Source organism: Melanostigma gelatinosum (genome assembly GCF_949748355.1).
Source record: "Melanostigma gelatinosum genome assembly, chromosome: 14".
NCBI classification, from domain to species: Eukaryota; Metazoa; Chordata; class Actinopteri; order Perciformes; family Zoarcidae; genus Melanostigma; species Melanostigma gelatinosum.
In genome coordinates, this window is record NC_136647.1 from 15,177,394 (window position 1) to 15,293,349 (window position 115,956).

A 115,956-nucleotide genomic window follows, 5' to 3' on the forward strand; every position below is an offset into this window, starting at 1 on the left:
CGGCAGTTTTGGCTGAAAGGCACCTAGCCCGTGGCGGCAGGGATGCAAATCCAAAGGCGGATTACCGGGGGCGTAAGGGTTCGACACCGTCCACTAGTTCACTGCATGATGTCAAATATCCAGTGTTACATTTCAGCCTGACAAATACGTGCATAATGTGTGATTATATCAGGATGATTGGGGGAAAATCCTTATGAAACATCCAGTTGTAGCTACAGAAGCAAACGTATTAGTTTGCCACCAGTAGGCTACACAGCACAGGTGTTAATTAAGCTGCGTTTTAAACAATTTAGAACATCGCAGTGGGTCATCGACTTGCACTGCGGCCTCACTGCATGAAGGTGTTGTTCCATCTGAGGTGAGAATATGACTTTGACCGTGTTAATGTGTGTTAGCCTTGTGACTGCCAACCTGCCCAATGCCTGCTGGGATAAGCTCTTGCCCTCTGTGATGTAGAGCATGTCATGGTCTCATTCTAAACTCTTTTTTTTTTTTTTTTTTTACATTGCATGAAAACCAGCAGAAGAGGTTGAAAAGATAATCACTGACTTGTTTATCGTAGATTCGCTTCCCTGGCCTGAGTGGCTTTACCTGCAGACCCATGGACTCATGCATGCATAATGTATTCCCTGAGTTCAATTTAAATTGCATGACAGGGATTGGCACAAGCCTCCCCTTTATAATACACACACAAAATGCACATACGGTAAAATTCCATTTGTGCCCTGGCTTGTATCTCAATGCACCCAAAGCCGGATTTAAACTCGGCTCACGTGAGATAAACAGCCTGCTCTGACCACCACATTTCCCCACACTACCCCTGTGCAGTGCAATTCTCAGGTGCATGGATGGTGAGCGCTGACAGAAATTTAAAAAATAAATAGAACCTGGCTCTTGCTTTGTGATGAAATATATTTCGAAGTAATCTCAAAGCATGCAGGCTTAAGACTTGCAAGAAGAAAAAAAAACAGCCCTCACCATACAACCAAACATGAAGATAATGTTCTCCCTGAGATTTGCCACTTAATGTTTCAGGGGAAATTTACTTTCCTGATTTGTAGAGGCAATTATTAGGTTTCATCGTGCATGCTATCTAATTTGTCTTCACAGGTGGGACGGCGCTTGTTCAGTGGATCTGACATAGCAAACAGCGAAAAATATTTTCACCGTTGTCTGGATCCGTGTGCTTGTGTGACAGTCCGTGTGTGTGGTGCGTCTTCATCTCACAGCAGGTAACGGATTATCATATGCCAGCCGACTTGTGTTTGATCATTCATGCATCTTTTGTTCCTGTGTGCTTGTCGTGCAACGTGCGCTTTTGATTTCCCAAAAGCACGACAGCAAAATCGATGGACCCAACCTGGAAGACAGTAAAGAAGAGACAGATCGTGTCTACGACGTCCTACAACGCGAAGCCCATCATCGAGTAACAAACATGCTGTTTACTTACAATTTACAACCGCTGTTACAGGCCTTGTTACAACTCCAGTGCCCACATGGACTCTGGCGATACACACTGTCCTGGAGTCTGAAACATGGATAACAATGTCTTCCTCTGTACAGCTGCCCCTGGCACGGCCTTGTCACAACAACCCTTCGTCTGCATCTGAAAAACAAACAGAAGAGCTCATGGCTTTGCCTCTCACTGGGCCATATGCGGGGCATGACTTGTGGTAAATTGATAAAAACAAAGATCTGCATGGTCTGCTCATAATAGCACAAGCAAGCCCCCAGCAAGAGACTTGACTGCAATATCCATTAACCCACTGCAGTTTCCCACTGGTTCAAAGGCTGTCTTGCAGCGGAGCTCTGTACTCTCTTATGAAGGGGAGCAGTGCAATGTGGAACTCTCAGCTCAGCTATCTACCATGCTGCAGAGGAGTCTTTGGGATTCACCAAGAGATGCAATTAAGACTGGTTTGATTGGAATGACCTCTGCATTGATGACCTGCTAAAAGTCAAGAGAAACTGATAGTAAGCCACTGCTGCTTCTGCTTCTACTGCACTCTCTTATTACCAAAACTTCTTTAAAGACAAAACTGTTTGTCATTAAATATGACGGATAGTTGGCAGTTAAGTCATCTATGTTGCAACCAAGACAAAGGGGAAAAGCTCCTAAGTGAATTTGAAGTGCATTCTGTATGTTTAAGGAACACACGATGCAACTTTATTTGACATAGTATGCTAACATTATATGCACACCACCATATTTGAGAACAAATATGGTTTTCCCATCCTGTATTCCCATTTCAAATCTTTCTTTCAATGAAATCTGCGATGTTACTTGAAGGTGCAAGATATACGAGATTGGGAGGATTTCGATTGCCTCTAAATGGTTCTCAACGCGGCGATAACAAAACAAACTGTTGACAGAGCTAACAGTGTTTTTGTCAAGGGAAAGCGCAGGGTGGGTGCTACGCTTCTGCGACAACGCTTTTGCCATCTCAGATTCCTCCTCTGATTGTTGGGAAGGGTGGATCGGGAATAAATCGAGTCCAGCTTTATGGACTCGAAAAAACGGTGGCGCTTGCAACAGGAAGTGCCTTTGAGCTTCCCCTGTCGCTTCCGCAAATTGCGTAACTCTAACGCCTGGCAGCCTCGTGGGGAGGGGAGGGGGAGCTGCGCTCATGTGATTGGTTGAAAAAGAGAATGTTGAAAAAACATTTGTGATTTGTGATTATTGAGACTGATCTGACCCCATACAGCTTTACTGTTACTTTTGCCACAACCAAAAACATAACCGTTTTTCAACTGGAATCTCTTTCCATGTGGACTTTAGATATCTCACAATATATCATGTAGACTAGAGCACACTGTGTATGCTGTGGTTTGGGTCTAATGCTTGGACGACTAACAATCAACAAGTCCCTGGACATTCCTCTCCCACTGTCCATGACAAATTGTTGGTATGATGCAGAAATCTACAATTATTAGGCCACATAAAACACTGCTACAGAAATAATGAAGTATCATGTTGATTTAGCCAACTGAGAACTGTGGTGGTATTAACCTAATTTAATAAACTCTTGCCATTCATTCTCCAGATGACAATCTTCTCTTTTAAAAAGGTCAACCACACCAATGTTACTTTTAGTTTTATCTCTTCTTTTAATTTCCTCACCCTTATTGCTCTCCAAAACTGTGAAAGGTCATGGTCGTTCCATGGACGTTCTTGAGCTTTCAATCTGTTAACAGCTCTCTGCAGTACCGTAATCAAGCACGTGCCGTCTCACATTATGTCTCCAACTGTAATCCGACTAAAAATGCCCTGCGCTAAGCCTCACAACTAATGCTTTTTAAATCGAGCTCTAAATATATATTTGATTAAAAGAAAAAATGAAAGCGTGTTTCAGGGCTGTGGTTACTGTGTTCCCGAAATACAGGAAATAAACTGACTGGTGCTGCTTTTAAGCAAATATTACTAATTTATAGGGTGATCTTGAAAAAGAGTGAAACTACCATGGGCACATAAAAGTTCAAAACTAAATAATGACATGTTTTCACCTTTCCTCTGACTCAACCTTGGGGACATCGAAAGTAGCACTAGAAATAATTACACCAGCATTGAAGGCTTTCAGTGGATTTGTTCAATGGCTGCTGTGACCATCTGATATGTGTGACAGATGAGAAAAACAGCTGGAAATAGACTGTAGTGACCACAAACGGAGGCCCATGCCAGCAGTATCAGTGACACAGATGAGCTGTGCACCTTGCACAGAGATCAAGGGTGGAAAAAGAACCCCACAGACAGATAGCACTGCGCAGACTGTGGAATAAAAATATGTTATTATAAGTCAGATGAACTGTCACTAAGTTATTGCAAACATGAACTGAAGTAATTCTTAACAGCAGAATCGCACAGAAATGCTTCACCTGAAAAGGTTTTCCGGTGGCACTGCCTGCAGCGCTTGCACACCTTTCTTGCATTGCATCTGTTTTCCTGGCATTATTTTTGGCTGAACTACTTTGCGCATGGCATGGCATTTCATCACTCATCAATCATTTTTGCATGTTTGGACAAATGTTTCTGTCACAGAGGCTGAGCAACACTCAGAAACCAGATAAGGCTAAACAGAAGGTATGACGAATTCAAGTACAGTGAGCAGCAAAGCACATATAAGACTTAAGAGTCTGCAGCCAGGCATCTGAGGCTATATTTAACAGTGCTTTGAGCTGAATACAAACATCAGTAAAAAAAAAAAGGTCAAAGGTGACGCCAAATGCTCCCAGCATTAAAGCCTCTACAGGCAGCCACTCAGCCAAGAGCATCATGGGAACATCTTTTGTCTGACATAAGTATGCCAGAAAAAGATTTAATGAGTCTCAATAGATAGACATAACGCAGACATAATGTCAACAAAGTTGTGCATTTCTGTTTAGCGTGCTAGCATGCTAACATATGCTTCTTAGTACTAAACCGGAAACTAGGCCAAAAGCACAGCTGATGCTGATGGGGATGTCATTTCGTAGGTATTTTGTCATAAACTTCTGGACAAATTGAAATTGCCCGATGATGGCAGTAGATGAAAATATTCTGCACCGAACTTTGTGGAAATCATTCCTCGAGTTGTTGAGACGATTACATGTCGACCTCGTGGTTGGTGGTGTTTGATGAAAGGTCAGGGGATTACCAAACTCATAGGAATACATCGTTTGGGCAACATTGATATCCGCACCAAATAATTTGTCAATGCATCCAATTATTTTTTAGATATTTCACTAAAAGTCAAATCTGTCTTCCCGTTGGCGAAGAAAAGTCAGGGGATCACCAAAGTCAGCAGCATCCTCTGGAAACCATGAATGTCTGTCCGACCAAAGTGGTGGACTGACCAAAAGACCGACATTATGGAGTCACACAGCTAGCACAGCTAAACAAAAAGCGTTATTGTACAAATATTTCATTCCAGATTTGTTCAATCTTATTCATATTCCATCTTTTAAACAGCTTTTCCTGACTGATCTTAGAGGTGAGGAGGTGGAGTTTTGTTTGTGCTAAGTCCACATGCATCCTGTTTCACTGGCTCAATAAGCCACAGAATCTTGTCATGGATTTGTCATGTACTTATAAAAGCCTTTGTTTAAAAGCCGGTAATGCTAGTCTAATGAGTGCAAAGCACTACAGCGTTTGAGAAGAACTGAGCAAGAATTAAGCTAAGCTACGCTTACCTTGTGACATAACCTACTCTAGGTTGTGAGAGAAATGTGTAAAATAACAGTAAAAATCAGCAGAAAGTGCTGCGTGTAGAGAGAACAGGGGTTGTTCCGGTGCCAGAAGTTAGTTTGGAGCCTTGTGGAGGTCTGTGAACATCTGTGATGGGAGGTGCCCACTTGATAACCCCAAAGACATGCCAGCTTCTACCCACCACGTCTCTCCTCCACCATCCAAGCTGCATTCCTACATCAGTTCCTCACCCCAAAGTGGAGTAATGTTATATCAGCCTTTGCGTAAATAAGTACCAGAAACACGCACACCGATTTTTTATGGTTAGCCGTCATCAGTAGAATGAGAGAAATCACATTTCTGCAACATTCAAGATATTTTGCGATCATGTGTGCTGAATCCTGAAGGAGTTGTTCTTATGATCTACATGTCGAGCAGTGAAATGCCAAAAAGACTGATGGAACACCGGAGAGACCCTCCAGCAACACAAAATCAATATTTATATTGAATACGCAGCCAATCTCAAAACCCATTTAGGTGACCTCATTTTGCTGGCATTAAACTGTGTTATTTCTGCATGCCTGTTTAGCTGTGATTCTCTGTGGAACCTCTTCATAGTTCATGAATACATCATAATAATAATTAAAAAACCTGCAGTATTTACATATATTTGTGCACACTGAACGCACATGCATAAACACACATTCATTTCCACATTCCTTCACTGTTTTGTGTTTACTGAGAACAGTTTTGGAGGGACGATGAGATTCGGTTCCAGCTAGATTCGGTCATAAATCCGGAGTCACTATATTTAAACCCAAACATTTCAATCCCATTCCTAATCCATGAAATGAAAGGTCATCCTAATCTGACATAGGCCTATTTCTGCTTTCATTCACATCATTCATACCATAGAAGTGAGGAATGAAGAACAGCGGAGCAGGGAGAAAGTGATTGACGATGGACCAGCAGAGACCATCCCTGCCTGGCTTGGATTCATCAGACTGAACATCCCTGTTGCATCTGACTGTGAAGTTAAACGTGTCTTCTAAAAGCATCCAGTGACTTTAAACAAAACGGACGAAACATTCGTAAGTTCAGAGGCAGTTTTTCATGTCACACAGTTAAGTGCTTTGAAAGTATCATTAGACCGAACTAAACGACTCCTAATGCTGAGTGACAGACGATTATTTTAGAGGATAAAGAATGCAACCATTTACTCCATCCGGACCTTTGGTGTTAGGTCCAGGCTGCAGCTGAGAGGACCTTCTTCAAGCATGGGTCTTCTTTAATAGGGAAATATATTTCATCACATATTTGTATTTTATTCAAATTCAATCAAATGTTCTAGTTTTTTAAACCAGAAGCTGTTTCGAATGCGCTGAGTATCAAAATAATATGTTTGCCATAAATTGTGTTTCTCCAGATTATGGCAGACATAAGGCTGCACAATCCCTCCGATATTAATCGAGATCCCGATTTGAGCTTCCCACATATCATGATCAAATGCGATTTTGACGATTAAACGCCCTGCATATTAAACTAACAGCCAGCCACCAGAGATAGATAGAGATATCTTGGCTTCACTTTTAGGCAGCTGTCACGGTACAGCGGCGGCCTTTATAAAACTTTACAGAATGCTGCAGAATAATTGAATTTTGTTTTCAGGTCAAATGGTTGTAATACAAGACTACAATGAGAGACCGAAGTCTGTGATGGCTGTAAGTAAACAACAGATGATTAGAGGCTGCTCTGACTATTAGTGGAACATTGTGTGTATGTTGTGTCTACATGAGCTCTTAAAGCGGCTTTAATCGTTATTTTTTTAGAATATCAATGTATCAAATGAAAACCATGATAGATTACTGTTTCTAATTTTGCTTCTCCAACACAGCTCGGCAACACAACACGTAAAATAATTATGAATATATTGAGTGATGAATTTCATTTTTTTTAAATCCGGCATATCTGGCATTGCTTAAAGTGCCAAACCCGCAATGTGGAGGAAAAAAAAGAGCCTGATTCACAGCAAGTCAAAATCAAGATCGGTTGAACAGTAAAAAAAAAAACAATATAATAAAAGGAAATATAAAAAAGAAATAAAAGAATGTGCATCTGTCTCACACACACCAAGTAATTCTCACGATTAAAACCTAATTACGCGGAGACGGATCTGAACAGGGCTAAATAAAGAATGATATGTGCGGCTCAAAGTTAATGAGCAACTCACCCTTGGGGTCATGGACATTGGAAATATTATTTTTGTATGCAAGAAGCGGGCCTCAGTCAGATTCCACACGGTCGCATAATGGAGGGGGATTAACGAAGAATACCTCCTGTCATCTGTGGACAGCGTGATGAGCTGAGAGGGGACTGAAGGAGAGGGAGAGAGTGATGAAGAGAGGAGGAAGAAAGTGACGGAACTGGGCCAATTGTTTTGATGTGCTTCACTCTTTCTTTGTGCGTGTTTACGAAAACATGACTGCATGTCCGAACTCGGGCTTTTCAGGATAGGCACTTTATATTGTAACATATCGGACCTGGCTTAAAGGACACCTTGCAGCAACCATACTGCCTACATTTCAGTATAAGTGAACATATTTGGGGATTTTTGCTTTATAGGGCTAAAATGAAAGACTATTTTCATTTTTTTTTTCATACATTTTTTGGGATCCATCAAGTAATTGTGTACTTGATTAATCCTGTTCATCCATTGTTCACTTGATCGTTTATTTCACAGAAAACAGACAATATCTTCATCCTGATTGGTGCACAAAAGTATGTGACATCACCTTCTTCTCACCCAATGAGAAAAGCACAGAAATCTATTTTGGCGAAAGAATGGAAACTGTTTAAATGTTGGTGGATTACATGAAAGGTAATGGAGGAGAAGTATGGGGTAGCATAAAGTGGACATACTCATGTAAAGTGGAGTGGAGCAGAGTACCTCAAAACTGTACTCAGTACGGTACTTGAGTAAATGTACTTGGTTACTTTCCACCACTAGATTATAGACGTCTTTGTTAGGTAACACGTGGAAACCGTTGTACCGTTAATACATTTCAACATAAAGCACTTTCAAAGCAGATCTACTTTTAATACCCTCGGCTTCCATGTGCATTGATATGCATGCAGGGATTGTGACATGGATTGTTTCTTAGCAAACATCTGCATTTAATCCCCCCCCCCCCCAGTGTGCGTCACTGCAGATGACGCAAATGGTTATTCCCGCACAGTAACTCCTGAATATGAATATATGAATATATTTGAGCAAGACAAAAGAATAACATTGATATGGTAATACATTGGAAATAACTAATGACAGTAACATAGACTCCTGACATAATGGGTTTTTGGTTGACAGTTTGGGTGTGTTCACACAGGTGCTATAGCTCAGGAAGGCATGAAAAGTGTTTTTACTCTTCATGAGTCCACTTAGATTTTGGCAGGAAATTTCATTATAATGATGGAAACACTTGTTAACCTTGAGATCGTCTGTTGTCCCAAGAATCCCCACTTAGCTTTTTCTTTTGGTGTAACTAGGCACGTACTTGTGATTGAAGAAAGCGAAAAGGAGAACAACCTTTTGGCAATGTTTGTGAGTCCATTAGGAGATTGATTCTCGTACCGGAGCAAGAAGGCGAGTGGGTGCATGAGAATGGTTTGGAGAACGCAGGAAGGAAAGAATCATTGGAAGAGCAGAAAAAAAAACATCTTTTCTGTTTGCTTGTCAATGCAAACTGCATCATCTCATCGGTGGTTCCCCCTCCCCCCCCCCCCCCCCCCCCCCCCGTTCCCTCGTCCAGACATCCGCTGTCACCTGTCAATCAAGCCCTGACAGACAGTGACCTTGCTCGGCGTTATTCGGAACGATTTGAATCGACCTTGCATTTTGAAGTTGCTTTCCTATGCTGGTTTCAGTGGCAATTGGCTTTTTCAAAGAGGTGCCACGACAAATAAAATTGGATTGATTAGCTCTCCGATAAGTTGATTTATTGGTGTTTGAGTCTGAGGGGGCTGGACCGGAGATGTTCACAGTGTTCTTTTATGTGCAGTTGTTCAGATTCATGGCGGGCAATGATGATATTTTTGACAGCGGATGAGCTTTTCACATCATGGCCCTGATTTACCAAGCTAATGTATGCATCAGTGTGCTCTTACACTGAAGGTCAACATGCATCCTGCTGAACAATTGATACGCCATCACACCATTAACATCCACTTTACATTCCGCCAAAAGAATGCAGTGCCTGCTATTAAACATCCTTCGATAATTCTCTTTTATAGAAATCTATGTAAATATTTGAAAAGACTCGCTAAGAACTGCATTACTCCAAACATACTATTTGTCTACACTCAGGTTGTTTTGCAGAATGAAAATGGTAAGTAAGCATACAACTTGTTTTTGTTGCAACTCAACAAGATGAGAAAATGCTTGACTGCGGGGCATTGTCATTTACCAGAACCCGCTATTTCCTGCAAAAGTATGTCAGCATGATTTGTGCTCTCTACTGATACTCGTGGAAGTTCCTAAATTATTAAATAAATCTTTCATGTCAGCCCTTGCATTTGCATCTCAATGCAAGTAGAACAAATGAGGAAGCTGCGTGAACACACTCTGCAATAATATCCACGTTTTGTTGTTCGTTATGGGTCTTTTGCAGAGGGGAGAGCAAGGGTGATATGAGTTTTTGTGTGTGTGCGTGTGTGTGTGTGTGTGTGTGTGTTGGCAGGGTTAGCTGTCTAACTCAATCTGTCCGAGCTCATGTTTCTGTCAGGGTTAGCGTAAGCCAGCAGTCAGATATGTCAGACACTAAATGCCAGTTTCAGGGAACAAAGTCACTTTATTTTTTGCCTCCATTTCATGTGTAGGAGATCAGGGGAGACAATCACAGGCAGACCGTGGCGGTTACTGCTATGTGAGCGGATGTCAGCGTTGAAGAACGAAGCAGAATACTGACTGGGGACAGATGATTATACGGAAGATGCTACAACAAAGTATGCTGTGAATGCATGCGACACATGGCGATGCCGTTCCTCTCGTGAAGACAGGGAACCGTCACAATCTGCCCCTCAAGCACTCTCTCTTTCTCCCTCTCTCTGGCACTGTCTCTCTGTTTCAGAAGAGCAGTCAGAATGATTGAGTGTTTTTTTTAAACACTGTAAAAATAACAAAATTGTAGCCTCTGCGAGCAATGATTTTTGTGAAGTGGCTGTTGCCCGTCTCTCACCCATTCCCTCTCCCAGTCAAGCTCATTCTCACACATCACAGCCTCTACCTCCCTCCCTCCCTCCCTCCTTCCCTCCTGTCTCCCTCGCTCTTTTCGTTCTCTCTCTCTCTCTCTCTCTCTCCCTCTCTCTCCCTCTCGCTCATGAATGTCACCTCTACTGATGGTGGCTGCTGGAATTCACGCACACATACTCTCACAACCACTCGCTGACTTTGGATGGGAGGAGGAGGGGGAGGAGGAGGAGGGAGGGGGGGTTCGGTGAGGACTGTGGGAAAGGAGCGTGCCATCGGAGGCAGAAGAGGGATCTCTGTCTGTCTGTGTCCATGTCTCTGCTCTGTTCCCGGCTTCATTCCTGCAAAGACCACCGATGTCCCGCCTGCTGTTCTACCTCTGGAATTAAGTCGGCTGGATTACCGCTCGGACTCTCAGCTCATTATTCCATGCTGCCACATTTAAATGGGAGGCAAAGTTGGACCTCCGTGGACTGCACAAATGGTGACAAACAGTTTGATTCTTCTCGCTCTTTTAAGAGCTTCCTAGCATTCAAAATGACTTCACTTTTCTTCAGTATAAAGCGTTTTTATATGTCAAATCATTTGAGCGCCTTCCCTTTCGTGTTGTCTCGTCAAAGTAGGTTAGTTATTTTACAATATTCATTTTTTTTAACTTGGCTGTTGAAGTGTATTTCAATGTGCAAGATGAGTGGGGAAGACGGGTAGTAACATGTCTCCGTTGTCACCTTTTTGAAAGTCCGGTCATTCTAACCTTGGTCTTTCTGTTATTTTTTCACACTGAAAATGTGACTGTGGCACTTTTTCGTGTGCTCTGTTCGGGTCATATTTTTGGTCAGGGTGGAGGCTTTACAATGGACTGCAGTTGAACTTGCCACTCATCCAGTTCTTCACTCTCCAAGGAAACCCTCAAACTAAACTCTTCCCTGTTAACCCACTTAAACTCCCCGATCTCCCCTGTGGGGGATTCTCTGAACCGTCTGTCCCACTCTAGTTTTTGGAGGAAAGCAAACGCCAAACCAGCAAGGGGGATACTGGGAACGAAGATACCCCTCTCCCAAAAGGTGAGAGGGGGGGAAGATGGCAGCTCTCGCCAGCTCTCTCATTAGACAGAAACGGGCGGTCAAGGAGGACCCAGCCAAACGACCGGTAGTCAACAAGCGCAAGCCCTGTCCTAAGAGCAACAAGTCCTTGTGCCAGAAACAGATCCTGGTCCTGATCTCCAAAGTACGACTATGCGGGGGTCGCAAAGCTCGAAACGAGAAAAGACCAGGTGAGTCACTGCTATCGTTTTCATCCGTCTCTGCATCATATGTTGGCATAACACAATTGAACGTATCTAAAGTCAATTTGAAAAAGAGTCCCACAGGTTCATTAAGTCAATCAAAGACATATGAAACTGCAGATCAACATTGTATCAAAAATACTTTTCCATTAGAAACAAGGAAACACCCAGTACTACAGCCAGTTTTTATACATAAACAATCATTTTACCATATATTCACAGAAGTTATCAACTTAATATCTGTTGTCGTCATATATCATAGAACCTAAAAGTTTCACAATAGCAGTTATTTTTTGGGTAGCCACCTCCTGCAGTGTCACCTGTTTGATACACTGACCAATGGTAGCTGCTGCACTCAGCTCGGCAGAGCAAAAACAAAACAAGTCAAAACCATAGACCGAATGGAGCTTTTGCTTTCCCAAACATATAATTATGCAGACACTTGCAGGAACAATAACATGTGAAATTGGCTAAAACCATCCTTACAGTTGAGTAAGTACTCTCTTGTTTTATGTGCGTCTACAGATTGTGGAATTCAAGGCAAATTCATGTGCACACATTTCAGTCACCAATTACCATGTACACATGACTGCATGTATTCCACAACAAAGAGATGTTAGGAAATGTTAACAGATGTGCATGCACACAACTACTGCCACACTGACTATAGGTGAAGTAGAAGTTAAGATTCCTGTTTTGAATGGATTAATTGAATTGATGCACCATCCAGTAAGTAACACACACACACACAAGCACCACAGATGTGGTCCACAGAGGAAGATCCATTGGTCGATTGAGATTTTGATTTGGAAAGAACATCGAGACATGACATAAATCAATGCATGTTGTTTGGATGAATCAAGTATTGTTTGGTTATTTTTGTGACTATATGTACAATTTGTGCATTTAAAAAGAAATAAATTAAAAAGCAAATCCCTATGGACTGGGCTACCATACGGTATCACATCGCCTTCATGTACGGTATTCATGTTACATCTAGAGCAGTGGGTAACTCTGTCAGGTTCTCTGATGTACTTTCTCTTTGAAAGCAGAACTTCAACAGAGAATCATGTGATGTGTTGCCAACTTCACATTCTCTCTTGTCAATGAAAAAAGAAAAGTGTGCCACAACACAAATTAGCACAATTAAAAGTATAAAATCCCCTTGATATTGTGCTTGTGAGTGCAGTGTGCTGTTGTATTCTTGTTACAGATTACTATTCATACATGATTGAATGTCTAGCTTTGTAAAACGTTTAATGGAAAGTAAACATTTTTGTTGTATTTCTGTGTATTCCTTTCCATGCTAACTTTTTTCCCCCTAAATTCACTTTTGCATTAATTCAGGAGCGAGAGGAATGTGATTTCTTAATTTAAATGTGCAGTGTTCACCTTTGGTGTGGCTGGTAGGCTGCTGAATTATTTATTTCGTAACTGAGAAATGTTTTGCCTTTTTTCATGCACAATTAGTCAGTATAGTATGCTTCAGTCAAATTATGCATATTCGTGAAATGTTGCCACATACTTTCATGGCCGATTGAGGAAGAAACTGCCAATTTAGAGAGTCAGGCGATGAATTCAGTTTTGCTTATTTCGTGGCATTTGTGGTATAGTTAGGTTATAGACGCGTGAAAAAGTCTTGTTGGTGGCTCAATACCTCACATTTTTTGACTTTGCAAATGTGACATAACAATGATAACATCTTGTAATATAAAAGCTTTGTTTCAAAAAGTGTATTGGAACGGTTGTTTTGCATCTGTTCTGCGGAGCCTGGACAATCCCTGTTTTATGAAACTGCATCAAGGGTGTTGACACAATAATACAACTGGTGTTGTGGGGTCAAATGAGCCGATTGAGGCCGAAAAGGATCTACGCTCAGAGTCACAGTTACTATATTATGAAATAATTATCAGTGCCAGCCTAAGGATTTTATTTACATTTTTTAAGCTAAAATGTGTGTGTTTTTTTTTGCTATCAGCTCTTTAAAGCTGTATAAAATGCTAAATGCTAACGCTAGCATGGCAAGGTGCTCACAAAGACAATGTGAATATACTGTTGTTTAACAGGCACAATGTTTACCATGTTCATCATTCCACTCTAGCTCGTGAGCATTAAAAACATTTGCTGTCATTGCTGATGTCATTCATTTAGCAGGTCATGAACTAAGTATAGGACAAATTGAAACTTTAAAATCATGATGGCACAAGAGGAACACCAAATGTATTAAAATGGATCTTCTGAGCAGCATGGATATTCTGTCAAATTTCAAGCCAATCTATGTATATATATAGAATGGCACCTTGCCATTTGAAACAAAGCTATATATACATATATATATATATATATATATATATATATATATATATATATAATATATATAATAGTTGTCCCGGAATTTCCCTAAAATCGAAAAAATGTTGGTGGTGGTGGTAGTGATGAGGTCAGTGTCACCAAAGTCATTAGGATTCATCCTCTGGGTACCATGAATGTACGTAATTGGTTACGGTCAGACTTGCTCCAAATATACTAACCTAATAGACCTGTAGATGTACCGTTACTGGTGCCACACAGGCAAAGAAGGTAATACCTGCTACAATTTAAACAGTTTATGAGTGTTACTCTTCTTGTTTCAAATTGAGAGGAAAGAACAATCTGCCTCGACCCTTTTAGAGCCTGAAAGACATTAGGACTTTGGTGTACATACTTTTAAAAGTTCTGTGGGTCTGAAAAAGGCTTTGAGATTAGAAATAATTCTTCCACATTTATGCCTCAAGTGCATTACTTTTGTAACAAGTGCACATAATAGTGTGTCATTTGCACACAGCTTGTTAATACCTTGTCATCAGGAAATACATTTACACATTTTCTCCATCACAGGATTCTAGATTCTCCCCCAGCTGTGTGCTTTTGTTTTGTTTTTAACAGATGAGATCCATGACGAACCACCTGCCTCTCCCCTCTTCATCCTCCTCCTCTATAGGTGTCCTGTACTGTCCCTTACTATACAAGTAACCCCTTCAAGGTCTGGCCTCACCAATGAAAAAACTCTCCCCGTCAGTGATCTGCACTGCTGCCCTCTTTTCAGATCAATTCAGCTCATTAATGTATAGCAATTAATCAATAACCACCCACTTAGCTCGTTCAAGGTGGAGTCTGACTTGAAAAGGGATATCGAGCCGCTTGCTCCTGTGAATCACCTTTAGTACCTTTCTCTAAGTTAGATCAGATGAGCAACCGTGTGCGTGGAAATGATATGCAGACATTTAAATTAGAGATGCACCGACTGCAATTCTCTTTGTCGATTCTGATTTCCGATTTTCCAAAGTCTGACTTGATATTCCAATTTTTGTAAGAACTATAATTGACAGCAAGGCTCCAGATTAGCCTTTTTCACCACTGTCCCGAAAAATAATTTCAAACGTCCCAAAGTAAACCATAATAAATTCCCTTTACTTTGTTATCATCTATAATGGTTATTTGCATAAAACACAACTCATCTTTCAACTTTAACCTCAACGTAACTATCTCTAATTACCGGTATGAATTATAAGATGCTTAGAGCCGGAAGTTAAACAGGTCATAATTCTGTCTCTAATATCAATTTTGTATGGCTGCGAAAACATCTCCTTCAAACAACTGCATTCAAGTCTTTCACCAAAAACTACATTTTCCAAGATTACATTTGAACATGTCATAGCATCATTATTTACCTCCGCACAACGGCCATTTTTACTGAGTAGAGCTTGAACGCATCATAATGCAAGTCAACGCGATCTCCGTTAGCTGTCCAGATGTTTTTTGAGGTTGTTCCTTCACGGCTTATTTTGGACTTTGTTGTTTTGTGACAAATTGCGAGCTTCATCCCTTTTCACTCACGCTGAAGAAAAAGAGCGGGAATATGAGTCTAATCTGCTGAAAATCTGCTGCCTATCGATCGGTGCATCTCTACTTTAAATCTAAAATTAGCCAGATGTGTGCCACAAAGGAAGAATCGGTAGACTTTGGTAGAAGGGATTAGTCACTAGAGGCAACAGTATTACCACAGAAATACAAAGAGCAGCATCAGCTGAGTCGTTAGAAACAAATGCATGCCAATATAGTGCCGACCTAGACATCTTGTAGCATCGTGTGGACTTGTTTGGCTTGGGGGTGCATTGTAGTATGTTGTAGGTGTAAGCATCAGTCAACGGTTGGAGCACAAATGTAGGGCCCGGCTGGCGAGCAACAGACTGGGTTACAAGGAGAGATCCAGCAGAGGATAGCATTAAACTGACCCCAAGAGACCGGGGCGGCAAACTCGCTTACTCAACAACACCTGATCAGACAATGCAGTGTTAGGTAGCTTCTCATCAGAACTTTACTGACTGTGACAGGGGTCAGAGAGAGAGAGAGAGAGAAGGAGAGGGGGGCTGAGACAGAGAAGGAGGGCGAGTGTGCGGTAAACAGAGGTCTCAAGAGAAAAGTATGACTGATGTCAGAGAAAAACTGTATCAAAAGGTGAAGGTGGGAGGCAATGATGGGGGTGGATGCGGATAAAGAAGTAATCAAAAGTGCAGGAAGAGAGGTAGAGAGAGAGAGAGAGAGCAATGGAGATTAAAGGGAAAAGAATTGCTGTGAATCAGGCTCCCGTCGAGGCAGCATGTAGAAAACACGAGATGGGAAGCCACGGGGAAGGATATGAACTGTCACTTTAGAACAGCTTCCCTCACATCAAGTACTTGCTCAATAATCTGTCAATAAAGTAGCTTGTTTCTTGTTGCCGTGTTTCAGTTGGTTCAATTTGGGTGGGTGGGTCGTTGACTGGTGGAGAACCCCGTCTCCTGGAAATTACGTTATGCTACTTATTTGTAATGCCAGATAAGTTTTGAGGGTTTTTTGAGCAGAGTAAGTTCTAAGTTCTCATACCAAACATATGCCGTAGGAAAGAAAAGGATTTTGCATCCCGTCTCCCATGTGTGGTTAGATTAAACGCCCTTAAAACATCACTCGTGTATTAAAATACTCTCATTTATTCAAGCTGTTGTTAATAAGTTTTGTATTGTATATTCATAGGTATTGTATAGTTTTCATGCACATTATCTTTGTCATTTTACTGTAATGGTACAATATGCTGGAATAATGAAGACACAGTTTTTCAATTTGGGTTATTTCATATAAAATTGTACTTTACTTTTATTAAAATCGGATGACAGCAGGTGGGCTGCTGCTGATGTTGCCAGGCCACTGTCTGTGAAACCTGATACACCACTCACTCACACAAAACACACAACAATTGTTCCTTCAACATAAAAGTTCCCTTTGTACCAAAACATAACCATACAAAAAATTAAAACATTTTCACTGGAAATTTTGGTAGCTATTAATTAATGACATATGGTTATATATGGGTGTACTGCCAGCTTCATGCTACAATTATTATGGCCGAAAATGTCACAGCAAACGGTATTATCATAAAAATCCCTAAAATGTTCATGAATTTCTACCATTAGTGTACAGACAGCTACTTATAGTTATCTGTCTTGAACTTTAGAACCACCAACCTGTGTGTTTAAGGTCAACAAAGCTGCATCGTCACTGCTCAGTTTGCTAGATTTGATTAAATCCAGGGTAATTGTGGTGTGAAGTAATTTACTGTATCTTATCTCCTTGAGCATATGAAAGCATTCATCTTTATTCACATGTTCTATTATCTTTCGGTTGTTTATCCGTGAAAGAATGACTACAACGTTTTGTTTTGTTTCTTTGTCACTCATGTAAAATACTGCTCTCTTCCACGAACCAGAATGTTTCTGCACGGTATATGCTGTCGTAAAAAACGGTGTAATTTACCAACTCTACAAAGTAGAAGTGCCATGACACTGCTTAGGGCTGACGACATCCAGCCCAAATACAATTTTGAGAGAAGAAACAACAGCTTTCTGTCTGTCTGTATCTAGACGAGACAAATAAAACATTAGTGGGTGATTGCTGTTGAGGTCATCCAATTTCTGGGGATTTTCAGCTTTCAACAAACTTGTTTCATGAGAGGGAACGTAAATACAGTATTTGGTACTAATGGCGTCACCTGGAGGGAATGTGTTGCATAGAAGTAGGTTATCTGATTAATCCCTTAAACTTTCTCCAAGACGCCCACTTCAGATTAAACCACAATAAAACAACAAGCGTATGAGCTCTAATATTTTAGCTTGTCCTATATAAAGCTCAATCCATTCGAGATTAAGGGATTTATTTATGTATTTCTTTTAATTTTTAAGGTTTATCTCACTTTAGGTCTCTGGGTTGCAGATGTCCTTTAGACTCTCAGCAAATATAGTCAATGGACATGAAGGCATCAGGGGGATCAGTGACTTTTTCTACGAGTGTTGTTGCAGTTAGAGTTTCGAGTTGGCTTGTGAAAAGATATTGAGCTGCAGAGAGGCTGTTGACAATGGCCTTAAGTCTTATTCAAAGTGAGGAGGCGGACAGATGTGCGTACAAAGAACAGCCTTTTGTTTCCTCGTCCTGAGAATACCACCTTCACCTCCCACACATGCCTGCTAAATTCAATCTGTGGGTGCTTTGATTAAAGCTGACAAGGACATATTGAATTTACCTCAGACAAGAGAAAGACAGTGAGGATGGAGGACACCTATAGAGGTAATGATGAGAAGACAAGGAGAAGTAGAGAGGATGTGAGAGGAGGAGGGGCATGACGGGGGGGATGTACTGCAGGAGAAACAGGAAGTCCTCTGGTAAAATACACGGCTGTGTCTACACGCGACAGTATATTAACCCATTTAATCCCAAATTATTCCCAGACAGGAAAATATCCAAATCATGTGTCATTAGCAACTCTTTAATATGTAAGATCTTTTTTTTAATTGTCATCGAAAAGTATGTGAAAAGTTCGATGTTTGGTCACAATTGTGACTGGTGGGACAATGTGAAGACATTTATTGACCGAATTAACATATTGTTTCGTATTATTAATTATTATACAACCCAGCCCAATTATTAACACATTTAAAACACTGTTACGAGCACAAATATGTATGAATACATATGTCTATATATTCATATATATATTAGGGCCAGTGTCAGTTTATACATTCGTGAACTTAACCCTTATCCTGGGGCTTCCCTTAACCTTGTAAGAACCTGCAAGGTCTAGTTTCTGCCTTGTTTTACAACTTGGATATTTGTCATTGAAAACGTACGGCAACAGCATTTTTAATGCATGGTAGGCGAGTGTGGCAAGACAAATTGCAGCCAACATAGATTTTCTTTCACACTTACTTGGAATGACCTTTAGCGGTCAGAATCGTTAAATCAATAAGAGAGCCCCACTCGCAGCATAGAGGTCGACAGAATGGAGCAAAGAAGAGTACTGAAGACTGACCAGCTTCCACACCGCTGACCGACTCCCTCGTGCCGGGTGCGTCCCTCAGGTGCCCCCGAATGAAGCACCTGCAGCTGCCGGCTGAATCGGCTGTGCTGAATCAGAATACTGAACAATCTGGTGGAGAACGCCGCCTTCATTTCTGAGCGCTCTATGATGTAGACCGATATAGCCAGTTTGGTTGTGCTGCCCAAATAATAAGTGTACAAATATGGATTAGTATCATGTAAACCTGCTGTGTTTGATGAAATGTGTCGTTTGTGCTTTGCTCCCTGGCCTGCATGTTTGCGGATGTGTACTGTCAATTCATTTCTTCAAGCCTACTTATGCGCCTGCTTCTTTGTGCATCTGTATGTTTAGACGCCAGCGTGTGAGTATCGAAACTGTGTTAGCTGAACTCAGAGAGCGTTGTTGCTTCAATGGATTCCCTCCTCCCATGAAGAGCTGCAATGCAGAGTCTCTACTCGTGGTTTTCTTCTTCTTCTTCTGCGTGGCAAAAGTGCACCGTGTAATACCTATTTCAAAGTGTTTCAGTGAGCAAATCAATGCAAGTTCAAATTCTGAGCGCTTTTGTTGTCATTCACTGTGCTGTTTAGTTTCAAACAATCAAATTTGGTGCTTTAATGTCACTGATGAAGCTGTGAGGCTGCAGTGCACACCGCATCGCGCTGAACCGGGCCTGCGCTGAGCATCTTGTCAAGTGTCACTGACATGTACCTGTCATAATGCTGATGAAGCACATACGTGACTATTGAACGCGTCAGGGAAGCGGTGCGAGTCCTATTTGCCTCTGCTCGTGTTTGACACGCTCCTGTCAGCACCATTAATCAGCGGCATTAACTCCGTCTTACGTATGTGAACTGCTGCCATTGTCACGTGAAATGATTCATGGAGCCTCAAATTCATTTTCAGAGGCCATTGTTGGAGCTGCAGGTGATGTGATACACCTCATTCATTCCTAGGCCTTCTTCAACCTCACCCTCCTCCGGCTATCCCTCTTCTTGCTCCTCTACAGCATCCTCTCTCAACCTCTTCCCCTATATCTGCTCTCCCTGCTCCTCACTGCTTGTCGCAGTCTTTGTATCCATCACTGCACTTTTCTCTCGCTCTTGCTCCCATCCTTCCCTCTTTTATTTGGGGGAAAAACGTAGAGCATCCCTCGGTCTTGCCTCCGTGTTGTTAACTAGCTTTCGCGACTTACTCTCTTCCTTGCTCCTCTCCCCCCCTCCTCTATCTTCCCACAAGGTTGATAATTACAGTGCTAGCAGCACTGTAGCTCATGGCCCAGTTTAGAAAAGGGAAGAGCCGTGTTCTCCTTTTATTAGAAGAAGAATCAAACACTACACAAGAGACAGACTCCCTCTTTAACGCATACATGCAGTGCACATGCAGGTGCATGCATGCAGACGCACATCCATCGAGAGCAGCTGAAATTTAGGGAGCTTGATGAGAAGGGAGGGTAGAGTCAGGGAGTCCTGAAAATCCAAGCCAAGGAAAACCCCTGTTGTTTGGTTTCGGTCAGAGCAGAAGAAGAAGTGCCCTTGGCTGCTCAGTCATGCAGGCCCCCAGTAATTACCTCCAACCTTATCAAGAGGCGCTCGGCTACAGGGAGATCAGCAAGCGACACGCTGAGGTCAAATGGAGCTAGATAACTACATTAGCGCAATGATAACCAACACCGAGCCATACACTACGCTGATCAGCGATAAACCTCAACCACTGCTTCTTTCTCGCAGCAATTACATCGCGGCGAAGGCTTTGATGGCAGCCGTGATGCATAAAGTGATTACCTTGGGTTCTTATGTGCATTGACCTCATTTATACAGACACACACATAATTGCTGTGCGAATGCTTGCACTGTAACACCGGGCTCCAGTCGCCCCCAGGTGATTTTCAAAATGATTATCAGTGCTGAATGTAAAGTGATGAGGGGGCATCCCTGTGTAGACCGGCTACTGCTGGGCTTGGAGGAAAACCCAATTTAATAAACAAGATGCTCTTATGGCTGTAATCTCTTTTGCTTTTCTAAACTTGGAGCGCTTACGTCATCATTCGTTAACCTCTGCTTGAAAGTTGCAAATCAAATATTCCTCCCAAACGTAACAAAACAACACGAAAATGTCTCCGTCAACTGGGAATTCCATCATACTTATGCATAAACGATGCCACGTTCAATTAAAAGGTGTATGTACAGGTACAACAGGTACAAAACGCCAAAGTAAGCAATTGCTTGTCACTTTAAGAGTTACATATCATTAAATTACCAGGGAAGCTTTGGTTGAACCTCTCACAAAGATGGTCAAACGGACAAGAGCAGATGGGGAAACCTTTGAAAACCCACATTCTCAAAGCTCCTCGAAGCTGTCCATCATCTCATAAAAACATTGATTGTGCACAGACAGCTAACAACCTGCTGCACAACCCCCCCCCCCCCCCCCCCCCACAGAGGGCCGTGTGTGCGATGACGTGACGTCACTTGTGTGCAGACACTCACGACTCTTTGACCGTCAGTGCATCTCCAGTATCTTTTAAAGCCACGTCCCTTGAGGCACTCCCTCTGCACACTTGCTCTTCCGCTTGTCAACTGCTAGTCATATTTTGTGCGGAGAGGTCACTTGGAAATGGGCCTGTTGATGAGTCAACATGTTGACATGTCGAGTGCGCTGACAGCATCTGCGTGCTGATGTACATAAACAGACAGGGGAGCTCTCTTCCCACACTCCACTGACCTGGATCCGTGAATGTTTTCCCGTCACTCAAGCCCACACGTGTCCCAGGAGTGATGAATGTCGTCGCACACCTCCTCTCCGCGGGAAATGCCCAGGACATGTCGAGGCTGCAGGTTGTGTTTCTGGCACGGCTGGTGAAAAGTTCTTCGGTGCAGATGTCTGTGTGCTCACCCTGAAAGATATATGCACAGCCCCGTGCTGTTCTTTTAACGACAGAACAGGGATGCACCTCACAGCGGATGACTCACACCACACCGTACATGGACACGTGTGGTAAAATGAATGATTACGAGGAGTCTCAATTGGCTCGAGGTGGTATAGTCGTGATGAAAATGTTTTACTTTGCTCACGGGAGAAAACTCAGCACGAGGTGGGAATCTAGGCCCGTTCATCTGTGTTGAAGATAAACAGCCGTTCCTCCACCTGGCAAACAATCATTTTAATGACAATGTCAACCCACTCGCTTTCTGATTATGAGTCCTTCGATGCATTTTCTAAATTTTCCAAAACAGAAACAGGGCCGCTGTGAACCATGGCTTGATTTTCAACCCCTCAGGGGGGACTTGATTCTCACGTTGTTGTCTCATATGAATGTCAAATTACCAGGACTCTTCTGAATTGTTAAGCATTTCATATAAAAGGCACACACTGTTTTACACTGTCGTTAAAACCATTAAAATCTGAAAATCTATTTTCACAATTGATAAATCTTTTGTAATCATAATTTCAAGATAAACCTGAAGGGTCATGAGATGATTAATTAGTTACGAAAGATGACAAAAACAAACAAACTACGACTTGTCTTTTGGACGTTTCTTTAATCTTTGATTTTTTTATAAAATATTGGAGATTTTTACCTCTTTGTGCACTGTGAGATGCTTCACACAAACATGAGATGTGTTTGGGTTATGGTTTTATCAAATCTGGCCTCTTGCCATATCAAATATTCTCTTCCTGAATACAAGTATGCCCTAACACACCCAAATCACGAAATATGACCTTTGAGTTATCATCTTCTCCGTTGACCCCTGTGGAGCAGAGACCACATGAGCCCACTACGCATCCTCGTGATACAAAAGTCTGCGTGCTTTTGTTAATCCAACCAGAGGTAGACTGCTTTCACAGTGTGTCACTATCTGTCAGTGTACTTCTCAAAGGATTATGAAGGGGGGGGGGGGGGGGGGGGGGGTTGGCTTGCCAAATGTGGGCTCACTGTTATTTTAAAGTTTAAAGGGGAACTCCACTGATTTTACACGAGAATTTGAGTTTAGTCATCAGGAGGAGTTTCCAGGCCTGTGAAAGCCTGTGAAAACACTTGTATAATGTTTTCTGTGGCTCTTTAAAAAAAAAAAAAAATGGTCTCTCTCTCTCTCTCTCTCTCTCGCTCTCTCTCTCTCTCTCTCTCTCTCGCTCTCTATCTCTATCTATCTCTCTCTCTCTCTCTCTCTCTCTCTCTCTCTCTCTCTCTCTCTCTCTCTCCCCTTTAATGTATCCCCTGCAGCAGATACATGAAAGGTACAAAGAAAAGCTATGTTCCATTTCATTGCAGTTGATGAAGACATCATAAAATACTCCCTATTCAAGTATGCGGTGTGAAACATTCCACCTGCAAATGAAGAGAATATCAAAGTACACACTGACTGTACTGAGTCTCTGGTTTACAGAACTTCTTCGAGAGACTGATCTGATTGTGACAGATGTGTGTTTGTGTTCTGTGTCACGTCCTCTATTTTACTTTTTGATGAAAGGGGCGTGTTGCTTTGGTGACAATGTGACATGTTTGTCGAGGCCTTGATGTATTCACTCCTAATGCCAACGAACTGCAACATTTACAGCAGAACAAGCGTGTCTGTTTGTGTTTGTGTGAGGCAGTGTGTGTGTGTGTGTGTGTGCGCACATTATGCAGACTCGGATGCTGACAGGACGGCGAGAGGAGGGCAGTTGGCAGAATACGCATGGGGCATGTAGTGCATCTTTACTATTTGATGACACCGAGTCAAGTCCGTGTTATGATTATGCACAGTTTTGTTCATTTGCATGTTGTTACTGTAAAAGCCTGCACTCTGTTGGAGCCAAATGAGAGCATCAGAATTTCACAGTAGATGCCAGCCTACGTGGGAAGAAAAGCAAAGAGGAACTTAGCACTAAATCCACGACCTGTAAACTACCTGTGGTCACTTTAACACACTATCTATTGATCCTGGACCCATTTTATTGTGTTCATTGCAGGACAAGTAATTTAGTTTTTCCTGAGAAAAATCCACAAATGTTGTTTTCTAGACCCCAAAAATCCCTGGGACACTCTGCCCCCAAACTACGAGACGACGTGCTGTTCAGCCCACACAGCCACCCTGTTTCAACTGTTAGCGTGACATTAGCTTGGAGTGGCTTCAGCAGATGCAGCAGAGGTGGAGAGTGACAGAATAAGGGATATGAATCCGTGGCAGAGCGGGTGCAAATTTGACACTGTAAAATACTTTCTTACAAAAAGTAGCACATGTAGTATTTTTACGACAGTAGTATTTCTACAACTACTACTCTCAGTTGGACACTCTCAGTCTTTCATGTGCCATACCGTCAACAATGCTGACGGGTATTGGCTGTAGTTTTATGTCCTCCAGGAGTTTCCTGCTGAATTTCCTCCTGTGGACCTGGCTTCCTCTCGAAACCAAAGTCTAGAATGATTTGTTGTTGATTAAGTCAGTCACACAGTAGAGGGCCTGAGATGCCATCATTCATCTTTTAATCTAAGTAATTAAAGTTAAGAAAGTTAAGATCATACAAACTATTGGTCACATGCAAACACAGCTGTGTTTGTTGATCGTAAGACAGAATACATCTGTGACTCCCACTGTTCTGTCCATCTACAGTAACACACCACACTAAAGGTCATAACACCTTTCTACAACCTCATTGACATGTACCTTCCAGTTCTGAATGTCCACGAACAACAACATCACTTTGTCTCAGTAGCAAAACACGAGTTCACTTTCCTTCATGTCCAAATGACCACAATGATATAATGAAGGCACACCGACTCCTCGAGTACAACGGTTTATATAACATGACTTTAGGCCTCGACAGTCTAAAGTTGTAATATTTGTATGGTGATGAAGGTGATAAGAGCAACAGATGTTTTATCATCCCGGAAACCTCTAATACAGCTGCGGTAAAACACAGACTTTTATATTTTTTGCTGGGGAGCTTTCGTTACACTGGATCGGTATTTATTGTGCGTCGGGATGAGGATTTTGAAGTTAGAGCCAGCTCTGCTAAGTGAAACATTAGTTTTAGTGCCCCTGACGCCAAGCATCGGAGTTTTGATTGCAGCCATATTGCACAAGCTGTGTATTGAAGTTGTGCCTGAATGTGTTCTTTTTCTCGCACACATATACAGCCGTCACTCTTGATGAAATGACAGTGTCATCTCATTCACTCTGTTCCCCTGCCATCCCTCTGCTCACTCCTCTCCTCCCTGATCCTGCCGTCTCCCTCTCTCTCTCTTTCTCGCCCTCTCATGTCCCAGTCTGGCATCTGTGGGGACAAGTAACGAGCGGCGCCCCCTGCTCTGATTGGACGACGTGTGATGTTATTGGGTGGGATGAAAGCATACATCGCTCAAAGGACAATGGAATGGGAAATGGAATAAAGACGAAGAAGAAAGTGCAGGAGTAGGAGATACTGAAATGTTTTGACAAGCAGCTTTGAAAGAGAGCGAGAGAGAGAGAGAGAGAGAGAGAGAGAGAGAGAGAGAGAGGGTGGGAGAGCGCTGCAGATGCTTGCATGTAACAATGGGAGTAGGTCACACTTTCACTGATGTCTCAACCCTCTGGGACATAGTCTTACAGATCTCCTCCCGGCATCCTCTGCCACTCTCTTGCTTCCTGTGCCAGTCCCAGAAGACGGGCAGATTGCGCAGTGCCCTCGGCCCCTTTCCTGGAGAACGTGTGTGAGGACATGGCCGAGGTTTAGCAGCAGGGGAAGCGCCCAGATGCCCCTAAATCCTCCAGAGGCTCTGTCGGGAACGGCTCCTTCATTCACGTTTCCATCTCCATTCTTTTAAGGCTGCATCGAAGGAGACTGGTCAGTTCACTGACTGAGCTTTCATCTAAGTCAGGGGACCTGCGGGGTTCTCCTTGCAGTTGGAGTAGCCTGGCCGAGGCGGAGAGGTGCTGCGCTCAGGAGACAACTTCGATTTCCTCAACGCAGAGAGAGTGCTTCGCGTAATTGAGGGTGGCTCTAGTGTTGTCTGAGAGCTGCTGCAAAGATTCTGTCTGTTTCTTAAATGAACGCAAAGTATGCTGCGGGGACTCCACTAATGAAACATTCAATCTCTCTATCACCCTCCATCCTCTCCTCCACCACCCGGCCCCCTTGATTATATATATTTTATTTAGTGGGAGACCAACCAACCCTCCCACTTGACTTCATCCTCTGATGACCCCAGCTCTTCCTGAAAATAAACAGTTCCTTATAGCTTATGTTATGCATGCATTTTATTCATGAGTTGAATTACAAGCTGTTACAGAATTTAGATTCATTGTATGTTAGGCATTCCCAGTATTAGTATTAGGAATAAGTCCAAAAATGTATATTGGGCAATTCACTAATTAAGACATTGTTGTTGAACACTGAAAGCCTAAACTCTCTATTTTATATTTTTTACATTTTCTATCCTCTAGAGAAAAATCTCTCACAAGAATTATACAATATAAATAGCTGTATTCTTTTCTTTTGTAGGACTGTGAAGTGTTTTAATGTTGGACAAGTATTCCACTATTATGTTAATGATATCAGAGATCAATCATAATCTCTTCTGCCAGGCATCTTCCCTCCTGGTAAAAGTCCCTAAAGGCGTTACATTGATGCTCAATCGGCCTTTCATGGGTCTTGATTTCTTAAATGCTTTTGTTATTCATATACTGGAAATGAAGGAGGAGATGGTGTTACATGAACCCACACTGACACTGTGTATGAGATCACACGTCTTGTATGTAATGTTTCTAGACCAGTTTGACGCTGGTTGATGGTGCGATACCAGTAGAACGGCATGCTCGTGACTCTGCCGGGCTGCATTCGGTAGCGTCAGCATGCTAACATGCTCACAGTGACAATGCTAGCATGCTGATGTGTGGCGTGTATAATGTGTATACATTATCACCATCACACAACAACAATTGAGGATAATGATAATGTCATCAATTCTGTAGCTGTATTGGGAACATTTGAATTCTGACGTGATTATGGCACCAGACAAAAATACAGTGGATCACCAAATTTACGAGGATTTATCCTCTGGAGACTATGAATGTCTGTACAAAATTTCAATGCAATCCATCCAATGATCCAAAGTTTTAGATATTAAACATTACCATGTTCTAACTTCAGGTATTGCACAAAGTAAAACTCCTCTGAGCTTGGTGAAATATTTGACAAACCCTTTCCTTTTCCAGGTTCAGTAAATCGGTGAATGTCGTTTCTGCTCCGAACCTCGAGCGTTGGCACCAGTCTAATATAATGTTGTTTTCCTGTGCTCCCTTGCAGAGCCACAGCTGAAAGGCATTGTTACTCGGCTATACAGCCAACATGGATACTACCTGCAGATGCAGCCGGATGGCACCATGGACAGCACGAGGGATGAAAGCAGCTCATTTTGTGAGTGCGTTTCCGCCTATAGCCAACATGTCTTTGCTTGTGGCCATGTTGTCTAATGACAGACACTTTATTCACAGAGGTATTGGATAGAATGCATGCAATCCCTGCAGTTTTAACCATTGTATAGCTCATATATGGAACAGCTCATGACCCCATCGGGAGCCAAATCTCAAACTTTGGCAAAGTTAATGCTGTACTTTACAAACTGAGCTTAACAGCCGGTGTTACACTGTGCTATAGGTTCCTGAGGCTGAAGAGTCAAAGCAAGTTAGGATTTTGTCAGCTCATGTCTAAATTTGTTCCAATTTGTACTGTTATTTTCGTCTTTTAATGGGAAGGAACATCCTGTCAAACTGCCAAACTTTGGTAAGTTAATGATCCCTTGCTCATATGCAGAAATGCTTGACATATGTGCTCGTCCTTACAGGCCATCTACACTGGCTTTCAAATCACAGATAGCGATTGGATTTGAAATGTTGACGTTTATAAATCACAAAAGCTGCTACCTGAGTGCTTCCAAGTGACATACTGCCACCATTGAGATGATGTGAATGTTCATCCTGACCTTTTGCAATCTAATTGTATTTATTGAGCAACATAAATCATTTATTGATGAGTTGTCTCTTTTATTGTAGCAGGTTCAGAGTAGTTAATCAGCCCATAGACTGTATATCTACTATATCTAGTGTAAAGCATGGTGAAGGTGATGTAGTGTTGTGTTGGCATAAACATAAACTCTGAGGAGTCACAATGTCTGTGCTTAAGAGAGATATATCATCAGCAGTGAGAGTGCAACCATTCAGCCATACGATAAAGACAGAAAAGCGAACTCTGTTGCTATACAGTACTACAGTTTGATTTTCACAATCTTTTTTTCTCTCCGTCTTTGTCGTGCCCTATCTCTCCCACTTTATGCCCCAATTCAGCACAGTTCAACTTAATTCCAGTGGGACTGCGGATTGTTGCACTACAGGGGGCAAAAACGGGATTATACCTCGCCATGAACAGTGAGGGATACCTCTATACCTCGGTGAGTACGCCCCTACGGGTTAAGATTGCTCTGGTTTTAGCTAGTAATGAGTGGATGAACGGAGAGCCAAAAAATGGGGAAAAGTCTGATGAATTGAAGCAAATTGGGGCTGCATTTAACAACAGCAAAACAATATCAAAACACCCGCTAAAAAACTCTCAGACAACTCTTGCAGTATAATCCCAGTCTAATTAATCTAGTTGTATGCTCAGTGCTTCCCAAACACATGCATCCCACTAAAACTCACTTACTATCTGAAACACTTCAGATTCGTCCAGACTTGCATGGATGGTTAGCGCGCCTGCACAAGCGTGAGACTGTTTGTACATTTTTAATCACTATATAGATAAAACAGCAGTTTAATAAACTATAGAGTATGTGATGCATGTATACAGTATGTGTGCTTTACACATAGTTGTGTGTGCATTTTTAAGTGTGCATGAATGTATGAAGGAGAATTTTTTCCACTTTTTGTGTGCATTTTCAATTTTCTGATAAAAAGAAGTGGAAACACCTAAAAAACACTTAAAACACTTAAAAATAAATATTGTAATTAATATTTCCGAAAGGTTTTTACACTGGTAAAAGTTGGTGTATCAATAGAAAAAGAAAATGCAACAAAGTGCAATGGAAACAGATTTACCGAATGAATGAAGACGTACATAAAGCATGACATCAACAAAAGCTTCTGCTTCTTTTCTCAAAATTTGGTTAAAATCTGCAATAAATTTGGATGGAAACCTGGTTATAGAGAGACGGGGAGTGAAAGCCAGGGTGATACGCCTTAAGAGTTCTTTACATTAATATTCCAATTATTTTCGGAAAGTCATGGAGGGAGAAATGGACTGTGGGTGTAAAGCTGTTGGATAATCTGGGTTCTCTTGAGTACACAAACTATTGACAGATTTAGGGTCCAGGGCAGTTGGGAAAGTGATGTTATGTTTATTTAGTTGTTGTTGTTTGGATCAGTACTTTTGCACCTGTTAAATCTCAAAAAATATTTTCTGATTGAATTATTACATTGACATTACATTAACATTACATTAACATTACACCAGTTCCAGGTGACCAGGAGACAGAAATATGTATAGCTGAACTGTTTGATGTGTAAGTCCCATGACAGAGTGTCAGTATAACAACTAGTTTTGTCCAAATTTAGTCAATGCTCCAAATCACATCTTAAGTGTAATTTAAAGTCTGTCTAACAAAGTGTCAGAGGGGTATCCGTCAATTAGCCATCGGGCCTTCATACAGTATAAGTGGCAAATTGGTGTATTCAGTTGATTTACTACCAGACACAATCTACAACTTGCAATCGAGAGACATTATATTAGCAGAAGGCATTTCGGGCGCACAGTCTGATCAGCACCTTGGACAGCGCTTGCAACGTGGCTTTAAGTTTAGCGAGATAAAATGGCCCAAACCATTAAGATCACGTATAACCATTACATATTTTAGCAAAGGAAGCGTAGAAGCCCATCTCTGCAAGTGGAGCTGCTTACTCTGATCAGCACCCTGGACAGTGCTCATAACACTGCTTACATCACCATGACAAACAACTACTGTTACAAAGCTGTTACGGGAAATTTACAATTCACTTGTCGTCTATCCAGTTCTGTATAAGCCAACAGCACAATAGCAATCAAGTCATACACATGTTGCTATAAATCACACTGACCAGGCTCAGAAAGCAGTCTATCGTTACACCCCAAAAAAGAATGGGGCCAGAATACCGACAGTAAAACAAGTTGGATTGTGTGAAATATTTTGATAATTCTACCCGTGTTGACATTATGTCCTCACTCGATTGTTCCTCTTGAAACACACACACAGATAACACACACATACCATATACATACTTTATATGAATACTGATGAAATATCAGAGGATAATACAAGAGCATGCTGTTGCAGAGTTTAGTGGAGATGTAACAATAAATGTCAGTGCCCCTGTATAAATATGTGCTCTTGAGAGGTCGTCTGTGTGTTGGTTGCAGCAGATTCCCTGATTAATGCATTAGACTTTGGTGCCTCTGTGAGCAGAGAGGAGAAGGGATTTCCTCAGCGCCATGTCAATAGCTGCACTGCATCCCACCACTGACCTTTCTCAGAGAAAATTCCTCTCTCCTAAACACACACGTACAGCGACATTGTCGGTATAAGTGCAGTGCAGCAGAACTGCTGTCTTCTTGTGTAACATCAAGCGTGTTTGATTTTAGGACCGCATATTGTTCCCTATAGTGTGTCTGATGTGCTAATTTGCTGCTGCAGGAGGGAGTGCAGGTGGCACGATATGGCCCTTTATACATGTCGGTGTTCATATTTGCTTTTACATTTAAAAGCGTGCAAAGAGTGTGCGTGACGCAGACGTGGAATGTTTTCATTTACGATAAATATGTTCATCGCTGTCACTCACGAGGTGACTGACAGTGTGACGAGTCGCTTCCTTGCAGCTATTTTCTCATGTTCTTGCATAGACTGCCACTTCTGCATGCTTAATGGTGGCAATTGTGTTTCTTTCCCCTGAATAACTCACAGGTTTTCCTTGAATCCCCTCTCACATGTCCCCTGCACGCACACACACACACACACACACACACACACACACACACACACACACACACACACACACACACACACACACACACACACACACACACACACACACACACACACACACACACACACACACACACACACAGTGTCCAGGTCGCGGAGCCAGGCTCTATAACAAGCAGACCAAGTCCATTGCTGCCTTGTCTTACACATACATCTCAACCTCATCACCTGTAGGTGACAACAGGAAATGGCTGATCCTGATATAAAAATAGAGCGTGGCTCATTCGTGCCCCATTTTACAATCTATATGTTCTGGAAAACTCCTCATAGACAGAAAGAGAGTGAGAGAGAGAGAGCGAGAGAGGGAGGGAGGGAGGGAGGGAGGGAGGGAGGGAGGGAGGGAGGGAGGGAGAGAGAGAGAGAGAGAGAGAGAGAGAGAGAGGGCTTGTGTTGAAGGAGGCTGTCTCACAGAAGCAGTTTTTGTGCCAATCAGGATTTAGACATGGGCTTTGCTTGTTGTTGTAAATATTTGGTTCCTTCATGCAGGTGTTTGTGCACATTTTACATTTTAAATGTCAGGAACTGAAGACGGAATGTAGCTCGTTGTACATCTCATTTCCTTGAGTGAGATGATTGTGTTTTTGTACCTGGTCTCTGACAAATGCAATAACCTAAAATAATCTAAATGAAACGCATGACAAACATCTTTCTTGCAATCTGTATTAGACTCTACGATATCAATTTTGAGGCACGTCAGATTGGACAATAAATGCCAAGAATGACATGTCCCTCATCCAGACATATTTTAAAGGATCAGCTAAAATGGAGCTGATTAAACTTTTTTATTTTACTGTTTGTATTGCGCTTTTGTTTACCTCGCCCGCTTAGTGTTGCAGTGCTGCTCTCCTTTATTATATCAAAGCAAATTTGAGTGTGTGATGTAAAAAAAAATATTTGGGCGCACCAGTGCAGGTTTAGACAGAGAGGTTGCAAAAATACACAGATTCGCTGAACTCAAGATGCTAAGGAATCTTTAATCTCTCCTCCCTCTTCCTCATTAGCGCAGAGCAGCGTACAAAACGTTTAGCATAGGAGATTCTCTCTATTTTTAGAGGGTGCTGTCCATCGCTTTTATTCGTTAAAATGATAGCAGGTCATATCAGCTGTCGCTAACTAATGTTAATTCTGTGAGTAACCTGGTGGAAGGGCAAACTCCTCTGGTAAAGGCGCTCTCTGCAGCCTCTGCACAATCAGAAATGGACTACGTCTTCTCTGATCACGTCGTGTCAAATTCACGAGTCACGTTCTCAGTTAAACTCACTTATATCAGATCAGCAATTTAAACGTATGACAGCTTTGAACCAGGACCATCAGTGTATAGATCATGCAGCTTGGGAAAATGAGGCGTGTCAGTTTATAGCGGGCTCCAGCTGTTATTCCAGTGAGTCAGATGCACATTTTAATCAACATATAAGTATCAGATCAGACTCTGATCAGGATCAGGGCCAAAACAACTTGATTGGGACATCTCTGCCAAGAATACATGGAAATAAAAGCAATGGATGGTCATTATAAGGTTTTAGCAGCGGTCACATTGTGAAAAGTTGGTCGCAGGGAGCTCTAAATTTATCGTTGTGACTGTTTTGTATTGATCAAAGATTTCACCACGTTTTTTTCTCACAGTTGTCAGCTCTCACCTGGGAGCACCCAATCACACACTTCATAAGGTCCTTTGATGCATTAAAGAGACATTTAAAGGACAACTGCACGATAAACGCTGTAGCTTGTGATCCGCATATAGGCCTGTTGTAGTGTGTGCATGTGTGCGTGAGAAAGACAGACAGATAGACAGAGGAGAGGAATAAAGGAAGAGAGAGCGTGAGACCTATTGATGAGAAGCTATAGGCGCTGTGTCCTTTCTATTCTTTTCATGGGAGGATTACATTGAGATGCAGGACAACAGCAGCAGGGAGAGATAGCATCGCTTTTATCACAGGACAGGGTAAAACGTGGACATTAGAACAAGTAGCGGAGACAATAATTGGCCAGAGCAAGAGAAAGCATGATGAAGTGCAGAAATGCAACGATAGGGGTAATACATTTGGTGAAAGCAAGACAAAACGACTCTTTCTGATTGGCTCTTGATGTATGCATTCTTCGTAAAGTGGCTCTCCTTCCAAAACTCGAACGTAGTTCTTGTGTTATTATGACGACACACAATCTACCACCATTTCCCATTTTACCCAGGAAATTCAAAGCAGGGTGATAAAGGCGGCTGCAGGTCACCTCTGTCACTGAGGGTCCGAAGAGGGAAAGTCAGCCACAATTCCTCTCTCAGCTTATATTGACAGGGGCCTTTCATCTGTCACTCAACGCTGCAGAGGCACATTCGTACCCACTCTGCACTCGCCACGTGGGCCTCAGTGGGCGATCATGAAGCATTACAGACGGACGCTGCGTGTGTTTTGCTAGACAGTATTAACTGCCGGTCTCATCCTCTTTAAACCCCTCTAAATAAGTGCGTCTATGCCCTATTGACTTATGTTACGTGGTGTGGCGGAGTGCAGCTACATCTGGTGTGACAACAACATCAGCAACATGCCCTGTTGGTGGTGTTCTGCATTGCATACACTCAAACACACACGCACACACACACACACGCACACACACACACACACACACACACACACACACACACACACACACACACACACACGTGGATTAGGTGCATGAGGATTGTTGTGAATGAGTTTTACATTTCACGTTGCCATGCGAGTGGGTCGCTGCAGAAGTAATGCAGTTCTGTGGAAAAAACTGTGGGACTACTGCAGCCGGGCAGATTTCACAGCTTCCTGTAGATTACCGTGAGAGTTGATGGGACAGTCAGTAGATAGAGAGAATGGAAGCCTGTATAGCACTGTGACCCCTGCTGTCTAAATAGGGGACTGCACATCAGAAATGCTAAAACATGTTTTTGAAATCCAGAAGTAGACATACAATTTTCAGAGGCATGAGTTTGAAATGAGAGGCGATGAAATCAGAGGATTCAAGTATCCTTCATCTTTTTAGTCACAACTTTCCTCTTCTTGTACCCTAATTGAATGCAGGGAAAGACGTCAGTCGGATTGAAGGAAATCTGCCATTTGAGTGTGTATTATTAGTACTTCACTGTCCCTATTTAGTGGCGAGTGCAATCCCAGGGTATGGTGGCATGGAGAGATATAGGCTTCCTGAAGCAGGTAGAATAGATGTAATCAGAATGAGGAAGGAGGTGGTGTGTCGGGACGCTGCTCCGCATCATAAAAAGGTTCTTCCCATCTTGGGGATTCTCAGCACGGATGCTACATATTACCTTTCCTCGCCTCCTTTCATTCAAATTCAATTTTTGGCTTGAGACACGCGGCAGGAAAGCTACCTAAGTCTCTCAATGTGTCCCCAACACCCCAACACATCCCCAACAATGATTCATTTGCGCAGGTAAATCTGTTGGTTTGAGTGATATCTTCAGTCGGTTAACCCCCGGGTGGTCCCCGTTCTGCTGAGCTCTGGAGGTTGCCTCAAGGTGAGCTTCAGAGATGGGGGGGAAATCACAGCGACATATTTGTATGAGTCAGGGACAGGTATATTGGCCCGTGTGTATAGGTGTTCATGAAAAATCACTTTAAAAAGGCCTGTCTTTGTATTGTCAGGACAATTTTTCTTCTTGTCTGCTCTCTCAGTGTATATATATTATACCTTTGAGACTGTGGGTTCTATCATTAGGCTAATTGAAGTTGATTGAATTTCGGTAATTATAGGGTGACTTGGGAGAGGGGTTATCACTGGAGTCATCCCGGAGGTTGAGCTGAAGGGTATTTTGTTTGGAGTGATGGGTTCTCTTTTCAGAGGGACATTCAGTGTCACGCCATGATACGCTAAAGCCCTTGTCAGCCCAGCTTCGGTCCTGGGGGAGATGCAAAGAAGCAGGTCTCGCTCCTCTTAATCTCCTCTATTACCCAGCAAGCCCTCTGTCCTCTCCCAACTTCTGCTCTCTTTTCCTGTCTCCCCTACCTTTCCCCTCCTGTCTCGCGCACTTCCCACCCTTCTTGCTCTCTGGTCTGATTAATAATGAATGAAGCAGATCATCTATCGATCCCATCCTCTTTGTGTTAGCACAGCAGAAGATATCAAACCTGTCAGAGGACCTTAAAATAGCTCTGCGCTGTGGGAGAGCTTGTTGAGTTAAGGGTAGGGGCTTGTTTTTTGTTTTTTATTTTATTTTATTTTAATGGTGGGAGGACAGCAGGAGTGGCCGGAGAAAGGGCACAAAGTCCTGATTTGCAGTCTCAGCTAAAGGATGTGTGAAGGAGAAAGGTGATGACCTGTTATAAGTGTGAAGCTGGGGGTCTCTTATACCTTCTCAATCTACTTTTGGCTCGTCGTTAAAGCCCGTATATGCCAAGTCATGATCCGTTGGCCCTTTTCTGTCATCCCGAGTCTCACAGAAATTCTCCACTCAGCCATTTCTGCTCTCACTTAATCAATCCAGCAGATTGGCTTTGCTCTCTGACAGGGGAAGGACCCTGTCAAGACCCCGATGGAGACTAAGAGAGATGTACCTGTCTCTATTGGTGAATATCACCACTCAACATTATGCAGGGTTCAGTAGTCCTTATGAGGACGGAGAGGGAGGGCACGTGCTGCTGGAACATGATCATTTACAACGACCGGCTCGACTGTTGGATTTGATCCAAGTTTTGCTAATTTGATTTTGTAATGTCCATTCAGATTCAGCAGTCCCGGACAATTGACAGTGCAAATGGATCATTCTCTTTTGGAGGAATGAAGGGAGATTAATCTTACTATTGTCTCTACAGACCAAGAGTCTGAAAAAAACCTGCTAGTCTATCGTGGTTCTCAATCTTTTTGGTTTGTGACAGCTTCAAATTAAGCGCTGTCTATTTATGACCCCTAATTGACTTACATGTCTATGAGTAGTGAGCAGTTCATTCTGATGACGACCTTTTCTTTCAACCAATATGGTAAACACATATGGTCTTTTAATTGGTGTTGAAATGATTGGTCGAATAATCAACAACTTGAACAACTTAATGTAATAAATTGGCCACATTTAAGTCTTTTTTTTAAAGAAAAAATGGTTTTCTTATTCCTCTAAAATATCAAATTGAATATATTTGAGTTTTGCTTCAATATTTGGACCAAATGTGTAATGTGGAGGCAAGTTAGTCTTCTAAACTTGGGACGCCTCTGAAGCAGTCACTGCAGGTTGATGTCAGAATGACTCATTCACATGTGCAGTATGTAATGTGTGTGTGTGCGTGTGTGTGTAGACTGACTTAATTTCGGTGTGTCAGTGTTTCAGCGCTTTTGATCTTCTCTGCTCCTTTGGGAATGTGATCTGTTTAGCAGAGATGTTAGTGCAATTTCTACATGTTTAGAAGGCATCCTTGTCTTGCTGTTCCGAGAGGACCAGGATGTTCATGCTTTCAAAGAAAGTCCAGATATAATTCTATCCATCTTTCCCCTTCAGGAAACAGTCACCTAGTTAATGTATTTCACTTCTTGTGTACATGTTGTTGTTGTTTTTTTCAAATGAGTGCTCACATGCATTGGAGTTCATGTTCAAAGACTCATAAAAGATGTTTTACAGCTTACATCCTTTTTCTTCTCTTTCTATATTTGCTAATACGAATGCACCTCTCACCCACTTTCCCCTATTTCCATATTTCATTTCAGGAGCACTTCACTCCGGAGTGTAAGTTCAAGGAGAGTGTGTTTGAGAACTACTACGTTACATACTCCTCCATGCTCTATCGCCAGACCCAGTCTGGCCGCTCCTGGTATATCGGTATCAACCGTGATGGCCAGGTCATGAAGGGCAACCGGGTAAAGAAGACCAAAGGAGCAGCACACTTCCTGCCTAAAGTGATAGAGGGTTTGTGTCCTTTGTGACACTTAAGAACAATCTAAACCAGCTTCTTACTTAATAATCACCTCCTTTATTATTAACCAACAGCTTCTATCTTTGTTTCACAGTTGCGATGTATAAGGAGCCATCGCTACACGAGCTTGCTGCCGCTGCCGAACCGGTGAGTCCTCCTCGGAAGACGGTGAAGAAGTCAGATTCGCCGTCCCAAAAGAAGGGACGGAAAGAAGCTCCCAAGGCTGATGCGTCATAGCACAGGAGACTGAGGGTGGGACAAAGGGCAGCAGAGACACTGGGAATACAGTCGGCCATTATGCACTGCGGCTGGCTGAGGGGGGACGGCCCTCACTGGCCACCATATTCCAGAGGTGCACTACGAGATGCTGAGAGATAAAGGGGTCAGAGGTCCATCAGCAGCCAAGACGGCCCTGAGAGAGAAGTCCGCCCCCCCCCGCCGCCCCCCCCCCCCACCTGTCAGGAAGCCCAGGGCCTGAGCCAGAGCGACGACCACCTCCCCCACTGTTTGTCTCTTTCTCTGTCCCCTCCTGTGGCTTCCTGATGCACAGCCTCCTTCATTTCTCTGTCATGCTCAAGCTTCTTTGTCCCACTGACAATTTTATCTTCCCTCACGACGGTCTGCTCTATTGTACTGTATATTCACCACTCACGCATTTTCCAGCGCTGACTCGGCATCATAATCCTGACCCCTGGGCCCCTCCCCCCCCCCCCTCTCTTGAGCCCTAAAGTTGGTGACAGTGTGGCTCCGCCAGCTTTCCACCCACCATCTGCCGTACAGCTAAGTTAATCACAGAGGTCAACTAAAGCTCAAAGTGAGATGAAACAGCTCACAGAGGAGAGATATCTGCAGGGATCCTGGGTCAGGTCAGGTCAGCCCAGCAAAATGAGTGTGTGAGTAAGCTATAGCTATATTTAAAGAGTTTATGACATTAAAACTAATAGCAAATAGAATTATTTTTTAGTTTTTTTCTGTTTGAATATATTACAACCCAAAGAAGAAAGAAAAATTCAAATTCCTGACAGCCCGAATAGAAACGGATACGGAAACTCTGTCCATGTTGTTATGATTGAGATGATAACAACGCTCAAAACCTAAGATCAAAACAACAGCAAGGCGCTGATCATGATGACAACAATCAGGATTTCACAATTCCAGAAGACGTGTATGATAGAAAATGTATGAAGCTCACAAGAGAGGCACTGCTTGAATAAGTGTCACATAAAACAAAAAATATAATATATATAAAATACTGTTCTTCCTGGGAAGATGAGCCATAAAATAGAGCACAGTAAAGTTTTTACTCCAGACTCTTAAACACCTGAGCAATATTGTACGAAGCAGCCAGAAGATTAATCTCAGTGTGTGTGTGTGCGTGTGTGTGTGTGTGTGTGTGTGTGTGTGTGTGTGTGTGTGTGTGTGTGTGTGTGTGTGTAGGTGTGTGTGTGTGTGTGTGTGTGTGTGTGTGTGTGTGTGTGTGTGTGAATGATTGAGAGTGTAAGCGTCACCCTCCTTCCAGCCCCTCTTCTCTACCAGGCGACTACTTATTATTGCTTTGTAATTCTAATAATACAAAAACGGCATTTAACAACTGGGTCATGTTTTAAATCCACGGTGGATCTGAACTCGGTCACCTGGAAAAAAGGGAGCCGTAGTGTATACTTCACTCAGCATCTGCTGTCAGCATAAAGCCCAACATCAAAGCCAGAGGAGCCTCTGAGCTGGGGCACTTGTTATTCTGAGGGTGTCTGGCAGCGTATCCACTCACTAGCTTCATCAAATCACCTTGGAAGAATCGCCCCTTCAAAAAAATGTCGTTGTCTGAGTGAATGTTTTGGTGTGATTGCGGCTTTTTAACCCCAATGCGTGTGCGCGTCTTCTACAGTATGGATGCACTGTGTGCAAATGAGAGCCAGTGCAGAGGATAGATACAGAAGATACGGCGGGTAACCTCCACCATGTCTTGAGACGGGGCACGACATTGTGTCTTTGATTTCTGGGAATCTGTGACACCTGGGGGAACATCTGTCCTGCGTACCATTTCCACTGACTTTAGAGAAATGTATAAATTCTAACACAGCGGGGGGGGGGGGGGGGGGGGGCGGAGGATCTCTGGGCAACCCAATGAGATCCAAAACCCACGTAAGGTACTTCATTGATCTAATACTTTCATAAATTTCAATCAACTAACGTTTTTGCTTTGCACTGGGTCTCTCAATCAGATGCAATTCGAGAAAAACATGCAATGACCTGATAGAAGCTGAGGCTTCTAAATGGGAGCTGTCAGGGTCTCGGCTTGAAACGTTGACGCTGGCTGCTGTTGTGGTTGCTCTCTGCACTGGTCACCCACCGAGGGTACAAACAATGTCACCACAATGTTCAGTCAAGCGTGAATTTGCATGCATACCACAACCAAACGAGCAGCGAGTCCCTTGTTATGTCAGGAAGAGCAATGCCGTGGAGATGTGGAGGGCAAAATGGAAAAACTGCTCATTATATGGTCGCTAACAATCACAGATAATCTCTAGGAGGTTCAAAGCATTGGGATGGGCTCCACTTTTAATGGCAACAGGATGTGAAGAGGAGGGTACAGAATGTGAAACGGAGGCTCTACGAATGTGCTGTGCTGAGGGCGAGAGCAAGTCGGAAAACACAGTGCGTTGAATTTTAAAGAGGTCGGCGCATGGAGGCAGTTATTTAGAAAGAGTGAAGGCTTAGCAGGTTCATGAGGAATGTCGATAAGGAATTTCTGCGGTGAAGTAAAGCGAGATTCTTGGCAGGCTTTTATGCGGCATGTGGATGTGATAATTAATGTGAGACAAAGAGGCATGTAAGGCACTGTGAGCTATTTATGATAGGGGGGTCTGTGGAGGAAATGAGTTGGAGAGCTTTGCATTTTTTCATTCAGTCTTTAATTTTCTGGGCTTTTCCAGGAGGAATATCGTTCAGTACAAATTTGGATATTTTGTCCTTGTAGCAGATTTTGCATTGTAGACCTACAAATCTCTATTTTTGACAAGCTAGCGCTCCCTCTCCCCGGTGAATTTGGTACAGCCTGGAATGGTTTCTAACAGTGCATTACTAACCACTGTACGATATCAAAGTGTGTGCACAGCATGCAGTATGCAATGATTTAGGCTTATTTGAGCCGTCACTACTCGTACAGTTTTCAATGTTTGCGTATTCCATCTGGGAGCTTCTTCAAGCCAGATCACATTTCAAAGTTGAGCATAAGTCCGCTCTATAAAAGGAAAGTATTCGGAGGCGCAAAGCAGTGAGTGAGTGACAGCAAGGACATATTGCACTTTTTTTCCCTCTTGGTTTACATGGTAGAGCTGCATCTTATATTTACTTCCATTATCAATTCATCTGCTTATCATTTTTCTTCGTCAATCGTTTTGTCGAATAAATGTAAAATAAATTACCCGTTATAGTCCCCAGATTGATGTAATTTTTTTGCAACATTTGTGCTTGAAAAATGACAATTAATCCATTTTCATTGACTTATAGACTAATTGTTGCCGCTCTACTTTACATTAAAGAGGATAAAGAGTAATTAAACTAATGGACTTAACACTGACCATGATTTAATTCTCACTTTATCATGTTAAACATCAGAGGGATCCAAATCCTCCATAGGTTTCTGTCCCAAAAAGCGACCAGTCCTTACTATCCTAACACTGAAGAATGCCACAGTAAGTTGTGCGATGGTGAAACTGCAGGTGGACAGACAGGAACAGACAATGTTAAGTGCTCCGATGTTGAATGTGAAGTGAAGAACGAAGTCGAATGTAGGACAGGAAGATGTCAAGAGAACGGGACGTTCTTTACGATGAATGTGAAGCAAAGGATGTCGGGAGGTTTGGAGAAGTTAGTGCGGCGGCGGGAACAGAGAGTAGAACTTTCACGCAGCCGTTCAGTGAAACCAGCTCTGCTCTTGAATGTAAACGTTACGGGATAAATTGTTCACGTGAGGTAGACAGAAAAAGCTAGCTCGATGTTATGTAAGATGTCAGAAAGGTGTCGACATGGAAAATAGAGAACACAAATGTGGTTTATGTGCCCACGCATGAGAGATTTAAAGTCGTAATCCCTTTCCTACACTGCTCTCTTTTAACCACAGCCTACAGAATCTACAGCCCATTCACTTTCTTTTCAACATTCTCTGTAGGTGTACATACTAACAGTTTCTGTGTGTGTGTGTGTGTGTGTGTGTGTGTGTGTGTGTGTGTGCGTGTGCATCTATGATTAAGAGTAAGATAAGACAAGACAAAGAGGCAAAGAGGAAAGGAAAGGGCAGGAGATTGAAACAATGATCGATAGACTCAATAAAACACAAACGAGAGAACAGCCACCCTGCGATGGGTGCAGAAAACATTTCCCCAAGGTCTGCCAGAGACAGCAAAATCCATTTGCTCACAATGAACTCAGAGGGCTGCTGTTTGATTTCCGAACTGTGAACTCAACAAAGAATCCAGTTGGGGCGACAAGAGAAGGTGTTTTTTCTACACCGACAGAGACAGTGTCCTCTTGTTTGAAACAGTGTGAGAATCAGCAGCCATCCTCTGAGACACGTACCTGCTGAAGGTAGTCGTCAAGGCAGTGGTCTTTGGAGAGCGTGAGGAACGTTGCACCTTAGAAGCAACGCTTTGATTGGAGCGTTTAAAAATTTGAAGGTTCCTAAGAGATCACAACAAACCAACAGGGAACCCCCCCCCCCTACTTTATAAGAGTTAGTGGGAATAACAGGCAATAATGGATATTAAACTGCAGATAACTCATCATCACCCATGTTTACGTTTGAGCGGTGCAGCAGAGATTTAAAGCTTTTATTGCACTGTGCAACAGCTACCAACGTCCAGGGACATTTGTGTTGAACAATCCTTGTTAGCATTCGATCTGCAGTGTTTTACAAAGAGCCGAAAACTGAATACAGTGTCGCAATGCCATGCTCCGTTGTAGCATAAATGAATGTGTGCAACACGAGACCATACCGAGCCATGCATCTTTTAATTTATCAAGCGCATGCTTTTATTGTTGTCTTTTTTTTTTCTTTGTTTAACTAAAGAGGCAAGAATTTAGAAAACTTCATATGATGCTCTGGTCCTTTTTGTGAATGACCCGAAGCTATTCTCATAAAGATCCAACTTAAAAACAGACCCTTTGTGATCACACAGAAGCTCGTCACTGTCCAAAATCACAGTTCCTTCCAACGTTATATTCTAATATTGTGTGACTTCAGTTATTTGCAGTCGGGTACATCGTCCCAAATACTGCTGCCGACGTGCTCTAACCATATTGCACACTGAAATGTTCACCGTGCAAATTGTCCTATTGTAGAGAGAATCTGTGTGTAAGTGGAAGCGCTTGGTTGCTAAAAGGTGACGCTGTTAATGAGGGGCAGAAAGAAGCACTGTGTGGTTTGTAGGCATACATTCTGAACATCAATCCAATCACACGCAAAGCTGCTTTACTGTGCTGAGATACAACGCTCACATTTTCATACAATTTCCAATGAGGTTCTGTTGTTTACATCAGGCCGTGATGTGATGATAACTAGCATAACGGATTCCTGATGTGGTTACAATGCCCTTCTTATGCTTCATGTGCAACACTTCCAAATGCGACAGCTCCTTACACTTGATTGGTGCTCTCCTGTTGAACGGTTTTATTTATTAAAACTACAATGTCACTGCTAGCTACTGATGGTACCCAACAGTATTCCGTACCATTTAACACTACATTTGATCAACAGAACTCTGCTTAGCAATAGGAAATACTGTTTGTTTTTTTCCTTCTACAAAAAACGTGAAGAAGTGGGATTAGAAATTATGGATATTATCATTTTTTTTCTGCAAATGAATAACCAAAACCCCATAAAAAAAGAAGATAAATCAGTCCTCAAATTAGAGTACAGAATGGATGTGTGCCATGCTCACAGTTCAGAAGTATTAAATATTGAAAGCATGATACTCACCGAATTAAATAAGATCTCGATCTCTACACAATGTAGCAGCATGCTTCCAGACAACACAACCTAAATGTACGGAATGCTGCCAGTTTACATGTATGTTATGTCAATGATACAATTCGTATATATCTGATGTACCATGTCAGTTCTATTCTTTTCAGAAATGCGTTGAAATAATCGGTGTTTATGATTTTTCTTCACTATCTTTCAGTTGTTGCTACCTTGTCATGTTTCCTTTTTTAATGCAGACTCCTCAGAAAGAGGAATCATTGTTGTTGCTGTCCAAATGTCCCTCCCTATGTGGTATGTTTTTGTCTTCGGTCGGCACTGTTTTAACCGCCCCCACGAGTGAACTGAACCCAAACTGAATCCCACTGTGCGACTGAGTTGTGTGTTTGTGAAAGATGCAATGTATTCAAGTGAAAACAGCAGGATTACAACCTTTAGCCAATTTGAGTCCTGTCATACACAGCAATGACCCTGGTGGTCTCAGAGTTACGGTCACGCAAGTCTTCCAGGAAGTTCCCTCAAACCTCTCTCTCCTACTCCTATGGACTCTTGTTTTAACTCAGATCTTCTTGTCTTCCATGTAAAAAAAAAGAAGAAGAAAAAGAACAACAGAAAAAAAGCCATAAATGAAAATGGGCCTTGGCACCGATTAGCCACAGAGAGAAGGCCTGAATCCTCAGGCACCTCCCGAGTGTCACCAGGGATTTAGACACATGTTGGACTCCTTACAATAAGAGCCAAAGCAAGGGGCTAGGCAACGTACTGGCTTTTTCTGACCACTTCGGGAAGCAACAAACGGGAATAAAGACCAGCAATATGCAATGAGAACTACCAGCCTGCACTCAAGGAAGGGAAACGAATTCAACAGGCTAACAAACTACAATCAGGATTTGCAGGCTACAAATAACTGCTCATTGTCTCGACTGACAAAGGGAATCTTTTTTTGCAAAGCATGCATACGTCACTGTTCTTCGGCTCATCGGGGATGACTCCCTCTCAGTATCTACAGACACAAGCCCTCGATTCACCCTCTCTCCATGTTCGCCATCAGACCTGTGTACATTTCTACAATAACTCCTCCATGAATTGAAAGGAGATGTCTTATTCTTGAATATTATTCAATAAAATAACAATATATTTGTATGATTGTAAGCACTGCAGTGCCCGATGATGTTTTGTCATCTTTTTCACCCCCATTTCCTTTAAAGTGCCTTGAATGCTGTATTAGTTTCCTCTTTGGGGCACCGTTCTGCGTAATCTGCATATTTTCCTAGAAAGTGTGTCAGCGTTTTTTTAAATAAGTGGCTGAAGGTCCGAGCAGAGCTAAGAGACGGTGTGGTAGGTTTGGCGCAGCAGGCAATTGTATTGTAACAATAGAATAAAACCAAGTCACACCATAAATACAGTAGAGTATCAATTGTGAGCAATGTAAAACTGAGAATGGCCTGCTTTTAAACCTGCTCACAACTATAGTTGATCCACACAAACTTCAGCTTTTCTAACACTTCATCTCAAAGTTGGATAGAATGAGGTGAGGTTGTGATCCACCACATACTAAGACTACAGAGGCCTTTGTACAAACCACACACACCGGGGATCCTGCTTCCATGACAGCGCATATAATAATGTATACTTTATTAATCCCACAATCCCTGTGTTGCTGTATATATTTTGGCCTACTGATATTCACACATACAGTCCCAAATATACACATGCATTACGTCTGGAGATGTCAGAGCCTCACTGCATGGGCAGCAGTTCGGTTCCTTGCTCAAAGGCACATTGGCCAGTCCCCACTCTGTACTTAGTCCTTGTGGGTACTTGAACCGGCAAACCCCGCGGTTCCCAATTCCCCAACATGCTCAAATCAACGGAGGGGATGGAAGCCTCCTGATATGTTGTTTTCCCCTTCGTAATTAGATATTTATGTGTAGTGTTGTGTACTGCCTGGCAGTACTTGTGGAACAATGGGGGTTTATTTATAGAAGGTTTTCAAGTGTCATGCGGCAACATCAAAAACGGCCTCGTTAAGCTTATCTGACTCTCTTTGAACAGAGTAGCTCGAAGTAAAAGCCTACAAAATCACATTTAGATGCTTTTATTTATTAAAACTAATTGCACCCGCTGTGATCTTGGGAGGTTTTCCGTCATCTTTAAAAAGCGGGCTTAAATCTGGCACATGGCCTTTCACACCACCATCATTCACCCCTCTTTGCATCACCTCTTCTTAGATATCAACCACATTAAAGCTTTACAAATCACTGAACACAAACACAGATCGGTCATCCGTCAGGTGATTCCACGTGAAGCATGAACATGAAGCATGAAGACGCATGAAAAACGTTGATGTGAATCTGCCCAGACATTACGCAGTGTTCATCTGGTCTGAGACGAACAAACTCACATCCGTCTGAAGGATCGTCTGTCTTTTCAAAGCACCAAGATTATTCAATCAAAACACATCAGAGGGATGAAATGCTGCAATTACTTCTAGTTCACAACCCAGCAGCCAATTAGACACTACAGTGTCTCGGTGATAACCGTGGCAAACGGATGATGGCTCGTGCCCCACCGACTGGGGTAATTAAGCTACAAGTCATTCTCCAGAACAAGCTGAAGTTGAACAGCATGTGATCTGGGAGATTATTGTGAGCCGCCCCGGGTTGTCCCCCCCCCCTTTGAGACATGGCCTCAGCCCGGGTCAGATGTTCCTGTTTCCTCCTCTCATCCTCCCCGCGCTTTACTGGTACATCTCAAATCTCGTGAGCACGACTCGCGCATTTCTAAAAGATTACTCTCAGCAAGCCCACACAGAGAGGAGCAGTCTGCGCTCAGGCTGAATGGAGCATTATATTTATTAATGCGGCAAATACGGATTAAGGCATTAAACCAAATATAGTTCTCACGATAGCTGGAGGAACCAATTACCCTCAGCATGCCCATGTGTCCCGTTCAAGGCATCTTACATGCTAAATTTGAACCGACGTGGGAAAATCACAACCGTGGGAAGTTTTATTGTGCGGTGAAGGTAACAAACATGGAAATATATCATGTTTCAATAATTGATCTGAAGCAAAATATATCGATGAGAAACTAATACAAAGTAAGATCAACTGACAAATGAGATCATGCAACAAGTATTTTGGTATTTTATCATGCAAATGACAAATAATCTTTATTTGGAGTTTAATAATGAATTATATGTTTCAGTCATTATTTGATGAATTGACTATAAATGGAGAGAGTATCTATATTCGCTACAATGTGGATCATCTCAAGCACAACAGCTGTAGCTTTAACCAAGCCATTAAACATAATACATGCAATTCTAGTTCAGGGACAAAATGAAATACATGCACATTTGGATGTAATTCAAATGCTTTTAACTGTCTGATCATTGTTGATTATGTTCCATAGCTTACAGTATATATGTGTAGTTCTTTACAGGCGAAAACCATTTTAAGTGAGACTGCTGATTCGAGGAAAGTGTGTGTTTGCTCCTTTCACAATATTCACAATTCCATCACCTTTTCAAATGAATACATTTTTGTAAAACACTGATAGTAATGGTTCGAAATGGAACAAAAAAGTATTTTGGCATTGAAGGAACCTCCATTGTTTTTTCTACAGGAGCATTATTTTAATACATCACTATGCGTGGCCGAATGACCCCTTGTGGTTTGTATTGCTCCTTCTTGTGGCTTGAAATAGATTTTGTAGCTCCTACAAACAAACAACTGTTACTCAATATATGATTCATGTCAAATTGATGGAGTGGTTTTCTGGTTTTAAATGATCTTTTATCTTATTTTTCAAGGTTGAACATGTAGGCTATAAATATCCAGACTATAGTTCCCAATGCAGTCACATGACGTCCAGTCATATCTTCATTCTATTCTTTATATTTTAACCGTAAAATAATTGTGCACTTTTAATATGAGAGCGTATACTTTAAAAGTTGAATATATTATTTTAGAAATCCACCTGAAATTGTCCTTGAACGTGGTTGTCTGCTCCATTTGTACAGAATGAGTAAACAAGCATATATGATGCTGGTTATTCGGCCAAAGAGCTATAATGGCAGTGTTTGTATCTTTGTTTTATACTCACAGTATCCGCCAGGTGGCAGCATTGCTCTTCACAGCCGACTTCCTATCATGATACAACATGCACACTCATCAATACTCAAGAGTCAGGCAGAGAGGTTGAATCCTGACTGGAAAACATCTGATCAAAGTGAAAAAAGAACAATGACTCAAAATATCGAAGGATGTTAGTGGAAAGACTTACAGGAAGGTAATCATTTAAGTCAAATCAACCTTTATATCATTAGTCGATCGGGAAAATCTTTTAAATAGCGTGAACCATTTTATGAAATGACATTGCCAGTAGATGTACATAACCTAATCTCAGAACAAATTCACTTGCAGTCAAAATCATTAAAACCATTAAACTGAAACGAACTGTATTTGTGTTGACCCGGGATTGACCTGGGATTTGAGCATTGTAAATGCATGTTTGAAGAGGACTGACAGTTGACCCAGAGCTGACACACCCTGTGCAGCAGAATAAACACATGTGCATTGTTGCATTCAGTGTCATCTGTTTTCCATTTTGGTGAGTCATCTGACGAGTTAAGAAACTTATACAAGTAAATTATATTTGCGTCTTACTTCCTGTGTCTTCCCCTACAGTATCTGATGACTCAGCGAGCGACTGGTATCAATCTGAGAAGTGTCAATGTTGCGCAAGTATCATCGTAATATCTGAACCTGACTACCACTCTAGATGTTTAGATGTTATGATGCAATCGAGTAAAAGTGTGTGAGAAACTCACATGCCTGTGCTTGTTGGGCTCGCTTGTGTGTGGAGATCTTTTTTTTTACGGCACATTTTAGTTTCTAATAACGTGCATAGAGATCAGCTGGTGCCCAATAACACCTGTTTGTCACACATGTATCTGCACACTTTAAAAATATCACCATTACACCGTTACAGATTTAAGTTCGAACATCCAGTTCTCAAAAAAAGAAAACATAACAAAACAGAGAAACAATAGGACATGGTGAACAACACTTTATCTCTATCCGGCTGAAAACTGGGATTAAAGTCCCGGGATTTCCTCTCATGTTGTCATAGTGAAGAGAACAAACTGTGATGTGAGAGCGATTCTCCCTCAGGCTGCTGTGTTCCTGAAAATAAAACTCCCAGCCTCTTAGATCTCCACTTTGTTCGTGTGCCAGGAGGAAGGTGTTTACTTTAATGAAGGATTCTACTCAAAGGTTTTCTTTTGCCTCCAAGTCCTGACGTGATCAGAAATAAGTAAAGACAGAATTCTCTCTGATGGAGAATAATGGTTACAAAACAGACAGTAAAACACACCAATGAATGATTTACAGGAAAAGCACTAGACCAGAGGAGTGTGAAGGGGAAGTGAGAGTTACTCATACTAAACAGAGTCAGAAGAGCTGGCTGGTACAAACACATTCTATTGACCAGTGAGTAGGTGTACCAGGAGAATGCCTTGATCAAAGGCAGAGTCCTTCTCATGCCCTTTGACAGGGAACGTTTCAGTCAAACATTCTTTTTCATTCTATTAACACTTGAGTCAATACAGGATCAGGGATCAGCTAAACCAGACTCGGGAAGCCCTGACTCACACTCTGATTTCCAAGTACCTGTGATAATGTCGTTCAAAGTAGCAGTACATCTGACATGGTTGAAAATGCTCTATATGTTCTTTTAACAACAGGATGCATCGATGCAGGGATGCTTATAACTGTTAACCAAACAGCCTCAGAGCCCGTGAGCCACGCCTGCTGCATGCTGCATGCTGCATGTGGACTTTTCTATGGGTTCAAAATGTACCTCGTCCATGGCAGAGTGCAGTTCAGTTGAATTCTGCTGAGCTATGGCAGATAAAGCACAGGCTTCTGTCAGAGCAGGATACAGAGGACCATTTCATCTGTGCTATAACTCAAGCACATGACAGTTGCACACACACACACATAAAAATGACAAAGCCAACAAAATGACATGTGTGAAAGAATCATCTTTAAAAATAATATTTGATGTTAGTGGATACCCCAGCTTTTGGCACCCAGCTGTTAAGATATTGATTGTTCAATGTGTATTTAATTAATTCATGAATATATGAATTAAAAACTATCAATATGGCCGAGGTTAAATCTCTCTGAAGTTAACAGCTGTAGTTCAACAAAATACATCGTTACTTTAGTTGACTGCTTACTTACAGAAAATGTTCCGATATAGTCTGTTGGGAAATGGCTTGAGATCATATTACACAATAAAATATCTGATTTGACTCTTGTGTGATTTAATAGAACTTAATGTTTCCACTCAACTTCCGCTTACCTTGATGGAAGTCCCCAATTTGACCATTTTTAATTAGACACCCATGAAGCTGATGTCGTTAAGTCAACTATGCATGCATAATGAAAGCCCGGTTCTCTCCTTGGTGCCTTACCTGTTCAAAAAATGTGTAAAAACTTCTCCATTTTATATGAGGCTGGATTTCTGACCAAGTATATGAGCTTACAATTCACTGTGTGTAGTACTGTGTCGGAGCCATCTCAGATGTGATTGCTCTAATGGATTGTAAATGTAAAATATGATTGTAGTATTGCAAAATGCCTTGTGGATTTCTGATTTTCATGTGTTTTTCTGCTTACCAAGCACCTCGTGGTTAGACTAGACGCGTTAGACTTACACTCTTATGACTAATGCTGTCTGTTATAGTTTTATTTTGGTAATATCAAATCGTATGACATTTTAAAATATGCATTATTGTGAATTTAGCATTTGCAACATTAACATCAGATGAGTTTCTGTGTCATCATATCAGAAATAGCACAAACCAGATAATCATAACCTAAATATACATTCTTCCATGTGGTGTCTCTCTGTGAGCGTGGGTCTGTTTCAGGAAGCGCTCACGTCATGAAACTTCAGGTGTCTGCCGCTACGGCTGATGAGTCGAAACTACGTGCGCGTCCCCGCCCACCTGTGACAGAAACCGCCCAAAAAAAGCTCGCTCCCGTAACTCCCTACCCATTCAAGGTGCGGCAGAGAGACAGGTGCGTGACGAATCTCCGAGAGACTTTATACATTGAAACGGCGCCGTGTTCTGCTAAAGTCACTTGAGAAAGCTGAGGAATAGGTAGAAACGGAGAGTAACGGAAGAGTTAACTTTGTCAGAAACAACGCAGACTTCGCCGAACACCGGCGCTTTGTAGAGGAGTGGGGGATTTGTGCCTTCGCAGCAGGTGGACGTCGTCTTTGTTGATTCGCCGTCAAGTCGAAGAAGTAGTGAAAAGAAGAAAAAAAAATGGCCAACTCGGGTCTGCAGATTTTGGGTTTCGCCCTGGCCCTTATCGGCTTAATTGGACTGATAATTGGCACAATTCTGCCCCAGTGGAAGATGTCCTCTTACGCCGGGGACAACATCATCACGGCGATAGCGATGTACGAAGGACTGTGGATGTCCTGCGCCTTCCAGAGCACAGGCCAAATCCAGTGCAAAGTGTACGACTCAATCCTGCAGCTCAGCGGTAAGTCACCCGTTTATTGGATTCAATGTCGAAGTTGTTGTTTTTTCCTTTTTAAGTTTTAAAATTATAAGATACTTTTTTTTATCATATTATAGGGAGGACCGTTGGCTTGAAAGCTATTGAAGAGCTGTTAAATCTTCCTTTTTCCTGTTCCAAAAAAGTACCTTTTTGAAAAAAAGAAAGTAATTTGTCATTCGAAGCTTATCTTGGTGGCTGAACTGGGTTTAAAGTAAATTGTACGGACTGTTTAATACACGAAAGTGTACCAGGAAATGATGTAAAACCGACATGCACCTGTTGGAATACAGAAGCTTCTTTTCTCTCAGCCATTTTCTGCAGATACTCCTGAGCGTTTACAACTCTAAACGGTTACCAGATCCCTGTGGCTTGGGCAAACCGGTTTAGTCACTTATTAACTGCCATTTTATTCACTCCGAATGGTCTTTTTGTTCAAACCTCACCACGAGGCCTCACCTGCACTGCGCAATACAGGCCACACGCTTAATTCTTTTACATTATTTCCACTTGATAGGCTGTGTGCTGCACTTCTACACCTAGGCCATGATTATCCTGCAGGCCATGTGTGGAAACCCCTGTAGTGTAGTGTAGGCCTTGCATTACGCAGCACAGCCACTGGTTAAACACCTGTATGAGCCACTGTTTAGTCAACAGGTCTGCATACCAGCCCCCACAAACAGCGGCTTTGTCTTTGGCCCGCACGGGCATCGAACCAACACAAAGCCATTCTTTTGCTGTGTGTTGGTGCCCAACAACTTTGAGTCGTCCCTGCATTCATATAATCTGGAAAGATAAATACAGCATTCAGTTTCAGTTTGAGCACCAACACCTGCGTAAGAATACAAAAGGCTGTGGTATGTGACCGGCAGTGTTGGTGCTTTGGAGAAACAAATTAAAAGGGAACCGGTTATTCATTGGTAATCATGAAGGCCATCAGTAAAAGATCAAATGCTAAAGGGAGAAGTTGTAACAATTGTTACATTTCCTCTGTAAAGCCCCCCCCCCCTCCCCCCCTCCCCAAAAAAGTCCATGTGCTGCATCTGTCTTTATGACTGTTTTGTTAAAGCAGTAATTGGGTCATTGCCGGCATGTAAGGTGGATTGTACATGTTTAAAATTCAACTAGTTGACAGATTGCCCTCGGGTGTAAACGGCCTGAATGTCACAGGGAAACCGTGAGAGCACTTTAGTGTATCTGCCCCTCCCTGTGTGTTCATCGTGGCTCAACGGACTCTCTGAAACGTGCTCAGATCTGTATCTTACTTGAGTTAGAGAGAAGTTCACCAACTGGCCATATAGTGTATGTTGGTAGTTCATTTTATTTTGCTTATCAAAACATTTGATTAAAACAATTGCAGCACACCGTTTCTTATCGGCCTCTTCAAACATGAACACGAACCAACTTTGATAAACGTTGTGTGCTTACAGCTGCGGTGGTTAGATATGAAGCACGTGAACAAATAAGCGGTATTCAGAAAATACCCGCTCAAATCCCACTGACACAAACCTGACTTTTAGGAACTATTGGTGTCAAAACAGGGGGAAATGTGATCACTAGATTGAGTCTTGAGTTTAAGCCGCATTCCTCACATTCTAGAGGGGGTCGGTTGAAGCTGCAAAATGTCCACCTGCTGAAAAGCAGTCTGTGAGTTCCTGAAATTGAAATTGGGAGCGTCTTCCTTATATTGAAACCTGAAACCTGGTTAGACCTGTTTCCTAGAAGCCCACACCCCCCCCCCCCCCCCCCCTGTAGTTTCTTTAGGCTTCCGGTTAGAGCCAGTTTCTGTGGTTCGTTGTTATAGGGAGCGGCGATGAGACAGAGGCCGCTCTGTTGTACCTGAAGTGTTTGTTCGGTGGCTTCAAACTGCATAAAAGAAACTATGCAAAACATAAGTTGAGGCTTTTAATCACCACACGTCGCTGCAGAAATGAATTTGAAATCGCTGTTTGTTGTTTTACTCTAGTAAAGCCCAAGTCTTGCCACACCCGTGACCCGGTGTAGCGACTTTTAATGACCGTTGAAGACACAATAACTGCTAGGTTAACCCCGTCCTGTCCTCTTATCCAGGTCCCCTCCAGGCAACCCGCGCTCTCATGATCGTGAGTATCATCGTATTGGCGGCCGGCTTGGGCGCAGCCTGCATGGGAATGAAGTGCACCAACTGTGGAGGAGATGACAAAGTGCGCAAATCCCGCATTGCCATGGCTGCTGGCATCATCATCCTGATTGGATGTAAGAAGCCATTTTATCTTTTTATTTTGTCATTTCCTTGACTCGTGACAGTTTAAATGAGGTTCTTCTCTACGTTCCCACAGCTTTGTGTGCCATTGTCGCCTGCTCTTGGTATGCTCACGATATCATCCAAGCCTTCTACAACCCTTTCACCCCCGTCAATACCAAGTAAGTTCATTAGAATTTCAGCTGAAAGCCTTTGTGCCCCGCTTTTGTCTTCTGCAGAGGCACTCGTGAGAATTAAAACGTAAAAATATTGATGTGTAATTTCCAGTGTGGTGGATTTAGTGTTCTACATTTTCAATGTCTCCAAACATGTTCGACCTGCTGGTTTATTTAGGCTTTAAGCTCTCCCTCCTGCCCCTTCTCCACGCACACTTTTACATGTGTCCAGCCATGTGAAATACATTGCTGAATGTATTGGGGCGAGTTTGTTTTGTATCAGTCTTGAGCTCTGCTGGCATCAGTTAACCCTTTTTGACTAACTCTTAACTTCTCTCCCTGAAGGTACGAGTTTGGTTCTGCCATCTTCATTGCCTGGGCTGGATCGTTCCTGGCTATAGTGGGAGGCGGCATGCTTGCAGCGTCCTGCCCAAGAGAAAAGGCAATGCCGAAGTACGGCATCTCCAGACCCCCCAGCAGCAAGGAATACGTTTGAGTTGTTAGAAAATGAACACTTTGACATTCGTGCGAGTCCAACTTTGTTTAAATTTAATTTTGATATGTTAGTTTCTTCAGAGCTTCCCCGTGATGTTACTGTAATATTTGAACAAACACATTCAAGTTTTTAATAATGGCTGATTGGCCTTGCCCTGTCCGGAGCTACAGTTGGTGCTTGATTTGTACGCCATGTAGTAAGCTATCCACTTAGTTGACGCCTGTAAAGCACTAAGTTAAAATGAAGGTGACGCACACCTGATATTATGCAACTTATCGTATGCTAGTGCATTAGAATGTAGAGTGTTTTGGGGAAAAATGGTTTGAATGCACAGACTACAACCCTGATGTGGCAATAGACGACTCTTACACCATTAATGACTGTCGGCCGAACACGCAGTAGTTCATCATTTTAGCACCTGAGCAGCAACTTGCTCCCATTATTTCCATTTATATGAAAACTACAAATCCCTCCATACCACTGTAGTCCATTTAGATTCAATCACGTGCCGGATCGAAATTGTAACTATATGTCAAATAAAGAATACTGAATACTTTTACTCAACTTGCCATGTTTTTGCTGACTTACAGCATGACCGATGTGAGCTGTTCATTTGTTACTGTTTGTCAATGTGCCTGGCTTATTGCTGGGTTTTTTTCTTTTTTTTTTAAGTCACAAAAGCTGTTGCTGCACTCTGAATACTTTTTTTTTTTAACTCTTAAAATTGTGATGAGTTTGTTGTACATAAAATAAAAATGTAAAATTTACAGTTTGTCCTGTTGAAATGCCTTAACAGAAATTAACTGTACATGCATACAAGGAAGTACTTTACCATTTAAACAGTTTAAATATCTACGTTTCAAAAATTGCCGAACAAATGGATGCTCTATGCACCAATAACACAATATGGAAAGGACTAATGCTTTGAGGTAGTTGGTAACAGGGTCATCACACAGCTGACATGCAGCAGCATATTTCCGTTTAGAGATGTTGGTGGGTAAACGGACTCGGGTTGCAGTTGATCCTCCTACAGAGGCAGGAACCTGAACTCATCAGAGCCACTTTACTCTGCCCGGAAGCCATCTTGCTCTGGTTTGATGGATGCACAGCCTCATAATGGCCAACAAAATGAAAGATGCTTTGGTTCTATTGCCACCTGGTGGTGTGTTTATGTAACTACATTTAGTTGGGGTAGGTACTCTATACGAACTACACGGGTGGATGAAAGTATTTTCCATAAAAATGTATATTTTCAAGGCTCAGTAAAAGTATAGTTTAGGCCGGCTCAGATCTGCTTTGTTTTTAATTCATTTTCACCTGAATCCTCGTCTTTACATCTCACATGATTTCAGTCAATACTGAGTTATTAGACCCCGTAGTCTTGCTCTAGTTCTCCTTTTCCTTCTGTTCTCATCTTATTCTTACCTCAGGCCAGATCCAGAAAGTAATGATGGTTTCACTCCTAAGTGACCAAACCATCTGACCTCAGTCTGCCTCTGCCCTATAAACACACAATGCAACCACAGCAGAGAACTCTAGTGGTTTAACTCTATTGCCATACTAGTATACATCTACACTGCGAAGGGGGATGCGCTTGATTATGAATTGATTCAGTGATCCATAAAACTACTTCAAACTCATGAAAACACTAGAAAAGAAACCTCTGCTTATCCTACACTTACCATTCGCCATTAGTTTATAAGAAAGTGATGATAATCAGCGAACTGAGGGAAGAAAGTCCTCCCGAGTAAATCCAGGACATTAGTCACCAAATAATAATCACTGTGCAGCACCCTTTTATCACAGACAGTAAATGATGCACTGCTCTATAGAAATGGTCATTTATCAGATCATTAAAGGTAAACATGAGCAGAGCGGGCGTAATGGTGTTGAACTGGCCTTCTCATTGTGTCTTTCAACTGTCGTCACACAAAGACAATTCTCCCTGCATGAAACTTTAACCCTTCCATAGTATATCGTTGCACACTCTAAATCAAATACCTGCATTCATCTTCAGAATACCGTAGGTCAAATTCTGAGTCCCGTGGCAGACAAATAGAACAAAGGACTAGAACAAAGGAAACGCTTAAACAGTATTTTATTTTCGTGAATCAATCTCGGTATAGTCCATTCAAACCCACAGCATTATGTTAACTCATACAAACACGTGTTTCTTGAGAACGTGGAATGGTCTTCTGCTCTAACGGGCCGCACCAGCTACATTTTAAATATTTCTCTAACTGGTCCCATGAGCACAGAAGTTGAGGCCTCCTCAAACTTGAGTACAGGTGGACAATTTTTGTGTTAACACCTGCACACCCTTGTTTGTAAACTGGTTAAGCAACTAAAAATGTTTTTTAAAAATGAACTAATTCAGTAAGTCACAAAGTACCTAACCGTAAGTAGTCATGGCAATGCAAAGAACCGAAACAGCGCGATCACACGCTGAAATGTGCAGGACGCCGTCCTCAAAGGGTTAACGCAGCTTGCTGCTCTACACCTAATGTTTGATACTTCTGGACGGACGAATACATGAATTACATGCATCCATTATGCTACGTGGACAATTTGTAGTCGTGGGATCTTGACCTCAGGAATCTCTCGATAGCATTCACATTCAAAACATTTCAAAAAGTGCAATTATTTATGTTCATGGTGGGCAACGCTAGAAACATGAATACTGCCCAATCAGTATCACCATCACTGCTGATGTCAGCCAAAAGGTTCTGCTTAAAATGGTGTCGCCATGTCCAGCTCGAGCTGAAAGTTTCTGTATTTGCATCGTTAATAGTCCTGTGCGAGTTTGTATAGAAGCCGAATTAACCTTTTACTGTATATTAAAAAAAAAAAAAAATGAACATGTCTTCCATACTCTGGTGCCAACAATCTAGCGAGAACAGAAGCTGGTTCATTCAACAAACCGAATAGTTAGTCTTCCCCAGTGAGAGGGTGATGAGGAGGAAAGACTACGCCTCATCACTCTCTCGTCTCTGGACCAGACATAGAATTATTGACCAGAATTTGCTTTCAGAGGGTTTGAGAGGCGCTATGGGTAGAAACAAAGTCATAAAAAGAGATAATAAAACGACAGACAGTTATTTAGCCTCCATCATGGCCTGTCTCCACTTCCACATCTCCGCAACCATCTGAAGAAGAACAAAACAGAAGTGTTGGAAAAGCATGTGGCAGACATTTAAAGTGGCTCCTTAGAAAGGGAGAATCTAAACCAAACGAGCACTTTACAAACGTGTAGATGAGCTTTTCTGATCTGCTCCTGTACAAATACAAATAATCTACTGTATTGATTTGAACAGAACTGTAGGATCCAAAAATAGAAACGCAACAGAGACTGGGCCGGTTTTAACCACAAACATAACACCCAACTTCTAATAGGACACAACATTTTTTATCTCAATACTAAGATACATTATTCATATAGACCACTGGTTCAGATTTGGATGATAAATGTCAGGTGTACCTTGGAGTCAGAGACGTTGTGACCGTTCTTCACAAAGTTCTCAAACTTGGCCTGGTTTTTAGGCAATGTCACTCCCTGTGAAATGGAAAGAATTACAACAAATGAGCAAATGTAAACATCTGCCGTCACACCACACATCACTCTTTCAGGTAATAATGAAACAAGCGTAGCGATAGAACAATACACTGACGCATCGGGACACCAACCTTAGTCATTGACTCTGTGATCTTGGCTTTCAGCTCAGGGAGCGTTAGAACCACTTTGGGAGTTGTGGGGATCTTAGGTGACCTTCCACCCTTACCTTTAGGGCTCTTGTCCTGTAATGAACATCACATGAAGATATTCAGAGAGAAGACTTTATCACTTGGAGATATTGGATAGGATCAAGCATATGTTTGGAATATACCGGCTACAGCCAATGGTTACTTTATGAAGTCTAACAGTCACCTGATTCTTGGACGGAGTGCTGGGATTCGGGCTCTTGCCATTCTGAGCCGGGGCTTGTTTTTTGGTAGGCGTGGCCTTGGCCTGTGACAAACAAAGAGATGCTGGTAAGAAAACAAACTGCACAGTCATTCAGCTGGAAATGACAACCGTGTGAAAATCGGGGCTTGCCTTAACAGGTGACTCTTCCTCCTCACTCTCCTCCTCGTCTTCCTCATCCCTAAACAAAACAAAAGACAAACACTGTGCCATGACGCTCTTCAAATGCAATGCGAACGGTTCAGTCTTTCACCAAAAACATACAGATACTTAATCTGCATATGTAAATGTGTGTGAAGCATCACTCACTCATCATCATCATCCTCCTCCTCCTCCTCCTCCTCCATTTTCATCTTTTTCTGTAAAGGAGGTAAAAAGTGGGTTACGGACATTTACATTTTGACCAGTTTGAGCGTAAAACAGTGATGGATGTAAAACAAACCTGAGACTTGTGGGCAGGGGAGGAAGCGGGTCTTTTCTTTGATGCTGGGCAACATTCCACCCCCTCCTCCACTTCATCGTCATCATCATCTTCTTCTTCAAAGGACTGATCGGCATCCATCACTTTAAAAAGGAAATAACTATTATCAGACGAGATTTTAACACTACCGTCTAAACCAAACGGATATACTGCGCTATGAAAAATAATATGTTTATTCAACCTTTAAAAAATGAGTTACTAATGAAACACCACCACCACCACCCCCCCCCCCCCTCACACAATAAACCACGCTGACCAGGCAAAACATCTGCATACTCTGGTGACAAATACTCACTGACTATGTGTTGTCCACTGATGTGGATTGGACCGGCACCGGCCTTCAGACGGAAAACTGCCGGGGGTGTGATGGTGAAACCACCGAGACACACCTGCAACAAACGACTTAAAATCAGTTTCTGATCCGATGTTGGTGACGAGTAGCATCATTCAACCATTACGGATTTAAACGTGTGTGGGCGGCTGAAAGGGACACAAACTTTAAAAACACAATGAGAAGAAACCGTTACAGACTCCGCACGTGAGAAGTGTACTCACACTTGGCAGGTTAGAGGGCTTCAGCGAGACCAGCACAGCTTTGATTTTCTGACCCTCTGAGTCTTGTCCTTCCACCTCCACCATGTGAAGCTCGTCTTTGGTACCGGGGTCCACGCAGGCCTGGGGGGGGGGGGGGGGCACTTGCCTGTAATTAACTTTCATACCCGACCCGAGGTAGAGGCGCATCCTGTCTTACATTTAATTAAACTACAAGTTACCAATAACATTTCTATTTGCTTGAGTCACATTCAGCTTATTGTGCCACATTCAGGCGTTTTTGATCGATTAACAAACCGTTTAATCTAATATATATATATGATTTAGAAAGGGCATAATCCTTACAGAGCAGTTAACAAATTCAAAAGGGGGTTACACAGATAGCTAAAATGGTGGTCAGCAGAGGAATTTCTGACAAGTTGTGAGAATTTTTATAAATTATTATATTTTTAAACTTTAATTAGATCTCCTGGTTCTTACCATTCTTAGATCCAACTGATGCTCAAAGTCATCGTCCTCGGGGTTGAACACCACCTCCTTCCCGGCCTCCAGCACGCACCCTGATGAAAAGACATACAACACGAAAACAACTTACACAAAGCACTCTTAACAATCATTCAAAAATCATAGAAATACTGAGATTTTATTTTGACATGTTAGTAATTTGCTTTAAAAAAAAAAAAAAAGGCAAGTATATATATTGTGGGTGGTGACCTCATTGCAGGGAGCACGGTGCTATATCTTCAATGTACACAAGGGGGAGCCATACAGACTGCTGATCAGAATATTTCCACATGGTGTTGGCTCAGTTAGAAGAATAATTTCATGAAAAACATGTTCAAATTAACAGAACTAATGGGTGTCTTATGCGTCGTTATAAACAAGGTGGTGGACTGTTGGCACAAAGTCAGATTTATCTTTTACTATACTTCCTAAATAGTTAATACAGATCTAAGCAGAAACGGTGGTGAATTAATCAACTTATTATCTCCTGGCTGGAACATTTTCCTGCACTTTAAATATCTCACAATGGTTAAATATAGTTTCCATCCCACGATGAGCCATCGAAAGGTTAAACGAGGTGACGGGACGGAGAGATGCAGATCATCCAAAGAAAACACTTAAAGTGCGACTTTAAATATTTGTTATTTATAAGTTATTAGCAAAAACGTTTGCTTGGATAGCGCCAAACAAACGAAGTGACCGAAATACGAAGGAAGAGGTCTACTTTATTCCGCAGCGTCCGCGTGTGTTAGAAACCACGTTGTGATGGCTCTTCCTCACGAGTTAAAATCTCTCGTGTTAAAAGTCAAACTCGCGGTGTTCGGTTAACAAAATCAATATGTGTAAATGAATTCCGACGCTGTTCCAACGTTTAGAGGACAGATATATACTGAAATATTAACATTGTTAAGAACTCATGGGCGCCGCCATGTTGACAGTCAAACACGTGTAACGCCATCACGTAGGACTGAAGTGAAGCCGCGCTTTCGACAAGACTCACTCAACCTCGTGCTACAATATTTGAATGATTAACAGCGTAAAACGTTACACATTCAGTGTTTTAATGACAACAGTAACGTTACCTAAAAATGATAAGAGGACCAATCAGATAATCACGCATTTCATCGGTTTCTCGTATGAGCACGCATGGAGACACGTCGCATTCATGTTTAACACCGTGACATCACACGACATGCAGAAGTTATCTCTTACCGTAAAGAAACGTCTGTGGAGTCATTGATTCCTCTTCCATTCCGTTCATTTTTCTTTTGGTTTAAAACGCTGACGACCTGCTTGTGTGCGGTGGTACAACAACCAACTACTGCTAGCAAAGCGCCTCTGCTTGCTAGTAACCAACGTGTTACTCCGCCTCCTTCTTCTTCTTCTTCTTCTCTGTTTCACGCAGAAAGAAAGAAAGCAAACAAGACACGTTGAAAAGAAACAGCGCCATCAAGTGTAACACAATGAACAGTGCACACTGCAAATCATGACAGATGGATTGATAGATATATAGAAATACAGATAGACATATAGATATAAATATAGACAGACAGGTATGTATATATATCAATATGTATATATAGGTGTATATATACAAATAGATAGATAGCTAGATAGCTAGATAGCTAGATAGATAGATAGATAGATAGATAGATAGATAGATAGATAGATAGATAGATAGATAGATAGATAGATAGATAGATAGATAGATAGATAGATAGATAGATAGATAGACAGACAGACAGACAGACAGACAGACAGACAGACAGACAGATAGATAGATAGATAGATAGACAGACAGATAGATAGATAGATCTATGTGCGGGGCTTGTGTGCCGTGATGTCGTGTAAAACGTCATGGCCTTCCGAAACTAAACAGGACCCAGTTCCCTCATACTTCTAACCTCCACACTCTCACAATAGATGCGGTGTCACACACACACACACACACACACACACACACGCACACACAGACCTGAGAAAGAACACATCCAAAGTAAAACACCACTCAATTTAAGAATTTACATTTTTTTTATTCTTATGGCTTCGAATTAATGTTCTGTTTGTGAGATTCAATTACTGTTCCAAACCAAGATAGCAGAGGCCAGAGGCATGTGATGTCACACTGGTGTAACCTTTAGCAAAGAGCTGCTCCACTAACAGCAAAAGGAACGGTGATGAATATTTTAGTGCATGAACCACTACTGGTATATTATAGTGAGTTTTCTATTATATGGGGTGCTTTCAAACACACCCTGCCTCACAGAAAAAAACATCTGCGGCCAACCGCAGGAGTCCCCCTCTTTTGTCTGTACCTGTCAGTGTTACATCACAGATTTGGTTTGGAGGGAGGAGTCAGTGACAAATGCTGACTGATACAGATGGAGCTGTCCTGGGTGTCATCAAATATCATATTCAATAGCTGACATTCAGTGTTATTTTCCTGCAAGATTATCAGAAACATCCTCACGGCAGTATTTCATCAACATGGCCCACCTTCTGACTGTTTCTCACAATCAGATTTATTGGCCAAGTAGGTATACATATACAAGGAATTTGACCACGCTCGCTCAGAGGTATATCATTTCAAGTACATAATTACATAGCTACTATGAGGAAGATAAATAACTTTATATTTTACCGTCATCATTGTCGCCATCTCAGAGTTAAAACCTTGATCACCTGTTCAAATAAAGATATTGGTTTGAGGATCACAAGGCTCTTCCAGATTATTATTCATCCTCTCGTTTTTGCGGGCACTTCATCACGAAATCCAAAATGTATGCGCATTTTTCACGATATTTTGTTTTACATTTTTGACAACATCAATTGGACCACAAGAAGCAAAGCAGCAGGTGAAAAGAATGTAGACTAAAAGAATGATTGGATTTCCTCTTTCGTTTCACTAAAATCGTAACGTTCCAACATAAACAGATAGACGGGCACACTCACGCACCAAATCAGATTCTTGAAATGTATCGTTTCCCAATGCATCAGACAGACTTAGCAGGCAAGCGACAGCCGGGTCAACACAAAAGTAAAGGGGTCACTGCAACAGTGATGCTTGAGATAAATACAAAAGTCCTTATATGGCCAGATTCCCATAACTCACCTGACAAATGTTTGGAGAACAATCAAAACCTCTTGCAAAAGCATGCAATTGAATTTTGCAAGAAAAAGGAATGTCTTTTGGTGAGAAGTAAAAAAAAAAAAGACTTCTGCTGGTTGAAAAAATAGCTCTTAGCTGGTCGGGAGCAGCCTTGCAAATGTAGGAGCATCTTAATCTTTAACAGGCCAATCTTCAAGACAGGACTGAGAGCGATGTCTTTTACGTCCAAGTCTGTCACATCAGTCACTCTGGTCATCAGTCACTCTGCAGAAAAGGCTGAAAGCATCCCAGCCCAGTCCCTTCTTTCATTGTCATTGTGGGGGAATCTGACTGTATCCACGACCACAGCTGGATGGGGAGAGGAGGAGAGACTGGATGTATTGCACATGCATGCATCCACACACACTCACTCACACCAAGCCCTCTCATTTCTTCCGTGTCTTTGCCTCCATCGTCTCCTCTTGTCCTAAATCACGTTCTCAAACAGCTGCATGGATCTCATCATGGTCTCGTCCTGCGAAGAGAGAACAAATGTAATCAGGGCAGAATGATGCAATTAACCAGCATTGAACTGAAAACCCCTGTATATAGTAATGTATAGGCCGTATAGGCCTCATGAAGAAAGCAGCATCCAGATATAACATCATCGTTCTTTGCACATTAAAGGAGACATCAGTTTTTAGGTGTTTCCATGCTGATGTTTGGATGATTCTATATTCTTTGTAATGTTTAAGTCCAGTTCTCTGCATGTGTATGGCCTCATTTAGACATGTCAAAATAATGAAACAATGCACATTCATGTATTAATGAGTACTATTCTGAACATGTAGTGAATCTACATAGAGAAAGGAACATCTCTAAGTAACTGTAGGTACATTCATGCACTTTATTTATTAAATCTACACTTCATACACATATTTTATTGTTATTACATATAAAAAGAAGCAACTCAGATTAAGGGCAATACATACCTCCTGGCAGGCAATAATGAACTCCTCTAAAGTCACCACTCCATCTTTGTTTTTATCCATTTTCTGTTGAAAAATATAATGTGAATCAGAATGAAATAGAAGCAAATATTTGATAATTATGTTACGGAAATTTATTTATTGTGAAGCTCCTGTTGCAACGAACTTTGCGTACAGAAACTGTAGAAACTGTTCACGCTATAGAGCACCATATGAAGAATCTTTTTAATAATACTGACTGCAAAGTTGCTTTATGGGTGGCAGGGACTGGGATTGCTAATGGTATAAAACTTTATAGGCTTCATCAAAAACTTGGAGTACAAGTACCGGTATATGTAAAGTGTCTCCATAAAACAGGAGAGAGGAATTTGAGCCATTACATTTACAGATATTAAGAGTCACATTGTTTTTCCTCAAAGCACAGACAAGGGGTTTGAAATCACCTGTCACTGTTAACAAAAATATTGACTTTAGACTTTTAATCTTATATTTTAGAAATTAACCTGGAAAAAGGCGTCCACATGCTGCTGCGGGACGTCCCCTTTTAGTGCGGGGTAGGTGTACTTGCCCATCATGTCATAAATGGCCCTCACAATCTCAGTCATTTCCTGAGAAAAGAGAAGATTCACATTGTGATGCGACATAGACTTTTAAGATGACACACAAAAACACTTCACATAGTGCAGCACGGTCCCACCTCTCTGTTTATGTAGCCATCTCTGTTAATGTCATAAAGGAGAAACGTCCACTCAAGCTTTTCTCGCAGTGTCCCTCGCAGCAGTATTGACAAACCCATTACAAAGTCCTGACGGCGAGGGGACAGAAGTAAAAACTTAAGATTCTGACATGGAGGTAAACAAATGCGTCATATTTAACACAAGATGCAATGCACCAAGCCGGATGACTGACCTTAAACTTAATGGAGCCATTGTTCGCAGTGTCAAATGCATTGAAAAGATAATGTGCGTACATGCTTGCATCTGCAACACAAAACAATAAACGTGTAAGGTCTCCGGTTCTCAAAAAGTTTCACCGAGCAAATTAAGAGATTCAAAAGCGTTGCACATTACCTCCATGAGGGAAGAACTGTGCGTAAATGTGTTTAAATGTCTCCTCGTTTACAACACCACTTGGACATTCCTGTGGAAGGAAAATATCAATTATGATTAGAATACTCGACTCAATGACGAGTGAGAAGTAGAGTCGTTTTCTCATAGACTTCTAGGACTTCTGTTTGCTCCCTGCCGGCAATTAAAAATATTGCAAGTTTAAGCCATTTCCGCATTGGCTTCATTTTTCAGACCCTTGGGTTACCACCTGGGTTTCATAATACAACTGACAAGACTTTTTTCAGGAGGCCTACAGTTAATGTTTTCTTTAATCTACAGCAGAAAGGAAATAGTTCTCTGGAAAGTAAGACGGCTGCTGACATTTTGGCGATGCTAGCATTAGCTTATTGCTCTGTGCATCAATGTCAATCCGTCTGTCCACCATTACTGGATGGATTATTTGTTTCATCCATCACCACCAGCAGGTCAACAGTTTAATTTGTCCAATACATTAGTTTATGACCAAATTCCAGCAAAAACTCAACATTCACTCAGCCTCAGCTGTTCTTTGTGTTTTGTGCTAACTAGCAAATGTTAGCATGCTAATACACTAAACTAAGATGGTAAACATGACCCTATACCTGCTAAACTTTAGCATTTAACTAACCGCACTGCTTAGATACCATTAGGGGTAAACGAAAAATCTATATTTTATTATCTTTACTGTTTTAAGTGTCTGTAATATGTATCTAATTTAATAATAAAATCAGAAAGCATGTGGTTACATTCTTGAATCCACGATAGAGGATCTGCAGCTCCTGTTTGCTGAAGTTAGTTTGGGCTTCCAATTGGTCAAGACCCTCTGGCCTGTGACACACCGTCGTCATCTCCAGCTCATCGTCTATATTGTCTACAGGAAAAAACAAAAAAAAGCAAAAGATAGAAAGAAATGTGTTAATTACTCAGAATCATGTCACACGACTTACAATCCCTGTTCAACATAATGCTCCCCCCAGTTTTTAGAAATGCGAAAAACTGTAATACACAGGAAGGAGACAGCGCAGCCAGCGACACTCGAGAGTCGGAAAGAAAGACATCAAACATTTGCAGAGAAGAGCGCCCAACACGGGAAGCAAGTTCATCAAGATCACACCGAGGTAAAAAGGGAGAGTGGATTTGAGAAGTACTACATGTACTTGACGAATAGATTTCCCCTTCGGACTTGAGGAATGTTATTAATGGTGCTCAGTATCAAGTGCTGCGGAGATGGATGGAGGTTAATGATGTGAAGAGTTGTGGTTCTGCTGTGGGCAAGTGTTTGTCACTACGACTGGACCCAATCCACACACCAACGACTTCTCAAACATGAGCAAACATCCACATGAAGTTCTCTCTGGAAGTCTTTATTGCATTCACTGGCAGCATGTTTACACATGGTGCTCTCTGGAATTGGTTACTTTTATATCCCAACTGGTCCCTGTGATGTAAGCAATATGTTTCGCCTGCATGGAGACCAAGTGATATTAAATTCCATATCCTCGTTTGAATTGTTTACTTATTAAAGGCCCATTCATAAAATCTTGACAAATCCCACAATGAGATCTGACCAAACTGACGGCTCGCTCACACGTATGCATCCACAAACAAGCCTTGTCGCTGCAGCATCAGTTGGCTCAGCCTTTAGAAAAGGAGAGTTAGATGAATACAGGATGCTTTTTGGATGGCGGCGATGACTCATTCATTTCAACCCACCCGGCAGCAGTGTCGAGATTAATCCTCAACGCTGAAACTGTATCTGGTGTCATGCATCCCCCCCTGCCATAGGCGATCTTAATTCAAATTTGATATCAAATACCCTGTTGGTCATCTGCTTTTTAAGCAATTCCCAAGATGATTCAACTGCATGTCTAATTAGCTGCATGTGTTTTTATTTTGATCCTGTTTGTTATTAGATTTCAGTTTCAATCTTTGCAAAAACATTTCAACTATCAGTGTGTTTATTGAGCTCGAACAAGGCACACAGATATATGTAGGTTATGAAGCAGCTCCTTTAAATAGATCGGCCCCATTTGAGCCCTTTATCCTCAAGGTTTTTGTGAATGCTGAACTGGTGTGGACTGTTTACTGTCAGTCATCAGCTGAACATGCAGCATGTGGTTATGTTGTTGCTTCCTCTCAATCTTTTCTCCATCTTCCTCTCGGCTCCTGTTGCGATCTCGCTGGCTCTTGTTGTCATGGGGATAGCAGGAAAAGACGAACATGAACAGTGGGGTGGTGCCTACAAAGGATCAATTGATTCAAAATAGTGTGAAAAACACTTTGTGCATTTATCTTGCCTGTGAGTAAAAGCCTCTCATCCCACGGCAACAAAACAACAAAGGTGTTGCTCTGCTGCACTTGTGCGCGTGTGTTTCTTTCTGCCGGGGCGACAGTGTGATCAGAAACAGATGACAAGAAATGAGGGTGAGAGAAGGAAACAGGCAGAGGTGTTGATTGTGGTGGGAGAGTGTGAAGAAAAAGGGAGAGAGAGAGAGAGAGAGAGATTGACCATATGGCAAAATAGGATCACACAATATGTTTCGGAAGACATAAAGGAAAAAGACAAATGTGCAGAAAGCATGTCACGTTTCCCCACTCGATAAAGAAACACACCACCCTTGTTTGCTTTCTTCTCACGTCTGTGCAGTAAATATAAAGCTCAGCATAAACACTGGAAAAAGTCTGGCTCGGTCGATAGGTAAAACAATCCACCTACCAGCGCCTCTAAAACTCACTGCTTAAGAGGTTTTCTTTATCTTGTTTGTTTAATCCAGCAACTTCCTGGAGTCCTTGCTTGTTGCCTCGCAACCACACGGTGACGAAAACTCCAGGAAGTTACTGCAGCCAGCCAAGAATTAGACAGGCATATTACTGTCTTGTGTTTTTGAAAAACATTGGAGCTACTTTTGCACTCAGCACGTGTACTGCATGCTCTGTGGTCTGCAATATCGTGATGTATATACTGAGCTCTCTGACTCTGGACTTATTTCTATTTGTATACTGCTTTGACCTATACCTGTTTCTTGTGCTACTGAGATACTTATTTTCCCTCCTGGGGATCAATAGAGTATTATCTTGTCTCACCACATTCCATATTGCGCTGCACAGTGGGCTGTGGGCTGCTGTACGTCTACTGGCAGAGAGTAAGCACTTCGTTGGCTGGTTCATCTATTCTGTCTCTGGTTTCACGCTGCCATACATTCCTCATTCATCCTGGCTGAGCATCGTTCTCCTCTTACACCCCTACAACCCAGTCTCCATGACAACGAGGATCTCAAGCATAAGGCCAGGGAGATGTATGACATGCGAGCTGCCTGTTAACTCACACGTTCTCGCCTGAACCCTCTCTCTTTCACTCACCCACACGTTCCACGGCCGTCCGCCCCGAACACACGTACAGTCGCAGAGTCAGTGGCAGTGATTCTGCTCCCTAGTTGTTTTTACCACGGACATCCTATTCTTCATGGCGTGCTGTAATCTCGCCGTCATGACCACGGGGTTATGCCGCTCACCTATTGTCGCTTTATCCCTCACAATTCCGCTGCCACTTCCATGAGTGAATATTTCAAACATTTCATTAAAAAAACAATTTTTAATTCCTATTTTCTGTTTTTCCATATTTTTGCACATTAAAACAAATGCCCCGCACCAATTCTATTAGTTCATGTATTTTACATGTATAGTCATGTGGTGACATCTGGTTAAATGCATTAGCTGGTCTATTTTTTTGCTGTTTACTGACCTCCCTCTTCGATAATTCATCGTCACTCAACAGAAATATGGCAACCACGTACATGTCATTGTTTATGTTAAAGGTACGAGTGTGCAACACGTAGAAAATAACATGGAACACATTGTGAATTACAATCGGTCTAAATTATAATCCGAAGGCTTCCTTTCTGCGTGTTTTTCCGCTCTGCTCACTCTCTGTTTACTCTATAGCTTTCTGTTGCTCTTTTGCCTTCTCTCCATCTTTGTCTTTCAGACTAATGTTGACGTACCTCTGGATGGTCTCCTCTGCTTGGTTTGCATGGTCAAAGTGCCCACCACTGCACCCATGGTGTCACCGTGTAGACCGGCCTGGTCCAACAACACAGAGAGGAATAGTCCTCTATTTCTTTCGAGATCTTGTCAGCCTGTCGTTCTGATTTGCCTCCAAAGCTCTGTATCTCAGAGGGGATTTGCCCCTGTTGGTTCCTCTCACTGGTTTTCAGATCTGTAACTGAGGGACGAGTCTCTTCTCTGAGCCGATTCTTGTGGATTTCTGATTCCTCTTGCCAAACACACAAACACTCAAGCTGCTCCTGCCTCCCTGCGCCACTCCCTCCGTTCTGTGCCTGATTCTACTCATCTGTCAGCCTTTCCCCCTATTTCTAGCTCCCTGCGTCCTCGTGCCCTCGTGCTGTGGGCTGGCAACCGATGCAGTAATCAGTTGTAACTCTACTGACAAGTCAATGGTAGCAGGTGAAGGACATGCATTTCAAGGTGACAGATCCCTGTTCTTCACAGGCGTTGCACTTTAGATTTGATCTACAGTATTCTCATCTTAGCTAGACAGATAGATATATAGATATGTACTTTATTTATCCCCAGGGGGAAATTTTTATGTATCTTCTTAGTCATTACTTTATTTTCCCAACACACACACACACACATACATGCACACACAGAAATACACTGAATTAGTGCTCTGCTTCCTGGCGCCTTGCTCGTACCACATTAAGCATGTAGATATGTGTTAGCTGGGACTGCCCACTTGTGTTTCTGTTAGTGTGTTAATTCACAACTGTAACCTCCCCCCCACCCCCTCTCTCTCTCTCTCTCTCTCTCTCTTAGGCAACAGATAGTTAGTGATTTTCTTTACTGCGGTACAAACAAGAACATTAGAGTGTTTAATGGTTGCCAATTAATATTCATGGCGCAGCTCCAGAAAATGAGACTGTGTGCATTGGGGGAAGGAAAACAGTGGGAGTGAGTTATGTTTATTTCCCTACAAGTGCTGAGCATTAAAAATCTAACAGGCTTCTTGGGAGCAGAAGTAAACGCTTATTATATTGTAAGTGCTGAGGCTACTTAAACAACATAATTCACTGTGGTATAAGCAGCTAGTAAAAATAATCTCAGACAGGATATTAATTTAGACCGTTTTAGGATTTGATACATTATATGACATATATAGGTGGTTCCCAGCTCGACTAATATTTTTATTCTAAAGACAAGGCATTTAAAAAGCATTAGCGTTGGTATATGTGTGGTCCATGTATGGGAAGGGCACAGAGTGAAGCACAGAAAATATGAACATCTTTTTAAATATTCCACAGGCTGCAAAACAGAGATATGTGTGTGTGTGTGCGTGTGTGTGTGTGTGTGTGTGTGTGTGTGTGTGTGTGTGTGTGTGTGTGTGTGTGTGTGTGTGTGTGTGTGTGTGTGTGCGTGCTTCAGGAAACCTCTCTCGGTTAAAAAAATGCATGGACTGCCATTTTTACAATGACGTTTGAGCTTTCTTTTTTTCTTGAAAATAGGGTTCCATCTCCTTTGTTAGAGCTGTAAAAAATGCAAAAATCCATGTGAAAGGAGTACGGTGGCAGATTTACGATGTATTACATCATGACTTTAAAAAAGCCTAAACTCTGTAGTCTTTCATAAATCTAACATGCATTCCCTCAAAGTTATGTAAGCCTCAGAAACTTGCCCCATCACTTCTATGTGCTTTTCCAGGCTGTTTGAAAAGCAGAGGACAGCACATACAGTAACTAAGCATGCAGGTCCATGACAGTCAAATTAAGTTGTGTGTGCATGTGTGTGTGTGTGCACGTGCTGTTTTCTGTTTGCTGAGGGCAGTCCTGTGATTGCCCAGGTGAAGCTGAGGTAAGAACTTAACATGCACTATTAATTAAACATAAAGTCATGCATAATTATGATGAATTTACACCTCTCACGCTGGGTGTCCCACAGTCCTTTTGCCTCCGTTCCAATACTGTCACACTAAAATAAAAAGTTACCTCTTCACTTTTGAAGATCATGTGACACTAATGCATTTCATGTAGCAATTTCTCTGCATTTGTCTATAAAATATTCATTTATTTTACTTCCTGGAAAAATCAGCATAGCTCATTTGAGACCGTGAAGCAAAAATGAAAATCACAAGCGATATCACACATGTTTGAACAATCTTTCCCCTCCACTTCGTAAATAGAAAGGGCCTGAACGCACCAACACACATATGCAAACACATGCAGATGGAGAACTAAGTATTCAGAAAACTATAAGTAAACCGCTGTGATCCCCCTGACAGATGTTTGCCATCAGGAACTTCCTTTCTGCACCGTATCATCTGGCACGGTGACTCTGCACTGCAGCAGCCTGACTTCATAATCTCCTCATTATCCTTTAAGCGGTTCATGATCTGCACAAGTCAGCTCACCATCACCAACAGGCAGGACTCACCAGTCACGGCTGTGGTAAAGGCACTGTTGAAGAGGTGAAAGATCAATACAACACAAACCATCTTTTATCAAGTGTTACTCACTTTATCCTATTGTATATTAATACACCAATTCACATCCATAACAATCAATGCACGTTTGCAGGACTTGTTTTATTTTATTTCAGGATTTCCTCCACTCTTTCAATCTCCCACTGCATTAATCTTTCATGTGATTTTGAAGAACAGTCATGAAAAGCTATTTAACTTATCCATCACGTAACCTCAACGTTCCTCTGTCACCTGCATAGAACATATTAGAACCGGTCGTGCTTTCAGAGATGACAAATGTGTTTTTGATGAAGGGAAAAGCCAGCAGAGTCACAAATAGACGTAAATAGCTTTAGGTATCAGGATATGATGGTGATTGTATCTGTTTGCTTAAATTGGTCAGCTCAAGCCACACGGACAGTCACAACTCCTTGTGTTCCCTCCTTTTTTTTGTTTTGTTGTGGTATTACTCTTTGAACAACAGGTGGCAGCAGTGCACAGTATTTCCTGATACAATCAGCAGCTTGGGTCACCATTAAAAGCTCTCATTAATCTTGACAAAATACAACAATATAAAAATGAACCACAATATATAAGCATGTATGCAATACCTATAGTACTCTACTACAACTCCAAATGTCATCCAATTATCCCCATACTGTTGACTGCACCAAATACTCGCCCAATAAAAGGCGATTCTATTGAAAATATATCAGATAGTAAAAATGATTGAGGGTTTAAAGCATTAATGTGGAGAATGAAACACACGGTGGGGGCACAAGGTAAAAAATAAATCTAGAAGAAGACGGTTATATCAAATTGCGTGGTGAGGTGATGTAGAAAATGAAAAGCAGAGACACACTGTCAGCTCCAATCCACTGCTTTCTCCAGCCACAGACAAATGACAGAGTAGAAGAGGAGCCGGAAGAGATGGAGTTTTGGGGGAGAATGGGTCACAAATGCAGAGTAATGCTGGGTTATTCTACCATTATGTTACAGTCATTGTAGAGCTATGGTCGAACACGGGCCACAGATCTGAATCGGTCTCCGCATTGGGGCATGATGTGACTCTTGCTGCAAGGTTATGCACTTAGAGGACACATGTGACTTGTAATAGCGAGAGACAGGTGCAGCATGGGGCCGGATGAAGGGGTTTCTGTCTTCAACGACACTCCTGCTCTTACTAATAGGACCTGAGTCCGAAGGAAATATGGTGTGAACACAAGACCGTTTTTACGACAGTAAAATAATTACCATTTTGTCTCAGAATGATTCTAACAAGACTTTGTACCTGAACAGTGGCTGCTCTGGCCACATTTAACAAATATGGGATAATGCTAAATGCCAAACTACTTTTCAGCATTTAACTAAAATTCAAACAGCATCACAAGTAGAGGACAGTCATACGGTCAGTGAGCTGACTGTGCACAGTCCGTGACATAGCAATACTTAGCTCAAGGTTGCAATGATTGGCCAGATTAAGCTACACTGGTCATAGGGTTATTGACAAAAGTGCCTGCTTTATAAGACATTATCTATGTGGAGGCATAACAATTTTAGGTTCATTAAATCTACTCAATCTATTAAAACAATGTTTAATCCATTATCAAGAATCTGTATGCTGGGTTTAACTACTAATGCTAATTATTCTGTTTTCTAATCTACAATTCAAATACACCTGTCCACTTATAAACCAGACACATTAACAGTCACATCTCCATGAAACCAGGAGCATTGCATGCATGGACAAAACAAGTTAAGCAGCATTGTTTTGTTTTGTTTTTTGGAAAACTCAATACAATATAACTCAACGGCAATCCTCATTTTTTTTTTTGCAGTCTTACAGATGACAACATATACATTTTATTTTACAGCAGAACTATGTGAAACAAGAGTATAAAGGTCAGTATTCAAATACATTTGCCACTGGAGACCTAAGAATAAGTGTGCTTTTAGCTTAAGGCCCAAGGCATATCACCACCCAGCCCCAACTCTGACCCTCCAGCTTGCAAAGTTTAAAGGTCTGCAGATGAATATACATGCTGCTGCATTAGTAAGTGCAGCATTTTAAAGGTGAGCAGGAAGTTTTACGCTTTGTGTCACTTGCTATATCGGTGTGTGCAGGCAAAACTGCTTAACAAACTCAACTACTGGAGATACATGTGTGCTGGAGATGAGGGATTTTTCAGTCGACCTAGCACGCATGCATGTGTGACGCTGAACATGCATGTGTGTGCATATGTTCATGCCTTCTTCCATGTATACGATAGCATGCAGGACCTCTGAAGATCCTCTGAGGGATCTGTGCAAAAAAAAGGTTTCAATCAAAAAAAAACTAGTCTATTATGTTATCTCTGCCCAAATATTATATATATATTTGTATGTACTGCACACCACTGTTTCAAATGGCCACTAAATTTAAACTACATTTATAACCTGGCATGAGATATATGGAGCTCTCTTGGTTGAGAATATACTCATGGTGTATATTTTGGACAAATTAAAGGTACAATCTCTAAATGTAAACAAAAGCGGCACTGGCTGCTCGCTAGCGACACTAGCTTCACGGCACTAGCTTCACTCTAGCGGCACTAGCTCCATGCTAGCAGCACTAGCTCTATGTTAGCAACACTAGCTCCACGCTAGCGGCACTAGCTTCACTCTAGCGGCACTAGCTCCACGCTAGCAGGGCCTCCCTCCAAAGCAACTCCTTCACAATTATCACTGTGAATGTAAACAACACGTGGCTATTCTTAGTACTCACAGCTGTCAAACTAGCAGCTTGAGGGAGACTTCAAGATTCAATGAATTGCTGCAAAAGCATCATATGTATTGATTGCTGTTTGAATGTAATGAGTATTTAAACAAAAACAGACAATTTCAACAAAAAAGCACGTTTTTGAACATTACTAACGTACCTTTTGCTACAATCAGCAAAGCACAAGAAGATTTGAGGAGATGCAGCAAACATGTGCAGATGCACAATGTCAGGGGATTAGATGTTCAATAGAATCCACACTCCATTTCATCTATTGCTCATCTTTTGAGGATGCAAGATAACCGACATCCACAAATAATGGAGGAGGTCTTATGGAGAAAAAAACCCTGACTCCACGCCCTGAAATTAGCTGCACTCCCAATCTAATGTTTCCTGCACAGAGATTAATTAATTAGTGCTCTGGATTTAATATTGTTTTCGACACGAGACAGTCACTTTCAAGCTCCGTCTCTTGCTCTTACATCGCCCCAAACAAAACCAAAAAGCCACTCCTTAATGCAAAATATACTGTAAAGGTTAACGCAGGGCACATGTGCCAGTGTGTGAGCATTAAGACTTTGTTCCCTCACATTGTTACTTTACTTTGGTAATTAGTCCGAGCCATTGAAGATAAGCCCATTATTGTAAAAGTAAGTTTGGAATTGTTCACATATCTCTGTGTTATATAAAAGGCTGAAGAGTCCACAGTCTCTCAGTTTTTAGATACTGTGGCTACATCGCATGACCTAGATTGTCAACCCATGCGGCCATAAGTAGGCTGTATTATTTCTAGAATAGCACAGAACTGACAAAGCCACCAATTTAGAACACATAGTTTCACCTTCAGCAGGTTTCATTGAAGTTGTACATTTTTTTTACATTGCAGTACTTCTTAATGTCAAATGATTAGTTTAACGAATATGCATATACTTTGGGTGTTTTTGAGGTTGATTTTCGCAGTGTCCATTGGACTGGACAACCAAATCCCAGGTGTAGTATGTGACAGTTTAGTCAGTATGAAGGTAAAACAGAGTACACATTGGATGGATTTCTGGGATGCTGTGAGAAGCTGTGTTTTTACAAATAGCTTGCCGGTTTTTGAAAAGGAAAAAACAAACAAAACAAGACTGTAAGAAATCAATTCCTGGCAATGGATACGGTTGCCAACGATTTAGAGCGTATCGAAATGCTTCTCATAAGATAATAGGCTTCTAGAGACTACATTTGTATTGGAGGAGACAAATGAAATATGCATCATGGCTCACAATGACAGTTTAAGAAGCGTCGCCTGCACCTGCGCAACTATTTTATGTTCATATGTGTGTCTGTTTAATCTCAAATGTATATCGCACTGGTTGTTTTTTCTGGAAGTGAGAGCAGGTCAGTGTGTTTTATCAGTCGTGACTGACTTGCAGCTGCTCTCTGATTTGGTGACTCAGCTCTTTTTTTTTCTTTTGCTGTTTAGGTGAAGAGTAACTTTCAACTAGAGGATGGTGGGAGGTCGTGAGGAGAGCGAGAGCCAGGGCTTTTAACACAAAGACGATGAACACGACAAGAGGTTGAGAGTGCATTGCGACTGTTGCTCTAAGGGGTGTGTACGGGTGACGCATACGTGACCTCATTATTTGGCTCTTGAAGGTGTACCCAGATCATCCAGGAGGGAGCCTCATCCACTGCAGGTAAAAGGTACCCCATAGGCAAACTGAAAAAATCCTTTGTAACACCCTTGATGACAGTGTGCTGCAAGCAAATGTGCATTATTAACAAACCAAACCACAACAAAAGGCCTCATTTACCTGCTTGTCAGCACATTTTAGAATGTATAATATAGTGAATGGAGCAAAAAGATGAACTGGTGGGAGGTCAAATTTTAGGGGGAATTAAATCTTTTTTAAATAAAAGCATAAATAGCAAAAAAGTTCAAAATAGGACAACTAAGAAAGCCAATGTTTATCAACTTACATTTTATCTATACGTCATATTATATCTATTTTTGTAGCAGTAATCATTATCGGCTGGTCTTCTCAATAAGAGGTTTCCAACCTATTTTCCTTCAAATGAAACAAGGTCTCATTACACTTAATGGCCTTAGCGTGTACAGAAGTTGTGGTATTGTGAGCAGTTCAAACAAAGACTCAATATTCCTTCTCAGACTGTTTAATTTGAAGCAGTTTTAAAAGACCCAAATATCCAATATTTCACTCAAAAACAAATCTGTCAATAGAGATATAGGTCTGAATAAATGTGACAGAGAAATATCTTGTGACCCCTCATATTTATCTTGGGACCTGACCCACAGTTTTTTGGGTGTTTTTTGACCCATCCAACACCCAGACCTCCTCCCGAGGCAGACTTCCGCAGACTCATTTGAAATTCATGATGCGTCATAAGCAAACGTAATCCTCGCAATCCTTGAAACGTAATACACAATGCAGTTCTGTTGTATCGGAACGTACTTTTTAGGGGCCAGGGTGGCAAATAAGACATTCAGAGCTGAGAGTCTTACAGCCACTTGCAAAGCAGGGCTCAGTTTGGCTCAAGGGCCACTGTGACAGAACACATGGCTGTTGATGAATAGACTTCTCTTTGGTTGATGTGGGAGTTGAATCTTGACCTTGACCACATGGCTGCTGCAGCTGCATGAAACAGAACTAAATTGTGCCATGCTGGTGCAATCTACTGGAAAGCTGCAGTATAGGCGTTGAGTGAAGGTGCTTCAAATAATTTAACTTGGTAGCTTTTGACAGTAAAATTGTGTTATAACGACAAAAGTGCTCTCACAAAAGCACACTGTGTATCTTATTAGGTACACATGAAAACTAGAAACCATCTGGCGATGGGATCACACCTGCCATAACGCCAATTCGGGCCACGCCGTAGAGTGTGCGTGAGGGGTGATGGACTGAGAGTAAAAAGTCACAGTACCTTTTGCGAGGGTTCCTGAGACCAATCTCTGAAGGGACTGGATTAGTTTGAGTACCCCCTGTCTGCAGCGGCAGGTACAGCCGGCCATCCTGAGGGTAAGTTTGGAGGCAGGGGCAGACGGGGCAGAGGCTTCACCAGGGGAAACGGTTTCCTCCAATATAGCTCAAAAAAAGTATCTCCACAATGTCCTTTCAGCAGGTGTTTGCTGTGGCGTGGGGAGGGATCCTTATTGCAAAGAAGAATCTGCCTCAGTTGTTTTTGCGATGTGACATCTTCGGGTCCTTTAAGGGGATCCTTGTGGAGAGAAAAAAATAATTAGGAACTGAGATGAATAATAATTCACCTTCAAAATATACAAACACAAACATAAAACGATAAACACAACAGTTACACCTGCCTGTTAACTCAATTATTCACTCAGGTCAGTCAGAAAGTGATACTCACACACTCAGACACAAGCACATGCACACACACACACACACGCACACCGGGGTGAAGTTTAGAGGCAGGTATTGAAATAGTGCTAGATTTGCCAAGAGAGCCAGATGGCAGAAATGCTGATTAGAAATGAAAAAAATCCAGACCGGTATGTCAAACTAAAGCAAAGTTGTAAATTATTGAATGGACTCCAAAAGTAGAGCGTGAAGAGCCGTGCGCCCTGGAAGTTCCCTTCTAATTTACAAAACAAAAAGAAGCAGAGAACCTGGTCCGGTTCTTCTCACCTCCTCTCCGTATTTGTCTGATCACTCTTTCCTTCTCCTCCTCTTCTTCTGTCTTGTGGGCTTGTGAGGTCGCAGTTTTCTCCTCCGGTGTATTCTTCTGCGTGAGGTTTTCCCTCTGAGCTGCAGTGAGAGCCCTGCGGCTGTGGTCTGTGGAGAAGCTCTGCTTTGGTGCTCTTAGCAGATCTGTACTGCAGAGCCACCACTGTACCCGCCCCCCTCCCTCCTCTGTGCGCCCTCCTCCTGTCTTGCATTTGTGCTTCCTCACTCTCAGTTGGGCTAATGCTCTTTCTTCTTCCTTTTTTTCTTCTTCTCCAGAGCCTATAGAGTTGGATGATCCATGATGCAGTTAACAGCAAAAAAGGGATTCGAGGTTGGTGCTTCATCATACAGGATGGGGCAGATCCTGGTGGCAAAGAAATGTAGTCAAGTGAACAATGACATCATCTTCTCCACAATTTATTGTGATGTCACGTCAATGCTGCAATATATCTTTTTGTGAGACACCATCATATCACAGTTTATAGTAAAACATTCGTGATACAGTCCGTGTCACATTCTTACATTTTTACGTCTGCTAGCCTCAAAAGTCACATAAGAGAAGAAAATTGCACAACAACCTTTTCTCTCTGTTACCATGTTCAAAATGTGCCACTTTTTGCCATATTAAAATGTGTCAACCTGTGGAAATCCTTACTTAAAACGCCTTCGCAATATGTATCAAGTGAACTGCTGTGCATCTACACGAGGATATGTTTACGAGAAAAAAAAAGATCAGCAAATGAAAAAAATATAAACCTAAAAACCCCACAAAAAAACGATCTAAAAATACATTGTGAAACAGAGGCTATCCAAGAATGGCTGCCTACAACAATACCATTAATCACCATCATCATTAAAGTAAATCTGTAATCCCGGATGCACATTTCGGTCACTATGGTGATCTGGCACCCGAACTGAGAAGCTATCGATGCTGAAACAGAAATAAAAGGTCTGCGCCACATTCACATCGATGAAAGCAATCGCCCATGAACACATAGTCTAGTCTGTCATGAAATGACTCTGGAGCAGGTTATGTAAGCCTGCAGTTTGAATGTGGAGCTTTCTTTTGTTTCTCACTCTGAACTGGGGAAATGCTTGAGGAGAGCATGATGCAGTGCTTCCTCCTTCTATTCCCCCCACCCCATCCTCTATCTTGTCTATATTTAATGCTTACAGATTCTATTTATCTCCTCAGAGTCACCGTTGTATTTCAGGAGGCCCCGCTCCTCCAGTATCTCCATTCTAATAGTCACACACAACATTTTTTAAAGAGCAAAAAGACGACCATACAATCGCTTTCGTGACTTGAGGTGGTTGTTTTGCACAATCCTGTTTGGATCCCAGGAGTGGAGCACTTTACTCACAGAGTGGCAGAGTAAAAATAGCAGCACAGTGCAAGCCACAGTGTCAAAATGAGTACACATGTGCAGGACATTAGTAATTACAGTTAATTTATAAACTGTTGTTACAACAAAAGGTCAAAAAGGTTCACCAAGACACTCTTTATTATGCTTTATTGTGAAGGGGTAAAAGAAGGCAGTATATTGCTGCCAACCATAAAAAGACAGACATGTTGTTATTATTTACCACTTTGATGTATTATTATTGATTAAACTACTCAGCAGTATATAAAGTAATTTAAATGAGCTCCGCCTTTACCAGCTGCAACATTAAAGGAATGAAATGAACACATGAATGCATAAATGATTATCTTTGAATAATATATTATTCTGAAATGGGTCATTCCACATAACAAGTATATTTAAGTATTTCTATAGGATTTTGCCGGGATTTCTACTTTTACTTATAGTAAAATATATAAATACTTCTTCCACCACTGCAACAAAACATGAATATCAAATACTTCCTTACAAGTAAAAGTTCTCTGTTTAAAGTCTTAGTTCCCTAAAAGTACAGAAATATTATCAGAAACTTGTACTTAAAGTACTCATTTTGAAGTAAAATGGAACTGATATATTTTCATACATGGCATTATTAGATTGTCAACAATGGAGCTAAAGTTTTAAGTTGAGTCCAGTGGTTCCCAACCTCAGGGTTGGGCCCCCTCCATTGGGTCACAAGATAAATCTGAGGGGCTGTGAGATGATTAAAGGGAGAGAAAAGAAAAACCGATGTAAATCTGTCATATTCATAGTCTCGACTTGACTCTAATCTTTTCTATTTTGTGAAAAATTAGTATTTTGACCTCGAGCAGTAAATGAAACCACATCAGAGGGGACATGTCTTTTTGGCAGAACTGCTCATTTCTTTCAGACAACTACACATTTGTGACGTCTCCTTTTTAAGAGGTCGCATCCCAAAAGGGTTGGGAAACACCAATTACATTTTTAACAATGAATTGTATTTTATAAGCCTGGATCCTTCCGAAGTGTAATGGAGTAGAAGTATAAAGTTATATAGTGACTAAAGTGCAAGTACCTCAAAACTGAACTGAAGTACAGCCCCTGAGTAAATGTATTTGCTTTCACTCACTTTAGCAAAACACTTTGTCAGACCAAAAATTAACTGGCTGACATACTCATTGGCTCATGGATCCACCCACTCATATTCATTCACTATTCATATAACCATGTCTGCTCCCTGGAGACCATTAGCAGGCATAGCAGAGTGCTGCAGCGATGACGTATCTTTGTAGCCCAAGCCGGAAGTTAGTATTCGACATGGTTTCCTCGACAAAAAGGCGATGGGATTCTTCCACTGGATGCTTGGATTAGACAATAAGCTCTGTGGCAATCAAAAGTTCATACACAGCAAGGTGTTCAGCAAGATGATCTTCACAGATGAACACCTCTTTTATGATTTTGAAGTAGGCGGCTAACGTTAGGCTAGAACTACACCACGGTTGCATGACTTCACGTCACCAACATAAAGCTATAGGCGTACTACAGTTTGGCGTGATGACATTTAGTCTCATTTAGCAACTTGTTAGCCTTTTTTAAGACAAAAGCTTCGAAATTCACAAGAGGGGTATAAACTGATTTATTTTATGTTGTAGAACAAAACATTAAAATCTCTTAAAGTTGTGTTTAACCCTAGACTTTATTTCAAGCATCTAATAATAAAATAAATAAAAAATAAAATATTGACTTTGAGACCGGGGAACCATGAAGTGCAAAATTTGTCCAGTCTCAATGTCTCATGTCCAGGTCTTCGGACTCATTCCTGCAGCACACTAATGCTGCGTTCCAGAAAACTCGGCACTCGAAAAGTTCTACTAGACGTCCTACTAGAAAAACTGTTTGTACCAGAACCTTTAAATACCATATCATGTAGCGTTTTGCATCACAATAAACTAACCAAAGCTACTCATCGGCCAAGGTGCCACCCACAAACATGATTTACAATCCTAAAAAACATATTACCTGGCATGGGCTTGATTGTGACAGCATATCTGTGCATCCATGACCAAACAATGTTATATTTTCTCATGTTGGCAGAGATACCCGTGTGATCAGCATCACCAGAAAAGCTAAAAGAAGCTGAAGAGGAAGAGAACATTAAAAATGCTCAGCTACATGAAAAAATGTCAGTGTCCATGGTGATATGGAGGTATTATTAAATTAATTCTAAAATAAATACCGTGGCACTTGTTGCCATAGTGAAGCCAATTCCTAAAGGAAACAAGAAGAAAATAAGCTAAACCTTTTTATGAAACTGACATGCTTTGCTCAGTGTACATTAATTTATTAATTTGCATAATCTTAGTGAGTGAAGCCTCTGATTTTCCATTTCCTCTTGTTTGGCTTCTCGGTGCTGACAGTCTAAACAGCTGCTGGGTGCAGGCAGCAGATGAACTCTGCAGCAGATGAACTCTGCAGCAGATGAACTCTGCAGCAGATGAACTCTGCAGCAGATGAACTCTGCAGCAGATGAACTCTGCAGCAGATGAACTCTGCAGCAGCTCTGCATCGCCTCCTACACTTTTCAAGATGTTAAGTCTCCCAAGCCCTTCCGCACGGAGCATGCTGAAAGAAACCTGCTTCTGAATCTCCAGGAGTTCAGCACTCATCTGCATACAGAAAGGATGGGAAGTGACAAGAACAGTGGGAGGACATGGAGCCGAGATATCTGGCAGTGTGAGGCCACAGCTGCTTTATTACAGGACCCACGCACAAACTCACACCCGCACTCAAAAAACACACATACAGGCCCACAGGCCCACAGAAATCATATACAATATAGGCACGCAAACGTGTCTTGGTGGCAACACAAAAGCTTTTCACAATACTTAGTCGGTAATAGATTTACGGTTTCGTGGTTGAAAGCTGTTGCAAGTGTTGTGCAGAGGCTCATGTTGAAATGACTTAACAAGATTGAGGCGCCACGCTACTGCGAGGCTGAACTTCAGACACTTTGAGCTAAATGCTTTGACTTCAGCATGCTAACATGCTCACAATACTGATGTTTAGCAGGTGTAAGATACCGTGTTCCCCATCTTTATTCAGCATTCTAGTTAGCTAGTCACTAAACACAAATCGCTGATGGTAATGTCATTCGTTTTACAGAGTATGTTTTGTAAAGAAAACAAATCACTTCCGTTGCGAGACGCCACCTCTGCTGCAGCTAGCACTGATGTATGTACAGTAAAGAAGTGCTCAGGAAGCACAATCCACATTAAGAAGATCCATTTTACGTACAGCACACTGTGTTATAGCAGGGCTGAAGGTAAAACACAATTCATTACAGCCTTTCAGGCACAAACTGAGAGAAGAGAAAAGAAATCTGCAGATTGACACGAATGAGACACGATATTCAGCTGCTCTTCAGCGGATACGTTGGACATTGTGTTTAGTTTAACAAATTGGCAAACCCAAACACAATCCACTCTCAGTGCAGCCAGCGGAAGAAATTTGTTTAATCATCCACGGCAGCTGCTGTCCTGTTCAGGTCCACTGGGGACAATGAGGACGTGCGACTTGACAAACACCGGCCAGCAGTCCAATCAAATACAGCGGCAGTATTTACAACCTCTCAAGGCAGGCTCAAATGATTGGAGAGGAGGGGGGAAGAAAAGGAATCGTTTTTAATACTTCGCACCCACCTTACCTCCTACTCAGTTGCATAATGTATGAGGATATTTAAACACTCTCATCACATTACTTTAACAATAACAGAAGGAATAAATAAACATACAAATATGGAACGTCCAAAAAACTTCGATAATGAAGTCATCTCCTTGTTTTCTTTTATCATCTCTTGCTTGATCTTTGTAAGAGACCCTTCACAATGCCTAATTACATTTAAGAAATATAAATCCTCACTTTTCAGCCATTTATCTACTCCCAAATCTCAAAGCTGATTCTCTCAATCCAACAGTAACATGTGTGAAGGCTGCTAATGAATCAAATATATCTCTTCCTGTCAGTATAACCCTTTTGGTTCACACTGCCACAATGGCACGAGTGCTTTCTTGTAAATGATGTCATCATCAGTGTATGTTTTCGGAACACAAAATGTCCCCAGATACAGTGTTTCCTTCTTCTCTGTGGTATAATTTGATCTTATCATGCACACACCACATGGACACAGACCTTGGGAAGCCCACATGTTTCTTTCAAGGGGTCAGGTCTGCAGAGTAAAAACTGGTGTATTGTGCCATCTGGTGGCGACGCATTGAGAGAACAGAGTCATTACTGCCATACCAGCACACCCAAAAGAGACACCCCAGACTTAGCAACATATCTTTATGAATCCCCATACTGAAAAATGTGTAAATCAGGTTTGAACATATTCAAATCTGAATAACCTGAATAACACCCCTATGAAAAAGGCAGCAGCTGCCCCATGGCCAAATTAAGTCATTGAGGGGCTCTGCCACGTAATTTAGTATGAGCCAAGGCTGACCAATGTTTGGGGTAATATGTTAAACATATATTTAAGTAGGGGTGTGTGCGACCTTCTATCACTAGATGGAGCATTCAGGGTAGTTCATTCACAGTGGGACACAGATGCACATTAAAGGATGGAAAGTTGGTCAGGTGTTCGCTTCCGCTTTAACCACAGCAAAGGATTCTGCTGCTGTGCCTGACTGTTATATTGTGATTGTGCAGTGGTACAATTTTAATGTCAAAAGGGTAGCAAATATATAAGCAATAAAAGCATCCTCTCGGCCATGTATTAGTATGAAGTAAGTTGCAATTAAGTAGTCATTGAAAAGCTCCATTGCAAACATAGACCCCAGATCTATAGATCTATAGATCCCAAAATATAGGTTTTGCTGCCACCCTGTGGTGATAACAGAGTTTAGCGGACTGCCAGTCTGCCAGTTTAACAAGCGATTATCACACACTGCAGTACTCAACAGTTCAACATATAAACAGACCTGTAACAGTGGAACACACACACAACCACGGTTGATCGGGCATCAGTGGAAAGTTGTTCGGATATTAGTGAAGAGAGAGGTTCCTAATTAGTAAACTACTCTGTCACGTTGTTATGTTCAAAATGTCTCAAACAAAAGGCCTCCCTCTTTGCTCCTGATCCGTCAGCAAGATGAGGCCGAATCAGCCGGTTGAAGTTTAAATCAAAAGTATTTAAAAATGAACAGAAGCTAAAACAGTTGCAAACTGAATCACACTATGAATTACAAAACAAATATATATATATTTCGTGAAATAGAGGCCCAATCCGCACCACACATGACAGACTGGTGTATCTGCCCCATGGCCCGGAGGAGGTCAGATTATCTCCGGGGATTCACAGTTCCTTTGTCCCTGCAAAGTCTCTGAAATGTCTCATATTACACATTCCACACCACATCGATCAGCTCAGTGATTGGTTGGACCATTCGGACTTCAGTCGGCCACTTCCTTGACACATTCCTCCCCCCTTCTTGAAGGCTGTGCTCAGAAACTCTTCTGCAACATCCCTCTCTATCCCATACTGCACAATGTCAACAAACTTGATTTCCTTTTTGAATTTTAATTCACAAAATAAAAGACTAAGTCGAAGAACCATGGTTGGCAGTCCAAAGTTTAACAGGAATTCAGCCATTAACATATCTCATTTATTAAGTGCCATCAACATGTTCACACAGGGCTCCATTAAAGGGAGACATTCAAATTAGAGAAGACAGATTTCTTTCATACCAATAATCAGCACCTAACAATTCCTGCAAGATTGGGATATTTTGGAAGTAGCCATCATTGCTTGGCTCATTGTTAGCGATCCTTTTGCCCCTGCTCTTTCTCTGAAGGCACATTGTGTGTTAAAGTCATTATACACATGAAGTGGGCCAGGCTATAGAAGAGACATGACTGTGTGAGGTGTGGAACCTCCTCGTTTCCACAATTTAACAAAGTTTACCATTTTTGAAGTTCATCTTTAATTTCCTGACATGGTTATTGTCAGGATTCACAACGTATCTCTTGTGATGTGGTGCAGTGTCCTTCTTCTCCTGCTTCTATGTTCTCGATAGTGTTTCTTTGGAATTGGCAGACAACACGTATGTTGCAGCATTGGGATGCTGTTTCTACTTTCTGGTGTGCAATGTCTCATATTGTAATCACATTGATCACAGTGACAGACTTCTCTGTGTTTGTTTAAAAAATGCAGTTCATCTAAAATAGTGCCAGAAAGAGAATTGTCATTGCAGCCTCAACTGATGCAGAAATAGCCACCCTAAAAGCAGAATTCATCCCTACTGTTGGATTATATCCTGAACCACTGTAAACACTGTAATATGTTTATCTGGTTGAATTGGCTGTGCTTCAATGACGCAAATGAATCACTGTTTGCGCACAGACACCCAACAAATCAATAAAAAATATTGCATCTAGATTAAAAACAATGCTGCTCCTTGTGCAGCAGGTGGGATTTTATTTATCTTTGTGTAATATAGGTAGAGATAGGAAATGATAATGAAAGTGTAAACAGAGATAACCACAATAAAAATGAGAGACTCGACAACTCAGATCACAGTCGACGGCGCGGTCACCAGGTGCAAGCACAATATTGAATGAACACACTTCATAGCAGCGATTCATTTTCATAATACACACAATGACGCACACAGAGCCATTGTGAGCCTGTACGTCTCCCAACTCATTCTTAACAAGGATTTGGGTCCTGTTATGTATAACAATAATTAAAGTCAGTTCTGTCGTGTGGCTTGACTATCTCGGGATGCTGATAATCAGTGGTGATTTATTTTATTTCTCACATTATTCCGTTTGTTCTTAATTTCCCTGGGATTCAGTCCAGGTTCATTCGCATCCTCTATTTATCCTCAAACATTTACAGAAGCACAGAAACCAGGCTGATAAGGTTTGAGTGCGTAGAGTCTATTCATGAATGGAACTTGCAATTAAATGCATTCTAAACCAGAACTAATGCATTGTGTAATAATATATATATATATGGAATGCATCCAATATAATGTACATTATTAAATTCAATCTTTTTTTTTACTCCTCTGCCACTTGACCTGAAAAAGAGTCGACCTTTTTTAATTACTTCCGCTCTACATATCACTCTGCAGCTGCTGGCTTGATCGCTTCCAGGTTCAAACCTTATATCGGTGAGGCGCGATCTAATATCTCTCCTCAGCAGCATCCTCTGTTCTGCGAGGTTGAGGTCATCAATTCATCCCAATAGAATGTCATTCCCTTTCCCTGCTTCAGCCTATCAACCTACTTCAACCATCATCCACAGCAGCAAGGCCCAAATTCAATTATAATTAGAATCGTGCTCAGCTTGCCTTCTGTTTTCACCGACAGTGCTTGAAAACCATTTCCATCTGCACATAACCATTGAAGATTTTCTTAAATCATTACCAAATCAAGGACCAAATGAAGCCGGCTCAATACTGTTATGTATTATATAGGACAGTGTGTTCAATATATCGAAAGGCTATTTTCAAGTAAAAATATGATTTACTGATTTATTTCATTTTATTAAATGGGTTCAGAAGGTAATGAATAAAAGAATATGGAATGAACAGGTTTGTTAAATACATAAAAATAAAATTGACGATACTGCTTTTGAATGAAGAAATAATTTACTTGATTAGTTATGAAATTAAATGAATTAAAAGCCATTTAACATTACGTGACATCAAATCAGTGTGCTTTTTTTCAATTTGTTTACCCTTAATTTATCTGTATTTTTTCAGTTAGGCTACATTTACATTCCTGATCTTTTTTCATATACTTATCTTATATCACTGAACACAGACGTCAGTGGGTTTGAGTGTCAAGATATTTAAACCGTTGACGTCTATGCACGAGTGAGTCAATGTGAGGCAGTGCTTGTCCAGTAGTCTTCAAAACAAATCAGACTTCTTAGGAGCAGCTTCACTGTGAATCATGTGACTTCATCAATGCAACCGGTCCTCCTCATAACTCAGGCAGTTGTGTGTGTGTGCACAAATACTGAAATACGCTTGACTTATCCAGTTACATATCAAATACACATGCTGGTCATTTATTCACTTTCACTGGCAGGGTTGAGGGGAAAGAAAATAATGAATGTGCAAACTTTTAACCACCTTTGTCTCCATGCAGCTTGCTGGTAAACTGACTGAGTCATCCATTCATTCCACTCCGCTCTGCTCTGCCTGCTCTTTAAGGGGGAGACGAGGAAAGATGAGGAAAGACATGGCAGAGCAGGACAATAGTCATGTAAGCTGTAAAAGATAAAACATCGGACACTCTCCAAATGAGAAAGTTTGCCAGAGATATCAGAGCCTCTCTCTCTCTCTCTCTCTCTCTCTCTCACTCACTAATTATTTTCTCTCTCTCTGCCTTTATGATTATGTCTCCTCATTAAAAAAATGAATGCTCTTACTAATACTGCGACAACTACTACTGCTGCTGCTAATATAGTATTACTACTACTGCTACTACTGCTACCATCAACATTATTACTACCACTACTGCTATTACTACCACTACTACTATTACTTATACGACAACTGCTACTACTACTGCTATTCATGCTACTAAAAGTAGTAATACTACTACAGCTATTAGTACGACTGCTACTAGTACTACTACTACTACAACTGCTACATCTTCTACTGCCATTACTATTACTACTACTACTACTACTGTGATATTAAATACTATGACCAATACTACAGCTATTACTATGACTACTGATACTACATCTTCCACTACTTCTAATTACTAATACTTCCACTACTAATAATACTTCTACTACAACTACAACTTCTACTACTACTACAAATATCACTACTACTACTAGTAGTACTTATTCTAATGCTACTAATACTTCTACTAATAATACTTCTACTACAACTTATACTACTACAAATATCACCACTGACGAATTTTTTTAAGCCACAGAAACTGTTTAAATATCAAAATGTTCAGCTCTTTCAGGAGAGGTGTGATATGACTTTTCATATTTGTAATCTTTAAACTTTTTGAATTATTAAGCCTTTTGAAATTTGTTTTTGAATTGCATATCTATTTTCAGCAATGTTTTTGCGATTAATTTCAGTTTTCAGCATTCCAACGCATTTTCAGCAGGAAATGCTTTTCTAGTTTGAATTACACTGCTGTATGCAATACAAATAAGCAGACGTATGAGTACTGTCAATTGCATTGATTATTTTTATTTACAAAAAATGTATTATCTTTGGCACCGCACATCCATGGCATTTCACCGTGGCACATCAGGGATACCATTTCTCTCATGTAGAGTGAGGCTCTTCCCCTCAGTGTCTTTATTTACCGTGTCTGTATGTTTCTCAGGCCGTTGGGAAACCCTTTGTCTGTCAGTAAAGGTCATTTGTTTATGCACGGACAAGCGAGTAAGCCGCAGTTTTCTGTGAGACAGTCCTCTGCAGCGGAGCAGCTCTCCGTAGGCCTTGCGGAAATCCCTGTTGAAGGCTGGATACAGGATAGGGTTAAGTGCTGAGTTAAAGTAGCCCAGCCACATGATCACAGATTTAAATGTGTTAGGGGGGTTCGTCTTTCCCTTTATGGCCATGCAGGTGAAGAAGGTGAAGTAGGGGAACCAGCAGATGACAAAGGCCCCCAGCACAGCTGCCAGGGTGATTGTAGCTTTGTGCTCCCGGGCGATGGCTGCAGTTGATGCTGTGCGCGCAAATGATGGAGTGGCAGCACGAATACGCCGCACCTTGAAAAGATCAGTTGAGAAAAGGTTAGAGCGATAGAAGATGAGATAAGCTTGCACGCTTATCTGATGATGAAAGGATTTAATTCAGCAACATGTGAATATGACTATGTGAATGCTATTTTAATGGTTTGTCTTCACTCATATGCAGATAACTAATATGAAATCCTATTTGGTCTTCATTTCCAAAGCAAAAAGCAATGAATGCATTGAATTATGACCTTTTATGTCCCACCTCTGCATGTTCTGCAAAATGAAAACAACACTGACCTGTTCTCGTGCCACTCTGAATATGCAAAGATACATTCCGCACATAAGCAGCAGAGGCAGGTAAAACGAGCCAAAGGCATAAATGAGAACATAGTTGTTATTCCACTCAAACTGGCAGTAGAGTCCCTCCTTGACCTCATCCCCCATGCCCCAGTCCAAGTGCTGCACTCTGTAGTCCGCTGTGTTCCAGCCCAGGTGGATGGGCACGAAGGACACAGCTAGTGACAAGGCCCAGATGGCGATCATGGCCAGTGTCACCCTCAGAGGGGTGACTCTCCGGGAGTAGCTAAGGGGAGCTGAAATGGCTAGGTATCGGTCCACGCTGATGGCCATCAGGGTCAGGATGGAGGAGGCGCACAGCATGGCATCCAGTGAGATGTAGATGTTGCACAGAGCTCCTCCGAGGGGCCAATTTCCGCTGCGCAGCTCCACGGTGGCAGAAAAGGGCAGCACCAACAGGCCTAGCAGGAGATCCGTCATTGCCAGGGACACCACGAAGCAGTTAGAGATGCGCCACAGTCGACGACTGAGCACCACAGCCAAACACACCAGCACGTTCCCAGCGATGGTCAGAATGATAAAAGACACCAGAACCAGCCAGCGGAGAGCTATGGAGAGCATGGTGACCTGCTCCTCGGGCACTGGGTCACGTGCTGCTGTTGTTATCTCAGGAGAAAATGTTCATCCACTGCCAGTTCACTTTCCCGTCAGACACTTCTTAGCATGGTTCTTTTGCAGAAAGGTGATCATGTTCAGGTGTAGATCCCACACAAAGCACTTCACAGCCATCTTTATTCCCCCCAGTGCCAGTGCTGTAAACACTTCCCTGGGGAAGAACAAGAACGATGGTTATTACTTGAAAATTCAGGTCACCATACAAATGACATTGGTGTATTTCAAAGTAGTAAAAGAGCAAATAACAGTCTCCCTACTTTTCTGTTGTCTAATATAGCAAAACACGCATAAAAAAGGCAAAAACATGAATAGGCTACAGCATCTATTCCATGAGTGACATGGCTTGAATGACAACTCTAAAATGATTAATAAATGTACTTTCAGATTTATTTTCAATGCAAAATGTAATATAAAGGAACTAGGACAACAATACCAGAGTGCAACTTTAATACATCACCATTTATACTCACATCAGCTTTCACAACCTACGCACCGCATTCCACTCTCTTTTAAGTACACACTATTCTCTAGGTCTAAACTCCATAAAGTTGCTAAACACCAACAAGTTGATTCAATCAACATCCTCAATGCAGCAGGGATGTTCTGTGCTTTTGATTCTGTTTGATTCTGTCAGCCACATTATTATTCATTGTTATGCTTAACCAGACACACAACATCCCCATGGAATGGCAAGGCTGATTTTATGACATGAGCTGACATTATTCAGCTTGCACATTACAGCCCTTACACTAACACAGGGGATAGAGCAATACAGAGGGAATAGGTTGTGTTCTCTGCAGGGTTAAGGCCGGCCTGCGGGTGCACATGAAACGAGTAATGGACCTGGATGATGCAGCACACAGAGAGACGAAGAGAATGTGCTTTTTTATGGACATATGTTGAGATCGAGGAGCCTTCCTGCTCGAGATGGGAACATTTACTAAAGAGAGAGAGAGAGCATTTGCTAAAGTGTGGGCAGCGCTGTATAGTGCATCACTGACAAACTAATGCAAGACAAGATCTTATAAACAATCATAAAACATTCTGCCACAGTCTAAGGAGTAAAGTAAACACATCCAAGCTCAAAATCGGCTCTAGATTTGGACATTCGCGTTTATATTTCTGTATCAGCCACCATAGTTCACCTACGCGATTGGCACACGCTTCACAGTGCACCTTTAATAAGAGCTCAAAGACTCAACAACAATAAAAAAGGACACCAAAACGTATTGGTGCATATCATATGAGTTTATGTGTCAATGATACTAAGGTTAAGTACAAAGGCGTACGAGTGTGTAATTTCACCTGGGGGTGGAAGTGGGCTTTCAGGAGACACACAGGCTGCCCTGTTATGGCTGTGTGCAGTCTGACAGGAATATCTGCAGAAACTACTCAGAACTGTATAAAGTATGGTGCTGCCAACTATGTTTCATGGTTAATCTTTAATTTTCTCCAGAAAAGATGATAGAATTGAACACAAGTAAGAGACAAGACAGGCGAGCGCGGTGCTCATTTAAAATGCAAATACAACATTTCATAATCTGGTATCTGCAAAGGAAATTAATAATTTAGGATTCAAAGTATTAACAATACAGAGGTTAGCATTTTCTGTTAGACTACCATTATTATGAAAAGTACAATAACCAATTATACTATATATTAGGACTTTCTAAGATGGCACCTAGACCAAGTGCAAACATTCCTGGAAATTTGAATTGACAGTGACGGTCCCAGCCTTGTTGCCACACATGAGATATGGCTGCAATGCGAAGGTAATTCATTTACATGGAAGGCTAACACATTTTATAATCATTTAGACTGTAGACTGTGCACAGCAAAGCTCATCTCAATTGGACCTTGTTTCCTCAAGCTGTTAGTTAAGTGTTTTAAAAAGTAGCCATCATTCCAGCTGTACCTGGCCATTCAGAGAATCCAAGGTCTTAATGTTTTTCATTAATGCCAATCGATTCTCTCCGGGATAAACACTTGTTGTTTCCATGGTGACTTTTTTTGTTCAGCACTGACAGAGTTTAGATCGCGCTGTGTCAGCCTGCTGCTCTCATTCTGTGCAACTAGCCTTCACTGGCCAAAAAGGGTCAGACAGGATTTGACAGTAAGCTCAAATAAAAGCCATATTTGACTCCACTCTCATTGCTGATGTAGCACAAGACTAAGGTAACAGTAGAAATACAACACCACAGTACCATGGTGAGAGCCTGAGATCATTTTACAATTCATTGCATAATTAATGTGTCTCATCCCCAAACAGTCAAAGAGAAATGGCAAAAAAAATAATATCTGCTCTACTTTTCTTCAGGTGAGAGCCATGTTCAGCATGTCCCAATACTTAATCTATTGCTTTTCTCATCAGTAAATACATGACATCATGTTTCTGTTCGGCAGCTGCGTATATAATAGAAGTAAATGTCAGCTCACAAAGGTCAGAGAACCTAAACATCCCCTCTCAGGTCAATACAAAAAAAACCTGCATCATGGAACGTATTCAGGAAGTCAAGCCGGGGAGGTAGATGAGTCAACAGTGTGAGATCATAATGTGGCAAAACATCCGGCCCGGAACGACACAAGGTGGGACAACAATATAGATCAGCAATCAGCAAACATGTGAAAAGGGAAACAGCTTGAAGCTTGGTGATACCATTAATTTTTTTGGCGATTTGCCAAAGGTTACGCCCCAAGGAGACGTTATATAATTTGCGTACAGTGCATTTGTATTGTTGCCTTGTCCTCTTGTGCTGAGCTTATTGCATTTCTTTCTGCCACAAACATTTTTTATTCCATTAGCTTATACAGGATGTGCTGTTTAAGCAGACCAGTAACATATTTTCAGAAGCATAAACCTCATTGCTTTGTAGCTGACTGGAACAACTCCCACATGGATTGCTGGTAATCATATCAACGTGCCACATTGTTGTGTTTTCACTGTAAGAAGTTAGCAAGAGTGATGCAATTAAATGACTTATAAAGCATTTCACTTAAATGCAGACAGAAAAACAGCTACCCCTACGGTGGAGCTACGGAAAAATCCGCATATAAAGCGCACCGGACTATAAGCCGACGCCTCAAAGCGTCGGGTAAAAAGTAGCGGCTTATAGTCCGAAAAGTACGGTACAGTTACAATTCAGTATATTTTAATGCCATAAAACTGCACACGTGAATACATACTGAATTAGTCTCTGAGTAATGCATCTTAGACATACTCCAAACAAGTGGTTCAAACTGAGTGACAAACTGACTACCCAACACTACCGTCCTGGTCCAACATTAAATCCTCTGTCAGGGCTAAAACCTATACAGCTGAGACACTAATATGTAGAACAATTAAAGTGAAAGCCAACTCACATGTGCAATTATGTTCAAAGAACACATCCAAATGATTGAGGAATATGTACATTGTCTCAAGACTTGAGTGAAAGAGTAATTCAGCTTGAACAAGAATACAACCTCCACCTAGATGCCCTCTATTATCATCCAAATAACGCTGTTCAAACTGTGCCGACTCACCTCACATGGTTTGTCTTAAATGTCCATCTGATGCAAACCTTCTTCCCAGATCATGAGTGCTCTCCTCTGCTTCCTTGATCCTGCTTGAGTGTAAACTTATTTCTCTCTCTCCCTCTGTTGCTCTCTCTCTCTCGCTCTCTCTCTCTCTCTCTCTCTCTCGCTCTCTCTCTCTCTCTTCACAGACATGTGCAGACAGACACATGTAACCCGTGTATGCACTTTAACTCCCTCTAGTGCATCCATTCATGTTTTAGCATTAAAATGTATTTCCTCTTACAACAAGAGTATTTTTTTCACAGTTCAACGAGCTCAAATATATCTATTTTTAAGAAACACCCAATTTTGAGTCATCATGTCTTCTATGTGGCCTCTATGTTTTGCTTAGGAAGTACATGGTTAATGTTCCGGTGAGTGGTAAAAGTAAAAAAAAAATAATAATAATTTTTTTTTTTAAGTTAGACTTGATAATAAATATATCCCCATAGTTGAAATTATGAGATAGAAAGTCGAAGTTATGAGATAGCAAGTCATAACTATGATAGAAAGTCATAATTCTGAGATAGAAAGTCAAAATGATGAGATTGAAAGTCAAAATTATGAGATACTTAAACACACAGTCATAGAAGCAGCTCTTTGGCTGGTTACTGTACATTTGACATGGAAATGTTTTGTGAGTACATTGAAGACTACTTTAAACTGTGAATGCAGAGAGTTATTTAACAATATGTTACGAGTAGTTACATTTACAACCGGCCCTTTGTGGGCGACCATGATGCTGATGTGGCCCGGAGTGAAAATGAGTTTGAGACCCCTGAGGTAGAGTATGTAAGTATACATATTGTAATTGAATTGTGTAGTTTTTAAATTCTGACTTGCTTACAATGTTGCTATCTTTGTAAACACCTTCCCCACAGAGGTTCAGCATGTGGAGAGGATACGTTGAGCTAAAGCAGCATTCAATTAAAACAACTTTTGGAAGTAAACTTTGGAAATAAACACAGATGGAATACAAGAAATAAAGAGACAAGCAATCACAGGATAACCACCGAAATTTGAATGATTAACTCAACAAAACTAAGAGTCTACATGCAAGTGGGTGTGTGAGGCTGTAGTTATAGGAACAGTGCCGCTCCAAGAGGGAGCCATACAATAACATATCCAGGGAGAGGGAGATGGCCTGAGAATAACAGAGGCTGGCCAGACTGAAACCAGTTCAACTAGAAATAGCAGGTTGCTACGCTTCAGAAAACTGACCAGGTCAACGGAGGTAGCCGGAACAAACTCAAGTGAAGAGCAAATTAAGCATTAAGAGTATGAGTGAACTCATTTGGATGCACTGGTCCAGAAACGAACGCTCAGCAAGCAAAGCCAGAGCCTGGCAAAAATCTTGTTATTTTAATCAATAGATTAAATACAAAAGGAAGAAAAATGGACCACAACATGTATTATGTCATGTGTCTGTGGCTGAGTCAAAGTGAAGCTTGAATTTCTTCGTTTTATTTCAGGTGTGTTACCTGCAGCACGACACGCCTCACAACCAAAAGAAACAGCAGCTTTTCATTTTAAGATTTAAGCGGTAAAAAGATAAAAAACGAATAAACACTGAGATCAGAATCTAATTACAAATGTTATTACTGTTTGGCTGTTGATAGTTAAAACTAATTTAGAGCGCTTCATCTAAATTATTGTAGAAGTTTGTGGTTAGTAGACAGCGTAGCTGCTTCAGTGTCTGTGTCACTGTTTCTATTCAGTTTCAACATACATCATAATAACCTTAGAGGCTGTGCAACTATACCATGCACTTGAAAAGTAACAAATATCCAGCATTTCCTTCTTCATTTGTTATGGGTACTTTGGTGACTATATGAAGAAAATAAATGTCTGACTCTTTGCTCCCACCTGCTGGACATAAGAAGGTAGTGAACTGTGGTTAATCTCAAGTACAGAGTTATGAGACTTAGAGTCAGCATTACCAATGTATTGCATGATATATAGAAGTATAACATGGGTCATTCTGCATGTTCACATCAAGGCTCTGATTACTTCCACCACTAGAGTTGGGATAGGGTGTTGTTCACATATTACGTAAATGTGCTGCAAAATAAACTCGCATCAGACGTTGCATGCTTGCGTGCAAGTGTTGTTTGTATACCAGTGATGACTGTGTACGTGAGTACTTCAGCCACCGAATACGACTCTTCTGGACCAATAACAGGAATTAAAAAAGGCCTTCCAGCTGTGTTGTCTGTCAATCATCCTCATTCACACTGGTGCCCTAACAAGACGTGAGTGAGCCTGAAGGGATGTTTCTGACGAACAAGCTTTTTCTCACTGTTTCAAGGCCGATGGTCTGACCTGCTTCGTGTTGCCTCATTGCCAAATATGAGCTTTCGTGTATCATCAAGGCTGTCTTCTAAATCAAATGAAAAACACAGGACCTGGCTGAAATATCTCAAAAACTGTTGGATGGATCGCCGTAATGTATGCCACTGATTTTCAGGGTCTCCAGAGGATGAATTCGAAAAGAGTTTGGTTAAAGTCTGACATTTCATCTTCTGTGAAACATCTGTGAGACGGACTGAAATTGATTTAGAATTTTTCACTCAACTATCGCAACAATCATTGGATGGATCATTGATAGCATTCATATTCCCCACAGGATGAATTGCAATAACTTTGGTCATTCCTTAACGTCTGGCACAAAAATGTCAAAATCCCAATTTGTCAAAAGATAATGACATCCCCATCAGCCTCAGCTATACTTTGTGTTTTGTGCTAATTAGAAAATGTTAGCATGACCTGTGCCTAAAATGAACTGGTTCACGCGACGGTATGTATTGTCCAACCTTGACGGTCAACAAAAGTGTTCAGAACTGCCGCATTCAAAAGTGGGGTGAAAAACAAGCCATCAGAGAGAAGGGGGATGCAATACTTTTTTAAATGTGGGGGAAAACAGTGCACGACATCGGTTTCCGGAAGCTTACCCCTCATTACAGAAGTAACCTGAAATGAGTGCTCGTGTCTACAACCTTCTTTCAAATGCCCAATGCCCTGTGCTTACATTTAGAATGTGCATTGTGTCTTTAATGCCTGAGGAAAAAGGTTTGGGTGTGGGGCATTTGATGGAGTGGGACTGGGAGCACACTGTAGATGCAATCCAAAAGTCAACAGTCTGGCCTAAACAAACAAGCAACGCAAAATAAATGGTAAAAACTGCCTCACTGTACATGTTTTACATGATTTATTTATCAGAACTTTTTTTTGAGTTGGTGATGCAGAACTCATTTGCTTGGATTTTCTGTGTTTGTACATGTGTGTGGTCACTGTGTGATGTGATCCCTGCCAGCTAAAGAATATGATACTCTCTATAACATCCAGATCATGGCTGTTGTGCCCCGTCATTATTTGTCTATTAAAGACAGCGGTGATTCCCATTGATTATATAATTAAAAATGATTTTACATTTAAATCCTGTCCCGTGAAAGTGTGATATGGGCCACGATCAATGCTTCCACACACCTTTACTATTCCAACTAATGTGGCTCCAAACAGTGTTCAATTCAGCCAGTGCCCCCTCTCTCCTCTCCCATTGTGCTCTGTCATATTACATTTCCATCCCAGGGAAAGCCAATTTCTGACATCTCAGTGGATTACTGCTCAGCCCCTCTGGAGGACACTCGACCCTGGGAGGAGGAGTGCTCGTAAACCCCAATCTGCCCTTCTCTGCCCTCTTCTACCCCTCTTTGTCCCCAAGGAGGCCTGCCACTGTGTCTCCCCATCAAAATGACTCATTAGGTCTGTCTGTGAATCAAACTGGCAGCAACGTTACCATACGGAGCAACAGGGAAGAGTCTGTCGTGTTTATATTCGGTGGATTAAATAGCAGAGGTTGCATATTAATAAATGAAAAACACAAATAAGCAGACAAACAAACACTGACATGGGAACTGAAATCGTCTTCTGGAACTTGGCACAGCTTCTGATTTTTTTTTGTGCCAAATTTTCCGTCTAGCTTTTTGTCCACATATAACGAGGTCACAAGGCTACAACTCGCTAATTTGATGCTCAGCAGCCACACCACTGTCTCAGTGCATCCGACCACCCCATGATGTCATTTAATTGCATTTTGCCCTCCAAGTTTCTTTAGAACCTGCTCACATCGGCATTGAAGCGCAGAGCTCTCTTACTTTTGACATGTTTCCTGTAGAGTAAAACAATTTTGAGTAAAGGTTCGTCCAGTAGTTGACCTATAGCATCAAGATGGTATTTTGATACCATCGTAAAGTTATGAAATAAAACATAATACTCAGTGAACGTTTTGCAACACTCGTGTGTAGGTCTCCATGAAACAGTGCAATCTATTAACTCTATTAACTTCCATATTAATGTGTCAATATTGTGCCATACAATCTAACAATGAAGCAAGGAATCTGTCTGTCTGTAGGCCTATGGGTATTTGCTTTGCATATCAAGAGAGCCATTCATCGATCTACTTCACACTTGGCAGGTGTATTGGTGGGGACCCAAGGAAGTGCTTTGTCGAATCTTTTGCAATATGGACACGCCACACGTTCAATATTAATAAACTTTGACATAAATAAATAAGAGGACGGCACTCTGCATCAGCGAGGGTCGGGGCGAGTCCAGCATGTCAGTTGCAACGGGCCTGACTCACGTGGGCCTGCCGTACATTCGCTGCACTTCTTGCTGATGTCACATGGACGGTGAAAATACTAGCGTTACAACCAGACCCTTCACCACTTCCCTGGGGCCAACAGCTGATCGTCAGCTGGAAGTGGGAATCTGTCCAGAGTGTATTTCACCGGTGTGACGGTGAGTATAAAGAGACTGATATAAAACACTTCCGCTATATAAATCCATGCTCTACCTAAGGTCCGCAGTTAAACAGGAGACTAATGCGTCCTTTTGGAGAGTACTTCTGCTAAGTGTATACTTCTGCTAAGTGTATTTGCTGTTTCTAACTGCGAGGAATATTTTAGGTCTTGCAACTTAGGTGTGTTTTGCAGGGGTAGATTTAGGGCTTTTGGGGCCTCAGGCCTAAATTTCACCCAATCTCTAATTGGGAATGTTGGTATCGCCCAACTCAAAACTCAAGTAGGCCAACTCAACACTTTTTTATTTTCTGAAGTAAAACTATTACAGCACAGTAAGTCTTGCATTTAAATTCTTACTTAAAGTGCAGAGGGAAACAGAGGAATTATCAGCACAATGTTCTTACATAGACGTCATATTTTGATTGTTATATTTTGTGAGTCAAATCTGATTCTGCAACATAACCAGTAACATTTCTCCGTCAGCTAAATGTAGTACTAAACAGCATAATACATCTATCGTTGTATGGGTCCCAGGGCCGGGGTACCTACCTTGATTCACGGTAAAGTCTGGTGTGTGTCCAGAGGGTATTGGGTGTATGTCATGAAATATGTATTGCTCAGCAGGACCCAAGAAAGTGCAGTGTTGAATGAGATGCCAAGCACTCAGCCTGTTCTGAACAGGCTTTTTTTTTTAACATACACTGCACTAGTCACATGTAAAATGAAGTAAACTCAGTTTTAAATGTTTATTTGTATCTAGAGGTCAATTACAACGGAAAAACAAACATTTCTTGGACAATTTCTAATCTTTTATACACCCATTGAATGTTTTTTCACCCTGTTTGTGTGGCCAACCGGCACCACAGTTTGTGTAGATTATCAGTTAAAATACCCAACATGCACAGGGCTGGGTTCTCTGTCACGGTCTGGGACACAATACACATCTGATTTACAAATTCTTTATTCTAGTCAGTCATTTGACATGTGTAAAAACAAATATTCAAAATCTGTAGCAATATTCATTATGGTGTATGTACATGCATGTACTGTTGATATATTTAAATCAGGGAATACAAAGGCAAGGCAAGGCAAGTTTATTTGTACAGCACATTTCAACAACAAGGTAATTCAAAGTGCTTCACATAAAACCATTAAAAGCATCAAAACACAAGGCAAAAGAAAAGGAGATTTCAAAAACAATTAAAAAACAGTGTAAGAAATAAAATGCAGTCATAAAATGCAGAAATGCAGGAAATTGATCAATATATCAATTGAACGTGGTTCAATTAAATGCAGCAGCAAACAGAAAGGTGTACATATTGTAAAGCCCTCTGAGGCAAATTTGTAATTTGTGATTTTGGGCTATACAAAAATAAATTGAATTGAATTGAATTGAAAGGTCTTCAATCTTGATTTAAATGAGCTGAGGGTCTCAGCAGACCTGCAGCTTTCTGGGACTTTGTTCCAGATATGTGGAGCAGAAAAACTGAACGCTGCTTCTCCATGTTTAGTTCTGACTCTGGGAACAGAAAGTAGACCGGTCCCAGACGACCTGAGGGGTCGGGATGGTTCATAAGGTAGCAGCAGATCAGAGATGTATTTTGGTCCCAAACCATTCAGTGCTTTGTAAACCAACAGCAGGATTTTAAAGTCAATTCTTTGTTGGACAGGAAGCCAGTGCAAAGACCTCAGAACTGGAGTGATGTGGTCCACCCTCTTGGTCTTAGTGAGGACTCGAGCTGCAGCTTTCTGACGGATTTTTTACAGAGACCTGTAAACACACCGTTACAGTAGTCCAGTCTGCTGAAGATAAATGCGTGGACATGTTTTTCCAAATCCTGTTGAGACATAAGTCCTCTAATCCTTGATATATTCTTCAGGTGATAGTAGGCTGATTTTGTAATTGTCTTGATATGGCTGTTCAGGTTGAGGTCTGAATCCATAACTACACCTAGATTTCTGGCTTGGTTTGTGGGTTTTAACATCAGTGACTGAAGCTGAGCGGTGATTTTCAATTGTTCGTCCTTGGTACCAAAAACAATTACTTCTGTTTTATCTTTGTTTAATTGAAGAAAATTCTGGCACATCCAGTTGATGATTTGTTCAATGCAGTTACCCAGCCCTTGTATGGGATTATAGTCCCCTGGTGACATAGTTATGTAGATTTGTGTGTCGTCTGCATAATTATGATAACATACTTTGTTGTTTTCCATAATCTGAGCTAGTGGAAGCATGTAGATGTTGAACAGAGGAGGCCCCAGTATTGAACCTTGGGGAACACCACATGTCATTTTAGTCTGCTCTGATGTGTAATCAGCTACAGACACAAAGTATTCTCGGCCCTTCAAGTAGGATTCAAACCAGTTAAGTGCTGTGCCAGAGAGTCCCACCCAGATTTTTAGTCTTTCTAGGAGTATGGCATGGTCGACCGTGTCGAATGCAGCACTGAGATCTCGTAACACTAAGACTGAACTTCTGCCATTGTTTAAGTGGATGTCATTGAAAACCTTAACAAGAGCAGTTTCAGTGCTGTGGTGCTGTCGAAAGCCTGACTGGAAAACATCAAAGCAGTTATTTACGGCCAAGAAGTTGGTCAGCTGTTGGAAAACCACTTTTTCAATTATTTTACTTAAAAATGGGAGGTTTGATATTGGCCTATAATTTTTCGTCGTTGCGGAGTCTAAACTAGCTTTCTTTAGGAGTGGTTTAATAACTGAAGTTTTTAGGGCTTGTGGGAAGACACCTGAGAGAAGGGATGTGTTTACAATTTGTAAAAGATCAGTGGTCATGCAGTTTGAAATATTTTTGAAAAAGTGTGTTGGTAGAATATCCAAGCAGCAGGAGGATGACTTCAGATGTTGTATGATGTCTTCTAGGCTTCTACGGTCGATTGAATGAAATTGTGTCATGATATTTGAATGGATGTTAGATCGGGACAACACATATCCTGTGGTTGATGTGGAGGCACTGACTGCTTGTCTAATTTTCTGAATTTTGTCAGTAAAAAAGGAGGCAAATTGATTGCATGCCCAGGTGGATTGGAGCTCAGCAGCTACCGACACTGGAGGGTTTGTTAGCCTATCGACGGTAGCAAATAAGGCGCGTGTATTGTTCTTGTTTTTGGTTATGATGTCAGAGAAGAATGACTGCCTTGCATTTCTAAGTTCCAAATTATAATTGCGAAGTCTCTTTATAGATGTCACAGTGAACCTGGAGATTAGTTTTTCGCCACCTGCGCTCAGCTTTCCGACACTCTCGTTTCTCCATTTTGACCAGCGTAGCATTTCTCCAAGGAGATCTTTGCTTACCCGAGACAACCTTCACTTTAGTGGGTGCAATGGCATCAATAATATTTTTAACTTTAAAATTGAAGCCATCTACAAGCTCATTGACTGAGAGGCAAAATAGGGCTGGTGTGGAGGAGAACTTCTGAATAAATAGTTCACTGGTGTTTTCAGAGATGTAACGCTTTGTCACAACCTTGGTTTGGACATTTGTGTGCAAGGAGATTGCACTCTCAAAGAAAACACAGAAATGATCAGAGAGTGCAACATCAGTCACAGCAACCTTGGAAATGTTTACACCTTTGGTGATGATTAGGTCCAGAGTGTACTCCCTGTTGTGGGTGGGTCCTGTCACATGCTGAGTCAGATCATAGTTATCAAGGACACCACATAGTTCTATAGACTCTCTGTCCTGGGGATTATCAATATGGATATTAAAGTCACCAACAATAACAACACAGTCAAAATCAATACAGATTACAGACAGCAGTTCAGTAAACTCATCAAAGAAGGTTGCACAGTATTTAGGCGGTCTGTAAATGTTTAGGAATAAAGCTTGAGTGGAATTCAGAGCCACATATTCAAAATAACTAAAATGACCAAAGGGCATCTGCTTGCATTGAAGAGAATCATTAAATAAAACAGCAACTCCACCTCCTTTCTTATGCGCTCTTGTTTCACTCATGCAACTGAAGTCCCACCAAGTGTAGGACAAACTGAAAATTGTTGTTTGAACATATTCTCTAGAACGCAGGACATATCTTACAGCAGGAAATGCCAGTTGGAAAACAAAACTTCAGTGCCTCTGCCAAACTTTTACACAAACCTCAAGTCATAAGCAAAAATAAATATTGTTGAAGTCTTCCAAGAGAGACAAAGTCTTGATTATTCCATGCTAATTAGAACTAATGCAGAGGATATACGGATAAAGTTGTCAAACTGCCAAGTCCGTTACTTTGTTTAGATCAAGGCTGTGATCATATTTGGCTTGCAAAAATCCCACTCTTTACCCCACCGCTGGTTAGTCCCACCAAGTGTAGGATAAGGACAACTACTTGCATGAAATATAATAAATAATGAGAGCTTTCTGCCCCTCTGTTGTTAAAATCCATGAGGGTTCATTCCTGATAAGAAGAAGCAGGATTTACCAATTAGCACTTTAGGTGTCACAGCAAGGTGAGGAGTTAATAGTGCATTTCATTATTATTATTATTATCATTATGATGACACTGTCAGAGTTAATTTACGGATGAAAGGCTGACACTCATTCTCACACTAATTGTTAACAGATATTTAAACAGATTACAAACCAGAGCAACATTTTAAATTTCACGACAACACCAGATATTTGAGTCGGTTCAGTTTGCCGTACAATCATGTTATTCGTGTAAGATTTGTAAAAAGAAAAAAAGAAAAAAAAGAATTCATTAGCATCCTGTAGCTGTAGCTGTCCACACTTCACTGGAAAGAAGAATAACAGGGCAATTTGCACCGATATTCAGTCTACAAAATGTCTGTCAGTCCAAAGCTGGCTGCCCTGGGAGAAAGGCACTGCAGTGGAATTGAGTTTGTCCTCTCTAGAACTGTCTCACATGGGCTGGACACAACATAAAACGTGTCGCCTAAAAGATATCAAAACTTGCAATAATTATTACTTTTTTTTCCTGGCAGAAAGCTTTCTGGTAAAATGGCCTTGCTTTTTTTTTTCTTGCTTTATGTCAAATTTGATGCTGTACGGTGTTGTCAAATGATTAGCATATGTTTTACTGGATTAAAAGCATGCATGAATCATTGGTGCCACATACAGCTTACTGTGGTGCAGAAATGCTAAAAAATGCAAATCGACACCAGTGGCCTACAGGATAGTTTGTGTTGCTCAGTTTGCACAGAGTCATTTAATGTGGCTCTAGGGATGGAAACGTGTGTCTGTCTGTCGGTTGGTCCACCACTTTGCTCCAGACTGAAATATCTCAACAATACAGACATGCTCTGTGTCTAAATGCTCTTCAATAACCATGTGTTCCAGATCCCATCTTCCTCTCCAGATCCTGCCTCAGTTCTCCTGTCTGGTGTGGCACTAGTTTGAGCTTCATGTTGTCTCATGGTCATCCCTGATCATCCCCTGACATTTCTGCCATTATGAGATTGACATTTCTGTTTTTTTGAGTGAAAAGTCTTAGTATTCACTGAATACAAATGTTTCACCTCGTGTCAACTTTTCAATTGGTCCAATATTTTGGTTTACAACAAAATACCCGCATAAATAATAATTCAATAATTCCTTCAGCCTTAGCTGCTCTTCGTGTTTCTTGTTCATTTGCACGTTAGCCATGTGTCCCAGTATAGTGTGATATGTCATAGTTATAGTGTGCATACATATTATAATAACAGTGATGACAATGGTTCAGCTCTCTGCCAGTTTTCTATGCACAGGTCGTGTATCGCTGTTTTGAGCTTGTGAGCTGGCAGATGCCCATGGCTTTTTATTCAGGGGCTGGGGAGAGCCGTTGGACCTCAACCAGACGGACCAGTGAACCAAAATAATGAGCTGAAAGTGGCTGAGGGCTGCATACGTATAGAGCTGGGGTGTCAATTTTCAGTCGTGTTTCAGTGCAAGTCATCATTTCACCTTACAGGGAGTCATTGGAGTCAAAGTTAATATCACCGATGTCAATTAATGGAGTTGGCAGATTTTATGTGCGACATCATAAGACGGTCGCAAACGGCCAACCACGCTTGATTAATCGCATAATTAATGGAAATATTGTGATACAAGAACACATTACATGCATGAACTTTTGTGTTTTATACTTGTTACATACGTGAGTAATGACATGTTATTTTACATACTGACGTGCTACTTTTTTAAGTTATTCTAGAACTAACTGCCCTCCTGACAACTTACATGTGCAAGGAAAAGGCTACATTTTACACATGGTAAGAATATGGAAGTACAGACCAGCAAAGGATTATTGCAAGACAAGAAGCACAAGTATTTCATACAAAATAGGATTCCTGGCTATGTCACATATATACTGTACCTAGATGCTCTTGTGGCCCACAAGCTTATTTAGAGGCTACGCTGCAGAATTTGTAAGACAATAAATGCAAACGAATGCAGGTTAAAATTGATCAACTGTGTGGGTAAAGAGAAACAGACAAACACTTACAGTAGAGGGAAAAAAATGCTTCTTTACAAACGACTTAAGGCGTTTCTTTGTGCAGTTCATTTGAGAATTGTGCACATCGCAAGTGCACCAGCACAGCCGTTTCATGCCTGACTGGTGCAGAATCATCTCCCGAGGCGTAACAGACGTGTTTGTAATGATTAGGTTATTTCCACCAATATGTGCCCCCAGCTCGACCCAGCCAGCACTCTTCAAAAGAAGCAATACAATCATATTGTTGCTGTGATTACATAACTGAGACACAGTAAATCGTTCTTCTCTGCCACCATGTGAATTACACCGATACTTTTATGGCTGTGGGGAGGGTTTGAACTGATTTGAAATTGAACTCTTTAATGTTCACAGAGATGACAAGTCGTTTCAGTCACTGTGAAAGATATTCTCTGATATGGACAAGTGCAATATGTTGTCTGACCCATTTATGTTTTGTTTTATGGACCCATTTGTCTTTGGCTCGAGGACTCAGTGCAGCGTTGTTGGTGCAATATTGTTTAGCAGCACCACTTTTCAAAATTGGCAAGTCCGTTGGCAGAGAACTGCAGAATCTCAGCAGAGCTCTTAAGTCAAGAATTTAGAACTCTCTTCATGAGCAAGTATGGAAAAGCGTGTTCATCCCATTTCGTGAGTTTCTATGTTGTCTTCTCTGTGTCTTTTCTTTCCTGGCTTGGAAGTTTCATGATAATGTCTCTTTGAAACTGATATTGTAAGATAGGATCCATATAAAATAAGTGCATTTTTATCTCATGCCGACAACGTTAGCTAGATTCATGATGCACAATTCTTAAACATCACCATTAACACACAGTGTAGATGACTTTGGGATGATTTCTGACAAACAATTTAGTTCTAACGCCTTATAAAAGGAGCTTCAAGGAGCTTGCAATACAAATCCTCCCCTTATGTTGGGAGAGGACTGCACCATTTTAGCAATGCACCACTAAAGCACTGTCAGGGGCGAACTCACAAAAGGATTGCGTGGCTTTTGCGGTTCGTTAAACCTGCACATACAAAACCAAAAGAAACCCTTTCACCCTTTGCACTCACCGAGGATGAAATGCGCCCCTATCTGTGCTGCCCAACAAATAGCGTCTTTGTGCTCCTGTTCTTTTTGCACATATTTAAAACAGGTAATATGCATACTTTCGGCCCAATATTGGCCCCTTTCCATGCAAATGAGCCTCATTGCAAAAACAGTCCAATTCACAAAGATCAGCACTAATGGCAACACGCAGTTACAGTGAAACTATTTGCATTTTCAGAGAGATGGAGGTAACTGAAGCGCATTGTGTGACGCCCAGACGTTCCAGTGATCATGGCAGGAGTGATTGTAGCCAGGCGAAGGCTCCGCTCAAACTCGTATATCTTGGGATGCAGTGACAGGATGCAATGAAAGTTGAGTCAGGACAAATGAATGAATAAAGCTCCCCTACATGTCAAATAAACAAATTATTCTTTCCCTCTCCCTCCGCAAAAAAAGGCAAAATTGCACTCAGCTGCAAAACTCTATGGGATTGTTTGTTTTGCAATTTCATTAGCGCAATAATGTTTGTGAATTGGACCTTCACACGGGGAAGTTAGTGGTTGCAAATAATGGGCAATTCCGGGGCGCTATCAGCTTCCGCAATCCATTCCATTCTGTGCTACGCTCCGAGACCGCCAGCAGACTTTGACGCGTAAACGTCAGTGGAGCTCTTCTTTAAGTTACATAAAGTATGACCATTTTTGTCCATTTTCTGAACATTGCAGCTCTGTATGTATGCATGCATGCATTGTTAACATTTCTAGTTAAAAAAACTCACTCACTTACAATAAGCCCTTTTACATGTAATTGCATGGTAAACAGGTGTAAATGATTGGAAAATTCATTGTGGCCCCATTCTATTTAGTGTCACAGCATGCACAGCATCCTGACCTCGGCCCACCTAAATGGAACAGGGCCATAATTAATCTTATCAATTACACCTGTGTTTACCCTGCAATGACGTGTCAATTTGGCTGCTTTGAAAAGCGCCTGTAGTTAAATATACCTTTGTGGCAGAACTGTTCCCTGCATGAGGCTACAAGGCTGTCACAGCTGCTATGGACCCACATCTCCCACTCGTACCATTGTTACAAGAATTTCATTTTCAGTTGTTCTAATTTATTCTTAGCAGTTTTTTAATTAAAGCACCTAAGTACTTCCTGCTCCAAAGGTAATATCACTATGTTTGCTTGGCTTACTGCTCAGATCATTTGTTTACACGTTCCTTACTCATAAACTCTAAATCTCATGTTCCCCTCGCACTGATTGCTTCGGTGAAAGCAAACACAAGGTTTTGTTTCATTTTGCTGTAGTCTGCGTTTTATGTCCATGTTCCTGTGTGTTCGTGGGCTAGAGCATGTGCACATAGACATTTTGATTGTGACTCACGCTTCATTGCAGCGTTTAGGCATGTCATTGTTTTACCCCGAAACCTTTTATGAAGTTCGGATTGTTTGGGGATTTGGAGACCATCGGCACAATTGGCAAAGGCGTAATGAATGTTTCTCTATTTAGCAGCTAGTTTGCAGATGTGAAAAGGTTTAGATGCACTGAAGCCGTACGTCTCAGCTGAACATTTTCTCTATTTCACTCATTACTTGCATTAAGAGAAGCTGAGCATTCCGAATTAAACAACTCTCTGAACAATACTGTAACATATTTACAGACAAATAAACAATCAGCAAATTCTGATTTATTTTTGCATTTCAAAGGGATTCCATTCAAAAAAAAGTGTCCTATGCTGCACATTTAGTCTCAGCAGAAGCAGGTAAGGGGGACAGTTGAAGGGGAAATGTAACATCAACGGTAACTCATAGTGCATTCATCAGAAATGTGCATAAACAGAATGTCGGATAAAGAAATCTGTGGCTGTGGTTAGACATGAATTCGAAGCAGGCAGGTTGACAACAAAATAACATTAACTTTCAAAGGTAAAATTATTAATTCCTTTTAGATGAAACTAGCTGAAGGTCACAAAGATCAGGGGCAAATTTGAGTACAAAATCATGTTAATAAGCTCTGACAATGTGCAGGAGAGTGGAACTCTACAGGGCAAGAGCCTAATCTCATTCTATGGGTAGGAAGGGAATAGAGTCCTCGGTGAAGGCTTCTGCTGGTCACTTGAAACACAGGCTTATGGCTATCAATGAAACAGCACACAGGTATTGTTTAGAGGTCTACACTTGCTGGATCTTCTTGGGCAGCCACTTGAACAGGGTCTTGCACAGCTTTTTGCTTCTCACCTTTGACTTTGTTAAGTTCTTAATGACGACATTTCGGAGCAGGTTGAAGTTCAGGGGCTGGGATAGGTGCACGGAGAAAGCGTTATTTCCTCTTGCTGGATGATTCAACACATCCAAGAAGCGTCTTTCCTGCTGCCTGAAGTCATACTCCACACTGGACAGACAGACAGAGCGGCATGCAGCGCAAAATTACAAAAACACAAACAAAACAGCGATGTGAAAGAACATCAAATGTATCATTCAGCCAAAGGATGCAAATCAATGCATACGTTTGTCAGATTTCAAAGCGGTTGATTGGTTCAGGCAGGCAGACATTCCCGGCAGGGTCTCCTTTTTCTTTTTAAAGGTGTGAACATCTTGTTCAAATTGACGGACCAGACGCCAACACACGGTTTTGAAAATAAGTAGATCAAGAGGAATGTTTTGAATACTTCCAAGATAACGACCGTTTCATGTTTTGCTTTGTAGAGCACGAGGCTTTTTTTCTCCAAAAGATAATGAGAAGACTTAGATTTATCGGCCTCTCATAACCTTCTTTCAAAAAAAGTGTTTCTGGCACAATTGCTTTTTTTTCCTTCTCTCTATCACGTCCAACTGATGCAACATTTCAGCTAATGGGTGCAAACGAAGATCAAAGTTGGAATATTGGCGCCAACAACTATTATGCATAATGCATAAGTCTGTCATTTTCCTTTTTTTTTTATCCAATTGAAAATAACCGTTTCACCTTTAAATTGAATTTACTTAACGCCAAATGTCTCATTTTAAGATAAGGCCATGGATAAATTCACTACCTCTCACAGCTTACCTCACATGCCAAAATACTTAACAATACCAACACAACTTCAGTAAAGGGATCATTATAAATTGACCGTGCAGGCTGCTTGGGCACGACTTCCTCTTTGCTACTTTGAATTTCAGAGAGTGCCTCTCAATCTCCGTAAATCTGCCTTGTGAATAGGTTGAGTCACATACAGTCGGCGCTCAAATGTGTCAGTTGTTCCAAAAGCTTTGTGATTTGCGCGGAGGGGGAAAATGTAATCTCCCTATGTATTCTGAGTGAGAAACAATTGGGCAATACAGAGCTTTTCATTTGGTAAGTTGCCCATACAGGGAGTCATTAATTCTCAGAGAAATGAAGTGAACACGCTGCCAGAGAAGCGTTTGGCAACTGAAATGGCAAATGGGCTCAACCTTGTTGAACTGTGTGTCTCAAGCACAAAGGGAATGAAACCAATATTTTTTTAATTGCCCATGGATAATTAAGTGATGCATGGTCCCACTTCTGTGTGACCTTAAGTAATACTGAATTTATTGACATCCACGTTACATTCATTTCTTTGTCCAACTAATATACGCACTCGGCCTGCGGCAGTTCATAATATCTCTATTCAATTAGAGTGACATTCTAGATTATTGATTTCATTCTAATTGTTTTCTTTTTATCCTGAATACCTCAAGCCCAGACACATTTTTAGACCTAATCTAAACGTCCTGCCCCGGCCTTTTATCAACATCAAGGAAAAGCTCTAAGCCATGTGATGTATATTCACGATATTCTGCATTTTTAGTTCTATATTCGGACAAGAGCGGAATTCTAGAGCTGATCACTTATCAGTTCAAATGCATGCATGTCGGCAATTTCACTACTCTCTCACCTGTAGACAATACAAGCAGTCTTCTGGCAGGTTGAGCAGTTTCTGAGGTCCTGTCCAGTTTTGTAGCTTCGCCGACTAGGATAACAAAAAAAAAGAAAAGAAGAAATTTCACAAAGTAAATGAGGGAAACCTCAAACTCTCACTATTCACTCCGCTCATCCTTTTACTCTGATATTTCTTCAGACTGCTGTTGGCAGCAATGAGCTGCATGCCATGCATTATGTCAGATATCAGTCGGTTATTAGGAGTTGGTTATTCTGAAACATGACCTCAGAGGCAGTCGCAACTGATTAGCACAACAACGGTGGATGAGAATGATTGACAGAGACACATTGCCAGAAGACGGTTTTAATTCCTGTCATTTGTCCCAGAAGAGTTATATGGCTAAATAAATCTCCCCGAGACAGGCCCTCTTGAAATGCCCATGGGTTTCCGTCACACTCGGGCACACATTAAAGGACCTGTTTGCAAACTTGTAACAGTGTTAGGTGTAACACGCTAGGATTCCTGATTTAAGGCACGTTCATCGTGGCCATCGAACCAGCTGCATGACATCTTAACAGTATGTTTGCCTTCAAAAGGTATTTTACATCATAGTGTATGTAATAAACGGTATAAATCATAATTTAGTTTCTCTTCTTAAGACTTAATTGTCAGCACAAAGTCAATGTTACACAAAGTGGCAGACAATTTGCGTCGTCTTTTATACATTCTTTCTTCAATGCACCAGACGGGATGACCAAATATCAAACGTGCGCTGCGATAATCTGTCACTTTTTTTTGTTTATAAAACTAAATATGGTTGGAAAAGAAAACTGATATCTGTGTTGATTACAGCAACAATCTCAACCGTATACAGTATGTATAGGTTTGTTATTGCTATCGCAGGAACCAGTAGTTTCCCTCTAAACTATGGATGAATAATCATACATACAATTACACAAACACAGGAGTTATTTTTAGATTGAAAATCAATGCAATTTGCCATTTGAATGGCAAAGGCTCTGAGTGAGTAAATGCAAGTAATGACTCACTGGATAGTCAAAGATCAGCACTGCAGGACAGCTTTTAAAGTAATTCTCTTTCTGGCAAACAGCTACACCTTTACCGGACCGAATGTAGAGTATATTAATAATTCAGTCACATCTGACCCTGCAGGTTTTGTACTACAGTGAATCTATAAGACATTACTAAGCATTGCGGAATATTGATGTTGCGAGTCTTTATGTAAAGTAAAACATCCCACAAGAGGAGTCATTCCTCACGCATCCTCTTACCCGCCGGTGGGAATGTGGCACGTCTCCAGGTCATGGATAATGTTGAGCAGAGTAGTGATCCTGTCCTTGTTGGCTGCCAGGCTGGCCTCCACCGTCTCCAGCCTCTGCTGCAGGGCTGCTGATTTGCGACACTGTGGGGAGGGCGGCAGCAACAGGGCCATAGCGGCTGGGTGGGAGTGAGCCTGGCTGGTGTCCTCTGGGCCCGGCTGAGGAGGAGCAGGGCTAAACTCCGAACCCGGTCTGACGATTGCCTCCGCCTCGCAGCACCGGAGGCGGGGAAGGGATGCCGTGTGCGTCGTCAACGACGGCGGCGTGGAACCTCGTTCGGGGCCCGGTGCAGTGAATGAAAGCTCCGGACTTGTGTGTGCTTGTGGTATTTGGGATGAAGGGCCTGCCTCAGAGTTTTGGTTGACGGAAGGTTCGGTGATGTGCTCGACATGTGCACCAGTGTTTTCAAGTGATGAGATGGTGGGCGCACAGTTTGTCTGTGCTTTGGGAGTGGGTGTTGGGTATTTGGGAAAGGTCTCTTTATCCGCATTGGATTTAAGCGCAATATTTGCATGCCTGACTGAGACTCCCGCGGCAAACTGTTCTGCATTTGAATCTGTCTCCTGGGCTGTTTTTACTGGTGGGCATGTAGCACAGTGTCCCTCATGTCCTGTTTCTGCGTATCCTTGACAATGTGCAAGCCTTTGTTGTTCTGTGTTCATGCAACCCTGCAGACAAGAGCTGCTTGACTTAATTAGGGAAATGTGATTCTGAAGGTTGGTGACCTGGGACAGATTTGAATCTTCATGGTCATTTGACTCACGCACAACTAATTCATTGAGTAGATTACCATTGAATGTGTTTTCATCAGATTCAGTATCGGAAGTAATGGTTGATTTAGGAGGGTGGGGGCTCGCATCACCGCCTCTGTTGTGATTTTTTGACACATTTCGTGGCTCAGATAATTCAACTGGAGTTGTTGCGTGGTTGCTTTCCTGATTGCGAACGACAGCAGATTCTTTACAGACTCTGCTGTCTGTTGCCTGTGTGCGATCAGGTCGATGTACGCGACGCTCTTCGTTACGACTGAGATCTGTGTCGTGTTGTGTTGTGTCTGCTGATTGACGTGAAGATGCACCTGGTACACAGGCATTACTTTGGTTCCCTGTCGATGCAGATGAAGAGGTGGTGGCTGTGGGTGGTGAGTTTTTCAGATTGACTGAGGAGGACCTGAGGGCTTTATTTCCGCGCAGAGTGCCGCTGCGTGTAGACGTGGAGCTGGGGGCCGCACTTGAAAGCAGCCTAGCTTTTGAGTCCAGGGGTTTTGCTGCACTTGGCGTTGTGTTTAGAGATGCTGTGGAGACGTGAAGTGTGGGCTGAGAATTGGAGCAGTTTTGTTGAAACATTTGTCGAGCAGCAGATTTATGTTTCGTGCTTATATGATCTGGATTAGAGTTGTGATTCAATGTGCTGCGTGGGACAACGGTGCTGAGAAGTGGATGTGGCGTCCTTGTGTGTGGTGTGGGGAATACAGTTGTGGCCATTACAGTGTCAATAAAAGACACTTTAGCTGGTGATTTGCTGTCGACATTTGAGCACGGCTTTTCTTGCGTCGTATGATCTGGAGCGCGTGATGCACGTGGTGGACTCGCGGGTGAATGTGGCGCAGTTGCTTCCTGTTTACGAATGGGGTCTGATGCATTGGCTGCCAGTGGTAAGTTGGGACGTTTTGGGGTCATTCGTGGGCTATGAGTTGTTGTTGTTGCTGTGTTTACTCGCGCTGCATTTGTTTCACGTTGAGCAACTTCGGCGGGTATACTTTCAGTGGACATCAGTGCGGTATTGAAGCTTGCGATTGTTTCCCGCATGTTGTCGATGGTTGTGTTTCCAAGTCCGGTAGCTGCGGTGTGCAAACGAGAAGGTGGCGACAGAGCACCTTCGGGCGTAGCGTGTACAGACGTGCACACATTTTGAGGCATGCTGCGTTGCGTAGAGTTGTGTTGGGGTATCTGGGCGTGGTTAGGATAAGTGTGTGAATGCGGGTTGTTCGGTTTGGTAGCCGTGGCCATCTGTGGGGTCAACGTGAGGCTCGTTGGCCGGGGGATCTTACTGTCCTGGGATGGTTTTGCCAAAGATGTTGTACTGGCATCCTCTTGCCTTGTTTCAATAGTTGCTTTAGTGACCGTGATGGTTGTGGCATGTAGGATGGCAGTGGGTTGAGGCGATGTCGCATCGATTGCAGCATGTGTCTGCGACAAAGTGACCAAGTTGCCGCTGGAGTGCACTGGGCATGCTGGGTGTGGTGCTTTTCCATGCTTTAGTTCTTCACTGATATATAACAGTTGTGGATTAACATGTGTCACTTTGTCTCTGTACATGATGCTCTCAGAGATCTCATTATGGCTTGGCTTAATGTCCTTCTCAATGTTCGCCATGGGGACATGCGTGGTGTTGGAGAGCAAGGCGAGGGCTGTATTTAATGCTTTCTCTCCGAGGCAAGCATCACCAGCGGAGCTTTTCTCCACTAAAGTCGCAACTTCGGCAGTTACAGACTGTCTGCCTCCGCAATGGCAGCATATCTTTTGTGTCACCCCGAAAGGTGGATCGGAAGATAACAGCAGCGTCTTCTCACACCGCTCCGCATAGTGACCTTGCAGTCCGGTTTGGTCTCTTCCACGAGAGTTTGCAGGCTCTGCCTCGTCGTTATGAACGCTAATCCCACCGATCGCCTCCGAATCTACCACGCTGCCGTTTGTGTAGCGGGCGGCAGATTTCAATTTGGGCCTGACGTTGGTTACCGCAAGGTGTGGGTTGGGCTTAATTGCCCTGGCATAGCAATAAGTCCCACAACTGCTCCTCTGACTGCAGGCCACATCCTCAGAGGCCTCACCTCGAAGTGCTTTGAAAGTCACTTCCTTCTTGGTCTTGGATTCCCCACTTTTCTGTTTTAAAAGAGTCCTTTTCTCCTTGTCACTCTTTGTTAGCAGTAATATCTCCTCGTACTCCGTCTCCTTCGTAATGTAGCTCTTGGTCGTTTGAGTAATGTCATCTGATGGCGTCCAGAGTGTGTCGGTTAGCTGGACACCGTGCTGGGTGGATTGTCTGCTGATCCCTGGGGACGTCTGAACACCAATGCTGCACTGAGGTCCCCACGTCCGAAGCAGGGCTCCTCTGCTTCTGCCGCCTCCCGTTGTCCTCCAGCCACGCACTCCAGCCAGGGCAGGGACACCTAAAACTGGAACCGAAGTTGTCAGGTCGGCCGCTCGTCTCCCCATCCCTTGTGTGGCTGACTCAAAAGCCTTTTACGAATCGAGAGAGCGGCAGCGTTTCCACACCATTACATCCGCCTAAAAGCAAAGAGAGGAAGAAGTTAGAGGCGTGTGAGACGGCGCTGTGAGAGAAAGTCATGCGTAAGCAGGACAAGTTGAAACAATGCACAGAGCTACACAAGGAGACGAGGAACTGCTTCGATACTGCAGAAATGAAGGGTTGTCAAACTCAGTTGCAGATTTGAGATACGACTTTTAAATCTCTCTGACATGATGTGACAGGATAAGAAATATGAATGCCAATATGTAAATGCTGTGGCTATAAAAGAAAAAAGCGTTCTATATTATATTAGCAGTTCAAACATACCGCACAGATCCCCTCTCAATGTCTGACAGCACAAAGAATAATTCATTTGTGGAATGGGAAATTCAAAACAAAGCTCCTGTGGTGAACTCTCGCTCTCTCTCTCCTCGCTTCATTGAAATGTTTGTCGTATAGCGAGCATGCCTCCACTCTGTTGTCCTCCACACTCAGCTCACCTTGGAAAGAGGCCATAATGTACATACACTGATGCGATAGACTTCATTAGGCTCTGCATGCCATGCATTTTAACTGGAGCACCCGCTCACAGAGGTGACGTTTGGTGTGTGTGTGTGTGTGTGTGTGTGCCACCCATGAATTCCCATGTGCCAGCATTCTTGTGTGTCCAAGAGGTCTTTTTTTATTTGTTTTATGATTTATGAACAGTCCAGTAGTCATTGACGGGCCGATCATGTGTGGAGGTTTGCACATGAACAGGTATTGTTGGAGACTACAAAATACACAGTGGGAATGTGTGTGTTTGCAGTCGCCATAAAGCGTTGATTTATGACAAATTTCCCGCAAAGACATTCTGACAAGGCTCCCTTCACTGTTGCCCCCTCCTCATCCTCCCCAGCAGCCTTCATCCAGGGATGTCAAAATCGTAAAAAAGAGCCTTTCGTCGTCTATACCTCGGGATTATAACTGTGGTGTCACAGTCATGTCCTTTTACGTTACTTCAGCTCAGTCAAGTGACCTATGTCTGTTGTCACCTTCTAACGCTAAGCGATAACTGTCCTGCCCTGTTTAATTCACCATTAAATGCCTCTTTGTGGCAGAATAAACAAAAAATGTACACGCTCTTGCGTTGCCGCACACTTTTTAGAGGAATCGGGACTAAAGAAAAGAGCTGTTTCTGGCTTCAGCACAAATGCTGCCCAATGTGTTTTTGTGATTTTTGTTTAGCAGACATACCTGAGTGTTTTTGCTCGATCCTGCTGGATGTCTCCTTTTCTTGAGTCCAAATGTCAGGAGCTAGTTGTCCGCTTTTCTGTTGTGTGTCTTCACAGTGTCCTCAAGGTTTCGAGTGACTTTGTCTTCATATCTCAAATCCCTTGGTGGCAGAATGCAAACTCAAAGGAGTCTGCAGGCAGTCAGTTCTGCAAAGCAGCGCTGCTTAGTAAGCCCTCTGTGCTTAACAGGCTCCGATTCTAAACTATCCTACCTTTTATTGATCAGGCATCAAGCCTAGCTGTGTCCTCATTGTAATCCCTTCTCCTCTTGTTTTGGTCCGGCCGCTCCACGCTCACTCCATAATCACAACACAGCAGTATGCTCCAGTATGCTGCCTCCAACACTGTCAGTCCTACTATGTCTTGCCTTTTTACCTCCTCCTCTCTCTCTCTCTCTCTCTCTCTCTCCCTCCCTCCCTCCCTCTCTTATTTCTGCCACTATCCTCCCTCCCAACATTCATGCATCCTGATATACAGCTGGGTTGAGAAAGGAAAAGAGAGCAAGGGAGACACAGAGAGAGAAAGTGAGAGAGAGAGGAAGTGACTTGCATCAGTGGGGTAGGGACTGTGTGTAAATTACCATGCAAGTTCAAAAGCAGGGAAATGCACTTATTACTACAACTGTACAAAACATGTAAATGTACACAAAGGCTGTAGTTTGAGAAAGGAAAAGAATAAAATTATATTCTATCATAAAATATATATTTGTGTTATTTATTTTTTGACAATTACAGTATCTGAAGACTATGACTGCTATCAGGAAATATTTATTTCAGTCTCATCTGGACAGACATGAAGCTGGTTTTGTTGAATACGGTACCAGACTAAGTAAGGTAGTGTTTTACATTGTGACTGCTGTCTTAGCTTTGGGTGTGTAGTCTGAGGCTAGTGTGCTTTGCAATACAAGTGTCAGCACGTTTTTATGAATTAAACGATTGAATTTCAAGTCTCACACACATGTACTAGTTTGTTACGTGTTGTACATCAAGCACTTTCCAACAGTGATTAAAGTAAACAATATTGCAGAAGAAGGAGATACATAAACAGGCAGATACATACGCTGATGCTAAGGGACACTTTGAATTCAGTGAAATAAAATAATTAGGCATACAAATCATTAAAATACCTAAATATTTCAATCCCAAGTAATTAGCAGTTATGAAATGCAGATTGAAATCCCTTTCACACAGTATGTTCCATCAACAATGAATGACCGGCAGCGCGAAACAATTCAGTCACAGTGTGACTCTTGTGTTCTTGATCAG

General features: G+C 41.8%; 5 protein-coding genes across 7 annotated transcripts; 2 read left to right on the top strand and 3 right to left on the bottom strand.

The window, feature by feature from the left end:
- Nucleotides 1–11,483: 11,483 nt before the first annotated feature.
- fgf11b (fibroblast growth factor 11b) lies at nt 11,484–37,219 on the top strand (the record flags this gene model as incomplete). The annotated part of the gene is made up of 5 exons (XM_079284108.1): nt 11,484–11,676; nt 27,341–27,451; nt 28,378–28,481; nt 36,777–36,975; nt 37,077–37,219. 5 exons carry the CDS (start codon nt 11,484–11,486, stop codon nt 37,217–37,219), a joined length of 750 nt encoding a protein of 249 aa, XP_079140234.1.
- A 12,805-nt stretch (nt 37,220–50,024) lies between these two features.
- LOC306788462 (claudin-7-A-like) lies at nt 50,025–54,208 on the top strand. The gene is made up of 4 exons (XM_079284002.1): nt 50,025–50,533; nt 52,619–52,783; nt 52,867–52,951; nt 53,291–54,208. Exons 1-4 carry the CDS (start codon nt 50,311–50,313, stop codon nt 53,439–53,441), a joined length of 624 nt encoding a protein of 207 aa, XP_079140128.1. The 5' UTR covers nt 50,025–50,310; the 3' UTR covers nt 53,442–54,208.
- A 1,314-nt stretch (nt 54,209–55,522) lies between these two features.
- npm1a (nucleophosmin 1a) lies at nt 55,523–60,307 on the bottom strand. 2 transcript variants are annotated; one of them, XM_079283016.1, is made up of 11 exons: nt 60,152–60,307; nt 58,916–58,995; nt 58,439–58,558; nt 58,179–58,272; nt 57,845–57,966; nt 57,715–57,761; nt 57,535–57,583; nt 57,367–57,447; nt 57,126–57,236; nt 56,920–56,994; nt 55,523–56,587 (listed from the first exon to the last, which is right to left on the bottom strand). In XM_079283016.1, exons 1-11 carry the CDS (start codon nt 60,198–60,200, stop codon nt 56,537–56,539), a joined length of 879 nt encoding a protein of 292 aa, XP_079139142.1. In that variant the 5' UTR covers nt 60,201–60,307; the 3' UTR covers nt 55,523–56,536. The 2 variants fall into 2 exon arrangements, with proteins under 2 accessions (XP_079139142.1, XP_079139141.1); XM_079283015.1 differs by having other exon boundaries at nt 57,712–57,761.
- A 2,146-nt stretch (nt 60,308–62,453) lies between these two features.
- kcnip1b (Kv channel interacting protein 1 b) lies at nt 62,454–77,056 on the bottom strand. 2 transcript variants are annotated; one of them, XM_079283080.1, is made up of 9 exons: nt 76,985–77,056; nt 76,263–76,556; nt 64,851–64,975; nt 64,087–64,156; nt 63,926–63,996; nt 63,714–63,821; nt 63,520–63,624; nt 63,020–63,082; nt 62,454–62,562 (listed from the first exon to the last, which is right to left on the bottom strand). In XM_079283080.1, the coding sequence occupies exons 2-9, from the start codon at nt 76,348–76,350 to the stop codon at nt 62,515–62,517; spliced, it is 678 nt and encodes a 225-aa protein (XP_079139206.1). In that variant the 5' UTR covers nt 76,351–76,556; nt 76,985–77,056; the 3' UTR covers nt 62,454–62,514. The 2 variants fall into 2 exon arrangements, with proteins under 2 accessions (XP_079139206.1, XP_079139207.1); XM_079283081.1 differs by lacking the exons at nt 76,263–76,556; nt 76,985–77,056 and adding an exon at nt 68,106–68,178.
- A 10,614-nt stretch (nt 77,057–87,670) lies between these two features.
- LOC306788183 (histamine H2 receptor-like) lies at nt 87,671–89,038 on the bottom strand (the record flags this gene model as incomplete). The annotated part of the gene is made up of 2 exons (XM_079283583.1): nt 87,671–88,150; nt 88,418–89,038. 2 exons carry the CDS (start codon nt 89,036–89,038, stop codon nt 87,671–87,673), a joined length of 1,101 nt encoding a protein of 366 aa, XP_079139709.1.
- Nucleotides 89,039–115,956: the final 26,918 nt, after the last annotated feature.

What these genes read in the sequence shown, in the direction of transcription:
- npm1a (XM_079283015.1), bottom strand. Translation starts at nt 60,200, where the DNA reads ATGAACGGAATGGAAGAGGAATCAATGACTCCACAGACGTTTCTTTAC. An exon ending in AGCCCTCTAACCTGCCAAGT is followed by an intron (nt 58,273 to 58,438) that starts GTGAGTACACTT and finishes CGTTTGTTGCAG; the next exon opens with GTGTGTCTCGGTGGTTTCAC. An exon ending in GCACTCCGTCCAAGAATCAG is followed by an intron (nt 57,237 to 57,366) that starts GTGACTGTTAGA and finishes TGTTCATTACAG; the next exon opens with GACAAGAGCCCTAAAGGTAA.
- LOC306788462 (XM_079284002.1), top strand. Translation starts at nt 50,311, where the DNA reads ATGGCCAACTCGGGTCTGCAGATTTTGGGTTTCGCCCTGGCCCTTATC. An exon ending in CTCAATCCTGCAGCTCAGCG is followed by an intron (nt 50,534 to 52,618) that starts GTAAGTCACCCG and finishes CCTCTTATCCAG; the next exon opens with GTCCCCTCCAGGCAACCCGC. An exon ending in CATCATCATCCTGATTGGAT is followed by an intron (nt 52,784 to 52,866) that starts GTAAGAAGCCAT and finishes ACGTTCCCACAG; the next exon opens with CTTTGTGTGCCATTGTCGCC.
- kcnip1b (XM_079283080.1), bottom strand. Translation starts at nt 76,350, where the DNA reads ATGGCCGGCTGTACCTGCCGCTGCAGACAGGGGGTACTCAAACTAATC. An exon ending in TCTATCGTGGATTCAAGAAT is followed by an intron (nt 64,157 to 64,850) that starts GTAACCACATGC and finishes TTCCTTCCACAG; the next exon opens with GAATGTCCAAGTGGTGTTGT. An exon ending in ATGGCTCCATTAAGTTTAAG is followed by an intron (nt 63,822 to 63,925) that starts GTCAGTCATCCG and finishes CCTCGCCGTCAG; the next exon opens with GACTTTGTAATGGGTTTGTC.